Here is a 136652-nt window from a genome sequence, read left to right as displayed (position 1 = left end):
AGTGGGTGGGGCTCAGAAGTGGTGGCCTCTTTGTGGGGGGCCAGGGGCTTTTCCTGAGGCTTGCCAACAAGCCACCTGATTCGCTTATATTTCCTGATACGGAGAAAGAAGCAAGCAAACAAATTTTTCCAAAGACACCTTTATTGCTATCTGGTCAAAGAAAGAGCAAACGTCCCCTGTGCACACGCAGAATCCCCGCCCGAGTCTCTGAGCCTCTGCCCCGCTCCCTGTCTCCCCACCTCCTGATGTCACCGTTGCCGTGGTCACCCAAGAAGGTGGAAAACAGAGAAAAGACCTGTCACGGAGGAGGGAGCCGAAGACAAGTTGGATATTTTAACAGACTTAGAATTCAGATTTTCAAGGGATTAGAAAACTTTCTCTCCTTCAAAGGAGAGTTTAATAGGGATGGGGTAAGGCTTTGTATCAAGCCCACAAAGAAAGGGGGCGCTGTGACAGGTGGGCATTCTCCTGGGAAGCACGGGCCAGCCTTCTAACAGAACACAGAGCAGCACCATCCCACACAGTGGCGGCGCAGCCCCAGGGAGGAGGACCAACTGAACACTGGTGGAAGGCTCACTAAAGCCCCAGCTTCTGGGACACTCCCCAAAGCAGACAGGACTGATGGAACATGCGTGGGGTCATCACCTGCCTAGGTCACATCTCTGCCAGCCTAGGGGTTTCAAGGCGAGATGTGGCCAAAAACATTTGGATCTTCAACCAAAATTATGTTGTCACTTCTCAACACAGGCACAGGCGTGCTGTAGGGTAACTGACTATAGAGGCAGAGGTTCTGAGCAAACCAGAGGTTTGTTTCAATGCTGCGGCAGCGCTTGCGAGCTCAGAGTGTTTCACGAGTGATTTCTGTGCAGAAATGATTTTGAATATGAGAGCTGGTTATCCCCTGTAAATACTGGTCAAAGACTGGACTCTGTGGGGAGAGGACTTGGGTTCGGACTCTGATCCTGTGTTTCTCCTCTCTCCGAGCACCCAGCCCTCACCCAGAGGCTTGTCCGTCTGTGCACCTGAGCCCCAGGGAGCGGCTTCTGGCTGCTACGTGGGGGTGAAGACTCCAACACTGTGAGAAAGACGGAGTTTCTGGGAAAAAGCGGCGGGGCGAGGAACGCAGACTTTCTGAGAAAGAACAGGCGGGAGGTCCAGGCACCACGGCCCTCCCAGTGGGGAGCTATGCATGTTTCTCCACAGGGAAGCGGAGGTGTCCAGCCTGCAGGGACAGAGAACGGTCCCTCCGAAGCCTTTTATTTCCCACCCCTCCCACCCTGTTTTCATCATCCCTGTTACTCTAAGAGCAGTGTACTGATCAGTAGAAAGAATGGGAAGATTCCTGCTTTTCAAGAAACCAATGCTAATTAAGGGTTAACAGTTCAAGACTGGAGTGGCTTGCTAGAGAAGCAGGTTGAAAGTGGTTAAACTGTGAAACCGTCCCAGGCGGCGTGTAAGGCGATAGCACCTGAGGGTGCATCCACGCTCAAGTCCTCTGTGCCCCATGAACTCTGGACTCGGCCCGCACGCCCCGCCTGCCCTGGCCCTGCTGATGGTGAACCAGCGCGGGTCAAGTCTCCAGGGCTCAGACTCCACTCTGCCCAGGCCACCTGGCGATGAGGAACAGGCCCGCACCCTTCCGTCCAGAAGACTCAGAACCTGGGCAGAGGCCGGGCGTGGGCATGGAGACCTTGGGCTGGGCAGGAACAGGTGAGCACCTGGCGGACAGGGCGCTGCGCGTGCACACATGTCTCCTCCGAGCATCCGCAGGAGCACACACCCGACCTCCTCTCCTTCCTGTGCACACACATATGCACCCACTCAAACACGCCTACGGGCACAATCCCAGCCTGCCTTTCTCCTCCGAGAGTACACACACTGTGTGCTACTCGACCCCGCTCCTCCAAGTCCCCACATCTGCACATGCATGCACACACACACACATACCCACAACACACTTGACTCCTGGCCTCTGTGTGCACACTCTTGCATCTATCCCCTACTCCTGGCTGTGCACACATTCCAGTGTACCCCCATCCCTGGCCCCCGTGTGTGTACACACTCATCTGCACACCTTCCACTGTTTCCCAAGTGCCTACGAAATGCATACACCACCCCCCTCAGCCCGTGACCCCCAGGTGCATGCACATCCACACACACCAGGCCTCTGTCCCTGTGTGCGCACAGGTGCACACGTCCCACTTCCTATCCCCAGGGTGCACACACACGCACGCGCGCACCCATGCCTGTCCCGCGTGTGCGCACATGTGCTCACATCCCTGACTCAGCTCCCCTGCACGCGCACCGCGGAGTCCTGGACCAGGCCCTCCTCTCCATCCCCAGCCGGCGCGCGCACACACGCGTGCACGCGTGCACACATGCGGGCACGCGCCCGAGCAGCTCATCTTCTCCGAGCGCGGGCCGCCCGGCGGGAGGAGAGTTGGGGGTAGGGGGAGGGGGAGGGGGAGGGGGAGGAAGGAGGAGGAGGAGGGAGCCGAAGGCGCGAAAAGGCGCGCAGGCGCGCTGCGGGAGTCGGGCCGCCGCCCACGTCACCGCGCCGCGCACGTCACGCCGCCCGACGCTCGCAGGGTGAGCCCCGCGCCCGGCGCCTCGGCAGGGCAGGGACCCCGGCCGAGCGCCGCCGGGACCGCCGCCCCCCGCCCGCCGCCCGCGGGTGCGCGCCCGCTGCCCGCGCCGCCCGCCCGCCAGGTGCGGCGGGCCGGGGTCCCCAGGGCGCGCGCCGGGCGCCCGGACCCGCCGCCCCGCCCCGCGCCGCGTGCGCCGCCCTGGTCCCCGCGCGCCGGGGCCGCCGCCTGGGCGCCCAGGTGACCCCCGGAGGGGGCGCGGGCCGGGGGCCCGGGCGGGGCCTGCGGGCAGCCTCCGGGCGGAGCGGCGCGCGCATCCGCGCCCGGCAGGGTCGGGGCGGGGCGGGGCGGGCCCGGGCGCGCGGGGCCGGGGTCCGAGGTCCGGGGCGCGGGCCCCACCTGCCCGCCGACTGCCGGTTCCGGCGCGCGGGGCGCGCTCGCGGGAGGCGGCCGCGGCCTAGTGACAGGCCGGAGGCCGGGGCCCCGGAAGCCCACCTGTCAGAGTTACCGGTTGGCCGGTGGTCGCGGGTGGGCCGGGGGCGTCTACGGGTAGCGCGTGCGCGCGGGGCCGCTCCGGGTGGGGGCTCGGGCCGCGGTGCCAGGCTGATCCACGCCGGGTCTTTGTGCGCCTCGGGGAGGCCGGCGGGCAGCTGGGTCGTGGACGCTTCCCTGCCTGAGATGACTTTAAAGTCCCTGGGTGGGGGGCGTTTCTGGGCCGCACCCCCGGGACGGAGTGTGGGCTTGGAGAGGAAGGGACTCCTGCCGCTTAGATGGGTGGTGATGCTGAGGGGATGGTGGTGGTGTCAACTTCTCATTTCAGCCTGGCTCATCCCTCCTCTCTCCTCCTTTTTACCAGGAAAACCATTTTTCTTTTCTGGAGGGTGACCATTACTAGCATCGATTTCACGGATCTGGTAACATGGCAAAAGATGTGAGTACGTGTGTCTGCTCTGTGCTGGACTGATGTCTGCCTAGCACTGCGTTCTCGGTCACTCCCCACCTTGTTTCAGAATGACCACCCATAAACTGCGGGCGTGTTGGTGTTCAGACCTTTCAAGCAAAGAGACAAAGTAAAGGTGAGGAGGTGGGGACAGCCGGTGGTGCTGCACGCGGCCTGAGCGATGCTGGCCTCCGCCTGGGCCATGCAGGCCTGAGCTGCGGCAAGCTGCGTCTCGAGGCTGCTCACCGCCGCGTTCCTTGGTCTCTTGGAGGCTGGTTGCTTGTGAATCGGTCGGGGCTTTGTGGGAGGACCCCGCCTGCGGAGGCACTGGGCTGGCGGAGCCTCCCTGAGCACCTGCTCTGTGTGCCTGCTGGGAATTAGTTCAGCTTCCAGCCGTGAAAACGCTCAGCACTGGGCTTGGCAACTGTTTTTCTCAGAAAAAAATGAAATGTGGTGATAAACAAATGTGAACAATCTGCTTTGTTTACATTTGTCATGAACCCATAGAATATCGTGAGTAAACTTTTTCGCATTTTGCAAGAAACAGGCTTTTAGGCCTCCACGCGGAGCTGACTTCATGGGTCGTGGCGCTCCGTCCTACCCTTGGTAGCATCAGTTAAATTCCCTGAAACCCCAGCTCTGTCGGTGTTTCTCAGAACTTGCTGTTCTGTGAATGTCAGGGAAGAGAGGCTGTTTACTTATTTACTCATCAGTTGCACGGAGTTGGAAATACAGCCCGAGGCACAGTGTATCCGTATCTGTGGGACCAGAATAGCACACTCAGAGCCCTTTCGTGGGGGTGAGCCCCGCATCCCAGGTGGTGTGTCTGTAGTGAATGTCGTGACCTGCGTGTGCCGTGGGGGTGACTTATCATCTCTAAGAGTCCACGGTTCCACGCGGTCCTCTGCTCTGTTTGCCCCAGGATGAAGGCCGGGCGGGGGCCTGGCTTGCCTGCCTTGCTATGTGAACCCCCGAGGGTTCTGACTCCTCCGAGGCACCTGGAGGGTATCAGGGCAGATGGTTGTCGCCCCGCTCGGCTGCAGGAGAAGCGCTGCCCAGCGACCTTGTCCTCCGTCCCTCCTGGAGATGCAGCCTCACGGAGCGCAGCCCGGTGGTGGATGGAGTGACACGGCCCATCTGCCGTGGGGTAGGGAGGTGCCTGTGGAGTAGATGATGCCGGGCTGAGAGTGGGGCGCAGGTGAGGTGGCTGTGCCTGTGCTGAGCTGAGCTGTCCGGTGTGCTGGAGCCAGGTCTCAGCCGGGCTGGTTGTCGGCAGATGGAGGCTTGGCCCCTCTCCTGCTGACTGTGTCTAAGGCGCGTGTGACGTTTGAGTCTGGGAAGATGACTCTGCAGCCAGTGTTGACTTAGGTCACAGGGCCTCACTGTGGTCTCAGATGTAAGTCGAAGCCCCTCAAGGTGAAGTGGGTGGGCTGGGATGCCAGGGCATGGGGGCAGAACTCTGGGGGCGCCGTGGGGGCTGTTGGGGCCTGGGGGGGCTGGAGTTGATGCTGGGGGTCCCAGTGGAGGAGGTTGAGGGGCTGGGGAGGGGTGGCGTTGGGCCTCCCCACTGGGCGGGCAGGTCTCCCCAGCGAGCTGGAGATGCTCCCCGCCCTGTTCCAGGCATCGGGCTCAGAACCCTGCACCTCCGAACCGCGGGCCCTGTGCTCCGTCAGCCTCGCTGGGGCTGTGGGGCCTGCAGGAGTGGTGGCGGGCAGGGTGGGCCCGAGTCAAGGAAGAAGCGTGCTATTCCCCTGAACCTGGAGGGTGAGGTGGGGGCCGTGCTTGAGCTCTGAGCTCAAGGCTTGAGCCTGTCCTGGGGCTGCTGTTTCTAGCGCTCAGAGAGGTGTGAGTCTCTGTTGTTTACCGAGACACGCAGACGGGACACTGTTATCCCTGAGTTTAACCTTCCTGTGGTAGGGGACAAAGCCTGACGCCTCGGGGTTCGCTGCATGTTTCCTTTGAAAAGTGGGTCTTAGCGCCGTCCTTCACTCACCGGCCCGTCATTGCCCCCGGGCCCTCGGCCCTGGTTTGTGGGACTCGCCTTAGAGCTTGGGGGCTGTCTTTCGTGTGCACGTGGGGTAGTTCCAGGAATCTTGCAGTGAGACCCCCAGGTCAGTGAGGCCTGCGGTGGGGAGACTGTGGCATTGGGGGCGCCGTCCAGGGGTGCCTGTTCCCTCCCCCATGGGAACCTGTTGCCCTGGTGAGTGAACACGTGGTTCATTGGTTTTTGATTTACGGAACTGGGTGTCTGCGGGTTTTATTTTGTGCCTTGGGTCTGGTGAGAAGATCCTGATTGGGGGGTTTTCAGCGTGCGGGACGCTCCTGGGCGGAAATGTAGGCACGGGTTTCCATATGACAGTGGCAACTGTCACCATCAGAAACATCTTGCACTGAACGCTGCAGTTGTGTGACGTACAGGGGGACGGGGTCTGATGTGTACTGAGTGTGTGCAGGTGTGTGAGTGTGTACACGTGTGTGCTGAGCATGTGTACATGTGAGCGTGTGAGCATGTGTGCACGTCTGTGTGTCACAGGGGTGCATGTGTGATGTGTGCATGTGTGTGCCGAGTGTTACGTGTGCACATGTCTGCTGAGCATGTGTACAGTGTGTGTGCTGAGCGTGTGTGAACAATGTGTGTGCATGCTGGGTGTGTGCATGCGTGCTGAGCATGTGTGTAAATGTGTGTGCCAAGCATGTGTGTCACGTGTGTGTGCTGGGTGTGTGCTGTGTGTACACATGTGTGTGGGATGTGTATACATGTGTGTTAAAAGTGTGTGTACTTACGTGCCCACTGGGTGTGTGTGCATGTGCACATGTGTGTGCCAAGCATGTGAGTACCTTAACATGTTTGGTATGTGTGCACGTGTGCTGGATGTGTGTGTGATTATTGTGTGCACACATGAGTGTGTATATGTGTGCCGAGCATGTGTGTTCACATGTGTGCATGTGTGCTGGGTGTGTGTGTGTACACACATGTGCACGTGTGTGTGTGCTGAGCGTGTGGTGCCCACGTGCCCCTGCCTGGGCTGTCCCCCCCTCCAGTCTGTGGCCCAGGAGCGACTGGGAGTCCTTGGCCTCTGGAAGACTGTGGTTATAGAGAGCCTGCGGTGTGGCTCTAGCTGTTCTGGAATTGGCCAGAGGGCCATCGAAGAGCCCATGACAGCCCTCAACTTTCAGGGGAGGAGGGTGCAGGGCCGCCGTCCCCCCGGGAGGACCCGTCCTCATCCTCGTCCAGTGTCACACAGGTCTGTAATGAGCAGGGGCGGTCGCTGTGTGGAGTCACAGGCCTGCTTTTACACAGATGCTCCAGGACTCTCGCGTGCCTCCCTCTCCCTCGGCTGTGGGAGCCAGGGTGGCCTTGTGCTGGCGGGAGAGCCCGGCTCAGCCCTGAGCTGCCTGTGAGTCGTGGTCGTAGCTGCTCTGTGGTTGCACGTGGTGTTCTGGGTTTATGGTAACGTCCCTGGATCGTGCTGTCGAGGGCAGGAAACCCAAAGAAACTGCGGAGCCTGAGCTCCCAGGTCTGGTTTAGCAAGCTTGTCTAAAACACACGTCCTATGCGTGCCGCTTTCCAGCGGCCAGGGCGGCGGGCACCTGCTTGGTCCCCAGGCCTCGCCGGGCTGAGCTGCCCAGGTGCTGGGCGGCCCTTTCCTTCCCACCCGAGGCCTGAGTGAGAACACCCAGCCCGCTCCGCTGAGCACCGAGGCAGCACCGCCGTGCTTGGTCTTAAGACAGGTTTTGGTGTTTGAGTTAACTTTTCCACACGAGATGAAATTGGAGAAAACCTGAGATGGTGTGGACAGTAGAAGGTCGTGGCTTGGTGACGAGCCGGCCCCGAGCGCCCGGTGACACACCGGTGCTGCCCGCGTCCTGACCGTCGGGCGCCGCCCGGCCCCGGCCCTGGGCTGGGGGCGTCCCCAGGGCTCGGGGGACCCCGCCTGGCACAGTGTGACCCCGGGGCTGATCCCCGCACACAGTCACCTTGTCAAAGCTGTTCTCTCTGCTGTTGAACGAGTCTCGCTTTTCTCCAGCATGGAACGAGCGGACGGCTCTTGCTCAGATGCCAGGCCTGGCTCCTCTTTCTGCGGTTTCGTGTGTTTGTTAGGCGAGGCTGGGCTGGGGGCACAGCCCTGGGGTCGCTCCCTGCTTGAGGGCCGGGCCTCTGGGGGTGGTGCTGCCTTGGCCCAGGTAGAGGTGGGACTTCCCCGGGCCCCTCCGTCAGACGGCCGCCTGCCGCCAGCGTCGGTCAGCACCGAGGGCCTGGCGGGGGCGGACTGCTGGGGCGCCCTGGCCGTGGCCCGTCTAGGCTCTGAGCTGACGCGACATGTGTGGCTCTGAGGGTTCAATTCGAAGCTGGTCTTCTTTCTCTCAGCCTCTGTCGTTTGCCTCAGGACTTTGTCTGTCGGACTCCTGTTTTCCCAGAATCCAGTTATAAAGGGGATTCTGGTTTGACACAGCAAACCCCATCCATCTGCTGGGCTCGCAAACACAGTGCCTCCAACACTCGTGTCCCAGGTCCTGTCCACCAGGTGCGTGCTGCCGGGGGCCTGGGCTGGGGCTGGGGAGCAGCGCTGGAGAGACCTCAAGGGGCCTCTGCCTGCAGGCCAGAGACGGCAGGAGACAGGAGAGCCAGCCCCTCAGGCCGGCCTGCTGGGCCTCCCCACCCCGGAGACAGGAGAGGGCCTGCTGACCCCTCAGGCCGGCCTCCTGGGCCTCCCTGCCCCAGAGACAGGTGAGGGCCTGCTGGCCCCTCAGGCAGGCCTCCTGGGCTTCCCTGCCCCACTGACAGTTGAGCCAACCCCTCGGGCCTGGCCTCCTGGGCCTCCCTGCCCCAGAGACAGGAGAGCCAACCCCTCGGGCCTGGCCTCCTGGGCCTCCCCGCCCCGCTGACAGTTGAGCCAGCCCCTCGGGCCTGGCCTCCTGGGCCTCCCCGCCCCGCTGACGGGTGCGGGCGTGCTGGCCCCTCTCGGAGCGTCCTGGCGGTGCGTGCCCCCCTCAGCGGGGACTTCCCTATGTTAGTTGACGGCGTCACCCGCCCCGCTGACAGGTGCAGGCGTGCTGGCCCCTCTCGGAGCGTCCTGGCGGTGCGTGCCTCCTCAGCGGGGACTTCCCTGTGTTGGTTGACGGTGTCACCCCAGCAGCTTTTCCGTGTCCGACTTTGGGTTTCCCACGTAGCAAACCTTCCACGAGGAGCGAATGTGAGCTACTTAAACAGTTCAAGGAGCGTTTCTTGTGGCTGTAAATGTGGCGTGAGTTGTACTTGAATAGAAAACCCAGGCAAGTGAGAGAGCAGAGTGGGCTGCTGGCCCGTCTGAGAGCGGTAGCTGGGAGCCTGTGTCGTCCCTGTTGGGGAGGACGTGGTCATCCGTGGTGAAGGCGTGTTCCCCGTGTGTGGGCGCCCCGAGCTGCCGCCCCGCCTGCTTCACGGCCCTGTGCTGCCGCTGCTCCAAAGTCGCTTGTTTTTTCCTTCTACCTCATTTTTAGCAGCTGCTTGTTTATTTGATCTGTTGGGGAATCATAGGTGGTCGGTTAGGAAAAGTGAGCTAAGACGGGAAATAATAAAAAATGAGACCTTCTCCCTAAGCTCATCTTGCAAAACTGGAACACGTGTGTGAGCCCAGGCCCCTGGCGTGGAGCACAAGCCCCTTCTTGGTGAGCGGGTCCACCCGTGTGCGTTTGTCGCGTAGACTGGCCCGCGATGCCAGTTTTGATCTCTGTAGGGTGGAGGCCATCTGAAGACCCTGAAGGCCACCTTCTTAGGTGGTTTGCAGTTTTCCTGGGCTTTCAGTCACAGGTACAGGCGGCACGAGTGGGTGTTAGAAGTGAAGCTGTTGCATGGTGGCCCGAGGCGCCAGTCTCGTGAGAGTCCTGAAAGGGGGGTTAACTCACCATGTGCCCTCCGCTGGGTCCCTCGCGGCCGGGCCAGAGCCAAGGGGTCTCTCACGTTGGCACGAGTGCACGATAGCCCACTCTGGGTCCTCAGTGGAGCAGCTGCACAGCCCTGCATCTGAGACGTGCCCAGATGGCCTCCCCAGACGGGCGTGCCGGTCACACCTGCTTCCACCCATCTTAACGCCCTGTTTTCAGCGCCGAGTTTGATGATAACCTAAGAGCCCACAAAGTCGCAGTGCTCGGTGGGTGAAGCTTCAAGCTGGTTTCAGTTTCAGTTTGCATCTTTGGTTTGGAGGCGGGATGTGTCTCTCTGTGAGTTGAATGTCCCCATCAGGCAGTGGTTTCCTCTCGATTTGCACCCCAGGAATTAAGGACGTTCACGTGGCCTTTGTCATCCTTCAGCACGAGGGGCAAGTGCACTGTCATTTCAGGCTAACCCCTGGAGAGCACGCCTGAGTTCACAGCTGGCGTCTGGCGTTGCGAGCAGGTGGCCTCCAGGTGTCTGCGCGCCCCCCGACCCTCCGTCCTGGTGCAGCATGGCCGAGGCCCAGCGGGGTCCGTGCCGCCCCACGCCGCCCAGCCCTGTGCTTCCTGGGGTTAGACTTGAAGGCCTGGCAGGGGTCTCCTCTCTCTGTTGTCTCCTTTGCTTTTCAGAAAGATCAGGGTTTGAGTGAAAATGTCTTGTGCTAAACCAGCCGTCTAAATCGGGAGCTCTGGGGGTGAAGCAGGGAGCCCGCCCCGTCTCCCTCTGTGCCCCCCGCCCCAGTCCTGGCTGCCACATAGGCGTGCCATGGGTGGTGGGGCAGGGCCTCGAGGGCCCAGGGCCCAAGGCCTGCTGCGCTGGGGGCCGTGGTCCGTCCTGGGGTCAGGATGCCCGCGTGTCCAGCGCTCTGACCGAGCCGGGGCTCCCTGAGGGGCAGTGGGCGGGCACGGCCTGGGGGAGTGGCCCATCCTGGGGTCAGGAGTACCCGCGTGTCCAGCGCTCTGATTGAGCCAGGGCTCCCCGAGGGGCAGTGGCCGGGCATGGCTGGGGGCGTGGTTCGTCCCGGGGTCAGGGGCGCCTGCGTGTCCGGCGTCCTGAACTAGCTGGAGCCCTGTGCTCAGGCTGAGCACCAGTCTGCTCCCTCCGTGGTGCCCCCGTGGTCCCCCTCGCTGACTTGAGATGTGACTGATGGAAGGACATGCAGTTCAGTGATGAGGGCAATACTGCACTGTCCCAAGGGCTGAGCTTAAAAGGCGGAAGCAGTCATCTTCCTGCAGGTGACGCAGCCGATCACGGTGGGTAACCCCGCGTGCGCCCGGCTGGCAGCTCGGCCCGACGCCATCTCACTGTGTTGTTGTCCCCGCAGGCCGGTCTAATTGAAGCCAACGGGGAACTCAAGGTCTTCATAGACCAGAACCTCAGTCCTGGGAAAGGTAAGGGCACCCGGCTCGGCCCGTCCCCTTGCCGTGTGTCTTGGCGTCCCTGACGTCCCAGGGGTCCGGGCTCAGCGGCCGCATCTACCTGGCTTGTAAGTCCTCGCTGTTTGTGGAGAGCCAGGGCAAGTGGAAGCGTGCGAGGACGTGAGCACAGCACTGGGTGCACTTTCCTCCCGTCCCAGGGCAGCCCCGGGACCCCTGGCATGTGAGAGTGGCAGGGGCCCCGTGTGCACGGTGGTCTGAAGTGAGTGGTGGATGCGTGCCCACCGCTGCGTCCCCGGGGCGGGAAGGTGTCTGTCCCTTGGCTGTGTGTCCGGGTGTCCGAGTGTGGGGGGCAGTGTCCTTGTGGTCGCTCCTCCTGGGCAGAAACGTGTTGCTGCTGCAGGAGGAGGAGCCTGTGAGTCTGCGCCTGTCTGCAGACACACGGGGAGGCGTCTGGGCGCACTCAGTTCTAACTGAGGTTCTCTGAAAATCAGAGCTGTGAGCGCTGGGTCCCGTGGTCCCACCAGAACATTTTGTCGGGGGGCAGGCAGCCCATGGGGTTCGGGCAGGTTGGGGGCAGCCAGGGTGCAGCGGAGCCCTGAGCCCTGCACGCGAGGGCCTGGTGTGCGGTGGTCAGGAGAGGGCGGTGTGGGCACAGCCGCCAGGTTTGGGAGTCAGGCTCAGCTGAGGTGCCCGCAGCCGCCCGTGGGTCTGACGTGGTCCAGGGCAGGAGGGCCGCCCGAGCGGCGATCAGCTGGTGCAGATGCCGCGAGCCCGGACATGGGCCGCTGCAGCGTCGCCTCTTGGTTGCAGGAGTGGTGTCCCTGGTTGCCGTCCACCCCTCCACAGTGAACTCTCTCGGGAAGCAGCTCCTGCCAAAGACCTTTGGACAGTCCAACGTCAACATCACTCAGCAAGTGGTAAGGCCGGGAGGCTTGCTGTCTGAGGCCACGGTCTCGGGTGCAGGGCCAGTGCCGGGCGCCCCCCGGCTCGGGGCTGCCTGCCCACGGCTTCCCAGCCGCTCCTGCCTCTGCTTTCGTGGGGTCTGCTGGGCAGTGCGAGCTCTCGGGTGAGCCGGCTGCTCCTTGGCCAGGGCCTGTTGCCTGCCCAGGACTCGAGGCTGGCATCCGGGCCAACCTCTCGTGGGTTTGGGGCTCTGCGGATGCGGGTTGTGGCTTTTCTGGCCTTCCTGGCTGATGGGAGGGGTCAGACTCCCGGGGCCTTGCCCAGTGCCCCCCAGGAGCCCCCACCAACTCCTGCCCGCAGGCTCGGCGGCCTCTTCCTGATGTGACCTGTGGCTGTGAGGGGCGGGGCGTTCGTGGCCCACCCGCGCCTGCAGCCTGGCCCCCGGCAGGTGTGTGACGGCCCTGACGCTCAGCCCCACTGTGACGCTGGCCATGTTGGCTCAGCAGCTTTGCTACAACGCTCCAAGTCCATAGTACATGGAGCCTGGGCCTTCTGTAACATCACAGATACTCAATAAATGTCTTTCTGACGGAAGTTATAATTCACATCATTTTATCTTATAGGTACTGTGTGTTGTGTTATAGCAGAGTCACGGCCGAGAGTGGCTCGGTGAGCGTAGCAACAGTTCTGTTGATGTTTCCAGTTTAAATAGTGGGGAGCAGGAGTGACACGGAGATTTCTGTCGGTGTCCCAACCTTCAGCCCCCCAGCGGACGCTCCCCTGCGGCTTCCTAGAGCTGGCTTAGGCCGAGCTAGTCAGGCGGCGCGATCTTCCCCGCGCCCTGGTGCCTCTCCAGCTGCACACAGAGGCTGAGCGCAGAGAGCTGGGGGTTCTCACAGGAGGTCGGTCGGTGGAGAGCCATGGAAATCGGGGTGTGAGGGCGGACTGAGCACCTGCAGGGCCCTCTGTGAGGCTGAAGTACCGCCTGCGGGCATGGGGTGCCCTGCCCACCCCCGTGTCCTGTGTGGTCCAGGAAGGCCATCTTGGGGACGGACAGCCAGTGGGCACCTGCTCTCCCTGCACAGCAGCTGTGGCTGAGAGGGGTGTCCTCCGGTGGGCGGGGAGCAGGCGCTATCGGGGGGCAGGGACCGAGGTGGGGGGTCAGCAGCAGCCTGGCCGCAGGTGGGCCTGCTGTCCCGAGCCTACTCTCCTGAGCGCTGGAGGGACGGCTCGCGAGGAGATAAGCCGTGAGCTGGGGCCCCCTCGCACTCACTCGCGAGGCCTCGGCTCTGGGGGTTCTCGCCTTCCACCCTGGTCCGGTCTGGGACACGCGTGCCGTTTGATCGCTTTCCAGAACACGTGCCGTTTGCCTTCGTGTCTCTTGAATGAGAGTGAAACACTGGTGGCGCTTTGGTCACTGGGAACGTGGGTTAAGAGACGAATTCAGCTGAGCTGTTCCCTTCCGTGGTTTGTGGATCGTTGATATTCATAGGTGACCTGGGCTTAGGGATAATTTGCAAAGTGCCAGGTCAGCTGTGTCAGGGCTGTGGCAGTAGCCCTTATCCTGCTAAGCAGCGGACTAGTGGGAGCATCCAGCTTAAAATAGCACAGACGTACCCGCTCTCCACCCCCAGCGCCGGGGGCCTGGGGCTCCCATGCCGGTCCCCGGGAAGCGCTGCTTCTGAGTGGTTTCCCGGCTCAGGCACGAGTCTCTGGGAAGCTGAGCTCCTACCTGGCTGGATGAGGCAGTGTGTGCATGCCCCGTGAACATGGGGCCACGGGTCAGGGCTTCTGGGCCAGATGTCTGTGCCCGAGCAGTGGGCGCCTGCCTCCACCCCAGTGGCACTGCCCCCAGCCCCCACCATGCGCTGGCCGGGGTACCCAGGGCTCCCTGTGTGGGTGGGCGGGCGCTGGGGTCACCGCAGTGAGCCCCACTGGCCCTGGGTTCTTTTCCTTTTCGTCTTCGGGGCTCGTTGCTGCCCCAGTGAAGCAGTCTCATCTCCGTCCGGGTCGCGGGGGAAGGCGGTGAAGTGGAGTGTGCGGGTCTCGGGGTCGTTTCCAGCTGCCCGTGTGCAGCAGGTGTGCGACGGCAGCCGGGGCTCCGGGGCTCTCGGACCCTCCTCCAGCCTCTGCTTAACGACACTCAGCGGCGGCTGTACGTAGCAGGAGGAGATGAGGCGGCAGCGTCGTGTGTGGGAGATTCTGACTGTTCTGAATTGTCTTTTTTGACTGTAGGTAATTGGTACGCCTCAGAGACCTGCAGCGCCAAACACTATCGTGGTGGGAAGCCCACACACCCCTAACACTCACTTTGTCTCCCAGAACCAGCCTTCAGACCCCTCACCTTGGTCTGCCGGGTGAGCACTTGCCTAGAACTCCCCCCACCCAGCCTCTGCATGCGCGTGGGCACCGGCGCGCCGGAGGAGTGGGCAGTGGCCCCGAATGGCCTCGCAAGGCCAGGCCGCGGGCAGCCGCCCTGAGTTCTGGGGGGAGGGGTGGCGCCACTGAGTGGGGTGCTCCAGCTTCTGAGCACACTGTCCGTTGGAAAGTACCTTTTGTGGAACCCCAGGAAACGGGTGGGTCTTCCAGCCTCTCCCCCTGCTGCTAAACGTGGCTGTGTGCAGCCGCCTGCCACGGTCACACTGTTGCCTTAATCCTTTCCTCCAAAAGCAAAGTGGCGTGAAACAGTTTTACTCAGAGGTCAGCTGTGCGGCTCTCCTTAGAGACAAAAAGCTACTGGTTCTAGAGCAACAGCCGTCAGTCCCCAAAACCCCTCAGTGGGGAGCCTGGGTGGCCCTTCCCCTCAGGTGGCGACTTAGAAGGTCAGGTGCTGGGTCTCCCTCCTGGCTGCTGTGTGGCCTCATCTCAGCTGGGCTGCGTTTGCCCCAAATTCCGAAATTTGCAGCAAAACTTCCATAGCTCCTCACGTCCGACGACGTTTTATTAAGAAGCACCGTTTAGCGTCTGGACACCCGTCCGACGTGTCCCAGGTCCTGCCCTGCTTTTCCCTAGAGTTGAAGAGACATGTGGGGCGCGGCCATGTGGAAGTTTGTCCTGCGCCCTTTCAAGGAGGGGGGTCCCTGGACGGGGGACGGAGCCAGGCTCCCACCCCTCCTCTGTTGGGCATGGCCCATGGGGGCCCTTGGCGGCAGGAGCCGGCCCCCAGACGTGGGTGTGGCCGGCCTGCGCTGTGAACTGAGGCCGCGGCTGCTCCGTGCTGTCCCCACAGGAAGCGCAACCGGAAAGGAGAGAAGAACGGGAAGGGGCTGCGGCACTTCTCCATGAAGGTGTGCGAGAAGGTGCAGCGCAAAGGGACCACGTCCTACAACGAGGTGGCCGACGAGCTGGTGGCTGAGTTCAGCGCAGCCGACAGCCACATCCTGCCCAGTGAGTCGGTGAGTGCGCCGGGCAGGCCGCCCTGCCGCCTCCCACGGGTGCAGAGGAGGCCCCGGAACCCTTGGGAAGGACGTTTCTTGACCCACTGGTGCCGGGAAGCTGTCGCCTCCCTGTGGCATCTGTTGGCTCCTGTGGGGCCGTGCGGGGGCCGCCCTGGGTCGGGGGTAGCGTGTGGCCTCGGGGGTGTCCAGGGTCCGGTGCTCATGTGCTGCTCTGCACGTGGTCCTGGGCCGTCTGGAACCCCCCGCGTCTCTGCCAGGCCTACGATCAGAAGAACATCCGGAGGCGTGTGTACGACGCGCTGAATGTGCTCATGGCGATGAACATCATCTCCAAGGAGAAGAAGGAGATCAAGTGGATCGGCTTGCCCACCAACTCCGCCCAGGAGTGCCAGAGCCTGGAGGTGCCCGGCTGCCCTGGGGTGCTGGGCGGGCCTGGGGGTGCTGGGCACGGCCGTGCTGCCCCTGGTGGTGACCGGGGCTGGAGGCTGATGGCCCGGGGCGGGTACACTCCGCATCTTGGCCATTTAAAGAACGTTGTATCCACGCCCAGAAGAGGGGAAGCCGGGCGGAGGCGGTGCAGTCCTGAGACAGAGGAGCCACCCGCATGCCTGGCAGCAGCTGCCTCGTCTGGACCCCTGGCCTCCATCAGGCTCAGGGCTCGTGTCTTTGGTGACGATGTGTTGCCTTGGATTTTAAAATATGCTTCAGAAACGAACCGTGATGGTTTTGTTTTGGTGTTTGGTCTTTGAAGGTGGAGAGACAGAGAAGGCTGGAAAGAATAAAACAGAAACAGTCACAGCTTCAGGAGCTCATCCTGCAGGTGAGGGGCTTCTGCCCGGGAGGCCACCTGGTGGTGCGGGCGCCGCGAGCCTGTGATGTGGCCTCCATTTGGTTCTGGGCGTGTTTTCCCTGGCTGGCGGCTCCCTGGGCAGCCACTCTGACCTCTCAGCGGACCAGCCTTCTTGGTGTTGGCTGGGGCCGGGCAGGGCCGTCGCATATGCCCAGGGCGGGGCTAGCTGTTCGGTGGCCGCGGGTATCAGTGTGTGCCAATTGTGCGTCTTTTTTAGCAAATCGCCTTCAAGAACCTGGTGCAGAGGAACCGCCAGGTGGAGCAGCAGGCCAGCCGGCCGCCCCCGCCCAACTCTGTCATCCACCTGCCTTTCATCATCGTGAACACCAGCAAGAAGACGGTCATCGACTGCAGCATCTCCAACGACAAGTAGGCCATGGGGGAGGGGCCTGCCGGCGAGGGGGGGAGGGGCCTGCTCTGTGCAGCGCTGCGTGTCTGCGGGGTCGCCAGGCGAGGCTCCCAGGGTTTCCTCCACTGGCGGGTTCCCCTCCCCCGCCCCCGCCCCACCCCCCCAGGCTGTGCGGCCCCTTGGAAGGGAGGCGGTAGGGTCCGTGAGGACTGCTGTCAGGACGGCAGGCGGCACCTGGGGCCCGTCCCAGGGGCGTCGCTGCCTCTCATGGGTGGGTCGTATGCCGGGGAAAGTTTGGGGGCTCGGGGTCCCAAGCCAGGCATCGGCTCCGTTCTGGAGACGGTGCTTTTCTGACGGCGACCATCGCCTCCAGGTTTGAGTACCTGTTCAATTTCGACAACACGTTTGAGATCCATGACGACATCGAGGTGCTGAAGCGCATGGGCATGGCCTGCGGGCTGGAGTCCGGGAGCTGCTCCCCCGAGGACCTGAGGGTGGCCAGGAGCTTGGTGCCGAAGGCGCTGGAGCCTTACGTGACAGGTCAGCGGCCTGGGGGGTCGCCCGCCTGCGGGGGCAGCAGAAGCAAGGGGGGCGGGGGCTGAGGGGTTCGGGGTGTGGGTGTGCTGCCTGTAGGGTTCTCAGCTGATCAGGGGTCCCGGAATCTGTCCTGCTGCCCCTCCAGCCAAGCTGGGGGTCCTGGCGCAGGGTGGGGGCGCTCTGGTGGGAGGAGAGGCCTCCCTGTGCCCCCTCTGGTGAGCCCCGCGTTGGGTGGCCTGGGGCTCCCGAGCCCTGCAGGACGTCCATGAAGCATCTCCTACTTGCTGACCCCTGACGCCAGCGGTTGCCCCACTGACCCCTGCTGCCCACCTGTTCTTGGCGTTGTGGTCGTGCTCGGGAGGAGGGGCGGGGCGGGGTCCCACCGGGAGGAGGGGCGGGGCGGGGTCTCGCCGGCAGGAGGGGCAGGGGAGCCGTCCCCTCTTGGCCCGTCCGTCCGTCTCCTGGAGGCCGTGTCCCTTCCCGGCCCTACAGTGCCGTCGTCGCCACCTTCCCAAGGGGTGCCCGGCCCGGAGCCATCCGCCCTGTCTCAGAGTCCTGTGGCCTCTGCTTCGTGACGTTTGCCTCGTTTTCTTCCTCTTTGCAGAGATGGCTCAGGGATCCCTCGGCGGTGTGTTTGTCGCGTCGGCAGTGTCGACCTCTAACGGCACGCGGCTGTCTGCCAGGTAACTGCGCCCCCGGGAGCCACGCGGCCACCCTCCTCGGCGGGAGGCCCAGGTCTCATGTGAGCGGCCTCCGTCCTGCTCCGAGCGGGGCTCCCTGCGCAGCAGACACCCCAGGGCCGCAGGGTCGCCCGGAGCTCGTGCTCTGAGCAGAGAAGCTGTTTGTCCTGGTGAGATTTTCCCCCAAAGATCAGTAGCGGTACATGGATTTTATTTTCTATTAAAGTAACTCAGCGCAGTGGCAGCAAAACCACCTGAACCGCGTGGCCGGCAGCCTGAGTGACCGGCTGCTTCTCCATCTGTTTTTTTTTTTCCCTTTTCTTTTCAACACTCTTGAAGTCACCATGTACGTGTGATATTGTTGTTGCTGTTTCTTATTTTCCGTCTGTTGTGTGCATTCCTCCACATGTTGAAGGAACTTCTATCATTTCAGCCAGAGTGTGTTTGAGCCGTGACCTCACAAGCCCCCGGAGCAGGGCTGGGTCAGGCCTCGGCATTCCTCCTGGTTCGTAAAGATAAGTGTAAGGTGATTTCCGTGCGAGTGGCCTCATACATGTTCATATCAGTCCTGGTAAAGAACGTCTCGTTTCTCACACACATGAAGTCAGCCGCGTGTGGGTCCAACGAAACCGGATTGGCTAGTAAACCCTGTGTACCTGCCTCGAAGGCTGCCTCTGACCCCGGCTCGGCCTCAGTGCGCCCGAGGGAGGGCAGGCTCCCTGTGAGGGTCCCGGCGCCCGGCCCCTCGCGGAGTGCCCGCACCTGGTTGCGTTTGACAGAGGTTGGCTGGTTTTAAATTCTGAATCTGCCACTGTGCATGGCCCGGTCTGTAAAGTCTGAACACTGGTTATTCTGAGAGGTGGAATTCGGGTATTTCTACACTTTGCTCTTTAAGAAATTCTTTCTATTAATGAACTTTCGGGCTCTTGTCTGTGTTTTTAACAAGATGAAAGCCAGTACCATTTCGGAAGAAAAGCTGACCCTGGGGCCCCGGTTTACTGAGCTGCCCTCTCTGGTCGTGCATTCAGGGGGTTCCTGGCTGCAGGCAGCCACAGCTTCAGCCTGTTTTCCACTCTTTCCGACGTGGTCGCTAGATGGGGGTTTCCCAGATATGGGGTTACTTTGTTAGCGTGATACGGCCTAGGTTGTGCTGAGCAGCATCAGTAAACACCAGTAAAAGGTATTAAGACATGCGTGTGGTTTTCTCTTAAAACGAAAACATTCTGAGTGTTGGAAAACCGTGTGCACACCCATGAATGCACACACGTGTGTCACACGCCCCACTCCTCTCCTCCCCTGGAGGTCACGACGGGCACAGTGGGGGCTTTGGAGGAGGGTCTCGGGGTCTCGGTTGGTGTGCTGGGGCTTCTCTTCCTGGCTCGGTGAGAAACAGGAGCCCGCCTGAGCCGCTCGCTCCGTCGTGCTGGGCGAGGGTGACGGTGAGCTCAGCCTGGGAGAGGCGGGTTCCGTGCCGCCGGGCGTGCGGCCCCTGACGCCCCTGTCCTTGCAGCGACCTGGCCAACGGCGCGGACGGGGCACTGGCCACGAGCTCTAGCGGGTCGCAGTACAGCGGGTCCCGGGTGGAGACGCCAGTGTCGTGCGTCGGTGAGGACGACGAAGACGACGAGGACTTCAACGAGAATGAGGAGGAGGACTGAGCCGCCGCCCGCGGCCAGGAGCGCGCGGGGTGAGACGTCCGTCCGCGCCCTCCTCCCGGAAGAGCTCACCGACCTTCGGGCTCAGGGCGCTTCTGACGAGCCACTCGCCATGCCCCGGGGGTCCCGACGAGCCGCCTGTGTTTGACACCGACGCACGACCTCTACTCTTTCGGATTTTGTGTTTTCGTTTGCTGTTTTTTAAGTTCGGGGTTCATTTCGCCGCCTGAGTTTGCTGAGTTTGCTGGAGAAGTTGTGCCACCTCCGTGCCGCCCGGCGAGCCCAGCACAGCGCTCGGGGGCACTGCGGGCCCGGCAGCGCCCAGCTCTGCTTCTCGACGTTTCGTTCTGACTTTGTTTCCCTTAAGTTATACTGACTGCGTGAGTCCAGCGGGTTTACACTTTGGTTTGCTCTGTGTTGCAGCAAATGGATCGCAAGGTCCCTTTTCGTTTCGTTTTGTTTGGTGAAAGTTTACTGCCGTGCTGGTGCAGCGATGGAAACTGAAGCTTGGAAGGGTTTACTGCTTATGGTAAAATTTGCCTGATTCTTACAGGCAGCGTTTGGAAACTTTTTATTATATAGTTGTTTACATACTTATAAGTCTATCATTTAAAGACATGTACTGAAACAAATGTTGTATTTGTTTCATAAGCATCTTCCTGTAATCTATTATAAAGTTGAAATTAAATATAGAGAATGTTTTAACAGTTTTTTAACTCAAAATTTGTCAATCATTTTTAATAGTTCTTTTTTTATAAAAAGAAAAAAGAATTTCAGGGCAGGCAGTAGTCTCTTTTAAAATGTATTCACCAGAACCATTAACTGCACAGTTGCTGTTAGCTGCCTGTTCTAAAATAATAGTCTTTTTATTGGAACACAAATAAGCTTTTCTGTAATATTTTGTGGAATAAAGAGACTTTAATTGTTTGACTTGTTTAACTCGGCACTGCTGGTTTTTATTAATAAAGTGCGCATGGGCATTTCAAACGAGCCGCGTGTCCCTGTGATTCGGGATGCTCTCTGGAGCTCGTCTACCCCCACCTTTTCTGCAGGGAGGAGCGGGTGCGGGCCCTGCGGCAGATACAGGACCTGCCACGGCCCCAGCCTCTCCTGCACTGCCCCGGGGGTGGGTGAGGACGGTGGTCCCGAGGACGCAGCCGAAGTGGTGCGTCCCCTCTGGCTGGTGGTGGGGAGAACGTCTGTCCCTTGTCTGGTTTTGGAAGAACTGTACTCATCACCTTGGGCTTCCCAGGTGGCCCAGTGGTAAAGAATCTGCCTTCAGTGCAGGAGACGTGGATTCTGTCCCTGGGTCAGGAAGATCCCCTGGAGGGTGAAACGGCACCCCACTCCAGTACTCTTGCCTGGAGAATCCCATGGACAGAGGAGCCTGGTGGGCTGCAGTCCGTGGGGTCGCAGAGTCGGACACGCCTGAGCAACTGGACTGGACAGACAGAACCTAGCGTGTGTGAACATTACCACCACCTTTCACGTGTGAATCCTTGTGAAACGTGACCTTTGCAGACACATCCCCAAAGGTCAAAAGCACGGGGAAGCCAGGGCGGAAGGACGGGGGTGATGCCCTCGCAGGTGATGGGCCCATAGTAAGATGACCAGGCCAGCCCTTCCTTACCTTCTTCCTGGATCCCAGGAGCTGAAACAGAGTTTAAGGCTTTGACTTTCAGAAAAAGAGTAAGATGGTAAGATGGGCAAGGTCAATGCTTTATTCAGGTTGTCTGAAGTCACGAGCAAAGGTTCAGTACAAGGTGTGGACTCGAGCAGTCCTGTGCCCCAGAGTGTGGCAGCTTATCCTGCCTTACCCACACGTGGCCCACACAGTCATCCCCACTGTGACGGACTTACGTGCTGAGGGATGCGGCAGAGGTTGGGGCAGCGTCAGGGCCATGAGTGGGCGAGGGACAGTCACGAGTGGGTGAAGATGGGCCACATGTGAGTGAGGACAGGTGCGTGTGGGTGAGGGACAGTCATGAGTGGGCGAGGATGGGCCACGTGTGGGTGAGGAAGGGCCACGTGTGGGTGAGGCGGGCCACGTGTGGGTGAGGGACAGTCATGAGTGGGCAAAGGCGGGCCATGTGTGGGTGAAGACGGGTCATGTGTGGGTGAGTGCAGGTCATGTGCAGGGGAGGCGGGCCACGTGTGGGTGAGAGGGACCACGTGTGGGTGAGGCAGGTCACGTGGGCGAGTGCAGGTCGTGAGCAGAGGAGGCGGGCCACGTGTGGGTGAGGGGGCCACGTGTGGGTGAGGTGGGTCACGTGTGGGCGAGTGCAGGTCATTTGCAGGAGAAGCGGGCCACGTGTGGGTGAGGGGGGCCATGTGTGGGTGAGGCGGGTCACGTGTGGGCGAGTGCAGGTTGTGAGCAGGGGAAGCGGGCCACGTGTGGGTGAGGGGGCCACGTGTGGGTGAGGGGGGCCATGTGTGGGTGAGGCGGGTCACGTGTGGGTGAGGTGGGTCACGTGTGGGCGAGTGCAGGTCGTGAGCAGGGGAGGCGGGTCACGTGTGGGTGAGCAGGTCGTGAGCAGGGGAGGGGGGGCCATGTGTGGGTGAGGCGGGTCACGTGTGGGCGAGTGCAGGTCGTGAGCAGGGGAGGGGGGCCGCGTGTGGGCGAGCAGGTCGTGTGCAGGGAGGTGGGCCGCGTGTGGTTGAGGGTGGACCACGTGGGTGAGGACAGACCCACCACAGCCACAGCTGCGTCCCCAGCGTGGCGCTCCTGCTCGTCCAGGGTGCTGCAGAGCTGACACACCTGGGGGCAGGGCTGAGGGTCTGTGGCGTGGGTGGGGAGCTTGGGCAAGGGTGAGGCGCTGGCATCCTCACCTCAGCGCTCTTCCTGGTGGCACTCGGCCACGACCCAGTCATCCTGGAGGGCCATACCTCAGGGCTTCCACACCGGCCTCCTTCCACCCCTTGTCCCTGTGGTGGTGGCCTGTGACCTCTGGGGGTGGTCACAGTTATAAGCTAGTGACTCCTGAGTTCTGCAGACAGGACAGCCTGGGGCGGCTCGGGCCAAGCCCTGACTCTGGTGTTAGTGCAGCATCGGTCCCTGGGGGGTGTCCACAAGCTCCTGCCAGTCCCCGATGGTCCCTGGGGGTGTCCACAAGCTCCTGCCAGTCCCCGATGGTCCCTGGGGGTGTCCACAAGCTCCTGCCAGTCCCCGATGGTCCCTGGGGGTGCCCACAAGCTCCTGCCAGTCCCCAGTGGTCACCTGAGGCATCGGTGACCTTGGTGCGAGGCCTGGCAGGAGAAGCATCCAGACTTGAACCCAGGCCTCTGACCTCTGACCCCAGAGCCCGGCCGCCCCTACCTAGGGGCTGGTCAGCCTGTGTATTCAGCAGCAACTTGATGGGCAGGTCCAGCCCTCCTGTCCACGGGCGCCTTGTGACCAGCTGGAGCTAGGTCTGAGAGCGTGTACTCCCCTCCCCACACCCGGCAGGGACAGCCCCTCAGCAGCTGGACTGATCCCCCCCTGAACTGGGTCAGCAGCCCCACATTCCAGGGTCTGTAGGGGGAACCTGGGCAGGCTGACTACTGTGCATGGACACCACGGGCCCCATCGAGACCTTGGAGTCATTTCCGGGGTAACTATACCCCTGACCTCTGACCTCCCATGTGTCGTGGCATCCCCAGGATGGCCTGGACCCTGACCTGACATTTCCCAGGTGGCTCAGAGTTGCTGCCGAGGGGTCAGCAGGGAGGACGTCCCCAGCCCAGGGCCCCTTTCCCCTGGCTCCATGGGGCTTCCTCTGGAGGCTCTGGGTGACAGATAATAATAGCAGATACGTCGTTGGGACAGAATGTTCTGGTTTTGGGTCTTCTGAACAGGCTGGGGCTGGAGACCCCCGCCCTGGAGGTTGGAGGGGAGACTGTGCTGGGAGGAAGGCCACCTCTGGGGTCCAGGCTCCACCACACGGCCACACCCTGCGTCCTGGCCATGTCGTTGGGGCAGCCCCTCCCACGCTGCTTCATAACTTAGCCGACTTGCAGTCGAAAGTGTTGTAGAAGGAGAATTTTTTAGTTAATTTTAGTTAAGTCTTTTAAAGTTGACTAACTAAATTTTAATTCATTCCATTTTTTTAGTTAACTCTTCCTCATCATCAGGAAAGACATGACTCTTAGGTAGGTTAAGAGTGAAATTTAGTAAACTTGATTTTTACAGTTTAGGAGTTGTACTTTTTAAAGCCAGAGTCCAGAATGCCTGAAGTCCTAAGTCAGGTTTCTGGTGTTCATAGTCACGTGTAGGAACAGTAAGTTATAGTGAGGATGGTGCGGTCCGCGTGGCCGAGCTGTGTCCTCCCACATCTTACGGTTCCCGTGTGAGCCTGTTTTTCGAAGCTACAAATCTGCCTGAAAGGTAAGAGGTCCGATGGGATCTTGACGGTGCGAGCTTGGAGTGGGGCTGTCTGGTGCCGCACCGCCCGGGTGCCGGGTTCCGCTGGACGAGGCGCTGGGGTTGCCCTGTGCCTGGGGGCCAGCCTGGGCCCCACTACTTCTGGATTGTCAGCTTGAACTCCACCTTCCCCTCGTAGGGGTCGTGGGGGTTGTCGAAGGTCACGTGCTCCGCCAGGATCTTGCACACGACAACCACCTCCTTGTTCTTGGGGACGTTGAGGAGCTTTGCGGCCACCAGCGGGTTGCTGTAGTGGGGCTGAAGAGACGCCGGTTAGGGTCCTCGTGAGAGGGCGGCTGGGTGCTCAGCTCAGAGGCGGAGCTCTCACTGAGTTACAGACGTCTCCTGCTTGGAAATGAGGAGACCCGGCCCAGAGGGACGGACCCGTGACCAATCCAACGTCAAACTACACTTGATAAAAATTGACCAACACAGAGGATAAAGCAAGAGCTTTGGGAAAAATAATGTTAAGTGGATATGCAGTTGTCTAAGGAGGCCCGTGGAAGGTAAAAATAGGATTTGATGTCAATTTTGGGTGAGAACGTGGGCTTGGGAGACCCCAGGAGGTTAAGCGGTTAGCATGGGCTTACAGTCTGGCTTCCTTTCACAGGCAAGCGTCTCCGGCCGTCCCTTCGCGGGCGGCGGCTGCGGGCGGGCCCCGGGGCCCACGTACCTGGGCCTTCTTTCCGTAGTAGGGGAAGTAGTGCAGGCTGTAGGAGCCGTTGGGCGGGAAGTACTCCACCTGCAGAGCCGGGGCGTCCCGGTGCTGGTCCTGCGGGTGAGAAGCTGTGCGAGAGAGGCCGGGCCGGGCGGACGCACGCGCGTGTGTCTCCGTGCATGCGCTGTGTGTGTGTCTGCATGTGTGCACGGGTGCAAAGCAGGTGACCGCACGGGCAGTTGGCATGAGCCAGATCTAGTCTGTATCATCAACCAGGAATCCACTCATGGTGTAACTTGTTCGTTCATGAGACCCTGGTGACTTACCGAAGTCGTACCTTTCAGATTAAACTCTCTCAGGGTAAAAGAGGAGCCAGGGCCGAGTGTGTGGGGCTGGCAGCCCGCGAGGCTGGGGCCCGCCTGCCGCCGGGGCTGCCCTCGCCCTCCGTCAGGGTTGGCACACGGCCCGACGGAGCCCAAGCCCGTCTGAGAGCAGGAAGGAGCACTTTGGTGTCTGTTAAAATCTCAAGTCAGCCTACACGTGTGCGGTCAGGGAAGCTGGAAACGGGAAGCTGGGGCAGGACGCACCCCATGGCCTGGGGGGTGGCACCAAAGTGTGTGCGGTCGCCCTGGTGGGGCCTGGAGGGCCGCACCAAGGTGTGTGCTGTCGCCCTGGTGGGGTGTCCCTGCAGGCGGCAAAGAGCCTGGGCCCAGGCATAACTGAGAAAGCAAACTTTAGAAAGTACTCAGTGAAGACAAGTTTAGTTTTATCCATGTGGTACTTAAAAATGCATTTTGAGAAAAACTGGACTAAATTAATGGCAATTCTTGGCAGTGTGTAAACTCACACTGTTAATCAACGGTGCTGGTGTTAGTCAGCATCGTTTTGTCAATAAGCAAACAAAAGGACAAAAGAGTGTGGTAGAGGTGAGTTGGGTTTTCCAAACTGCCACAGACATCCTGAAGTGTGTTGGGGATACGCTGTCTCAGATGCTTTTTTGAAGCAAAACAAAGTGCTGTTTTTCTTACTGGGTTTTCATCCCTGTGATAAAAACCACTTAGCGTGAAGCTTCCTGCCATCCGTGACCTGGTTTATTAGGCGACCCTTGAGATGTTTGTAGGGGAAACCTGATCAGGGTTTCCCGAGGGGTTCCCAGCCCAAACAGGACGGCCATGGCCCGTGGGTCACTCACCAGGAAGGCACAGTCCACCCTGGGGGCCGTGCTGTTGCCGGGGAGAAACTTGACGATCTGCAAGGGAGCAGCTGTGAGTGCAGGGGGCGGGGAGGGCCTGGGGGTCCTGCTCTGAGGACTCGGCAGGTGTGCCCCCTCATGCTCCAAGCCTGCGGTCTTGGCTGCCGTGCGGCAGAGCTGGGCGGCAGCAGAGCCCAGGCCGCGGCATCCGCCTCCCGCCCCTGTGCAGTGCCCCCTCTGTGCCTCCCCACCCCGCCTGGCTCCGCCTCTGAAAGCCCTGGCCCCTGGGTCCCCCAGCTGGTGCCCAGGGCCCAGGGTAGCACCCGCCTCACTCACAGGGACCCCAGCCTTCCTGCTCTGCGTGCCCACCAGGGAACAGCCCCCGGCTGGACCAGGCTGAGCGCAGAGCGCAGGTCTATGGCCTCCGCCGCCTCTCGGAGAGGAAAGTGAACAGTGTCGCCCCTGCCAGGTCGCGCGCCCCCTGGGTTCCTGTCCATCGTGGGCGGCCTCCAGAGGTTTGCCGAGTCCTCTCGGTCTGTCCCTCAGCGCCTGGCCCCGGCGGGTTCCCAGGTGCCCTCCCCATGCTGACCGCCTGGCTTTTCCCAGCCGTCCTGTGCACAGGACTGCCCTGGGTTCTGCGGCTCTCCAGTCAAGCAGGTGGCGAGTCCGGATGGCTACTTCCGGGTGAGGGGCTGCAGGCTCCCCAGCCAGCCCAGGGGCTGGAGGGGCAGAGGGTGGGGGCCCTTCTCCCTTCTGACCCCACACTCACCCTGTTCATCTTGATAATGAAGCACGGTTTTCCCTCTGCAAAACCGAAGGTGGGGTCAGGCTGGCCGGAGCAATTCTGCAGCATGTCCGCTGTGAACTTGCAGGAGAACTTGGTGTGGTTCGGGGCCAGGAAGCGCTCCTGGAAGAAGTACCTCTCGGACGTGCAGTTGATGTTGTCCTCCTGGGCTGCAGGCGAGTAGCCTGGGGGGGATGCACCTGTGGTCCTGTCCGAGCAGCAGCCTGCCCCCAACCCAGCTCCTTAAGAAAGGAGAATGGAGACCAGGGCCCGGGTCACCCCTTACCTGCCAGAAAGTGCCGCAAGGCCTGTGTGAGCCCTGTCCAGGTCCTGTTGTCTGACATGTTGTAGGAGATGTCCAGGCCTTTGTCCCCATAGGTGTCCGGCCTCAAGGTCACCCCTGGAGAGAGGACGCAGTGCCTGGGGTCTGGCTGCGTGTTTAGGCTGCGTGCTGTGCTGCTGGCCTGCCCTGGGGGGGGGCAGCGCCCAGGATACTGGGGCCAGGACTTCGAAGGCCCCCGGCCTCCCTAGGTGCGCCCAGGAAGGCCTGGGACACTGCACAGTAGCCAGGGGCCGCTCAGGTGCACGAGGCCTGGTTAGGCCCCCGGGCTCCCTCTGCAAGAGGCCTGCCCCTCACCCTGCCTGCCAGCCTGCGGGTTTGAGACAAACTCTATCAGGGTGTGGTTTCAAGCGTGTAGTCTACTACATCCTGTTCTGAGATTGCATTGAGATCCTCCACGTTTGATCTGTTTGTTGGTTGTAAAGATTGACCCCAGCTGTCACGAGGATTTGTGGACGATGCTCAGGGCGGCGGGCGCGCCGCCTCCAGGCACAGCCCAGCACTGCTCTTGGGTGGTCTTGGGTTATTTTCCTCAGAAAGCACTGAGGACGCAGGGTTGGCAAACACTGAGTCGCTGGGCTGGAAAAGCCGAGCTTCCTTTAGCACCCTTCTCGCCTCTCTCTGTTTTGCTGTCTGCTCTCAGCCCGGTCAGCAGGCTGCGTGCGGAGGTCTTGGTCCAGGTGCCATCCCTAGGCTTCAGAGGGGCTGCCCGCCTGACCTCGGCCCGCGCGTCTCCCCAGCGCTTCCCCTTGTTTGGGCAGTGACTCCACATGGGGAGCGGCCGCCCCCCCTTAGACAAGACTCCAGCCCTGGGTCTGCTGGCCTCCTGCCGGCGAGGAGGTGAGGGTCCCCTGGGAGAGTAGCCTTGGAGCTGGATGCCCACCCCCTACCTCCTGGTCCCCTGGTGCCAGGGGGCTGGCGGAGTGGGGCCCTCCGCCGGTTACCTGGCGATTTGAGCTGGTCCTGGTAGTCGGGCGTGTAGGGGTCGATGGTGCACATAAGCACATAGATGCAGAGGGCGAAGATGCCTGTCATGACCACGTAGAAGGCCACGTAGTAGAGGCTGATCCACACTGCAGGCAGAGGCGGGTCAGGGGCTCGGTCGCCAGGAGCGTGTGCGCGCTCACCGCCTCACCTCTCAGGTGGGCACTCCACCTGCTCCAGAACATGCTCACCCCAATAACCCTGTGCCCCTTCACTTAAAAGTCTTCTTAAAAATTACAGTTTTGGGAACCTAGCTTTAAACCCACTGCTCTGAAATCCAGGGCTGAGCCTCTGGGGCCCGTCCTCAGCTGCCCTCCACCCTCCAGTACCCGGGGTCAGGGGTGTCAGGGCCTGGGCAGGCCTTTGGGGTCTGCCGGCAGGGACGGGAGGCTGGGGGGGCTTGGTCTGGACCCTGGGACCGCCAGTCCCTGGCAGCCGCGGGGCGGCCCCTGCCCTCTCCCGGCCCCGCGCACAGACCCCAGCGGGACAGCGTGCGGCCCAGCATCTGCCCGGTGTCCGGGTTCCAGCAGTAGCGCCGGAACTCCTCCATCCGCTGCCCGCACGACTTCTTCTCCTGCAGCGCCGCCATCGCTGACCGCTGCTGCCAGGGCTGCAGGGAGGCCGCGCGACCGGCTTTTAAGGTCTCCTCCTCGGAGCCCAAGGGCACTCGGCGCCCAGATCAGGGAGGCCCCGGCAGGCGTTATCGGCCCTGCTGTTAAGGTGCCCTCTGCCGCCTCCCCAGGCGTGTCGGGGCAGCACCCCCGCACCACCACCGCCAGCCCCTCCTCGCGCGTGCCCTTGGCGGGAACTTTATCTGCTCTGATAACAAGCAAGCAAGGAGACCAGCAGGTGCTTGGGAGGGGCTGGCAGGAGAGCAGGTCGGCGAGGCCAGGCCTGGACCCAGCACCCAGCCGTGACCGAGAGGCTCGAGCTGAAGGGGCAGAAGCCTGAGGTCGTGGCAGGCGGCGGCGGGGGTCCCGGAGGGGTGGGAGCCGGGGACTCCTGTCTCTGTCACTGCTGCTGCAGGAGAGCCAAGCTCACCGGCACCCCGGGAGGCGGGCTGGGGGCTCAGGGGTCCCGACACTCGAGCACAGCTCGGGTGACCACTTACATGCTGCCCTAAGAGCCACAGAGGGATCCACCGCCCTTCAGCGAGACATGCTTTTCACTCAACGACGCCAGGCCCCGGGAGTGCTGTTCAAAGGCAGGTTCTGACCCTGATGGGTCCAGTGGGCCGGGAGCTCCCGGGGGCTTCGCCTGCAGCTGCAGGGCCACAGCCATGTCTGGGCAGCGGACATGCCACCCGGAGCCACGTCCGAGTCACCTGGGGAGCCTTGGCGGCCTCTGACACTGGTCCCAGCCCCGAGTTTCTGAGTGAGCTGACCTGCGGGGGGCCTGAGTGTCCGGACCACCCCCCAGTGCTGACCCCTGTGGTGTGTGGTCAGAACCAAGAAGCTTTGGCGGGCTATGTAGCCGGGGCCGTGACCTTGGCTTCCCAGGGAGCAGACATGGCCCGGGGATGTGACTCCTTCCTCCACGATGAGGCAGAAGAGGCAACACCAGGCAGGGGTGATGGGCCACAGGCCCCTTCTCAGACACGTCAGAACTGGCTGGGTTGACAGGGATCGCCCACAGCTCCAGCTGTCCAACTGTCCAGTGTCACACTCACTCTGAGGGACACACAGGGTCAAATCGGAAGGTTTCTTCCAGGGTAAGAATTATGAAAAACCTCCAGTCATTATGCCGTTTTCTTTAGGGTGATTTAGAGTTTGTCAGCAAAATGATAAAAATTCACATGGAATTGTAGCATTTTAGCTTGGACTCATAATTTCTTGGGTTTCTTAATGGGCGGCTCCTAGGCGCTTTCCTGCACACTGTTCCCAGCCACGGCTTTGGAACTTCAGGGCAGTAGAAACGCAGAGTGTGGCCTCGGGCTTCGGTCTCACTGTCCACGCCCATGGAGCCAGGACTCCAGGTGAGGAGGCTCGAGGCGCAGGGCAGCAACTGGCAGACGCAGACTCCGTGCCGCCCCGGCACGGACAGTGCAGACTCTCTGGGGCTTAGTCTCGGGACTGAACCCTCACACTTAGTCTCTGAATTCCCACAAACATGAACATGTGTGCTGAGCTGCACACGTGTTATCACAGCGACCTTCTCGGGACACGTGTCCATGGTTGGGGGGGTAGGCACTGGGAGAGGGCAGCTTCCTGCCCAGCATGCCTGTGGGACCACTTGAGCAGATGACCCCCGAAAAGGGTGCATGCCAGACCAAGTGGGGCTCACCCCAGGTTCCCACCTGGGGGCCGTAAGGAGCGGGAGCCACCCCTCTCCCTGGTGGGGGGTCCGAGGAATCAGCAGAAACTGAAGGGCTAGATGAGAGGAAGATGCCCAGTGGATGATCACTGATCACAGCGAGACCCGAGAAGATCTCAAAAGGAATCAAAACAGGAGAGTCAATAGGTGTCAAGACTGCGGTGACAGAGGCTGGAATCATCGACGGGTTGTGAAGCTGCCACAATGAAAATGCTTCAGTGAGCATCTGTGAACATGCTTGAAACAAATGGGAAAACAGAAGTAGGAAGTTTAAGGAAAGAAACCAAACATACACAGAAGAACCAAATGGAAATTTTAGATTAAAAAATACAGAAGCCAGACTAAAAAGCTCAAAGAATGTGTTCGTCAGCAAAGGGGAGGGGAAAGGGGAAAGAATCAGTGACATGGAAGAAAAAAAAAAAATAGAAGTTTCCAGGTTTGAACAAATGGAGAGAAACTAGAGCCAGAAAAAATTGTGCAGAGCTCGGTGCCCAGCCGTGGTAAAGACTGACGCCCGAGTCATCGGGGTCCTGCAGGGCAGAAGAAAGCAGGGTGAGGAGTGAGCCTTCAGATCCAAGAAGCTGAGAGAACTGCTAACAAGGCACCCCAGCCCATGCCACATTGTAATCAAACTTCTGGATATCAAAGACACACACAAGAAACTCTAGAAAGCAACTGCTTAAAATAAAAAGGAATTACTTAGGTGTTAATCTAACAAAACATGTACAGGACTTTTATACTGAAGACCACAAAGTGACAATGAGACAGAAACCTATGTAAATGGAGATGCATAGTATGCTCACAGGTTGGAAGACTCTACGCAGATGTCCATACTCCCCAAACTGATACGATCTTTTAACACAATTTCTATCAACATCCAAGCAAGATCTATTTTTGGTGTCTAGGGATAAGGCTACTCTAAAATTTATTCAGAAAGGCCAAGGAACTAGAAAAGCTAAATATTTTATTCTTTATTTGAAATACTTACTTCTTTAGAAAATATTTTAAAAATGAAAAATAAGGTAGGAAGACTTGGTCTACACAACCTCAAGGCCGCAAGGGCAGATATAAACACACCATCAAGACAGTGAGGGACAGAGGGACAGAGGCCAACAGACACAACAGAGAACTCAGAAGCAGATTCACACACGTGCGCCCACAGATTTTGACAACAGGGCCAAAGAAGATCACTGAAGCAAAGACGACCTTTTTAACACATGGAGCCTGAGCAACTGAACGTCCAATAACCCTGATCTAGATCACAGCTTGCAAAAAAATTAACTCAAAATGGTCATGGATTTACATGTAAAAGTATAAAACTTTTAGAAAAAAAATGTGAGAAAATCTTTAAGAACTAGGGTTAAGACAGAGAGTTTTTAGCCTTGACACTAAAATCACCATCTATAAGAAAAAAACTGAAAAACTGGACTTCAAATACAGCGGCAGAAAAGCAAGTGGTCCAGTTAGAATGTGGTCAAAAGATGTGAAGAGACGCTTCACCAAAGAGGATTTGTAGGGGGAAATAAACACTTGGATAAATGTTCAACGTAACTGGCCAGTGAGGAAATGCAAATTAAAACCACAGTGGGGTACCACCTATCACAAGAGCTGAAATGAAAAATAGTGACAACTCCCAATGCTGGTGAGGATGCTGAGAAACTGGGTCACTCACATGTTGCTGGTGGGAGTGGAAAATAGCATATGTTGTTCAGTCGCTAAGTCATGTCCGACTCTCTGCGACCCTCTGGACTTCAGCACACCAGGCTTCCCTGTCCTTCACTATCTCTCAGAGTTTACTCAAACTTACTCCATTGTGTTGGTGATGTTATCCAACCGTCTCATCCTGCTCCATCTGGGGAGAAGTTTGCCAGTTTCTTAAAAAATTAAACAGGCAAATATTGCAAGTGCATGTGACCCAGCAATGCTCTTGGCATTAATCCCGAGAAATTAGATTTCATGTCTGCATGGGTATCTGGATGTTTATGGCAGCTTTATTTACGATAGCCCAAACTGGACTCAACCTAGATGTCCTTCAACAAGTGAATGATTAAACCAGCCACGGTCCACTCACACCGTGGAGTGACCTGTAGGACTCAGCAGTCCTGCAGGTGCGGGTAGGCAAGCCACCTGCTTGCCTCCAGGGAGTCACGCTGAGTGAAAAGAGCCAGTCCCCGAAAGTATATAATGTGCGACTCCACTTACGTGGAGTTGTTTGCCAGCTGCTGAGTTGTGTCTGACTCTTTGTGACCCCATGGACTGCAACATACAACATTCTTGAAATGACAGCTTTATGGAAATGGACAGCTGAGTGGTTATCCAGGTTCGGGACAGTGTCAGGGTGGGAAGGCGGTGGCTGTCTATAAAAAGGCACCATGTGGTGCTGGGGGTCCTGAGTGCTGGCTGAGTCCTCGTCGGTATATGTGCTTCGATCCTGCGCTAAGTGGGGCAGATGCTGTCACTGGGGGACGGGGCGAGGGCACTGGGGTCTCTGCATTACTTCTTATAACTGCACGGGAGGCTACAGTTGCTCTCAATAAAAGCTTTAATTTTGGAAAAGGACCCAATGAGTTTAGAAAGCTCTGTGTACTTGACTCCTCTCAGCCGCGTTCGCTCTTCAGTCTCTAAGTCCCGTGATAAACACAGTTAAAGTTGTTTACGAGTTCACCCAGCGGGCTTCGCTGTCCTCAGACCCTGCCTCTCGGGCTGCGTCCTGACCTCAGTCCCAGCCCCACGCCAGGCCCGCCGAGGCAGATCTCTATTGCTTCAGGTGACCCGAGTGCCTGGCGCCACTGGGAGGCACTGGCTCAGGACACAGACTCAGGAACACTGAGGAAGGGACTCCAGCCCATGCCTGTGCAGGGGCTGCTGTCCCATCTGATCCCTGGCAGGCTAAAGAAAAGGCAGGAAGGGGTTGCAGCGACTGGCCCAAGGTCACCTGCTAGGAAGTGCCGCTGGACGTGCCAACCCGCCCTCTCAGTGATGTGCCCTCTCTTCTGCCTCCCCAGCTGCTGCAGAGTCTGCCGTCTCTCCCACCCCTGCGGAGCTTCCCTGCCCTCCCCTCCCGCCATGGAGGCTGGCCACCCGGCCTCTTCTGGCTGGGCTGTTCTGCATTTCTGTGGCCCTTCTCTCCTCCCTTCTTTAACTGTCACCAACCCCAATCACTTCCTCGTCATTCTTTCCCTTACTGTAGGTACTGAGCACCTACTGCCCACTAGAGCAAGACCGGCAAGGCTGTACTGAGGTGAGCCCCAGGTGCCCCGTAAGTGTGCCCCAGATGTGTCCTGGGTGTATCTCAGCTGTGTTCTAGGCATGTCACACGCTGCTCTCAGTGTCAGGTCGGGACGCGTGTCAGGGCTCACGTACTGACCAGTCCCCTGGCCAGGGTCTCGCCTGTGGACATGCGGGAAGTGTACTCCTAAACCATCATTCGCCGGTCTTCTCACTGATCGCTTTTCTAAAGACGAAAATGGCACTCGTGAGGAAAACCAGCCATGTGCGTGAACTGAGCTTTCTCCTGGGCCCCGTGTCCCCACCAGGAAACAGAGGAGAGTCTGGCCTGTCTGTTCAGGCCAGCAGGCTGGACAGGGCCGCTCCCATGAGGCAGGGGCTCCGGGCTCGTGAGGTGGGCCTGGGCCCCACGTGTCCTTCCTTGCAGGAAGCAGTGGGCGCACGGCCGGGCTAATCCGCCTGCGAGCAGCTTAGGGATTGTCTTTTGCTGGCACCTGCTCGCTGCCCTGCACGTCCTCCACTCTGGCCGGGATTTAGCCCAAGCTGCGTCAGCGGGCTTCCCGGGGCTCCCACCACCCAGCCAGCCTCCCGTCCCGAGGGCGGGCACAGGCCACAGGCCAAGGGCGGCGGATCAGTCCGGCTGGGGACGCGGGAGCCGGACGTGGAGAAGGCCCGGCGCCGGGATGGATTTCGGGTCCCTGGAGACGGTGGTGGCCAATTCAGCCTTCATTGCGGCCCGGGGCAGCTTCGATGCGAGCAGCGGCCCGGCCTCTCGGGACAGGAAGTACCTGGCCAGGCTCAAGCTGCCCCCGCTGTCCAAGTGCGAGGCGCTCCGGGAGAGCCTGGACCTGGGCTTCGAGGGCATGTGCCTGGAGCAGCCCATTGGCAAGCGGCTCTTCCAGCAGTTCCTGCGGGCCCACGAGCAGCACGGGCCAGCCCTGCAGCTCTGGAAGGACATCGAGGACTACGACACGGCCGACGATGCCCTCCGGCCGCAGAAGGCCCAGGCCCTCCGGGCCGCGTACCTGGAGCCCCAGGCCCAGCTCTTCTGCAGCTTCCTGGATGCGGAGACGGTGGCACGGGCCCGCGCGGGGGCGGGGGACGGGCTTTTCCAGCCCCTGCTGCGGGCCGTCCTGGCGCACCTCGGCCAGGCCCCCTTCCAGGAGTTCCTGGACAGCCTCTACTTCCTGCGCTTCTTGCAGTGGAAGTGGCTGGAGGCCCAGCCCATGGGCGAGGACTGGTTCCTAGACTTCAGGGTGTTGGGGCGGGGCGGCTTCGGGGAGGTGTTCGCCTGCCAGATGAAGGCCACCGGCAAGCTGTACGCGTGCAAGAAGCTGAACAAGAAGCGGCTGAAGAAGCGGAAGGGGTACCAGGTGCGCTGCGCTGCTCGGGGCGCCTGGGTGGGGGTCGGTCCCCTGCGCCCCCTGGTCGGACCCGCCTGTCTGCACAGCGGCCGAGCGCCTGGCCAGGGCCGTGGGCGCGGGTGAGGCTCCATGCTGGACCTGCGGCTCGACCTGGCCGCCTACTCTGGGCCAGGCCGGGTGGCCGTCCTCCGCAAAGCGTGGCCTGGGTGTAGCTGGCAAGGATGCTGTGCCAGCTTCCTCGTCCTCCTCGGTCTGTCGGCGCCCCCACGAGACGCAGCAGCCAGTGCCGGGGAGGCTGGATCGGTTCCCCAGACCCCTTCCTCTGGCTTCCTGGGACTCCCTGGTTGCACAGTGAGGAGGCTGCCCAGGGTGTCCCCGTGGCCAGTGCGGGGAAGCTGGGGAGCCTAGCTCAGCGCTGCCCGGGTCCTGGAGGGGGCAGGGGTGCACAGGGGGCAGAGGCTCCCCTGCTCTGCCTCTGGCATCAGGCTCCATTTGGGCGGGATCAAAGTGGCTTAGTGTCTCGGATACTCGTCTCCGGCAGCAGTCCGTCTAGCGCCGTCGTTCCCATTCTGGGGCAACAGCAGCCCCCCCGCAGCACCCCGCCCAGGCCCCTGATGGCACTCTGCCCGATGGACTCTGGGGCAGCGGTCACCCTCAGGGCCATCTACCTGTAATCTTAACCCAGCCATTAGGGAACTAAGCTGCTTCTCTCCCGAGTTCAGGAAACTTACTGAACTTTTACAGTAAAATCTGCCTAAGATCTTCCCATGCAGTGGAGAGAAAGGGCTTCCGAAATCAAGAAGGGCTCTTGTCCTTACCCAGCACAACTTTTAGAAGCACTTTAAACAGACTTCATAGGGTTTTAAGATGAGTATAGAAAGTGACTAGGGGTGCGGGGTGGCTTGGGAGGGTGCTGGCCAGTGGGCCTGGCTGATCTCCACTGTCCAGAGGCCTGGACAGGAGGAGAGGCGGGTCTGCAGAGGTGGAGCTGGAGGGAAGGCCAGTGCTCACAGGTGCCCAGGGACCCGCGTGACCTCAGGGGCGTTTGCAAGGCTGGTGGTGGGAGCCCGCTTGCTCCAGGCTCCAGGAACCCTGCAGTCCCTGCACATGACGGGTTCCCAGGCTGCACCCTGTCCCTGCGAGATGGGGCCTGTGAGGCACGTCACTCAGTTACTTACAGCTGCTCTGCTGCTGCTGTTCAGTCACTCGGTTGTGTCCGACTCTGTGACCCCATGGATCGCAGCGTGCCAGGCCTCCCTGTCCATCGCCAACTTCTGGAGCTTGCTCAAACTCACATCCATCGAGTTGGTGATGCCATCCAGCCATCTCATCCTCTGTCGTCCTTGTCTCCTCTTGCGTTCAATCTTTTCCAGCATCAGGGTCTTTTCCAGTGAGTCAGTTATTCTCATCAGGTGGTCAAAGTGTTGGAGCTTCAGCATCAGTCCTTCCAATGAATATTGAGGACTGGTTTCCTTTAGGATTGACTGGTTGGATCTCCTTGCAGTCCAAGGGACTCTCAAGAGTCTTCTCCAACACCACAGTTCAAAAGCATCAATACTTTGGTGCTCAGCTTTCTTCACAGTCCAACTCTCACATCCATACATGACCACTGGAAAAACCATAGCTTTGGACTAGACAGACCTTTGTTGGCAAAGTGATGTCTCTGCTTTTTAATATGCTGTGTAGGTTGGTCATAGCTTTTCTTCCAAGGACCAAGTGTCCTTTAATTTCATGGCTCCAGTCACCATTGCAGTGATTTGGAGCCCCTAAAAAGAAAATCCACCATTGCTTCTACTTTTTCTCCCTTTATTTGCCATGAAGTGGTGAGACCAGATGCTATGATCATAGTTTTTGGAATGTTGAGTTTTAAGCCAGCTTTTTCACTGTCTCTTTCACCTTCAAGAGGCTCTTTAGTTCCTCTTCACTTTCCGACATTAGAGTGGTATCATCTGCATATCTGAGGTTGTTATTTCTCCTGGCGATCCTGATTCCAGCTTGTGCTTCATCCAGCCTGGCATTTCACGTGATGTATTCTGTGTATAATTTACATAAACATGGTGATAACATACAGCCTTGTGGTACTCCTTTCCCAATTTTGAACCAGTCGCTCTGTTCAGTTCAGTTCAGTTGCTATCGTGTGTGACTCTTTGTGACCCCATGAACTGCAGCGTGCCAGGCCTCCCTGTCCATCACCAACTCCCTGAGTCTACCCAAACTCATGTCCATTGTGTCGGTGATGCCATCCAACCATCTCATCCTCTGTTGTCCCCTTCTGCTCCTGCCTTCAATCTTTCCCAGCATCAGGGTCTTTTACAATGAGTCAACTCTTCGCATCAGGTGGCCAAAGTATTGGAGTTTCAGCTTTAGCCTCAGTCCTTCCAATGAACACCTGGGACTGATCTCCTTTAGGATGGACTGGTTGGATCTCCTTGCAGTCCAAGGGACTCTCAAGAGTCTTCTCAACACCACAGTTCAAAAGCATCAATACTTTGGTGCTCAGCTTTCTTCACAGTCCAACTCTCACATCCATACATGACCACTGAAAAAACCATAGCCTTGACTAGATGGACTTTTGTTGGCAAAGTAATGTCTCTGCTTTTTACAACCTCTAGAGATCAAATTGCCAACATCTGCTGGATCATGGAAAAAGCAAGAGAGTTCCAGAAAAACATCTATTTCTGCTTTATTGACTATGCCAAAGCCTCTGACTGTGTGGATCACAATAAACTGTGGAAAATTCTGAAAGAGATGGGAATACCAGACCACCTGACCTGCCTCTTGAGAAACCTATATGCAGGTCAGGAAGCAATAGTTAGAACTGGACATGGGACAACCAAATAGGTAAAGGAGTACGTCAAGGCTGTGTATTGTCACCCTGCTTATTTAACTTCTATGCAGAGTACATCATGAGAAACACTGGGCTGGGAGAAGCACAAGCTGGAATCAAGACTGCTGGGAGAAATATCAATAACCTCAGATATGCAGATGACACCACCCTTATGGCAGAAAGTGAAGAGGAACTAAAGAGCCTCTTGATGCAAGTGAAAGAGGAGAGTCAAAAAGTTGGCTTAAAGCTCAACATTCAGAAAACGTAGATCATGGCATCCGGTCCCAACACTTCATGGGAAATAGATGGAGAAACAGTGGAAATAGTGTCAGACTTCATTTTTTTGGGCTCCAAAATCACTGCAGATGGTGACTGCAGCCATGAAATTAAAAGACACTTACTCCTTGGAAGGAAAGTTATGACCAACTTAGACAGCATATTCAAAAGCAGAGACGTTACTTTGCCAACAAAGGTTCATCTAGTCAAGGCTATGGTTTTTCCAGTGGTCATGTATGGATGTGAGAGTTGGACTGTGAAGACGGCTGAGCGCCGAAGAATTGATGCTTTTGAACTGTGGTGTTGGAGAAGACTCTTGAGAATTGCTTGGACTTCAAGGAGATCCAACCAGTCCATTCTAAAGGAGATCAGTCCTGGGTGTTCATTGGAAGGACTGAGGCTAAAGCTGAAAGTCCAATACTCTGGCCACCTCATGCGAAGAGTTGACTCATTGGAAAAGACTCTGATGCTGGGAGAGATTGGGGGCAGGAGGAGAAGGGGACGACAGAGGATGAGATGGCTGGATGGCATCACTGACTCGATGGACATGAGTTTGAGTGAACTCTGGGAGATGGTGATGGACAGGGAGGCCTGGCGTGCTGTGATTCATTGGGTTGCAAAGAGTCGGACATGACTGAGCGACTGAACTGAACTGAAAAAATATATCTGCAGCTCTGTGTTTTATTGGGACATTTTCCGGTTGGTGGTGCTTGGCTGTTGGGGCGGCCTTTCTCTCCTGCCTGAACCTGGGCCTGCTCTGCAGGGCGCGATGGTGGAGAAGAAGATCCTCGCCAAAGTGCACAGCAGGTTCATTGTGTCTCTGGCCTACGCCTTCGAGACCAAGACGGACCTCTGCCTAGTGATGACCATCATGAACGGAGGTGACATTCGGTAAGGCTCCTCTCAGCCTCGTGGGAGCAGGGCTGGAAGGGCTTGGCTGACTGTGCAGGGTCTCTGGGGCCAGAGGGGCTGCTTCCCACGTGCTGAGAGTGAGTGGCGAGGAGGAGAAATCCTGTCATTATCGAGCCTTCTTCTCTGTCTTCCGTTTGCTGGTCCTTGAGGCGTCCGTGGTCTCAGTGAGATGTGGGGGCCCCGGAGTCAATGACAGAGCTGGAAGCAAGGCGTGAGGACGTTGGAACTGCAGCTTGGCCATCAGCCCGTGGGGAGGACCAGAGGGTCTGGATTTGCGGGGGACCCAGGGGCCTGACCCTGGGCTCTCACGAGGGAAAGGACCCGCCGGTCAGCTGGGCAGCTCGGCCATGCTTGGCCAGCGCTGGTCTGTGCGACGGGGATAAGGATAAACACCGGTGCTCCGTGGCTGCCACGGAGAGTCGGCTAGGGCCTCTGAGACACTTAGGGACTCACACGTCCCTCCCGAGCGTGCAGGGCCGTTGTCGGGCCCCGGCCCCCGTCCGGGCGCTCCTGCACTGAAACTCGGCTGGGTGAGTTGTTGGCCGCCCTTCCAGGTGAGGGGCTGAGGCTCTGGCTGAGTTGCCTATGCGTGTTCATGGAGGAGGAGCCAAGGGTCTGGAGTGTGCAAACAACAAGAGACCGACCTTGACGCTCCGCGTGCCTCCACGCCCACCACGCCCTGCAGGGTGCTGGGGAGGCGGTGTGATGTCCTGTGTGCACGGCCCTGCGCTGCGCCGGGTACTGTGTCGGCCTGTACACTGCACCGAGCCGCGCTGGGTGAGGATGCCCCTGCCACCCTGCCCTGTCGCAGCCTCTGCTGTACCACGCTCCACTGCTCAGCGTGGTGCTCTTATACTGGGTTACGTTATTCTGCACCGTACTCCATCATACCAGGCCGCAACCCCTGCTGGAGCGAGGCTCTGGGTCAGCCGCTCGCGTCGAGCGGGCCTCGGGCTGCTCACGGCCTGCCTGCACCTCCCTTTGCCTGGCTCCTCTGCTGGTGGCTTTGGGGCCCATTTCCCAGCCCTGTGGGCCAGGGCCGGGGGGCGGGGGTGTGGCTGGGAGAACCGCCTGCTCCTGCCGGTACTGGCTCTGGAGAGGGAGGAGGAGGACGAGGACACCAGGGCCGGGGTTCCGGCTCTGCCGCGGGCTCCTCAGGCCGGGCGGCCTCAGCCCTCGCCGTTTCCCCAGGGTTTTACTTCCCGTCAGAACTGTGGGCCTGTGGCTTGTGGTTGTGCCAGAGATGCACGGGCTCCACGCGCTCCGCCCCCAGGTACCACATCTACAACGTGGACGAGGACAACCCCGGCTTCCAGGAGCCTCGTGCCATCTTCTACACGGCCCAGATCGTCAGCGGCCTGGAGCACCTGCACCAGCGGAACATCATCTACCGAGACCTCAAGCCCGAGAACGTGCTGCTGGATGACGATGGTGCGGCGGGCTCCCTGCCCTCCTGCCTCCCCTCCTGCCTCCCCTCTCCAGCCTGACAGGCCATCATTAGGGGAGGGACCAGCTTTGATAAGTGCTGGTTATAGTTCCATGGCACAAAGACCAGCTGACGCCTGTTTATTGTTCGGTCAGTGATTATCCCCAAGGGAAATCTGGAGCGTGCCTGGGCACCCAGGGCTGCAGGGAGTTGGTCCAGGTGTCGGGAGTGTGTGGAGCTGTTAGTAAACAGTTAGGGCTACAGCCAAGTCCCCACTCATCACTTTCCTTGCTGCCTCTGTGAGGAGTCAAACCGGGCTTCTTATAAGAAAGCGACTCCAGAGGCCGAGGCCTCCTGTAAGTGACTTTAGGGCCCCCTTCCCATCAGAGGCTGGTTGGACACCTGACGTCCCCATAGGCCGAGGCTGCAGAGCTCGCGGAAGAGGCTGGCTGGGGGCCGGTGACCTGGACTCCAGCTGCAGGTGCTGCTGGACACCCCCGTCTGCCCACAGCGAGGAGTGGGGTCTCCTGTGTGTGCCATGCTTGTGCGTGTGCCTGGTGTGCGTGTGTGTGTGTGCAGAAGCTGACCAGGGCTCCCGTAGCTCCAGGAAGACCAGGGCCTCTGTTTGTGGGGCTGTAGGTGACCTGAGCTGTGTTTGTTCTCCAGGCAACGTCCGCATTTCCGACCTTGGGCTGGCCGTGGAGCTGAAGGCAGGGCAGACCAAGACCAAGGGCTATGCGGGGACCCCAGGTGAAGGCTCTCTGGGGGCGCAGCCTCTCTGGGGCGGGGGCAGGGCCTGTCCTGAGGTCCCGTGGCCTGGGGTAGGGGGCATGGTGAATACTGGGGTGGCAGAAAACTGCTCTGCCATCTGTAGAGGGGGCAAGGGGCATGGCCCGTCCTGGGGTCCCACATCCTGGGGTCCCGTGGCCTGGGGTAGGGGGTATGGTGAACGCTGGGGTGTCGGAAAACTGCTCCCTCATCCGCAGAGTAGGCAGAGATACAGCCGGGGGCCTGCACAGCTGTGCGGAAGCGGCACCTGCACCCACCCTTGGGGACGGAAGCTCCCCAGCGCCGCCGTGGACAGAGCCTGGGGTCCGTGCTGAAGGCGGAGGGGCAGAGGGAGGGGGCACGGGGTGGGGGCCGGGCAGGGGCTCAGCTGTGGGCATCCCGGGGGGCAGACGGGGAGATGGCCTCGGGGGGCCCCCGGCCCACCCCTCCCCACCCCACATGGCCACGGGGAGGCTGTGCAGTGGGGGCTGCCCTTGTCCAGAGCGTGTGTGTGTGTTCATGCGAGCATGCCTGTGGGGTCCTGCCCCCATCCCCTCTCACCCCTTGCGGGTGGGAACAGAGGCTTCACAGCGGGGTCGGGGTAGGGGTCTCACCACTGAGGCCCCTGGGGGCCGCCGGGCACCGAGACTCACACGCAGACTGCCGCGCCCTCCATGCTCCCGACGGCCCTGGATTTCTGCAGGCTTTCTCGGCAGCTCTGCTCCTCCCGTTTGCTCAGCTCTGGGAAGAAAGAGGGGCCCGGGGCTGGGGCCTCTGGGTTACGTTCTGTCCTATCCTGTGCTCTCCGCTCCTTTGGGGGCTGTCTGTCCCCACGGTAGGTCTTTCTCATCTAGGGCTTTATTTAGGTAAAGGTTCTGTCTTGAATATTCCGGACCTTGGGCCAGATCTCTGAGGTTCCTCCCTGGGCGTGAGCGTGTGAGGCAGACGCCTCTCGCCTCTTCCCGGGAACCGCGTCCTTAGGAGAACGCCACAGGGGCTCCTCCCCGGGGCCAGGACGCAGGCCGCTGGACCGCAGGTGTGGCCCGCCCCGCTTGCAGGGGGTCCTGCTGGCCGCCAGGGGGCGCCAGGCCTCGCCGCCGGACCGCCAGTGTGGCCCGCCCCGCCTGCAGGGAGCCCTGCTGGCCGCCAGGGGGCGCCAGGCCTCGCCCGGCTGGCGCTCCGTCCGCGGGCTGCGCTGAGCCGGGCCTTTGAGGTCAGGCGCCGGGTGTGGCCGCGAGCAGCCCCGCAGGGCTTGGGGTCAGGGGTGTCCAGTGAGGCCTCACGGAGCCCGCCGTACCTTCTTCCCCGGCCCCGCTTCCTCCAGCCCGGGTCAGCCGCAGTCCACCCAAGCGGGGACTTGCATGGCCGAGCAGTGGGGAGGAGACGGGAGGTTCCCCCCGAGGAGCTGACACCCTCCCGGTTCACTCCTGGCCCCCCACTGATCCTTCTTTCACGCGGCGACTTTCACCGTCGCCACTGAAGACCGCGCGGCGCGGAGGGCAGGGGCCAGCGGGCTGTCTGCCGCAGGGACGCTGCGTCTCCGGGGCCTCCTCCTGGACGTTTCCATGGAGAACGGTGGTTGGTGAACGTGTCTTTCTTGAGTCTGCGGCACCTGGACGGCAGTGTAATTCCCTGATGGGAGGCTGCGTTCGGGGCCAGTGATTCTTCTGAACTTGACCTGCAGCCCCTGGGAGAATGTCCTGTGGTCACATTCCCCCTTGGGAACTGGCCACAAACACGGGCAGACCCTGCAGGGCTCAGAGAGGCTGGAAACAGACACACGTTCAGCTTTGGTTTGGGGGGACATCCAGTCATCCAAGCACAGAAGCCCCCGACTTCCCGAGCACCCCTCTGCCCCAGGAGTGCCCCATGGGCCCCAGATGCTGCCTGTCTACCTCCCCACGTGCCAGGCTGGCCTCCACACTGGGCCTGCAGGGCTGGAGCTTGGGGCGGGCTCCAGGGTGTCCCCTTCAGCTGGTGGGTCCCAGCTCCCCAGAGGTGGAGCGCACAGGCCACCAGCGTCCAGTCTGCTCTTTGGACACTGGGGCTCCGGCTTCTCCTATTGTGCCCTTTTGGGTGGCAACTGAGCGCCTGCCTCTGACCACAGCCCCGCGAACCCGCAGACCCCTTGTGAGCCTCAGACGCCCAATCCATCTGCCATGGGCACCAAAGTGGGGCAAGATCCGCCCTGGGTGGGAGGGTCTCTCCTGGGAGCGGCTGTGCCTAGGGGACACTCAGGACAGGGGGGCACCTCCCAGGGGGCGGGGGTCTGCCCCATGTGTCATGGTACAAGGACCCTGCTGGCTCCAGGGAGACGGGGTGTCTGCTCCTCTTGCTGGCTGCTGAGTCCCGCTCTTCTTGCCCAGGGTTCATGGCCCCTGAGCTCCTGCTGGGGGAGGAGTACGACTTTTCCGTAGATTACTTCGCGCTGGGTGTCACGCTGTACGAGATGATCGCGGCCAGAGGGCCCTTTCGAGCCCGTGGAGAGAAGGTAGGAGTGCCGGTGGTCCTGTGTGTGTGTGTGGGTCACAGGGGCAGCGTCCCCCGCTGACCTGCCTGTGGCCCTCCGTGGGGAAGCACTGGGTTCTTGGGGCACGTCTGCCCTGGGCAGGAGGGGGACATGGTGACGTCATCCCTGGTCTCCAGATGCCAGCCCTGCCCCAGGAGCAGCTCGGCCTGGAGGCTCTCCTCCCTCGTGCTGACTGCAGGTCCTGCTCCAGGCACAGCAGCGTCCCTGGGTATCCTGGGGCAGTAGGCACTGAGGGGCTCTGGGCCGCGGAGGCCCACTCCTGCCTGGGGGCGGCCCGTCACCTCCCCGGGGTGCTCTGCCCTGCCCAGCAGGGCCTTGAGCAGAGGCCTTCCGGAGGCTCCGTCTGTGTTCAGAACAAGAAGACCAAAGCAGACTGTCCCGTGGGCTTCACGCCACCCAGCTCGGAGCTGGGGTGAGGGGGCTTGGTGTGGACGGCACTTCAGACGAGGCTCATCTGCTGTGCCCGCGGCCCCTCGGCCTGCCTGGAGGTCTCAGCTGTCCGCCTCTTCTGCTAGACCACCCCGGGGCACCCCTATCCAGTCCCTGCGCCTCTCCCAAGACAGTTGGGAGAATAGACCGGGTCCCCCAAGAGTGAGGACCTCCCCTCGACAAACATGTAGGGCTGTTCTGTGTCTGCACCTCTGCCTTGAACCAGCGAGTCTCCCCGACCGCGGCTCAGAAGAGCAGCAGGATGGGATCCACGCTGGCCTCGGGACCAAAGCCCCCTCAGGGCCTGTGCTGACCCCACAGCCCTGCCAGGGTCCCTGTGTCCTGGTGAAAACCAACATAAGGAGCTTTTATGAGAAAGTGAACTATCCCGGTCTGTCCACTCTCTGGTCCATCGTGGTCCCTCCAAATGTTCTGTGGTCCATCCTTGCTCTGTTCAGTGGTGAGGGGCCCTGGATACACCCACGACATGGACAGGTCACGATGGATGCAAGAACGTGGGCCCCGAAGAGTGACTCTAGAAGACTCCACCCCCGGGAAGGTTTAGGAGTTTCAGGAAGGGCAAATCTGACCGACAGGGAGAGGCCTGGTCAGCGTTGGCTGAGGTGGGGTAGAGAATTCCAGAGCGACTGTCAGGGAGCTCCCTGCTGATGGAGTCACTGGAAGTGGCCCCTATGCTCTGGGGAGCCGGCTAGAACTGTGGCCTCATGGACCCTGTGGACGCCTGCCCCTTAGAAGCTAGAGGGGAAGGTCGTAGGGGTGCAAGTCTCCGCCTTCAGGGTTTTGTGCCCTGACAGCGAGGCTGAGCCTGTCCCTGGGAGGGTGGTGTGCACCCCTCCTGAGGCTGGGCCGCCTGGGCCGCGGTACAACTGTGTCTGCAGCTGCGGGGGGTGCCAGGCGGCGGGAGGGGCCCCGTGGAGTGACTGGGCAGACGGTGCTGCACCCGCCATGCAGGTAGAGAACAAGGAGCTGAAGCAGAGGGTCCTGGAGCAGGCGGTCACCTACCCCGACAAGTTCAGCCCGGCCAGCAAAGACTTCTGCGAGGCACTGCTGCAGAAGGACCCTGAGAAGCGCCTGGGGTTCCGGGACGGCTCCTGTGATGGGCTCCGCACGCACCCCCTCTTCAGAGACGTCAGCTGGCGGCAGCTGGAGGCTGGTACTGCCCATGGGGGGCTGGGGCTGGGTGAAACCCACGACCACTCTGTCCCGTGGGCATCTGGAAGCTCAGTTTGAAGCTGGCAGGGCGGGCGGCCTTGGCAAAACCCCCGCAGCATCCTTTGCCCGACGGTGCCATGGGCCCCATTCCCGCTCGTCACAACAAGCCCTGGACCGGACCTTCTAGGGTCGGGCCTCTCGGGCACCCTCGGAGGTGGCAAGGGTTGAACGGGTCTTGTTAAAGGCACCCTGACCCGCCTTTGTGCTAAGCACCCGAACCCGTGGCTGGGCGCTTCCTTTAAGGAACCCGCGAGCCAAGTCAAGCAGGGTTTCTCCAGTCGTCATCCAACCCGAGTTTGCTGCCGGGTCTTTGGTGAGCAGGTGTAAGTGAGCATGGGCGTGTGCGAGTGTGTGCACTTTACGAGTGTGTGCACATGTGAGTGTGTGCATGTGTGTATCAGGGGGAGACACCACACCCCCCGAGCCACATCCCAGGAGCTCGAGCCTGAGACCTCACGGCCCGATGCTCTCGTAGGAGTCACCTTTGAGGGAAGGGTTGGGTGGAGGCAGCCCTGGCTGAGCTGAAGGTGCCGGCGCCCGGGGAGCCACCCAGACCAGCCCTGGGTGGAGTTGGTAGTGTGCAGGGGGCCCGGCAGCCCGAGCGGTCAGCACCCAGGAAGCTGGAGCTGGACTTTTGTCCCGAGGCCACACCCAGCTGGGCTGACTCCGCCCGGGTCCATGCGGATGAAGTTGGGGCTAGAGGGCAGGCGTTTATCCTGAGCGTCTGGGTCCACCTGCAGGCCGGAGCCCAGTGCGGGGCCGGAGGCACGGCGGGGTGAGGGTGGTGAGGCTGGCACAGTGCCCACCTTTGTGATGGGCTTCCTGGGAGGGCGGAGAGGGTGGCAGGTGTGGGCTGGGTTCTGATGACAGGAGTCCAAATTGGACTGAGTGTCCAGCCTTTCTCGGCACCCTGGGGGGGGTCTCATGGCTCGTCTCTGCCAGGGCAGCGTTGAGGGGGCAGACACACGGGGCTTTCAGCAAGCGGCCCCCTGGCCCCGGCTGTCGGCTCAGGCTCGGGGTCTCCTGTCCCCCTGCAGGGATGCTGACCCCGCCCTTCGTCCCAGACTCCAGGACCGTCTATGCAAAGAATATCCAGGATGTGGGTGCCTTCTCCACGGTCAAGGGCGTGGCCTTTGAAAAAGCGGACACGGAATTCTTCCAGGAGTTCGCCTCGGGCACCTGCCCCATCCCCTGGCAGGAGGAGATGATCGAGACGGGCGTCTTTGGGGACTTGAACGTGTGGCGGCCCGACGGGCAGATGCCGGACGACATGAAGGGCATCTCTGGGCAGGAGGCAGCCCCCTCATCCAAGTCGGGCATGTGTGTGCTTTCCTAGGCCGGCCACGGTGCCCGGTGGGTCAGTGAGCCCTCCCACCAGCTTCTCAGCACAGGAGGAGGAGGCCGGTCCAGCCAGACCTCCCGCCCCGGGTCAGGAGCGCCAGTGGGAAATGGTCCACTTTCTGGTACCATTTCGCTCAGAAAGGATCCAGCGCTGTTTCTCGAATGGAGTCCACCCTGACACACGGCTCTCCAGGGTGCTGGCGCAGATGAGCAAGCTGTCGGCCCCCAGGAGAGGGGCTGGGCTGGGGTTCCTGACACCTTCACGGCAGCTGGCCAGGCCCTGGCTTCTCAGGGCTGGTGCAGAGGTTGGCAAACCCTGGCCTCAGGGCTTGTGGGCCCCCCTGGAGAGGCCGGACTGGTGACCTAGCCCGTCTCCCTCAGTGCCCAGCTGCTGGACCTGCTACAGCCGCCAGTCATGGTGGGGCTGGGCTGGTTCCCCCCTACACATCAGGGGTGCTGAGTCCCAGGCGTCCAAGAGCAGGGAAGGGCATAGGGCCCCAGGGTGAGATGGCCACCGGCCACCCTCCGGCTTCCCTTCCTCCTGAGACCGTCTCCAGCCAACGACACGTGCGTGTGGACCCGCGCGGCCGGGCAGCTGGGGGCAGAGCTGTCTCCCTGCAGGCCTGCTCCTGCCCCTCACTGCCTCTGGGCCTGCAGAGCCTGGCCAGCGCAGGGCTGGTCTAGCTCTGTGGGGTTGGCTGCCTGATGGCCAGGGCAGGCCCCTCCCCGTCTTGAGCACCCCTCCCTCAGACCACGTCAGTGCAGTTAGTGCACCCGCCACCTGCGGCCCCGCGGCCTCAGGACAGCGTGATCCTGAGAAGTCGGACCTTGGAGGCCGCGGCTCGGCCACTGGGAACCGTCGGCCCTGCCAATCTGGAGCCGCTTCCCCAGCGGGTGTGGGCAGATGGCTGTCCATCAACGCGAGAGAGCAGCCTGCTGGTGGGGATGTTTCAAGTGTGTCTTTGGCCCCTCGTGCACCAAGGACATTAAAGCCCTTTCGTGATGAATAAACCTGCAGGATGGGTCTCTCTCCTGTGCGCTGGTCACAGAACGTCCTGGAAGAACCCGGCAGAGCCATCCAGCACTCCTGGTCTGTGACCTGGAACTGCACCCATACACTGACGCCGCTGTGTGTCCTAGGACAGGACATGGTTATCGGGTGGCTGCAGACCTCAGTAGCCTACAGCAGGGGCAGGAAACGCCACTTCTGGCCTTTCTCAACCATTTCATCTGCTCCAGGCCCCCGTGGCCTGAACAGAGTGGTTTAACCCTCAGGGGCCGGGAGCGGCCTGACGGGGAGTCAGCACCCCCACTGCGGCCCCCCCTGCCTTCCTCTCGCGCTTAGACGGCCAGATAACTGGGGTGCAGCTGAACTTCACATAAACAGCAAACAACTGTTTTATGTGTGTCCCAAAAATTGCGTGGGACGTACCCTAAAACTATTCAATACTTTTGGCCCAGCTGTGGCAGAGGATACACTGGACCTGTGGGTCAGCAGTTATTCCAGGAACTAGTGGGTCTGTGTGGACACAGTCACAGAAGCCTCACACGGGACCTCAGCTGTCTCTCTCACGGTCTGCTCGGGGACCCCCACCCTGATAAAGTGACAGCCAGCCGCATGTAGGCACAGGCAGCAAAAGTCCTCTAGTCACCCCACTTTTATTTTAAAAAACTTTAAAACTTAAACTGTCACATAGAAAAAAATCAATCACCAAGGCCCACACTGATGCAGGCTTCCCTGCAGGGGCAAGGAGCTGCCCACCGGCCCCCGGCCCCGCCCCGCCCCCCCAGCCCCACCACCCCTCCCCGCCCCGTTGGCCCCTTCCCCACCTCGAAGCCCCCACCTGGCCCCCCACCGGCACCCCCCTCCCTCGCCCTCTGCTCCACCCCCTCCCCCCCCCGCCCCTCTCCAACCCCGCCACCACTCTGCAGACAGCATAAGCAGCGCCCGAAGCACGAACTTAAACGCCCCATCGTGAGGCTGGGACTCTGATCCCTTCGCACTGTCATTCCCAGTTGAGCTGCAGGGACGGCCTCCCGTTCCGGCCAGTCGAAACCTCCGGGCCGGGCTGAGGCCGCGGGGGGAGGTGCACAGGGCGGCTCCTGGTCGGTGCTCATGGTGACGCTTCGTGTGTCTTCGGGACCTCTGCTGGCGTCTGTCTTGGTGCAGACCCCCTGACCAGGCACGCCTGGAGGGGTCTCGCTGTCACTCCAGCTGTTCCCCGCCGCGCTGGGCAGGGGACAGGCTATCCAGCCCAGATAACTGGGCTGCCTGCGGCCCCCAAACCCAGCAGCAGCAGCTTGCCCGTGTGCCCCGGGCGGGTGACCGCTCCCCCAGGAGAAGCCCTCGTCCCTGGCTCCCTTGGCCCTCTGCGTTCACCTCGGGACCCCTGCAGGGAGCAGGGTGGGCACTGGGGCCCTGCGGGCGTCCCCACGCCAGGAGCCCAAGGAGAGGCCACTCTCCCACCCTGCGGTGGGCTCTGACGAGACCTGTGTTAGGATGTCCCCCACTGCCCCCACCCCCACTGAGCATATTTCCTTATTGACCTGGAGAAGCTGAAAATGACTTCACTGAAACTTTTCTTTGTATTAATAAAAAACAAAAAATGCAATTTCTATCCAAGTAGAAATGGGTAAAAATAGAGTTTAAAAATAGGGATGCACTCTCTAGATTGTGCTGTGGTCCTGGTGCACACTCTCCTTCAAAATCACAAAGATGCACGTGCTGATGCACACAGACACACACATACACACAAATACATGTGAACACATGTATAGACATATGCACAAACACGCACACACATGTATATACACAAGTATACAATAAATATGCATAGACATACACATGCATTTATATGACACACACGTGCACACACTCATGCGCTCACATGCATGCATATGCACATATATACACTCATGCATACCCGCACACAATGCACTCATGTACACACAGGCACATACAATGCACTCATGTACACACAGGCACACACATGCACTCATGTACACACAGGCACACACATGCACTCATGTACACACAGGCACACACATGCACTCATGTACACACAGGCACACACATGCACTCATGTACACAACCACACAGACATGTATACACACACATGCACTCACGCACACGTGTGCACACAGGCACCTGCATACACATATGCACACTCACGAACACTCGTGCACATATGCTCACATGTATACATATAACATGCACACACATGCACACATGCATGCACACTTTGTCCCCATCTCTCTCTAGATCCAGAGTTGCTGGCGCAGCCCCATAGCCTCCATGTCTGCACACTGCTCTGCTCCCCACCTGGGCAGGTCCCAGTAGCCTGTCAGGCCCTACTGTGTGTACACAGAAGTCCCCTTTTTTCCTGAAGCTGCGTCCCACACTTGTCTGAGTGGAGCTGAGGCCCGGGAGAGGCAGAGACACCTTGAAGGAGGGCCCCCCCCCCAGGGCATCTCCATGGAGATTCTGGGGCTATTCAAGTGATACGAGCTGATTCTGATAAACACAATAACTAACTAAACATAACTGCTAATAATCATGCAACCTGAGCTCAGCGAAGGCTGAGGTCACCTCCTCTTACTCCACGATAGGACCAGCCCCTCCGCAAGTGTCCGGACCCACAGGTTGGGCCTGAGCGAAAACCTAGCGTCTACCTTACAGGCCTTCTGCCAGCCAAGCGAAGAATAATTTGAAAGGAAAACCTCAATTTGAAAGCATAGAATTAAAATAAATATTAGCTAGGCTCTCAGGCTTTATGTAGACAATTTCAAATGGAGATTAAATAGGCTTGATTTGATTTTGGAGAAACCAAACCTCACTCCCTCAGTGAGAGAGAACAAGGAGTTTTGCAGGTCAGCCTCCTTTTGTCCAAGATGCAGGGCTGCGGGGAGAAAGCTTATCAAGGTCCAGGGCCTGAGATGATGGGGGCGATTGGCCTGGGGGCTCCCTGTCCCAGCTCCTCGCCAGGCCCTGCGGGTCCAGATCACTGGGGGTGGCCACCTTTCCCTGGCAAGGCAGAGTTTGATAAGGACCGAGGACGTGAGGCCAGGCCTGCGAGGGGCATGACTCTGCCCACATAGGCATCGTCCTGCATGTCCAAGGGGACAGCGGATCCAAGGCCAGAAAGGCACCTTCCCTCTGGGGAGTCGGGGATGGGCTTCCTGTGGGGACTGAGCGCCTGAAAGGTGAGCCCCCTGCTCAGGCTTGTTAGGGGCTGGGAGATCACCATTACAGGCTTTCTTGCGAAGCCCAGGGTGTTCGTAACTTAATCCATCCATGTCCCCGAGAGCGTCTCCCGTCTGGCGCATCCCTCACTGCCTCAACAGGCACGGGTGGGCGGGGCCTGTGTCTCCTGGCCTCCCGTCTGCATTATTCATCCCCAGCTCCTGCAGGGTGATCGGTTACAGGCATGCTCTGCGGTCTGCCCCACGCCAGCTCCTGGGCTCTGGACCAGGCTCCCACACACGCTCCCTCAGTGATGAGGGTCCCGCCGGCACGGGGCTGAGGACCCCTGCATCTGGACCCCACCAGGCCTGCGGCTGCCAAAGGGACTTCCTGGCTGATTCGTGGGGGTCTTCTAATCCCTCTCTTTTCAGGGCTGGCCCTGGTTTCAGTCTGCTGACCCCTCTCTGCTCAGGCAGATGGAGGTGATGGGTCTTCCTGGAACAGGGCCGGGAGGACCCCGCGGAGAGGGGTGCGTCCAGCAGGGGCGCCTGCCTGGGTGGGAGCCAGTGTCGAGAGGGTGGGGCCGCCCTTACTCGCTCTCTGTGCACGGTATTACCGGGCGCCTGTCGTGAGCTGGACGTGGTTCTAAGCAGGGCCTCAGTGAACCCTGTTTCCTAACAGGACTGAATGGACGCCTGGCTTACCTGCCCACCACCCCCACAGGCAGTGTCGACGGCTCATCCTCCCTTCTTGGGCAGCCGGTCATGCACTTTTAAGTCTCCTTGATTGTAATTTAAGAAACGAAGTTCTAGACTGTTCTTCCTCTGCCCTGTTCCAGCTGGAGCCTGTGAAATCTACCCTCTGAGGAGGCAGGCCTAGGGCAGGGTGGACGGGCAGGAGCCCCTGGACTCTTCCTGTCTTTGGTTTCTCCAAAGCCGAAGCCCAGGTAACTGAGAGGCAATGGCTGCAAGGTGAGCGGAGGTCGCCCAGCGCCTGTGCCAGCCTCGGCCCGGCAGCTCCGTGTGGCCCCTGCTGTGGCCTGGACGCCCACCCTCTCTCCAGGCGGGGAGGCGGCAGCAACACCAGCCACCCGAGCTTGGTGGGGAGGGCGGGCAGTGCGGACTGAGCACCGCTGTGACGGAGCAGTGCCTAGACGGGAGCAGGGGCCAGCCAGATGGGTGTGGACCTCTGCTGTGGGGGCCACAAGGACCGGCCGGGCCCCAGGAAGATCAGCTCCGCTTCCTGCTGTCTGGGGCTGCCCGCCCCCCGCCATCAGCTCATCCATGCTTGTTTTTGTCTCCAGGGGGAAAGGGGGTCTCCTCGTGCTGGGAAGGGTCCCCGCACCGTCACCCAAGCATGAGGGAGACGCAGGAAGACCTCACCATCTGGAATCCTTGGACTTGATGGTGATTTCTCATCCTCCCAACAGCCCTGCTCCCAGGGCCCCTGGAAAGTGGTCCCCCAACAGGCTGGATGCAACATGGCCCCCCGAACCCTGCACCCCCTGCCCCGTCAGCATCCTTTTGGCCTGCAAGCCTGGTTCCCAGTCCTGCTGCTCACGGACCACCCGGGCCCCTCAGACTTCTCCCTCCAGGGCTCTGGTTTGAGTTCCGGGCACTGGGATTGTTAATGGCCCGAGGGGGTTCCGGTGGGAGATGAGGGCGCCACGCCGGTCATCAGGAAGCCTCGGTCTCCCCTGGGGCCGGGCCACACCCCGGGGGATTCCCATTTCTCCTCTCCTGATGGTTCTCACGAGTGCTATCGTCATCATCTGCTCTATAACACAACAGCACGTTTTATTTCTCCTACTATTCACCTTTAAAGTTCTTAAAGGGCAGGTCTGTATGACTCATCTTCATGGTTCTCTTAGTATCTTGAACATAGAGGAAATTCAGTAAATATTTGTTGATTGCATGAACAAAAGATTAAATGTCTGTAGTCAGGTAAATACACACTTTCCTATTTGCAGGACGTAATTACACCTTGAAATGGGACTGACCTGGTTCATATCTTGTTTCTGCCACCAACCAGATACTTGACTTCAGAAAAGTTATTCAAACTCTTAGTGCCTCGGTTTCCTCATCTGTGAAATGGATAGAATATTGTACCAATCAATGAAGGCAGATGTGAGCAGGGTGAAGTGTCTGATATGTGTTCACCTAGCATCACCCTCGTCCCTGACCGCCGCCTGCCCATCCCAGCTGAGAGGTGAGTCCAGGTCAGCTCAGGGCCTCTGGATGAGACCCTCTGAGGGAGTGGGGACCTGAGTTCAGGTGAGGGCAGTGGAGGTAGGGAATCTTAGAGTCTTCAAACGTTTCACACACAGCAGGAAGAAGCCTGGTGCTGGGGATCATGACTGTTTTAATCAATTATCTTCTTGATGTCAGTAATAATTGGTCCAGACTCTGACTGTCCTCAGACCAGTAGAAGAAAGATTTCCTCATCTTCTCATAATTGCCTTTGCAAGAGCTAAATTAAATTATGTTTTAAAAATACCCTGATCCCAGACTATGGCTCCCTGCAGAGCTGGGCTGGACACAGGCGTCCACAGGCCGAGGGGGGGGCACCAGGGTCGGTCAGCGCCATCAGCCTCAGAGCCAGTGCATCTGCAGTCGTGTTGTTTGGGCTCTTGTGGGGGAGTCTGGGGGTGGATTCTAACGATGTCCGCCCCAGATGCGCATGCCGAGTCTGCTCTGGTCACGTCCATCTGCCTCCTGGACCTCGGTTTCCTTGTGGGGACCCGGACACCTGCCATGCTCCTCAGGATCCCCTGCTCAGGGGGCCCAGAGACAGTTTCCAAAGACCTACCCAGCTGCAGTGGCATCTAAAACCTCTGGCAGGAAATGTATTTATTGGAGAAGGTATCATTTCTGGCAACACGAGCACATCCTTTAAGAACGGTTTCAGTGGATCTTTGGAACAACAGGCACAGAATGAGGTCCGCATGGCTGTCTCACCACCTGCACCCTGTCCTGGTCTGCACCATGGCCACCTTCCCTGGACCAGAACCTCCTCCCAGGCCTCCCAGGCCCACCTGCTGCCCTGCAAGTGCCCTCCCAGTGACCCTTCTGAAGCGGGCTTGCCTGGACACTCCCGTAGGCCTCCTGCCGTCCCCGTGTGCCCTGCCACCCTCCTGGTCTGCCCAGGGCATCTTTCCCAGACGGCTGCCTGGCTCCATGTCACGCCCTCGGGGTGAGCAGGACGTTGCTCTGGTGGGGACCGGAGCCTCCTCTCAGCCTCACACTGTCCCCGCTCTGGTAGCAGGCGTGGCCACTCAGGCCCATCTCGCCCTTGGGTACCGTATTTCTTCTCCATTGTCCCTTCTCCGCCTAGGGCCCGTTGCTGTACGAGGACCTCTGTCCCCTCGTCCATCGGTCTTTCCCGAGTGAAGGGGACGGTATCTAGGATGCAGAGTGGCTGCCTGTGCCGTGCACGCGGGGCACATATGGGCGATGTCCCCTCGTCCATCGGTCTTTCCTGAGTGAAGGGGACGGTATCTAGGATGCAGAGTGGCTGCCTGTGCCGTGCACGCGGGGCACGTATGGGTGAACAGCGCTGCTTTTCACACTTACAGGCCGTGCACAGCTGGTGTTCCACTCGCTCCAACACCACGCACTCACGTTTTCGCTCCGCGCTGCATTCGCGCTTTTCCTGCTGGTGCGTGCAGCCCCACCATGCAGCGACCCTGGAGCTGGTCGAGGTTACACACAGAGCCGTCCTGTGTGCAGACCCCACGTGCCAGGGCTTTCTCTCACAATTGAGCCCCTTCAGAACTACTGGGGTTCCTCACAGCGACTTCATTGACAGATATTCTGAGTCGATGGGTCTGGGTTGAGCTCAGCGCAGCAGCAAATCTTTTTAAAAAGATCTTTAGATGATTCTCCGGGCTTAGAACCACAGGTCTTGGTCATGTCCATAAGCAGGAATTGCTGGCTTCTAAAGAATCTGCCTGCCCACGCAAGAAACTCAGGAAGGAGTCGCGGGTTCAATCCCGGGTCAGGAAGACCCCTGGAGGAGGAAATGGCAGCCCACTCCAGTTTTCTTGCCTGGAGACTCCCATGGACAGAGGAGCCTGGCGGGCTGCAGTCCATGGAGTCTCAGAAGGGTTGGGTGTGACTCAGCGACTGAGCGCAGCGCAGCAGAGAGGGACCCACCTTCCTTTCCAAACACCGGTGTCAATGTGGCCACACCAGGGGAGCTCCCTTCCCGCAGATTCTCAACATTACCTACCGTCCCACCTCTAAGGGTCTGCCCCTGACAAGGCCGGGGTTGAGGCGGGTGGGGTGGAGGCGGGGCGAGGGGCGGGGCGGGGGCGAGGGGCGGGGCGAAGGTGAGGGGCGGGGCGAGGGCAGGGGCAGAGGGAGGGGCGGGGCGAGGCGAGGGGCGGGGCGAGGCGGGGGCCGGGTGGGACGCTGCGGCCAGACGGAGCGCACCTAAGGGCCCGCGCTCGCGGCTGGTCCTCGCGGCCCCGCGCCCCACGGTCGCTGTCGCAGCAGCGGGAGAGCAGCCCTGGGATGCAGCCGCTCCCGCCGCCGGTGCCCGGGCCCCTGGCCCTGCTGGACACGACAGGTGAGCGCGCAGGTGAGCCGGGCTCCGTTTCTCTGGTGCCCGAGCTCCCACGGGCCCCCTCCCACCTCTCATCTGAGGGTCCCGACTGCGCGGGCCTCTGCCGCCTCTTCTCCACCGTCTTCTACTGCAGACAGTAAACCATGGCCCGCACAAGCCGGACTCTGTTTTCATCCTTCCACCCAACTTCAGTCTCCAAAATTTTCTAGGAAAAGGTCATTCCTGGGGCCAGGTAGCTTCTTTCTCCTTGGGCTTCCCTGGGCTGCTGGGCTCCCCGCGCCCTCCCCAGACGATTCCATAATTTCAAGGATTTCCCTCCCAGCCTGATGCAGCCAAGCCGGGGCTGGGACACAGGAGGCCAGCGCCTGTATTCTCTGCCGGAGGCCGCCAGGAGGGGGCTGTTTTCCTGACGGGGGAGGCGGGAAGACTTCCAAAGAGAAGAGGCTCTGGGATGGGTGCAGAGACGCCTGGGTCCTGAAGGGCTTCACAGACCATCCAGCAGGAAATGCGGGTTTTAACTCCCAGCCCTGCAAAGTCTTTTTAAAAACCAGATTAGTGATGTCACTTGATTTTTAAATGATAACCGAGGAATTAGGAGTTTTTCTAAAAGAAACAATTCTGTGACCAACACTCTCTAAAACCAAATGCAAACAGTTACTGATGCTAACAGATAGTTGTTATTATAGTTATTAAGTACTTGTGGTTATTTCCATTATTATATTAGAATGACTTGATTTAAAAATAACATTTTAGATTTTTCTTCTGAGGAGGAACTTTAAATTTAAAAGATGCTAAGAGTTGGTTTTTTACTTAAGAATACTAAACATTAGTGTGGCTGGGATGGGATTATGGGTGTTTTCTGCCTTACATTTCTGGGCTCACACCCTTGGGGTGTGTTCTGTGTAAAAGTGGAGTAAAAGGAAATTGCTGGCTGAGGGCGCGTCCCTGTGTCGTGGTCCATTTCCCTGCAACAGTTGCTTTGTCTCCACGGCCGCTGTTAAGAGTGGGTGATTAAACAAGCTCCTTCTTTCTGGGCGGCCTGGGCCCTGTCCGCTGGGAGTGGGTGGCTAGGTGACTGCCCCCACCCCCCAACACTTTGTGATGCTTCCAGCTCCACTCAGTGAAGAAGGTGCAGACGGTGGGACAGTGACTGGTTCTACTCTGTCCTTGGGAGGGGAGGCTGGGAGGGAGGGGAGGCTGGAAGGGGAGGCTGGAGGAGGCTGGGAGGGGAGAAACACTGGGCTGAGCCATCTTAATGTTAACACCAACCACGACCCTCTAGCTATCACATGCATCAAATCACGTCTAGAATCCTCATTTATGCTCTCTCACTGCACCCTATAGCAGTGAAACGGCAGGCGAGCAGGGAGTTGTCATTATCCCCACTTGCAGATCATTCATTCATTCAGCATGAAGCGATACAGGTGTGGGAACCCCATGTCAAGCAAGAACCCCATGGCCCCTGCTCTCAGGGTCTTGCTTCTGCAGGGTCAGAGGGGTGGGGGCACCTGCAATCACTCAGCGTGTCTGGCAGCCCCACCACAGTCGTGTAAATTGCCAGCACAGCTATAAGCCTAATGGTTGAGAACTTAGCTGACAGTCAGGGCACAGCCTTATGCTGCTTCAGTTGTAACGATGCGCATGTGAGACTCCTGCTGACGGGACAGGAAGGAACAAGTCAGGGAGTCTGGTTTTCCCTCCAGCACAGCCCCCACCTCCTCTCCAAAACCTGACCTAAAAGTGCACGTGTGTGATGGTCAGGAGCGGCCCACCGTCTTTTCTTGAGCTCGTTTCTTATTGTCTGATGTGTACGTGAAGTCCCAGGTTTAAACGCCGAGTGCAGGCTGGGGTCTGCCGTAGTGTCTCTCTTGTGCCTGGAGTCTGGATATTGCAGCCTGTGTCATTGAAACAAGGCCGCTCAGAACCATCCCTTTCCCGTCTGCTGTCTTCCCAGACCTCACGTTCCCTCAGAAGCTACCACACAATCCTGACAAAGAGCTGCTTGGGCCCTGTGCTGTTTATCATGTAGCAGTTTCACAGGGAAAGTCAGACTTGGGAAAATGCAGTGAAATGGTGCAGTTAGATTGAAGATGGTTCCAGGAAGCTTCACATGGTCCTGAAGGAGACGCCTTTGACGAAGCCTGTCAGGACGTCACTAACGGACTTGACGAGGCCCCAGAAAAACCATTCATCCGCTGGGTGCCCTTCTATACCCACTCATCATGCAGCTTCCTAAAGGGGCCGATCAAAGCGGAGCTGAGGAGCCTTCGGAACCAGAGTGTCGTCGCAGGGAGGCGAGGGGTCAGCCAGATGGGCTCACGGAGCTAAGAGATCAGGTCCAACAGTCGGATCGGTGGTGTGAAACAGGCACTGAGATGTCAGTTAATTATTTTGAGCATAACGAACCTATAATGCATTAAAATAGTAAAAATAGCAAAGCCCTCTGAGGAGGAGGGCATTTGATAATTTCGTCAAACACTTAGTCCCATAAAATTTTGTTTCCGGCATCTTCCTGCTCTTAAAATATGCTTTACAACCGAGATTGGTCTGGGCCCTCGGGAAGAGTGGTCGAGGGCGAGCACTGCCCAGGACACAGCACGGCTGTGGGCTCCCCTATGGGGCTCGGGGCTGGGCAGGGTGGCCAGCACGTAGGAGAGGTGAGCCCCGGGCCAGGTGGGCAGGGCGGAGGCTAGAGGGCCCCTCTGGCTGCTGGAGAGCCCTGTGTCACTGGTGTGGTTGTCACGTCAGTGTCCAAGGTAACAGCGTCGTTAATTTTCCAAACCGTAGAAGATGTGTTTTTAACTTTTGCGTCCTTTATTTCAATGTACCTGCCATGCTAAAGTTAATCACCCAGGACAGGGTGTCGCCCGTGGGGAGGGAACTTTCTTTCTCTCACTCACCCATTGTCAAAGTGGCTTTGCCTTCCCATGATCTCTTCCCCCTACAAGACACCCCAGATCAGTCATAACCGCTGACCTTTCAGTCTCCGGGGGAAACCAGCTTCTACTTGAATCCTTGGTTTCAGGCTTTAAATATGCCAGGAAAAATAAGTGATTGCTTCTGCATGCTTGTGACTGTGCCAGGACGATGCAGCGAACAGCAGTGAATGAGGGGAAGCCCTCCGCGGGGACCCCGGGCCCGCTGGGCCCAAAGGTGGGCCTCGTCCGCTCACACCTGGGCTGTGCGTGCTGTGGACACTCCTCTCAATGGTTCACCCTAACAGGCCTTATATATTTGTAATAAGAATTATCGGAAAATAGCAGTGAAAGGGCAGGTGAAGGGTGGAGGGCCTCCGGAACGGAGTGACCTTCTGGAGAGCTTCGCCCAGCCAGGCCGGTGGGTGGAGCAGTGTTCCCAGGCTGACCAAGCGATTCTGAGTCAGCACGTTGACTCAGGGTTTTGGGTAATTTATTTCTGAGTATGTGACAATCTGGTTTTGGGTGGCATGGCCTTGGCCTGCCGTTCAGCTTTGCTGATTGGACTCCAGACAGCGTGTAAATCTTCAGATGCACAGTCCAGAGCAGCGGAGGCGGGTGAGTGCTGCTGGCGGGGACTGCGGTCATCTGAGATGGTATACATGTATGTCACTCATGTCCACCTCTGTGTGACCCCGTGGACTGTAGCCCACTAGGCCCCTCTGTCCGTGGGATGGTCCAGATCTAAGATGGTGGTTGTGGTCAAATGCACAGCTGCTTCCCCAGCGAACACCCATACAAACCCATCGATTTTGAAAACTTTGGTGTGGGAAGAAGCACCACGCTTTTCTTTCATCCCATTTTGTTCTGGAGTCACAGGCATCAAGACAGGTAACTCTGCAACAAGCAGAACATGCCAGCCTGGCTGGGCTCCGTGCGGGTCTCTCACCGGCCCTCTGCCTGGCTGTCTTTGGCTCTGTTGTGTGGTTGTTGATGACCACGTAGGGATGGGAGTAACTGAGATTTGATTACGGTAATAATTATTAGTATTACAATTATGGTTATTGTAAACAAGACTTCTTGCCTTCCCTGAGACACGTGTGGGGAAGGTAGTTCCACACGAAACCCAGAAGTCAAGGCTTGGGGGAGGGAGGTGCCAGTGATGGAAGGGTTCCTTTCTTGCTTTCTTGAGTTCTGTGACTACAGATACCAGGGCATCCACAGTCGTGCCTTGCAGTCTGGAGATGTGATTCTGTTACCTAAGCAGAGTTTGGAGGTGGGTGAGCCAGGGCTGTCTTTCTGCTCTGCCTCTCTCTGGGTGCGACTTCCCTTGTTGAGGTTTCCTCGCAGAGCAAAATGGCTGCAGGGGCTCGGTCTCTGTGCTCACACTCCATGCTGTGGGAAGGATGAAGGGGAGAAAGGCGGAGGCAATGGTTCCTTTAAGAGATTTCCAGGAGGTTCCAGCTGACACCCTTGTTGAGATGGAGACTATTTGCTGAGGATGTAATTACCCAGCAGAAGAGGCTGGGAAGTGCCACCTCTCAGCTGGCCCATTTCCACATCCAATAATGGGCCCCGCTGACAGAGGGAGAGGGAGGCAGATGTGCAGGTGGGTGGTGGTGAGCTCTGCACACTTTTATACTTTTTGCGCCTCCCATTCGATGTCTTGTGAGTTTGGTGCTAAGTCGAGACCTAGAGGTGGGCCAGCGAGTGGGATTGGCTTGGGGTGGAGCCTGGGACAAGGGCGAGCTCAGAGCAGCGTGGACTCATGGGTGGCCGGGAGGGGGCAGGCGCCCTTGCTGTGCCTAGCCTGCATGGCCTGGTCCAGGCAGGGTGCAGAGGTCCTCCGACCAGCCTTGGAGCTGGGGTGGGGTCCAGGCCTGGGGAGCACCAGGCCCCTGCTTGAGTGGCTGCCTGGCTGTTGCCGTGGGCTGGGGCCGGGGTGGAGGGCTGGGGGACTTGGGACCTGGGGAGGGCTTGGCCAGCCCAGTGTTTACTGAGAACCCGCCATGTGCAAGCGCCGTCCTAGGCAAGACGGGGTGTCGGGGAACGAGGCAGAGCACCGCCCACCCCCCATAGGGCCCATTGTCTGGGAGGCAGCGTTAGGGAAGTGGACACAGAACGCGTGCATGGTGACCGTGGCTTAAGACACTCTGGGTGCAGCGGGGGCCTCGGGGGAGGGTGGCCAGGCTCCTGTTCTCACTGTAGGCGGTCTGACGGAGGCCCGGGTGAGGGCGGCCGTGCAGGAGGACCAGTGGGGTCTGTGTGGTTCACCAGGTGACAGCGAGGCAGCGGGCGAGACCTCAGGCTGGGCATGGGAGGGGGCGGCGAGCGGTCCCTGCTCTCAGGACTGGGGCGGGGAGGATGGAGGCAGACACTCGCGGTCCCTGGGGAGTGCGTCCCAGGCCCTGCCCGTGAGCAGAGGGCTGCTGGCAAGAGCTGCTGGGATGCTTGCGAGGTACCGGGACCCTCCCCGAGCCCAGCACCTTACCCACCGGCTCCTCCTGTGTCCTCCCCCGGCAGAGTTTGTGAGAAGAAAGAAGACGGCCCTGTGGTTTGTGGGGGCTCTGCTGGCAGTGTCTGCCTCCATCCTGACCGTCGGCCTGGCCGCAACCACCAGGACTGAGAATGTGACCGTGGGCGGCTACTACCCCGGCATCATTGTGAGTGTCGGGTCCCTGGGGGCGGGTCTGGGGGCCCAGGATCTACGGTTCCGTGTGGTGCTGACACACACCACCCCAGCCCCGCAGAGGTGGGAGTTTAGGTGGTTGACTGCATCGTGGTGTGCAGGGTCCTGAGCAGTGGGGAGGGAAAGGAATCGGAGCCAAGGAGTGTGATAGGCCCTCCCCAGGGTCCCCAGAGGGAGCCAACCCTCTCAGAAATTGGACTTGGACTTTAAAAGAGGCCACGAGGCCTGGATGGAGGTACGCTGATACGGCCGCACGGGATTAGCAGAGAAATGAGCTGATGCGGTCCACATCTCTGCCTCTGGGTAGTGACCCCCTGCGGTAAAGTCACGGCCTGGCCAGACCTGGCAACAGCAGCCCCCAAATCCGGGGTCATCAAGGCTCTGAACTATGAGGTCGTGTGCACTGTTGGCAGTAACGTTTGCTCCCGGCGCTGGCGTTGCACTCGGGGAGCGCCGTGACATTGCCCTTTATCAGACGCGATGCCCGGGGCGGAGTCTCACACAGAGATGAACAGACCTTAAAGATGAAGCTTGTTTAATTTCTCACTAAGAGTCCAGAGGAGTAATGATCCTGGTGCCATTTTAGCAAGGATGAAGGTGTTTTACAAACACCCTCGTTCCGTCTTTGTGTTGTTCTTTATTTCTGTACTTTCTGCTGCATGAATCTACTCTACCTCCCTGTCTACCTTTGTGAGTAAACCCCCACGAGCAGTGTTGTGCGGATGGTGTTCTCAGTGAAATCTCTCGAGAATCTGGCTTCCTGGCCTGTGTCCTGGACGGCGGCGGGAGCTGGGGCTGGCGGCTGAGAGGACGTGTCCTCCAGGTGACCGCAGAGCGTCAGGATCAGCCGCGAGGAGGTCTTCCGTGTTCTCCAAGCTTCGGTGGCTCAGGAGCTCACCTTGAGTTCACCTTCAGAACGCCCCGGGTGTGTTCAGAGCCTCGCTCTGCAGAGAACCTGCCTCCTGGGCATCAACCAGGGCAGAATTGGCTTCAGCAGGATGGTTTTGAAGGCAAACGGTGGACACGACAGATGAGCTTTGTTCAAGGCAAATGAGGATGAAAATCACTTCTGGGGACATGCAGCTCCAACCCTGTGGCGAAGGGTGTGTCTCAAGCAGAAATTGGGCGAGAGGGTGCAAACACCTCAACATTTTGGAAAGATAATTTTTTTCAAATCTGAAAACATGGAACTTAAGGCAACAATAGACGTACTTTAATTTATTTATATTGGAGGGGATTTTGCTCTCTTGGATGGTGGAGCAGGACTGCAATATTTGGAAGAAAATGCTCGTCTTTCTGTACTGCTTGAGAATTTTTAAATTACTGATGAAAACTGCATCTGTGTGTTCATGTCTGTCTCATGGATGTCCTCACAGAGAAGACATTCATGGACACAGGTAGGTCTGACGTTTATGCATTAAGTTTGGTGCCATGGCCTTAGAGATGCCCCAGCCCTGCTGGCCGCCCCCGCCTGCTCCTCATGGTCACTCGGAAGCCAGCAGGCAGGCAGAGCTGCGGGCAGCGTCCGGTGGGCTCCAGAGCCGGGTCTCAGGCCGCTCTGTGTGTCCCCAAGGGGCTTGTCTCCCACTGCTCTGAGCAGCAGCCCCGGCGTCGCTGGAACTCCACTCTTCAGAAACTGAGACGTTCTCCCCGGGGTGGGCACGGTGGGGTGAGGCTGCCTACACCCCTGGGCGCTGAGACGTGCACAGCCCGGGGGTTTCCCCCCTGCACCCACGTCACCCGCCCCCCGGGCGAAGAGCCAAGGCCGGGGGGCGAGCGGATGGTCCCGGGAGTTACCGCCTGCTCAGCTGAGTGACGGGTGTCAGCCTGTCTGTCTGGAACAGCCCTTCCGGCTTCCTGATCCTCCCCAACAGGTCAGCCGTCCTCCTCCAATGGTCCAGGAGAAACCCTGGGACGGGCCTCTCTCTGGCCCCTGACACAGAGGACGGGTCCCCGTGAAGATGTTCTCCGTGTTGGGGTGGGGGCCTGTGATGCTCTTTTCCCAGAATCGGTTCAATGATGTGTTGTTCACATTACTCAGTGTTCAGCTCAGTGATATGTTCAACTCAGTAATGTCCGACTCTTTACGACCCCATGGACTGCAGCACGCCAGGCTTCCCTGTCTTTCACTATCTCTCACAGTTTGCTCAAACTGATGTCCACTGAGTCAGTGATGCCATCCAACCATCTCTTCTTCTGTCATCCCTTTCTCCTCCTGCCTTTAATCTTTCCCAGCATCAGGGTCTTTTCAAATGAGTCAGCTCTTCGTATCAGGTGGCCAAAGTATTGGAGCTTCAGCTTCAGCATCAGTCCCTTCCAATGAATATTCAGGACTGATCTCCTTTAGGATGGACTGGTTGGATCTCCTTGCAGTCCAAGGGACTCTCAAGAGTCTTCTCCAACACCACAGTTCAAAAGCATCGATTCTTCAGCACTCAGCTTTCTTTATGGTCCAACTCTCACATCCATACACGACCACTGGAAAAACCACAGCCTTGACTAGACGGACCTTTGTCAGCAAAGTGATGTCTGTGCTTTTTAATTCGCTGTCTAGGTTGCTGATAGCTTTTCTTCCAAGGAGGAAGTGTGTTTTAATTTCATGCCTGCTGTCACTGTCTGCAGTGATTTTGGAGCCCAAGAAAAAAGTTTGTCACTGTAGGAGTTCAGGTATTTGAACACAAGATGAGAACATGGTTGGGAACACGGTTGGGAACACGGCAGCTTCACTGTTACGCCGGCTTTGATGGCTCTGGAGAGGCCCACCCGTCGGGCGTGAGCCACCACCCACCCCATCCCCACCACTCGTGCTTCCAGCCCTGGCGGTGGGGGTGGCCAGCCGTGCTCTCTGATGGGATGTCCTGAGGTGGGTGGTCACTGCTCCGTGTCCGCTTTAGGCTGTCAGGCCTGTAACCTGAGCGCTCTCTCCCTTGTTTTCCTTTGGCGTCAGCTGGGCTTTGGATCTTTCTTAGGAATTATCGGCATCAACCTGATGGAGAACAGGAAACAAATGGTGAGAATGTGTGTTGTTTCAAATATGGGCAGTGGGGCGTGTGGGGGGAGTATAGAGGAGGTGTGGGGGTGGGGCGTGTGGGGATGGGGAGTGTTGGGGGGAGTGTGGGGGCTGGGGGGGTGGGATGTGGGCAGGGCACGTCCCCCTCACAGCTCTAGCTGTAGGTGTTCCTAGGAAAGCCCTGCCCCAACCCAGCACCCCAGAATCAGCCCCTAGCTTTGCACTGTAAGTCCAGACTCGGGCCTGAGTGGCTGCCGTTCACATCCTCGTCTAAGTGAGCCCCACCCCTGGGACTGTGGGTTATGTCCCACAGCTTCATGTGGTGTCTTAGCAGCTAAGGTTGGGGCACAGGAAGAAAAAGTGTAGGGCTGGTCACTAGTTTAAGTCACTGTGGATAAACTTCAGGCAAAACCACGCACGTGTGAGCATTTGTGCTTGAGTCAGGAGCCCTCGCATATTCTCCTGCCTCTGGTGTATGATAGCGCGTAGCCTCTCCCAGACTGGGGAGAGAGGATCAGCACAGAGCCAGGAGGACTGTGGTTCACAGGGCTTTGCAGAGGACACGTCCACAGCTGTCTGTCTGTGGGCTATGCATGCCAGCCTTGATCGGTGCTACAAACCTGATTTTTATTGAGTGTTTCCATTTGGAATCTGTGTTGCTGATGTACCCCTTTGGGAAATAGAGCTATAAGAATGCTAGTTAATTTTGCTGGTTCAGTGTGGCAGGCCTCTGTGAGGTTCAGAAGGGATGTGCGGTTTCTGCCTCGTCTCACATCAGATGGTGCTGGTGTTTCCGCCTCTACACGTGCTTCCGTCTTCCTGCGGCGTCATCAGTGCCGCAGTGGCTGCACTGGGCACCCATGGTGTGTGAGGATGTGGGGAAGGTGGCGCCTCTCTGGAAAACAGCCTGGCAGCTCCTCAGAGGGTTCCAGCCAGAGCTCCCGCAGAGTAGGGCGAGTGCTGTCTGTCTCACGCCGGCCACTCTGGTGGGTGTGACGGGGCTTGTCGTGGATTTGTCTTTCCTTGATGAGTGACACTGAGCTGCTTTCATGTTCTGGTTGGTTTTTGTACATCATTTTTTGGGAAATGTTTATTCAGGTCCTTTGGCCATTTTTAAATTCGGTCACGTCTTGTCAGTTCTGTGTACTCCAGACATAAGTCCCTTATCTGACAGAGGACCTTCAGGGGCTCCAGCCATCCTTGGGGTGTCTTCTCACCTTCTTGATGGTGTCCTTTGAGGCATAAAAGTTTTCAGTATTCCAGTTCCAGTTCAGTCTCTCAGTCGTGTCCGACTCTTTGCAACCGCATGAATTGCAGCATGCCAGGCCTCCCTGTCCATCACCATCTCCCGGAGTTTACTCAAACTCATGTCCATTGAGTCGGTGATGCCATCAAGCCATCTCATACTCTGTCGTCCCCTTCTCCTCCTGCCCCCAATCCCTCCCAGCATCAGGGTCTTTTCCAATGAGTCAACTCTTCGCATCAGGTGGCCAAAGTATTGGAGTTTCAACTTCAGCATCAGTCCTTCCAATGAACACCCAGGACTGATCTCCTTTAGGACGGACTGGCTGGATCTCCTTGCAGTCCAAGGGACTCTCAAGAGTCTTCTCCAACACCACAGTTCAAAAGCATCAATTCTTCAGTGCTCAGCTTTCTTCACAATCCAACTCTCACATCCATACATGACCACAGAAAAAGCCATAGCCTTGACTAGACGGACTTTTGTTGGCAAAGTAATGTCTCTGCTTTTTAATATGCTATCTAGGTTGGTCATAACTTTCCTTCCAGGGAGTAAGTGTCTTTTAATTTCATGGCTGCAGTCACCATCTGCAGTAATTTCGGAGCCCAGAAAAATAAAGTCAGCCACTGTTTCCGCTGTTTCCCCATCTATATCCCATGAAGTAATGGGATCAGATGCCATGATCTTCGTTTTCTGAATGTTGAGCTTTAAGCCAACTTTTTCACTCTCCTCTTTCACTTGCATCAAGAGGCTCTTTAGTTCCTCTTCACTTTCTGCCATAAGGGTGGTGTCATCTGCATATCTGAGGTTATTGATATTTCTCCCGGCAGTCTTGATTCCAGCTTGTGCTTCATCCAGCCCAGCGTTTCTCATGGTGTACTCTGCATATAAGTTAAATAAGCAGGGTGGAAATATACAGCCTTGACATACTCCTTTTCCTATTTGGAACCAGTCTGTTGTTCCATGTCCAGTTCTAACTGTTGCTTCCATATAGGTTTCTCAAGAGGCAGGTCAGGTGGTCTGGTATTCCCATATCTTTCAGAATTTTCCACGGTTTATTGTGATCCACACAGTCAAAGGCTTTGGCATAGTCAATAAAGCAGAAATAGATGTTTTTCTGGAACTCTCTTGCTTTTTCCATGATCCAGCGGATGTTGGTAATTTGATCTCTGGTTCCTCTGCCTTTTCTAAAACCACCTTGAACACCTGGAAGTTCACGGTTCACATATTGCTGAAGCCTGTCTTGGAGAATTTTGAGCATTACTTTACTAGTGTGTGAGATGAGTACAATTGTGCGGTAGTTTGAGCATTCTTTGGCATTGCCTTTCTTTGGGATTGGAATGAAAACTGACCTTTTCCAGTCCTGTCTCAGTATTAATGAAGCCCATTTTGCTCACTTTTTCTTTTGTTGCTTATGTTTTGGTGTCATTTCTAAGAATCTCATGCCAGTTCCAAGGTCATGAAGATTACCCAAGGTCTAGAAGTTTTATCACTTACGTTTAAGTCTGGTCTGAGCATGTCTGCATAGTCGCTTCAGGCGTGTCTGACTCTATGTGACCCCATGGACTGTAGCCCACGAGGCTCCTCTGTCTATGGCATTCTCCAGATAAGAATACTGGAGTGGGTTGCTATGCCCTCCTCCAGGAGATCTTCCCCATCCAGGGATCAAACCTGCCTCACTTATATCTCCTGCATTGCAGAGAGATTCTTTACCACTGAGAGTTGATTTTGTATATAGCATGAGACGGGTCCACATTCCAGCTTTTGCCTGAGGCCTGTGGTCGTTCTCCTTTTCAGTGTGTGGATTCACAGTGCTCGCTTTCCTGGGTCCTGGCTGGGCTGTGTCCTCTCTGGACCCTGTTGTTGGGGCGAAGCACCCCATCTCCACCCAGCTCTGGGCAGCCCTCTTCATATCACAACCTTATCTGCTTGGTATTTGCATTTTAAAATCACCTGCCCTTGTTGGAATGTAGACGGTGGGCCCAGCAGAGATTCGAAGATGACCTTCTAGCTACTGAGTAACAGCTGTCCCTCTCCTCGGAGAAGAGACCCCGACTGGACAGGGAGGTGCATTCACAACATAACCCAGAGCTTCCTATGGTTGCCAGGGCAACAGACACATCCTCTCTGCAACATCTGCGGGGTCTGGCCACCCTCACACAGGAGAGGCACCTTCTGAGGGGTGAGTGGTCCTTCTGCTAATGTTAAACCACTAGCAGCTGGAGGGGGCCACAAGGCCTGGGAAGGATGAGGAGCTGTGACGGAGCCCAGGACACGCAGGTCTTGGCTAAGAGGACGCTCTCCTAACGCTTGTCCTGACAGGTTTCCTATTTCTAGCCTAGGGCTTGAAGGAGAGGACTTCCAATGTCTTTCCCAGCACCATTGCCTGGACCCTGGGTTCTCGGGCAATTCCACACGTGCGGTTGTCCCTGAGCCGGGTTTATCACACTTGTGATCATGCTAGCACTGGCTTCTAACGTTTCCTGAAGGTTGATGAGGACGTTCAGGTCGTGGGGACCTGTGCAAACTGAGTCAGACCATGTTTACACATCTGCAGCAGGCAGCCCTGCGTGGCAGGGTACTTTGGAACTTGTGTGCTTTCTGTGAAGCCTGGAGGCAGTTGGGTGGAGGTGTGGTGTGAAGGTCTTTTGGCGGAGACTGCAGTTCAGAGCTAGCTATCAGCCAGGACGAGGAGCGCGGGTCTGTGAGGTTGTCAGGTGGTGCCCGAAGGCCTCACCAGGGCAGCGGGCCTGATGACAGCTCTGCTCACACACCCATTTGTGATGAGACTGGCAGGGTCCTCAGCCCGGGGCCAGCACTCAGCTTAGGCACATGGGCTGGGCAGACACCCACTCCCCAGACGGTCCAGTGATGGCTGCACGCAGACCTGCCGGCCCAGCAGAGCCATCTCTAGGGACAGCTCTGCTGCTCGGGGACGCTGCAGGGCCTTGGGGGGAGGCGGCGGGGGTGCAGCGCCCTCCAGGAGGCTGTGTGCCTGTCCACTGGAGCAGGCTTTCCGGCCAGGTGTTGGGCAGACCCAGTACCTGCACAGTGAGGAGGGGCCATGAGGAAGGCGCCCGGCCACCTGCCCCTTGGGACAGCCCCGTGGCTGAGCGGGCCGCCTCTGGCCACGTTCTGGAAGCTGAAGATGAGCTGCCATGTGCATGAGTGTCGTACTCTACTTGGCAGCTTGTTTTACAGAAGTTTGGGTGAAAGTTCCGGTCACTTTACACACTTCCCAGGACGGAGAACACGCCCTCACGTTGTGGATTGCGTGGCTCTTGGAGGGGTCCTGGTGCAGGACTGACACCAGCGACTCTAACAGGAGGGCACGTGGGAAATTTCCACTTTTGCTCTTTGTTTTCATAAACCTGAAATCGTTTCACAAGAAATATAAAAAAAAGTGTTAAAGAGATGGCCGATCTGAGACAAGAGGACAGGTTCTTAGCCTCATGAATAATAGAAACGCGGGGAGTGAGAGTGAGGCTTGTGTGCTGTCAGATCGGAGGAGGCACATGGTGGAAGCGGGCAGCGTCCTTGGGGTCATCAGGGGCGCGCATCAGGCTGTGGGGGAGGGCCCACTCGTCCCCTGGGTCCTGGCATGCGGAGGTGCCCACTGTATGCCTTGGCACCTGTGGCCCCTGGGTCCCCAGAGCCCGTCCTGCAGAAACGCTTGTGTCTGAGCCCAGGCTTTTCTGTGGAATGCAGTCAGGGTCTTGGTAGCAGAGTTTGATACAGCAAGGAACTGCCAGGCTCTGGGAGGCCCTGGCTTGTCCACGAGGCTGTGTGGTGGGATGACAGCTCCCTGTGTACCTGCACCCCCCGTACCCCATGAAACAAGCAAGTGACCGGGTAGGCCTTGCTTGGAGGGGGCATCCGGGCCAGGGTGGTGGGTCACCAGCAGCAATGGTGGGAGGTGAGGACCCCACGGAGCTGCCGCAGGGTTCCAGGAGAGAACCCTGCGCAAGGATCCTATAGAGTTGCTGTGGGGTTCCGGGTGAGGACCCTGCAGAGCTGCTGCGGGGTTCCAGGCGAGGACCCCGGGGAGGTGCTGCGGGGCTCCGCGGGGACTTGGGACCTGAGCAGGGGGGCGTTGGAAGGTTCCGCCGCGCCCGAGCCGCTCCTGTCTCTGCTTCCAGCTGGTGGCGGCCATCGTGTTCGTCAGCTTTGGCGTGGTGGCGGCCTTCTGCTGCGCCGTTGTGGATGGCGTGTTCGCCGCTCGGCACATTGTGAGTCCTCCCCCGGGTTGTCCTGGTTCAGGTCTCAGGTGCTGTGTGCGTTTAAGAGATTGTTGAAAGTTCAGTTTCCTCTTGCGGAACCCAGCTCGGTGACCCTCACTGTCTTCGTGCCCTTGTGTTGTCCGGTCGCTGGGCTGTCCTCCCCCCTTTCCCCTTGCCCCCACCGTGGCCAGTCGCCATTAGACCCGAATTCCCCACCTTCTCCGTGGCTCTGGGGTGAGCCGTGGTGCTCCTGCCGCATCCCCCGGGGGCTCTCACTGGCCATGGCCTCGCCCCTTCGGGCTTGGAGCCTGCGGTGACAGGTCTGAACTCACTGCGGGTAGCTGCCGATCTGTGCTGAGGCTGCCCTTTCCACTTCCCTCCAGGAGCCCAGGCCCCTCATGGCGGGCAGGTGCCAGTTCCACTCCAGCGGAGCTGGCTACCTACATGACGTCCACCAGACGGAGGTAAGGGCCAGAGCTCGTCCTCTCTCTGACCCGCAGCCTGTGTTCCGGGGACATGGCCCTGTCCCCGTTGGACTGTCCTGGCCCCAGCGTGTCTGTGACCTGTCTTACCACGTGTCTGGTGAGGAGCGGGGCATCTGCCGTCACCTTCACCCTGGACTCACAGTAGCCCCGCATCCACTTGTCCAGTCTGTGTGGCTTTTGAGATGAGCTTTTTATTGACTAATTAGTGCTTACGTGGGCCCCAGCTTGCTGGCCGTCCCGGGCTGAGGACACAGCGTGCTTTCACATCTGTTCTGGGAGCGACGGGGTGTGGTGGCTGTGTGGCCCCCTCTGTCCTGCCATCTCTTATCTCACTGTCTTGTCTGTGAAGATTGGTCAGTTTGGTTAAACACAGCCTCTGACGCTGTGTGCAGAGGTCAGGCAGGAGGGGTGTGGGGCGGGTGGTGGGGAGAAGGTGGGAGCAGGCGCGTGGTTGAGGCCTCGTGGCTTCTGGGGACGCCGCCTGCTGCTGCCTGCCCATGTGGGACACCCCTTCTCTGAGGGCCTGGCCCGCACTCCTGGAGGGAGCTCTGGGGCCTTGTCCTGGTCAGTGGGGGCCATTGCCCGAGTCCCGGTCCTCACTCATGCTCGTTCTTCCCCACAAGTCCTCCCTAGGGTCCCCAGCCTCCCTCTGCAGCTGGGTGGTCTCTGCTCCACTTACCGCCCACATGGGGGTGCTTGGCTCGTGACACTGGTCACAAATCGCTGAGGAAGGAGGGGAGGCCTCTATGGTGTGGGGACTGGCTTGGTCAGATGGAGCTGCTGGGAGGTCTGGAAGGGTCTCCCACCTGGAGAGGTCCCTCCCTGGAGGGTCTCCCACCTGGAGAGGTCCCTCCCTGGAGGCACGGAGCCTAGGCCCTCTCCCCCACCTCGTCCAGCAGCAGGCGCTGGTCACCTGGTCCCCTACCTCCCCCAGCAGGGAGGCTGTGTCGCCTACCAGCCTCTGCACCTGAGCGGGTAGAAGACCAGGCGGGTCAGGAAGCATGCACTCGGGAGGGGCGGCTGCCCGGCTTGGGGGCAGAGAGCTGGGTGAGGGTGAGGGCAGGGCAGGGCAGGTGTGGGCGCCTGGCTGCCTCTCTGCTTGCAGGTCACCTGTCACTCCCCGAACGGTGGGTGTCCGCTGAAGGTGAAGAGCAACACTTGCTACTGCTGTGACCTCTACGACTGCCAGGGGTGAGAGGCCGCAGGGCAGGGCAGGGGGCGCGGGCCTGGGGCCTGGGCAGGCGTGTCAGTGCGGTTCCCTGGGAAGTGGCTGGACGCAGGAGCGGAGCCCTGGGGTGTTTCAGAGCCTCATGCCCTGCCCCCCACCCGAGGCTGGAGGGATTGTTCCAGGGTTTGGTCCAGTTCCTGGAGGTAAATCTCCACTCTGTGGGGACTGCCCCCCGAAGCCTAGGACCCCTGGAGTTTTGGGCCCATGTGGGGCCAGCGGGGCAGTGTGTCCTGCTCTGCTCAGAGGCCTGGGGCATTCCCGGGTGAAAACGGCCTCGGGGCCCGCTGCCTGCTGCGTCTCCCTGCCGAGGGCCCTGGGCCCCCCCTGCCCACCCAGGCAGCGCCTCCACGGCTGCAGGTGACGCGTGCCCCTTGCCATGCAGCACCCGGAGCCCCCCTGTTTATCACGAGTTTGTGGGCGTCGGCGCCTGCCGGGACGCGCTCCAGCTCTACTGGCTGCTCTGGGCCTCGGCCGTGCTCAACGTCCTGGGGCTGCTGCTGGGGGTCATCACTGCTGCCGTCCTGGGGGCCTTCAAGGACGCGGTGAGTACTCTCGCCCCTGCCAGGCTAACCGCAGCCTCGGCCCTTCAGCCCATCCTCCCTGAGGTGTGAGTGTCCTCCCTGAGGTGTGAGCGGCCTGAGCCCACTCAGGGACAGAGCAGGACGTGGAGCCTGATCCCCAAAGGCCTTGCCACACCTCCCTGGCCCGAGGCCTGCGGAATTCCAGCGCCTCCTCCCTGTGGGTCCGGGGCTCGGGCCTACACTTCCCCAGGCACAGGTGACTCCGTGTGCATTCCCGAGAGCCTGCCTGAGTGTCTGGGTGGCTCTCCCCACGGCTGGCATCCTCCCCAGGGGACTGGCTTCTCCAGGCTGTGTTCTCAAGTGGATCCTGTGGGGCACCTCCCACAACTGCCCCCATCCCCGGAGGTGCCGCACGTGAGGCCCCCGACACCTGGGCGTGCCCACAACCGCCCGCACCAGCAGCCATGCTCCCGTCACCCAGCTTTAGAGAAAAGGCAGTGTGAATGCACCTCCAAATGGCCCCCCGCGGCCCAGACCCCAGCGCCTCCCCCGCTCAAACAGCCGACGGGGGGCTTGTTACCGCTGCCCCGGAGACTGGCTATCGCCCGCATCTCTCAGCTTAGCCTGGAGCCTCTCAAGAGCTGTGATGTGTTTCTGGAAGGTTTCCTGACCCCAGATGAGTCCTGGGAGACCACGAGAGTCCCCGGTGCCCCCGTAACCACCCTTCTCCCTGGCTCCCACTTTGCCCTGCAGACCCCAGGCCCGCTTTCTGCTTGGTCACAAACCTCGGCAACCAGCTGGTCCTCTTGCCCCTGGGACGGCCAGGGTCTGTGGGGCCTTCTTGGGGGCTTCTCCTGCAGGTCAGAGTGTTCCCCTGGCAAATCTCCGGGGGGCTTCTCCTGCAGGTCAGAGTGTTCCCCTGGCAAGTCTCCGGGGGGCTTCTCCTGCAGGTCAGAGTGTTCCCCTGGCAAGTCTCCGAGGACAGGGAGGTTAGACTCCATAGGCGCACAGTGTCTGCTTCCGGGCCCTGCGAGCCTGGCGGAGGTGGCTGGTCCGTCCCCAGGGATGGTGGTCAGCCCAATGGGCTTCCCAGAATGGGTCCTGTGCTCACTGAGTTTGTGATAGAACCGCTGAAGCTTCTCTGGGGAATGTGGCAACCTCCCAGAAAGGCCACTCATTACACAGGACGCAGCTGTGTGTAAGCTATGTGCTGGATAGCTTCCTCTCGCAAACCCAGAGCTCTGGGTGTTAGGAGAAGCAAGCAAAGTGACTTTTTAGAATTTACACCTATGAGTAGATGCTCTTGTAAGTGTAGTGCGTCTTATAATTGAAGAATTATCTTAAACGGAGACACTTAACTCGCCACCCGAAGGTCTCTGCTGTCAGGGCTCTGGAGGCAGGTCCCAGGTGAGCTTTACTTCTGGTCAGAGGGAGACCCGCGGGAGAACGTGGACGCTGTCACCTGGGGACTCTACAGGATGACGGCTGTCTCCTGTATGACCGCCGGACGGAGCTCTCCAGAGCCAGGCTCGGCTGATGCATCTCCATCCTCTGTGGCAGGTCCCGCTGGCCCAGCTGGCCTACGGCCCGTCCATGGCACCTCGGGTCCTCTACGACCCCGCCCAGCAGATCCTGGCCTGCTCGGGCTTTCGCCCCAGGCCCCCAGCCATCCCGACCTGCTCATCCTACCCGCTGCCCCTCCAGGTAGGCCGAGTGCCCTGGCCGGGGCGGGGCTCACGTCACAGGCAGCCCTCACCCGGGACGTGCTGCCCAGGTGGGACCCGGGGGCCGGGGGCTTGGGCTGAAGGAGTGTGGGGTCTGTGGCTCCCCCTCCTGACTAGGTGGGGGCGGTGAAGCTGGCGTGGACCAGCAAGGGGCGGGATGACACGGAGGGCGTTCCGAGGCCCCTCTCAGGACGTTCGACGGCCCCAGGGGTGCGTTTTGGGTGTCCTCTGCTCCTTGTGGCCCTGGAGACCCAGCCAGCTGACCCTGCGGGGCCTCAGCTTTCCTAACCCCGATCCGGGTCCCCCGGAAGTTGGCTGCAGTTTCCTGGCCAGAGCGACTGGGCGGGCCAGCTGCCTGGCCCCCAGGACGTGCCAGAGTCCCCGAGTGGTGCCTGCGGGTTTCCAACCTCCAGCCATTCCCCACCTCGACAGCGGCTACCATGCAGGCTTCACTCTCACACAGCTCTGGAGGCCTCGGGGTGCTGTGGGAGGAGGCGTGTGGGGCGAAGCCTTGTTCATAGAGCAGCATCACTGGGCCTGCCACCAGCCACCGGTGCAGCCCCAGCGTGATGGCCAGAGTGCCCTCGACTGTTGTCCTGTGGCCTCGGGGGCAGAGGGCCTCTGTTTTGGGGGGTGGTCTTGGCACATCCTCTGGTCTGTATCGATGACAACGAGGGCCTGATCAGCTTTTACCAGCAGCACGTGTAGGAGCACAATTCCACGCACAGCAGCAATCAGACTCCAAGGAGATGCCGTGTGTGTCTCGTCAGGAGGAAAAGGACAGATGGCTCCCAGCGGAGGAGGAAAGGGACTCTCCAAGTGTTCTGTTCAGTCACTGGCAGTGGAAAACACTCCTACACGACAGGGGGAGTGAGCTGCTGTCGGGGGCTGTTTTGAGCAGTTAGTCAAAAGAGAAATCACGGAAGGGAACTCACCTTCCTTACTCCCTGGGCTGCCTGGTCAGGAAATGCAGGAATAAGGACCCACCGATAATCAACTCACATCCTGTAACGAAGGCCCTTGTACACTGTCACTAAGGGCCTCGCATCTGGTAAATAAGGGCCTCGCCCCCTTTACTAAGGACTTTTGTCTGCCCTCCTGATGGTATCACCTGTGTGAGCAGAGCCTGGTTTAACTCTGCTCTGTGGTGGCTTCCTCCCTGGTTCCTGGCGGTTTGTTCCTTGTTTCCTAGTGGTTTTGTCTGTGGTTCCTGGTGGTTTTGTCTGTGGTTCCTGGTGGTTTTCTCTGTGGTCCATGGTGATCTGTTCGGTTCATGGTTCCTGGTCATTTGCTCTGTGATCCTTATTGATTTATCATTGGTTCCTGCCAGCTCCTCTGTGGTTCCCACTGGTTGATTCTGTGGTTGGTGTGGTTTACTCCCTGGTTCTCTCAGCGGCTCATTTCCAATGAAGAACAGAGCACGCACGTGCACAGTGGGAGCTGCGGTCCCCACTGACCTGAGAGGATGTTCTCTAGAGACTTCCTCTGTCATCTGAGGTCAGAAAGAAGTGTGAATTTGAGAGAAAGCAACAGAGGTGGGCAGGGGCCCAGGGCCCTTGGATCCCAGAGCCCCCTTAGAGGGTCTCCAGGAGGAGGGGCAGGCAGGCAGGTGCCCCCTGGCCCTGGGCTCCTGATGGGTGGAGTTCAAGGACCCACTCGGCCCCACTGCAGACCAGAGCCTGCATGCACTCACCTTGTCCCATTGCAGAAGGGGTTGCTTGCTTTACTTACTTAATGTTGGTTTTAAGCAGGCATTTCTAACCCTTAGAAGTTAAGAACAAAAGAGAAATTTAAGAGGTTTGTTGGCTGGTGGAAAAAAACTGGGAGTTTTGTTTGTTTAAAAGCTGTGCCAGGCCCCAGCGTTTGCTTTGCAGGATCACTTGCCTCTAGGTGTGTTAGTGCGGGTTCTCCTGAGATACAGAGCTAGTAGCGTGTCTGCACAGAGTAGACACACAGAAAGATGTATTTATAGATGGAGGTGGTACGTGTATAGACTTACAGGTAGAGAAATGGAGAGCTAGAGGAAGAGAGTCCAAAATCTGTAGGGCAGGCCACAGGCTGGAGGCCCCGGGAAGAATGGGTTTTGCAGTTTGCATCTGAAGGTATCTGGAGGTGGAATTCCCTCTGCTCGGGCACCTCAGGCATTCCTCTTCAACTGATCGGATGAGGCCCAGCTGTAACAGATAGTGTGAGCTGCTGGTTTACATGCTCATCACAGCTACAGAACACCCTCAAGATGACATCGAGACGGCAGTCTGGCACCTGGGCACTGACCGTAGTCTAGCCAAGTTGATGCATAAAATTAACCATCACGCACTATGGAAAACATTGATGTTGGTTTTCCCCTTAAAATATGAAGCATTGAGTAAGCCCAAGGCCCCACACGAGCTGGGCAGCCTTTTCCTGGGACAGGGTTCACGTGTCCATGTGTCCAGTGTCAGGTGGTCGACGGCCACCCTCTGAGTGTCGAGACCAGTGTCCCGCAGGCGAGGTGGGGGCCCCGTGGGGCTGAATCAGGGCCTCCTGTGGCCCCTGGGAACTCAGCCTCATCAGGAGCAGTCACCGCCTGCGGGCCTGGGCCTGGGGGCTGAGCCCAAGTGGGCTCTGAGGGGCTCCCATGGGCTGAGGAGGCTTTTCTGTTTGATTGCAGCTGCCCGGTGGCTTCGCGGCCTCACGTGGCTCCGACCTCCCTCTGCCCGAGGACTCACAGCCTCAGCCGAGCTCCAGCTGCCGGCACCCCCTCAGCGCCCCCACCCACCTCCTCCCCGGGGAGAAGCCCCCTCCCTACACACCGTGATGCAGAGGGTGGAGATGGAAAGCAGTAGTTTGGTCTGTTCAAAGCAGCCCCCTCCCCACTGTGGCTGCCTCCTGGAGACCCTCCTGCAGACCCCCTCTACAGACCCTCCTGCAGATCCTCCTTGGCTCATCAGTGCAGGAGAGGCCAGGATCATGCGGGGGACCCCAGTGGTGAGGCCGCTCCGCCCCTTCCCGCCGCCCCCCGCCCCGTGAGACCACACCCCCAGCTGAGCTATAATTCCCGCTGAAGCGGCCGGGCTCTGGCCTCACGGCTTACAGAGCAGTTTCGTTTCTCTTCTGTCCTCCTCATCTGTCATCATGCACGTTACTGAAGGAAGTGTGGCTGTGCGCGGTGAGGGCCGCTTCCCAGGAGACGTGCTGTTCACGTGTGTGCGTTCCCGGGAGGGCAGGGTGGCCACCCTCAGCGCGGCCCTCCTGGTGCGCGTCTGCCCAAGGGAAGTCCTCCCGGCTCGAGTACAAGCTCTGCGTCCACGGCCTGTGCAGGCCGGGGGTCCGCGTGGGCTCTGCTCCAGTGGTGTCCGGGGGTTGGGGGGCGGCGAGCTCCTGGGGCTGCGTCTGTCCGACTGTCAGCCCCCGGGGTGTCCAGCAGAGCCGGGTCTGGTCCTTAGCGGGGGTACCCCACATGGGCCCCCAGCCTGCAGAGCAGGCACCCCTAAGATGCCGGCTCTCTGCTGAGAAACCCCTGCAGGGGCCACCTGGGAGCAGCTGTGCCCAGTAAAGACCCAGACACGCCTGAGGAAGCAGGTGAGCGCAGGCCTGGAGCTGCTCATAGACCTGAGTCCCCACTTACAGCCCGAGGGAAGTGGGCGGGGAGGAGCGGTGTGGGGGGGAGGGGAGGAGCAGTGGGGGAGGGGAGGGGAGCGGGGGAAGAGGGGAGAGGCGGCCGAGTCTCAACAAGACGCGGTCTCCGGCGCCCCCTGCCGGCCGGGACGCAATTCCGTCCAACTGACCCGTTCCAGCCCCCACGTTCAGGACGGTCCTTAGGTTCATACGCGTCTCCCTCTTCGAGTGGATGCGTCTCCACAGCAGGGAGGGATCTGTGCAGTGTCTGGCCCCGGGGTGAGCAAGCAGGGCGGGTGGGCACGGACTCCCTGGCCCCAGCAGCGGCAGGTGGTGTCGGCCCGTCCCCCCACCCCCGCCCCCGCCTGCCTTCAGCAGTGTTGTGTCTGCCGGAAGGAGGTACATGGCTTCATTGAAAACATTTTCTTGCTAAAAAATAACTAAACAACCACAATAGTAACATCAAAGCCCACTGATCAGGAGTCACTATACAACTATGATAATAAAGAGTTTGAGGTATCACAGGACACATGCTGAGCTCCGGGACAAGAGGCCACAGACACAGGAGATATCACAGGAATTACTGAAATGGGACACACAGACACGAAGTGAGCAAACGCTGCTGGAAAAATGTGCCAGCAGGCTCACTCCGCTCAGGGTGGCGCAAACCTTCAGTCTGTAACAACAACAAAAAGGGCAGTGTGTGCAAAGTGCGGTAAAGCGAACACGCCTGTGTTTTGTCAGATGTGGGCTCACGAGCCCCGTGTTGCGGGTGGGCCCAGCCCGGCACTGGCCTTGCGGCCTCTGTGGGCAGGACACGGCCCCACCCCCTGCTGTCCTGGAATCTTAGCTCCAAAGGTTACAAACCCAGCAAGGCCACTCCTCATCAATTTGGAATTTTAGGTCAGTCATCGTGACCAATCCTGCTGAATTCTTTGATTCGCTTTGGGCATATTGTTAAAAACAAACCCAGCAAAATTTAGGCGGAGTAATTCCATCGGCTGAGAGGGACCCTGTGGCCACTGAGAAACAGTGTGGAGGCTTTGAAACGTCCTTCACTTGGCTGGCTGGCTGGCTGAGGACTTAGCCTCTCTGCAAAGCTCTCCCTTCTGGGGGCGTCACGTCACGATGGCAGGTGTTTGGGGCCTGGAGAGGCTGAGTGTGCGCCCCAAGCCCCAGGGCGGGTGCCCCTGTGCAGGGAAGGAAGGGGGCGTCCGGACCGCAGCTGGGGACGAACTGCTGTCCTCTCCCTAATGTGAGCCGTCCTCATCACAAAGGCAAGGAGGCAAACTCCTGACTTTGCAAAAGTTACACATACAAATTTAGAGGCTTTTCATAAAGAGTTTCATAGTCACTGAGACATTTCTTTATGTTGAGGAGTATGTCAGGGTGTTGGTCACAAGTCAGGAGCCATCGAGTGACCCCAGCAGGCTGAGGACCAGGGCCCAGCTCCTCCCTCCCCACTGCAGGCACGCCTGGCTTCCCGCCATTAGGGGAAGTGGCCAGGAGCCCCCTCCCCAGCCCCGTCACACGTGTCTGCTCACTTTGCTTCATATCAGGTGAGGTCCTGTCATCCCTCCTTCCCTTCGTGGCGTCTGTTTGCAGATGCACAGTCTGTCCCCGCTTCCCGGGGACACCTGGTGGACCTTGCAGGCACTTAGGGCTCTGCGTGTGTGGCACCCAGTGGCCTGCTCAGGGTCGGGGCGTGCCCATCCAGTTGCCCTCCCCGATCGCCGCCCTGAACGCATCAAAGGACACAAACCACACCTCACAGTCCTGGGTGGACAAGCGCTCCTTGGAGCCAGAGAGACTGTGTCTGTCTGGGTCGGGTGGGCTGCAGGAGGAGTCCTTCCTGTCCAGGGGATCCTTAATTTCACCTACTCAGTGTTTTGGGTTCAAAGTACAGAAACACGTGATGTTTAAACGCCTTCAACTGTGTTGCTTGAAAGTGAATTCTGGGCACAGGGCTGTGGGTCAGCATGAGGGCTTCCTGCTCTGCCTACAGCCCATCCTGGGCTCCATGCTGTGGTGTGAACACACCTTCACGTGTCCACTGTCGTCACTCCTGGAAGTGTCGGTCAAGGCGGGGATACTGCCTGATCCCAGGACCCTCTGTGGCCCCGAGGCTAGAGCCTCTGGGGGGAGGGCCTGGCTTCCCTGGTGCCCTGGTGTTGGCGCCAGCTCAGCTGCTGCCCTGTGGGGCGCTGGCATCCTGCCCTTTGGGAGCATCTGACCTGGTGCCCACCCTGCCAGGCAAGAGCAGGAGAGGAGAGGAGAGGAGACAGGACATCGGGGCCGAGCCCCAGAGCTGCTCTCGTTGGGGGTCGGCTCAGCGTTTCCAGAGGGCGGGGCACCACACCTGAGCAGAAACTCCGTGTCCACAGGCTGGGTGGTGCTTGAGACCAGGAAGGAGTTCTCTTTCCTCTCCTTTGGTGCCCTGTCCCGCCCCCTCAGTTTCTGCACTCGGATATGAGCCCCGAGCCGGGGGCATCCTGGAGCCAGAAATCCCACGACTGACTCCCAAGCCTCTGGCTTCCTCAGCAGGTAACGGCAGAGCTCAGCGTGGGCCTCCGCTGGGGTCTGACCAGGGCTCACCCCTCGCGCTGCCTGAGGTCAGGATGTCCACCGGCCCCGCTGACCCATCCGGGGTCCCATAGCAAGTGCCTCACCCGCCCAGAGTTTAAGAAGCGAAGTTCAGCGCAGCCGGGGTCTGTGGTCTGCGATGTCAATCCACTCAGTGGTTCCCGGACCCAACGTGACTGGACGGGGAGGACCTTGGTCCGGGGCTGCAGGGAGCGAAGATGCAGCCCCTGGAGCAAACGGCAGAGCAGTTGTAGACCTGCAGCAAACCTGCGCCCCAGAACGTGGGCTGACCTGTGACCCTGGACACGACCGCCGGTGGGCTCAGCGGGCTCAGCGTTTCCCCGGACTGTCCACACCTGCGTCTCCCGCCCGTGCTGTCTCCCCGCCAGGTATTTCCATCTCGCCTGGAGCTGATAAAAAGTATTAAACTCCAAAGCCAGCAGTTTTGCTCTGGCCACAAAAATGTCTCTATCCCTCAGCCCAGCCATAAAGAATGTGAACGATTCAGCCCCAGCCTGCTGGTGGCTCAGGCCCTCTCCCCGGCCCCCGGGACTCCCTCCCCCGCACATTCTGTGTGCCCCCTCCTGCCCTCCAGGCTCTGGGGCAGCTCCCCTGCCTGGCACACAGCACCTGCCCCGGCCTGGCCTCAGCATGCTCCAGGCACCCTTCCCAGGGACCATCTCTGCCAAGGCCTCCCCAGCCCAGAAGGCTCTCCCTGGGCCTGATGCCCATGCGGTGTAACTGCTGTGCCTCCAGGCACCACCACGAGGTGGGGCCCGGTGGGGCCCACCTCCTCCCCAGCCCAGAAGGCTCTCCCTGGGCCTGATGCCCACGCGGTGTAACTGCTGTGCCTCCAGGCACCACCACGGTGGGGGTCCCGGTGGGACCCACCTCCTCCCCAGCCCAGAAGGCTCTCCCTGGGCCTGATGCCCGTGTGGTGTAACTGCTGTGCCTCCAGGCACCACCACGGGGTGGGTCCCGGTGGAGCCCACCTCTGCTGAGTGACCTGCCTCATCCTTGGTCACAGACGAGGAGGCGGGCTGGAGGCTGGGGCGTGGGATGGCCAGGGAGGCTGTTGATGGGAACAGGGTTCCCTGCTGCCATGATGGAATGTTCTAGAACTGGACACAAGTGCTGGGTGCACAGCCTTGTGAAGGTGCTAAAACCTGCTGAGTTGCACACTGTTGGAGAGTGACCATTCTGGTGTGTGAGCTGGATCACAGAGGACACGCTCTTTGAGCATGGCCAGGGGACCGTGCGTGCTCAGTTAGCAAGGCACCCATTATCAGCAGCATTGGGAGCCTGCAGTCACCAGCACCCCCAGGCCTGCCCTCCTGTTCTGACAGTCCTTCGCCCCCTCTGGGCGTGGGGAGAGCACACTGAGCTGTTGGGAGCAGGCATGCCCTCCCGGTGCCCCGAGAGGAGTGGGCAGGGCCTCACTCCTCAGCAGCTCGTGGATGGCACCTGCCTTTCTCTTTCCTCTTTGCTCAAACTCTTTAATCACGAAACTGAATGACTACTATAAATTGAACAGAAAGCACGCTGAGAACCCCGGTGTAAGCGGCAGCTACTCAGAGCAGGGCCGTCACCGAGGCCGGGGCTGCCCACCCCATCCTGGGCCCACCTGCACGCGGTTCCGCTGTGTGTGGCTTGTTCTCTGCTGAGCTGCATGCCTGTGACAGACCATGGTGCTCCGCCCTGAGATGGGGACCGTGACTGCCCCTTCGGCTGTGGGTGGCCTTGGCTGGTCTTGGGGTTCCTATGTGTATGTGGGGCTCCCGGTGTGGATTTAGGGTGCACGGGAGACTTGGACTTTGTTGGACAACACCCAGCCCTGGTCCTTGGGGTCAGCCCAGACTACTCTCAGCTCCAGGCTGCCAAGATCAGGTTCTACTCTACGCGAGAAACTTTCACAGCTGTGGGCGCAGGGGTTCCTTCCTGTGCTGTTTGTGCCCGCATTTCCCCCTTATTGATGAAGCTGGCCCCGTGGACAGACACCTTGGCCACTGGCACTTCCTGTCCTGTCCAGCAGCGTCCAGTCTTCTGTTGGGTCATTACTCACCGATTTGCAGGAGGAGCTCTATCCTTCCTTGGTTAACACGGTTACCCCACGTTAATCGGTCACCGAGGTTCCCGGTGTTTCCTCTTCTCAGCTGGTCTTGTCATGCTCCTTATGCTGCCTTGATGAACAGATGTTCTTGATGATCGCTTGGTTTGTTTGAGGTGGACTTTATTTTTTAGAGCAGTTTCAGAATCACAGCAGTATCACCAGGACGGTGCAGAGGCCTCCGTGCAGCCCCATCAGGGAAGAGCCTCGCTTTTCTCCGCTGTGTCACCCACTCCTTTGTCGAAGATCAGGCGACTCTTTCTGGGGGTCCGTGTCTGGGCTCTCTGTCTGTCCAGGGATCCACTGTTCACTCTTTTGGCAACACCAGGCCGTATGACTGCTGCAGCTTCATAGTCTTGAAGCTGGGTAGCTTCCGGAAACTTTCCTTTTCTTGAAGTTCTTGATTTTAACATAGCCCAATTTTTAAATATTTTTCTTTATCATGAGTATTTTGTTTTATTATATATTTTAAAGAAATACTTTTAAAAATCCTAGTTCATGAAAATACTCTTCTATCAAAGGGGTCAGCAAAGTTGCTCTGTAAAGGCACAGGTTTGGAGGGCCCACAGCTGTGAATCCACCACTGAGTCCTGACTAGAGCAGCAGAGAAGCTGTAGAGAATTGGAAGTTAGTGGGCAGAAATGTGTGCCAATATAGCTTTATTGAAAAGAGCAGAGGTGCATCACAGTGGGCCCACTGGCTAGAGTTTTACCTTATCTTCTAAATGCTTTATAGATCGCCTTTAGATTTAAATATGTACTCTATTGGAGCTAATAGTATGTGTTGTGTGAACTGGAGTCAAATGTCCCATCTCTGTAGTGCAGAGGTGTCACAGGGTGATTCCCCCAGGGCATGTGCTGCAGTGTAAGAGACGTTTCTGCCGTCACAGTGTCTGTCTATGTCTGGGGGGACAGCAGGCAGTGAGGGCAGAGGTTTCAATGCCACCAAATGCCCTAAGAACAGCCCTTCACACAACAACCATTATCAATTAATCCATACTATCCGAAAACCTAAAAATGAAATGCAAACAAATATTACAGTTCTTCTATTTAAAAAACAAAACCACTGAGGTCAACTCAGACCACATATGACAGCAGCACAGTGTACTGAGCACAGCGGACCCACCCCGGCCCCTCCTCAAGGGAGCACCTCAGACCCACCCCAGCCCCTCCTCCATGGAGCACCTCAGACCCACCCCAGCCCCTCCTCCATGGAGCACCTCAGACCCACCCCAGCCCCTCCTCCATGGAGCACCTCAGACCCACCCCAGCCCCACCTCCATGGAGCACAGTCAGGCTCCCCCAGCTCCTCCTCCATGGAGCACCTCAGACCCACCCTCCTCCAGCCCCCCACCCCGCCTCCATGGAGCACCTCAGCCCCACCCCAGCTCCTCCTCCATGGAGCACCTCAGACCCACCCCAGCTCCTCCTCCATGGAGCACCTCAGACCCACCCCAGCCCCACCTCCATGGAGCACAGTCAGGCCCACCCCAGCTCCTCCTCCATGGAGCACCTCAGACCCACCCCAGCTCCTCCTCCACGGAGCACAGTCAGGCCCACCCCGCCTCCTCCTCCATGGAGCACCTCAGACCCACCCCAGCTCCTCCTCCATGGAGCACCTCAGACCCACCCCAGCTCCTCCTCCATGGAGCACAGTCAGACCCACCCCAGCTCCTCCTCCATGGAGCACAATCAGGCCCACCCCACCTCCTCCTCCATGGAGCACAGTCAGACCCACCCCACCTCCTCCTCCATGGAGCAGTCAGCTCCACCCCAGCGCCTCCTCCATGGAGCACAGTCAGGCCCACCCCACCTCCTTCTCCATGGAGCACAGTCAGGCCCAATCCTCCTCCTCCATGGAGCACCTCAGACCCACCCCAGCTCCTCCTCCATGGAGCACAGTCAGGCCCACCCCTCCTTCTCCATCCACAGTCAGGCACAATCCTCCTCCTCCATGGCACCTCAGACCCACCCCCAGCTCCTCCTCCATGGAGCACAGTCAGACCCACCCCAGCTCCTCCTCCATGGAGCACAGTCAGACCCACCCCACCTCCTCCTCCATGGAGCACCTCAGCCCCACCCCAGCTCCTCCTCCATGGAGCAGTCAGCTCCACCCCAGCTCCTCTTCCATGGAGCACAGTCAGGCCCACCCCACCTCCTTCTCCATGGAGCACAGTCAGGCCCACCCCACCTCCTTCTCCATGGAGCACAGTCAGGCCCAATCCTCCTCCTCCATGGAGCACCTCAGACCCACCCCAGCTCCTCCTCCATGGAGCACAGTCAGGCCCACCCCGCCTCCTCCTCCAAGGAGCACAGTCAGGCCCACCCCACCTCCTCCTCCAAGGAGCACAGTCAGACCCACCCCAGCTCCTCCTCCAGGGAGCACAGTCAGGCCCAATCCTCCTCCTCCATGGAGCACAGTCAGACCCAGCCCGCTCCTCCATGGAGCACAGTCAGAACCACAGTCAGACTTCCCTGCCTCCCCGTCCTGGAGCACAGTCAGAAGTCGTGAAGCTCTGTGTCCGCCCAGGCTTGTGTGCAGTCTGGCCCTGGAGCTGGCCAGCACAGCTGGGAGGTATCTTGCAGCCTGTGGCTCTGAATTGGCCATAAGCTTTTCTTGGCCATAGTTAGAACAACCCTTGGAGCCCAGTGGAAGTCTGTATAAACCACGTTAGGAAACAGATTGGGCCTCATTCTCCCTGGAGGGAAGATGAACCCACGGTGGTCAAATGGCCCCGAGAGCTGGCCTCCACCTGTGTCTGTGGTGACTTGTCCCGGAGCTCAGCGTGTGTCCTGTCTGCTCTCTGGCCGTCCTGGCCTCTGTGAGAGAGGGGGCGGCCAGGTGCAGGCTCCCAGCTGACTGGGGGAACATTCCAGAACATTCCAGAGCCGTCTCCAGAGTAGATGAAAACCAGAGAGCTCGGTGGGAATGCTGTGGTGTCAGGGCTGAGAGGTGGATCAGCCTGAGTGGCTTTGGGCTCCTGAGGCCGCCTGTGGTCAGATGGTGAGCAGCAGGGGGTCCTCTGTGGGGCATGGGCATGACTGTGCTTGCCCCCCATTTCTCAGAGCCATGCTGGCCAGCTCCAGGAAGCCGTGGGTAGCAGGCAAGACCCGAGCAGATGGCGCCCCGACACTTGGCTGCCTGCTTACCTGCTTCAGGATACACTTTGGGGTTTGGTGTCTGAAAAAGAATCACTTTTGAGAAAAAAAGTCTATTATAAAAAACAATCCAGTTTGGGGATGGAGCCAGCAAGTGCTGGAGATGCCCCTGCAGCCTATGCTGTGATGGTGCCCACAGTCCTGGGCGTGTCCTGCTGCAGCTGCTTGGTCTCCCGAGACCCGTGGGTCCCACGCGTTCCCGTGGCTGCCCCCCGCCCGCTACTCCTGGAGCCAGAGCGCGAGGCCCCGCCCACTTGACCTCCTGCAGACCCCGCTCACTGCCCGGCCCCTCAAAATGAGCAAATAGGCCCGCGGTTTAACCGGAGAGCCTCCGAGGCTGGGGGGGCGTGTCGGGGAGCCTGCGGTGCTGACCTGCCATACTTCCAGCCCCGCCAGGGGGCGCTGGCGCGGCCTCGTCCAGTGAAGCAGCTCGTCCCCACCAGGGAAACCTCGGGCAGCAGCAGCAGGGGTGACGGCCCCTGGACTTACGGATGCCCTCAGCGGCTGACTCTGTGACGGCCCGCTGCAAAGCAGCAAGGAGCGGACACCGCCAACACAGAGCTAGAAAGGTTCTGTAAATATTTTATTTTTCCATAGTTTTAAGTCAGAAAGAAGCATCTGGTGATAAAAATAACAGAATTCTTTTCCCGGGTCCGCTCAGGCGGCGGTGAGGTTAGTCCTCTATGTACACGTATGTTACACGCGGGGAGGGAGGCCCCGAGGGGCTCGGCGGGCGAGGGTTCAGTGTCTCCAGCGCGGGCGCGGGCGCGGCCGCCATCCTTCGGGTCGAGAGGAGGCTGCGGCGTGCGTGGGGCGGGGCGTCTGCGGCCCAGAAGCCTAGGCGGCGGGCTCGACGGGAGGGCAGGAGTGGGACGTGATGTCGCTGTGCTTGTAGGCGGCTTCGTCCAGGTCCAGCGCCTTCCGGTTGACCTCCAGCGTCATGCAGCCGCGGAAGAAGGCCGTGACCGGAGCCGAGGTCACGGGCACGTCTGGGCCGCGGGGAAAGAGCAAGCGCGTCTTAGTGGGTGAGCCGCCCGGAGCCTGGGCGCCCCGCCGCGTCTCCGGCAGAGCGTCATCATGCAGCTCAGCCACGAGCCCCGGTGGGCAGCAGACGCCTGCCACCAGGCTTGGCACAGCACCACAGCACCCCGACCCCACAGAAGGACACACAGATAGTCACATCCATTAAATATTATCTCCTCATCCCGAATGAGTCACGCCCAGGCCTTCCAGGCTGTCTTATCCTCTTCAAAGCTCTGTTTACTAAAACTAAACGCAGTTGGAGTCTGGTGGCCAAGACAGCGCGCCTCGGTCCGCGACAAGTGGAGACCCGCCTGAGTGGTGGGAGGCCCAGCCTCTCCCATCTCCCCTAGTCTGCTGGGATACCACCTCCAGATGTGGCGGGGGCAGGCTCACCTGGCCTGCTTCCCCAGGCAGCTGGACACCAGGCCTCGGGGGTGGGGCACTGGAGCGCCTGGCTCCCCGTGTGGCCCACACCCACCATCTGATACCCATGGGGGTGTTCCTGGAAGGTGTGGGGTGGGGAACAGCTTCAGGCCGATGTGTCCCCCCAAGTGCTGTCAGCCTGACCCCAGAGCGGCTGGGCCGGGCCCCACACGCTCACACGATGCTGCCACAGACTGGCTCCTCCTGCCTCCCTTCCCTACAGAGCGCTCAGCCCTGCCGGGGGAGCAAGTCGGGGCCCCTACCTGGCAGCCCCCCGATGAAGGTGAGCACGGAGCCCTCCAGGTGTCTCCCGAGGATGGCCAGCTGCTCCTGCAGCCCCGCTGGGCTCACTTCACTCTGGCCCTGGGTGCCATCCACCTCCAGGGTGGCCCTGTCCTTATTCACAGAGATGGTCACCACGTGCTCCTGGCCATCGCAGACCTTGATCTCCATCAGGACCAAGGTGACGCCCTCCACGGCCAGGACGACCAGCTGTGGGGAGAGGCACAGCTGACTGGGGCGGACGGGCTGGTGGCCCCATGCCAGTGGGCCCTCCTGTCCTGCCGAGGTCCATGGGTCTCCTGTGGGTGGGGTCACTTATGGCCAGAGTGTGACAAGGACATGGTTTCTACATGTATGAATTAGGGGGAGCTGGACCCCCTCCAACGTGATTGAAGACCAACATATAGAGCTGCATGTCCCTGGGGGGGATGTGGAGGAAACACGCTCCGGTCACAGGGCCACACATGCGTCGGTCTGGGCAGAAGTGACCAGGGCTCCCACTGTGTGTGTGGCCAGGACTCAGGGCAGAGCTGCCCCTTGCGTGTGGCGCTGCCACAGAAATAGCAGAGAGGGGCCAAGCCTGGATCTGTGCCCATCAGCTTGCAGCCGCAGTAGGAGGGGAGCTGATGGCTCCTGCAGGTAGGCTGACGTGGGGAACACACCCCTCTTGGGACAGGCGGGAGAATAAACCCATTTCCACTACTCTTGCCTGTTCTCTAAGAAGACAGCCAGCGCGGTGACCAGTGACGGTCGGGGGTGGGGCAGGGACTGTATGGAGGTGACGGCGGCCTGTCCAGGGGCGGATACTCAGAGCCCTGCCTGCCTCCGGGGGAGGCCTGGTGAGGGTCTGGGCCTGTTTGTACACTCACACACGTCATTTGTGAGCAAAATCATTTGGCTTAAATACAAGTGATTACTTCAAATTATCTACACCGCTGGGGGTGGCAGGATGGTCTCCCCACTGCACAGCCAGCCTGCAGGACTCCAGCACCGTCCCTGAGCCACCAGAGGCCATTGAGACGCTGCTGAGAGGTGGGCGCTGGAACTTTGAGGGCGAGAGGTGGGGCTGAGCTTCACGGTGGCTCCGTCTCAGAGCGAGGGTTGGGGGGTGGGGGCAGCAGCAAGCGGTACCTGCTTCTTGAGCTTTTTGGTGGAGTGGTAGTCGACCAGCGCCACGGAGAGGGCCACGGCCTGGTGGTCGCCCACCAGCGCAAGCAGCACCCCGGTGTCCGCGGCAGGGCGGACCCGAGCCACGGCCTCCACTGCCCAGGTGGTCTTCATCCCGCCGGCAGGGGACGTCCGTGCTGCAAGGAAGGCCACGCATCACCAGGCAGTCCAGACAGCGCAGCGGAGAGGTGGCAGGCTGGGCCCCGCGGGGCCCCGGGCGGCAGAGGCAGTGGGAAGCCGGTAGCTCGGGGCTCAGTGGCCCGGCCGTCAGGAACTGACAGGGAGCCCGGCATTGGACTCTAGAGGCCCCAGCCCACCGAGAATAGCCACATGCTCACTCCTCAAGAACCCCTTTGAGTGGCCACCGGCCGCCCCACCCAGTCTGGCCGGGACCATCCCCTGGGCACCTGACTCCCCGCCCCCAGGACAGGAATGGGGTGGGGCTCAGCCTGCCCACCCATCGCACAGGCTCAGCCCCGCAAACTGAAGGACCGGGAAGGGTTGGGAAGGCAGTGAAAGCTGCCGGACACTGCGTCCAATCTTCCTTCCCGGGCCGCGCTTTTCTGCTCTAATCGATGCTCTGCGGGGCTGGCGCTGCTTACAGGACACGTGTTACAGGACTCGGTAGGCATGTGTGTGCGTGACAAGCTGCCTGCCGTGTGTCACGTATGTCATGCTCCAGAGCACCCTTGGTAGCCGTGGTGGGTCCGGGTCTCAGATGCAAACACCACCTCGTGTCTCCTCCCAGCTGAGCCATGGCTGCTGAAGGGGCCGGAAGGAAACCTTGCCCCCTCGGTTTCTAAGCGTTTCCACCTCTCGGGATGCAGCAGGTTGGCAAGGCCACTCGGGTCAGGCCTTGCCCTGCACTGGTCTTTTCCGCCAGCAGACCGAGAGCCCCATGAATCGTGTGCAGGTCCCCACCCCAGAGAGGGACGTAACGATCAGTTCTGAAAACTGTTCATTGAGCTGAACACACGTAGAATTGGAAAAGGCAACGAACAAAACCCCCAACCCAGCCTTCTCCTCTGTTGCCAAGTCTCCCTGCATCCCTGATGGTGGGGAGAGTGGCGATCTCTGTGGGGTCCCCCAACAGAGGTGGGGAGAGGGGCGATCTCTTCAGGGTCCCCCTGGCAGAGGTGGGGAGAGTGGCGATCTCTGTGGGGTCCCCCAATGGAGGTGGGGAGAGAGGCGATCTCTGCAGGGTCCTCCTAGCGGAGGTGGGGAGAGTGGCGATCTCTGCGGGGTCCCCTGGCGGAGGTGGGGAGAGGGGCCTGGCTGCCAGAAGCGTGTTTGAGGGGCCAGCGCCTCAGCTCCCCTGGGAGGTTTCCTTGGGTGCTGAGGGGGATTACCTGCATGCCCCTTGCCTGACGGCTTCTGGGGCTTTAAGACCCACAGAGTCCAGATCTTTGACCTGCCACTGAGAATGGTGCCTATAACTCCTGACACGTCCCTTCTGTGTCATACTGAGGACAGGACGGCCCAGCCTGAGGCGCCCTAGAGGCGCCAGTCCTGACTGCCGTGTGGCCTCTGCCTTTTCAACCTGCAGATCTAATAAGCCCCGCAGCCAAGTGGCTGCCTCCATGGCGGGCACACAGGCAGCGGGGCCGTGCTGCCAGCGTGTTGCATGTGACACCCACTGCCACAAGGACGCCCCGGGTCTGCGCGCACAGAAGCGAGGGCTGCAGGGGCGGCGTGAGCTCCGTACGAGCTGCAGTCAGGAGTGAAGGTTTCTCCTTGGGTGACCTGGTGGCGCTCGTGACAGGTAAAGCCAAGACAGAAATGGGGAGGGGGGAGCAGGTCCCATCTCTGACCCGAATAGACCGTCCCTACGCTTGGGCCACGCAGGGTGGTGAGGGGCACGTGTGCACCTTCACCCGTGACAGGCTCAGAGTCTGGAAACAGACGCTGGGGGCATGCCGGGCAGGGGGTGAGGCACACCTTGCCACCTGAGGAAAGAGGCTCACGGGTCCATGTGTGGTGTCTCCCAGGCCGCGACACAGAGCCGCCCGACAGCCTCACGTCAAAGGCCACTAAGGCCGCGCGCCCAGGCACAGCGATGCCTCCGGGCACAGCGGTGCCCTCCTGGGGGCAGAGGTTAACTCTGGCCCTGCCCGAGGAAATCTGGGGAAATCCTGAGTCCAGACTCAAAGCGAACCGCTGTGCCCCCACCCCCACGGCCCACACGGTGCAGGGCAACCCCTCAGGGCAGACGTAAAGCTAACGTCCAGGTGCCCACTCATCAGCGTGCAGGGTGACTGATTTAGACTGTCGCTTAATACTAAAGGGCCCTGCTCTACAGAAGCGGGAGGGACTCTGGGCGAACCGCCGTCCCCTGCAGCCACCCTGGCCCCGCTGCCCACCCCGCCCGCCCCCCTCTTACTGGGGTCACAGAAAAGCTCCTCTATAGCTTCCGCAGCTGCTGGAAAAGCCTCAGTTCTCTGAGGCACAGTCGCAGCTGGGGCCTTGGGCCCATCCGTCAGGGGCCTCCTCGTATCTCTTCCTGCTGAGCCTGGAGCACTGGACTCCTGGTGGTTCGGCCCCTCCCCACGGCCCACAGCGCTGTGACCACAGATGCGCTCAAGGGTGTCCCGTCTCAGAACCTTCCTGGAAGCTCCCGCTTCAAGCCCAGCGTCCCCCGTCTCAGCCACAGGCCCTCCGCCGTCCCACTCTCCCTGCAACCCAGCGCCCAGGCCGGCCATCCCTCAGGCACTTGCCCCGGGGGGACCGGCTGCTGCTGCTGTTTCGGGGAATTTGGGCCAGAAGGCCGAGCACAGCCATCCCCTCTCAGGAGCGGAGACTCACCGTAATCCAGGTGGAAGAAGGCAAACCCACTCCCAGGGAAGAAGGACCCTCTCTCGGTCACAGAGAAGCACTGCATCTTCACGTTCGCCTTGACCGTCTCCTGGACGGCGGTGTCCTCACCATCCAGCCAGTGCCAGCTCTTCAGGCAGCCGTCCAGACGCGGGTTCATCTGGAGAGACAGAGACCCCAGTGGCTCCCTGCTGCTGCCCGTCCTACGGCGCCCTGCTGGTCACGCTCGTGGCAACCCACTGCCCGCAGGCATGGACTCTGCTGAGGGCGGTCGGTCTGCCTTGGACCCACTCAGGGCCGCCCCCACCCCCACCTGCGCCTGGTCCCCCATCAGCTGGCAGGCTCAGGGCGCCTGGTCCCCCTCGGCTGGCAGGCTCGGGGCACCTGGTCCCCCTCGGCTGGCAGGCTCGGGGTGCCGACTGCTGCCTGGAAGGATGGGCAAGGGGACGTGTACACGCCTGTGCTCACACCAGGCCCCCAGAGCACGGCTCCAGCTCAGCCGCACCTGCCACAGCTCTGAGCAGGTCGGGCCAGCCCAGCCTCTTCTGGAAAACCAGGAGGGACTCTGGGGTGTCGGATAGCCCTCAGCCCTCGGGGAGGGGAGACACATTGCGACACTGCCCCCCACTCGGAGCCTCAGCGTGTGGACTCGCCTCCTGCCCGCTGTGGAAACCCAACTCGGAGCCAGGGGCTCTGGCACAGACACCAGCACGCCGGGGGTGAGAAGGGACAGGATTCTCAGAAACAACCAACACCGAGCTCTCATTAGGTCTTACTTCCCCTGCAGGAACCCCAACAGGGTCAACAACCCAAAATGTTCTTGGGAACTGCCCAAAAAAAGTGTTAAAAAGTAAGTTCATTGTTCTTTTTGTGAGAGAATAATTTCATTGTGATTTGTCTCCTCTCCAAAATAGACATTTTCATGATCAATTCAGATGAAACTGCAAATGAGTTTCACAGAAAGAGACAGCAAGATAGGCGAAATAGCTGCACCTGCGGCTTGTTATATTCTAGAGACATTCGCTTTTTCCCACATCCTTTGCTAGACCTGGTCAGTGTGGTTAACTGTCCTCCTCACCCACCCAGGGCTCGGACCCTAGGGACTAAGGACGGTGGTCTCTGTCCTCCTCAGCCCCCTGGGCTCAGACCCCAGGGATGAAGGGGAGTGCTTACAGGATGCACGAGGTCTTTCTCCTGGAAGGGGATGCCCCCCACGGTCAGGTTCAGATGGTACAGTCCTCTGTCCAGCTGGAACAGGTCCCCAGCCACGGCGATCTTCATCACAGCGTCCTTGTTCACCTTGATCACCAGGTTCCGCTCAAGCTCCTCGACAGAGATCTGAGGAGCACGGTGCCATAAGGGTGGACGTGCACCTTCTGAAGGGGGGCCCAACCTGGCGTACCAATACCCATCACCACGTGGGGCCAGGAGACCCCCAGCCTCGGGGGTCCAGGCTCACCACCTACACCGCCTCCCTGGCATCCACGGTGTGGCTCAGGCCCCGCCAACTCCCCCAGGGGCCGGCTCCACCCCCTCGTCCCCCTTCCTGCGAGGGAGCCTCCCCTCCCCATCTCTGGCCCCGCATCAAGCCTTAGCCAGGGAGCTGCTGCAGGAACCTGGGGTCACTGTCCCCGCGCATCAGCCCGGGGTTCTCTGCTCCACCCTGGCCCTTCACCTCTCTGCCCTCAGCTGAGCATGCTTAGATGGGAGCACAATTTCTATCCTGGCATTTCCTGCAGCCGGGCAGTGCCTGGCACAGACCGGACGCTGAGTGAGCATATGGATTCTCTGTAACACTGCCCCTCTCCCCTGCTCTCCTTGCAGGAGAGTTTAAAGCCTGTCACTCTGTGCTCGGAGCATCTTCCTCAGCCCCAGAAGCCCCTGGTTTCCTTTTCGGCTCAGGTGGAGAAACATCCAGGTGCGGGGTCTGAGTTTGCTGAGGAGGCAAAGTAGGGGGTGGGGGATCTGGCGGGCACCAGAGAGCAGGCAGATCGTCATGGAGCCTGGCCTGCGGCTCAAGGGCCAGGTGTATCTCGGGGTGGGCGGGGTGCTGGGGCCATGCACCCACTGGTCGTGCCTCCCCCAGCCCCACTCCCCGGCAGAGGTCCCGGCGGTGCTCAGGCCCCTTGTGCACCTCAAGCTTGGAGCAGCGGGCTCCCACACATGGAGCGTCCTCAACCCCGGGGACAGCTTCCCCACAGAGCGACTATCTTATCTGTCCCTTTGCAGAAGGTCTCCTCCTGCTGTCGTGATGGTGCCTGGGGTTTAAGAGTCTAGGAGTGGAGGAGCTGGACCCACTGATGGGATGGAAACACTAGCAAATGTCTACAGCGCTTTTATTCATGGAGGCCAGGGCAACTTTCTCCATTTTATCTTTACTTCTAAAGGGAAGAAGAATGCTTTTCCCCTTTCTCTTTCAAGCACTTACTTCTAAAAGCCCAGTGCTGACAGCTTGGGAGGAAGCCCGTGTGGCACAGGCCACTTTGCTCCAGGCGGCGTGGCACCCACAGAGCTGACGGCCGGAGGCCAGGCCCTGGGCAATCAGGGTGCCTCCGTCGAGAGGCAGCCAAGTGTGAGCCCTGGAGGTCAGCAGGATGGGAGCAGGCCCGGAGGCAGAGCCCAGGACGGTGTCGTGAGTCACGGCCGACCCTGACCCCCACTGAGAGCATGAGGCAGCGGGGCAGGCACCCAGATCTCAGCCCGTTCTCAGCCTCGGGGCAGCTGACAGTCTGAACCGGAGGGTCCTTGGGAACGGGAGCCCCGTGGGGCCCTGCAGGGGCCCAGTGGCTCTCCTGGCCTCAATCCAGCGGCCTGGAGCCCCCACCTATAGGTGTGACAGACAGAAGCATCTCCAGACAGCCAGGCGGCCCCAGTGGAGCTGGTCCACTGAGAACTGTGGTCCTGGCAGTGGAAGCCCAGCTCAGCTTCTGTGATGAGGTAACGCCCGTCAGGGTGCAGGCTTCCTGCCAGGGCCGTCCTGCTGGGGCCGTGCCTGCTGACCATTGAGGGAGTGTACGTGAGCATTGCGGGGTCCTGGGCAGGGCTGCGGGGGCCCCACTCACCGTCTGCCATGAGCCGTGGTTGATGACAGGCCCGCTGCTGGTGACGCGGCCCACGCCCTGGTAGCGGAGCTGCAGCTCCAGCCGGCCAGCCCGCAGGCCCAGCACGATCCAGGTGCTGTCCCGGTGGCCTCCAGCGAAGAACAGGATGCCCTCGGGGTCGAAGGTCCTGAAGTCGAACTCAGCCACCAGTCTGCGGGCCGGTGGGAACAAAAGCATCACCGTAAGCTGCGGCGTGTGGCCCTTCCCGGCATGGGATGGCCCGGCCTCAGGAAGCGCCAGGTGGGCAGGCTGGGAGCCATCTTCACGCTGATGCTGGCAGTGAGTCACTGGGCAGGGAAGGCCGGCACCAGCCCTGAGACCCGTGTGGCTGTGCTGGGCAGCAGGTCCCCTGACCAGGCAGCCTTGTGCCCATGTCACCTCAGGGCTGGATGCCCTCCTGCCCTCTCACCTCGTGGGCTGCAGCCGTTTGAAGAGCAGTTTGATCACGGGCATTGCGCTGAACATGCGGCCCAGGTACAGGGAGTTCACGCTCTTGGCCACGTTGAAGGGCACACAGGGCAGGATGTCCTGTCGGGGCGGGGGTGGCGGCTGTCAGGCGGGGGCGCCGAAGCCCGGGCCCTGCTGCCCCCGCCTGCCGCCCGGGACTACCTCGCACGTGCTCATGTCCTGGGACAGCTTCAGGCCCCCGCGCCCGTCGCAGTAGCAGGTGTAGCTCCCGGGGGAGTTGGCGCAGACCTGCTCGCAGCGCTCCTCCATGCACTCGTCCGTGTCTGCAACCACAGGGAGCCCCTGAGCCCGGGGGCCGCCAGCGCCTGCCCCATCGCACCTCGGCAGATGCGAGGCCCAGCGTCGAGCCCTGGGCGGCCCAGGTGCGTGGCTCCCACCGGCTCCTTCCTGGGGACACAGCTGCACACTTGGATGGCGGCCGTCAGCACGGCCGGGTCGGCACACACAGGACGCCAGGCTCACGGTTCGGGTGTGGGTTTGTGCCCAGGACAGTGGCCAGGGTGGGGGAGCCGGGATGGCCTGGGGGTTGGGGAGGCAGGCTGGGACCACCCATCTCCTTCCTCGTGGAGGGGCAGCCATGGGCCCCAGGCAGGAAGGCAGTGGGAGGCAGTGTGGCTGTCTGGGCCCCTGGACACGGTTGGGCCAGGTGCACTGGGGGCAGGAGAGAAGGCAGCTGCCCAAGAGCCAGGGCCCTGCCTGCCGCCTCCCTGTGTCTCTGGGGAGGGGCCAGTTGCACGAGAGGCAGGCGCTATATCACACACATGCAGGGGAGGCGGGGCCACATCACACGTATGGCGAGGCGGGGCCACTTCATGTGCGCACAGGGGAGGCAGGGGCCACGTGTGTGCAGGGGAGGCAGGGGTCACGTGTGTGCAGGTGAGACAGGCCATGTGTGTGCAGGTGAGACAGGGGCCACGTGTGTGCAGGTGAGACGGGCCACGTGTGTGCAGGGGAGGCAGGGGCCACTTCATGTGCGCGCAGGGGAGGCAGGGCCACATGTGTGCAGGGGAGGCAGGGGCCACGTCACGTGTGCAGGTGAGACAGGCCACGTGTGTGCAGGTGAGACGGGCCACTTCATGTGCGCGCAGGGGAGGCAGGGGCCACGTGTGTGCAGGGGAGGCAGGGGCCACGTCACGTGTGCAGGTGAGACAGGCCACGTGTGTGCAGGTGAGACAGGCCATGTGTGTGCAGGTGAGGAAGGGGCCACGCTGCGTGTATGGTGCGGCAGGGGCCACACCGCATGTATGGTGCGGCAGGGGCCACGCTGCATGTGTGGTGAGGAAGGGGCCACGCTGTGTGTGTGGTGAGGAAGGGGCTACCTCGCGTGTGTGTGGTGAGGCAGGGGCCACGCCGCGCGTGTGGTGCGGCAGGGGCCACACCGCGCGTGTGGTGTGGCAGGGGCCACGCCACGCGTGTGCAGGTGCTCAGCCCCTCGGGGGGCACACGGCATAGCGCTCCCTGGAGCATGGCGCCCTGTGTGTGCCTGTGTGTCCCACGTGGCCTCAGGTAGGTACCTTGGCAGCCCTTCTCCTGTGAACTGAACACGTAGCCCTCGTCGCAGACACAGGAGTAGGAGCCTGGCAGATTCTGGCACCGCGCCGCCCCGCAGGCGCCCGCGTCCACACATTCGTCTACGTCTGCAGGAAAAACCAGCTGCATCAGGTCCACCGGGCCTGCTGGCAGCCGGCCTGGAAGGAGCTGCTGCCCGCTGGCCAGGAACTGTGGAGAGGCGGCCAGCTCTGTGGGGGGAGCCCAGCCTCGCCTGGCGGAGTCAGTGCAGTGTCCCCCTCCCCCTCTTCTCCTCCCCCTCCTCTGCCCCTTGCCCCCCTCCCCCTGTCCATCCTCCCCTCTCCCCCTCCTCTGCTGTCTCTTCCCTTCCTTCTAACCCTTGGGTTTTCAGCCCCAGCCCAGAAGCAGGGCTGGGGGTGGGTGGGGAGTTTCTGATCGGGGCCTGGTTGAGAAGGCGGATTCCTGTCTGTGGGGCACTGGCTGGCCCGGTGCACAGAGCTGTTGCCTAATTCAAATGACAGTAATCCAGGAAGGTAAAAAAGTACCTCTGGGGCCTTTTAACCCAAGTCCCACCCGCATCCCCAGAGCCCCCCGACCATCAAGCTGACTGCACGGGCCTCACACTGAGGTCTGCCCGAGGAAACCAGCACCACAGCCACGGTCAGTGACCGTCCGGGGTCGTCCTGAGGCTCCTTCCCCTCTGCCACATGGACAAACCAGTATCAGCAGGAGAAACCTGCAGCCAAGAGCTGGTTCCTGAGGAGACAGAGGGAATTTCTAGAAAGTGCAACTGGTACTTCAAATAAGATCTGCCCGCAAAGACTCAGAGCTACTCCTGACTTTGTCACAAGGGCAGCTCGGCAAACATTTCAGATGTGGAAACTAAGATTCCTCCCAGAGATGGCGGGAATGATCCACGTGCTCCCCGCAGGAAGCCTGTAAACCCGCAGGGCCCCCGCTGTCAGGGCCGGCAGGCACTGCAGGAGCCAGGCTGGGCTGAGCCCACGTGGGCCGGGCTGGCAGTGGGTCCAGACCAGCCCCCAGCTATTCAGGGGTGCGAGGTGCCAAGCAGAGTCCCCAGGCAGGCAGGCACCACACTCACACTGGGGGCCATGGGCAGGTACCCCGCACCATGCTGGCTCAGCAGTGCCAGCCCCCGCCCTCAGCTGCCGAAACTTCAGCACAATCGTAGGGAAAGCTCACAGCCCACCCTGCAGTCTTGCTCAACCTAACTGGCTCCACGAAAGCTCACAATGAGCAATGACTGGCCTCTGGGTGGTCCCCTGTCGGCAGCCAAGGAAGTGCCCAGAGACTCATCCGCAAAGGCTGGGCAGCGCTTCAGAGCAGACCCCAGGAGCCCAGCCCCACGGGTGCAGGGTCCCCACCCCCTCGCTCTCAGCATCTCAGGGCTGACCACAGAGGACATGATGAGACTGTGCCTCACTGCAGGGCTGCTAAGGAAACAGTGACACCAGGAGAAAGGCAGGTATCGGGCCCGCGTCTGCAGGCACACCCCGAAACCAGCATCGGGGCGGGGCCCGTGCCAACATGCTAAGTAGCGACCAGTCCTGCTAACGGGAGGCACAGGGCCCGCCCTGCTGTCCTGCAGCCAGGGATGCAGGATGCTTGGATTCACTCAGAGCCGGAGGCTGCCTCACCCCTGGGTGGTCTGCGAGGTCGACCAGAGGTTCAAAGCCGGCCCTTGGGGTTTTCCAAAGAGGGCGCTTCTCAGAGCGGCGACAGTTCCTGGGGCACCCACACGGACAGCACAGGGCTTCCCTAGAATCTGAGCCCCGCAGTCTGGGCCGGCCCTCAGGACTGCCCCGGCAGCTGTGGGCACAAGAGAGGCTGAGCCTGAGTAGAGAAGGGCCCCTGGAGAAGTGGGGGGAGAAGCCCTTGGGTCCCTGAGCACCACCCTCCACACCCCACAATGACCGCCCTATGACACAGCCTGCCTGGAAGTGCGTTCTTAGGGGGAGGCAGACGGCTGTGAAGAGCGGGGGATGGGACCCGCCACCGGGACACGAGGAGGCCTCCCGCGGCTCGTCAGGCCCGGGAGGCACCGATGTGCATGGACTGGAGGCGGTTTCTCCAGATAAGAGAGCCGAGCCGCGTCTGTGCTCAGGGCCCCCCTGGGGCTTCCAGACCCCGGGCCCTGACCCCTCGTGCTGCCGTGACAGATGGGAATTCATGGGGAGAGGGAGGTGGGCAAGCGAGTTGCCTCTGGGAGAGTGGGGGTGAGAGAGGGGTGCCTCTGGGGAGCGGGCAGCTTGCAGTGGTTTCTTGGGGTGCCCCGGGGGCTGGCTGTGGGGAGCCCCAGACTGACTGCAGAAGTGGGGGGGCAGGGTAGCTGCTTTCTGCTTCACTCCAGAGCAGACCTTTCTCAGAGGAAGGCTGGTGACTGGAGCCTTGGGAAGCCAGTGGGGCGGGAGTGGTAAGGTAGGATCCTGGAGGCCTCGAGCAGAACCCTGCAGCACCCCCACGCACCCCACCAATAAGTACGAAACAGCAGTTCTGATCAGGACCATGGTCACACTCAGTGTCGGATGAGCATTTCTGAGGAGGTTTACAGAGGCTGTGACTGCCGCTGCAGGCAAGAGGCAGACTGCACGAACAGCAGACTGCAGATGCCGGAAGTGGCTCCGTCTTGAGCAGGACTAAACCTGTGGCCTCGAGAGAATGGGATTCACACTACCGCTCCTGACAGTCTGTCTCTGTGGGCATCGGAATCGTTTGTTCTGCCCGTATGTGTAAGGGGGCAACTGAAACCGTCAGCAAAGAGATGCTCCAGGCCTACACAGACATCACTCCCTCTGAGAGCGTGGCGCCCGTGTCAGCAGCAAGTTACAGAAGACAGACCTCCAGCTCAACCCCTCAGAGACGCAGTGATGTTCTGGTAAGTGAGCACTTGCGAGCAGCCCTTGGCAGGACTCTGCCCTCAGCAGGAAGCCCCCTTTCTCATCACTTTAGCAAAACTGCGTTGTAACCAGCTTTTAACCAGGCCCTGCCCTGCTCGCCTGTCTCTGGCCCAAGCACACCTTCACACAGCACCTTGCTTAACTTAATGGTTCTTTGTGCAGATCAAAGAACTAAAAATAAACAACAGATGACCTGATCTCTCCCCCAGCTTCCCCTTCAGTAACCTCGTGAACAAACGGTGTGACCGAACAGTAAGACAGTGCCTGGAGGGGCCGTGAGGAGAGCTGAGGGGCCTGCACTCTGTGCGGGGAGCAGGACGCTGACCCCAGTCTCAGTGGCTAATAAGGCTCCTTCCCGCATCCCTTTAAAAGCTCTCAAGGCTGAGCCGAGGCTTCGGAGGTGGTTTTGGGGGCTGCTGAGCCCACCATCTCCTCAGAGTGCCAGCACTCTGATTAAAGGCACCTTCCCTTTCTACCATTTGTGAGCTCTGATCCTGTAGCAGTGAGCAGTGGGACCCCAGGCGTCCTGCCCGCACCTCCTCACAAGGCGTCCGGGGCCCTGAGGTCAAAGGAACGTCTGCAGGCTCCGTGGCCAGGAAGGAGGCCCGGCGATCACCCCACCCCCTCTCCCCGAGCAGCAGGCAGGCCTCCCAGCTGGGCTGGCTCCGTCCACAGATCTGAGTGAATCAGCCTGTGTCCCGGCTCTGGGGCCCGTGGCCACGGACAAGCCTGGGCATGTGCTGTGTCTGCGGGACACCCTCCTGCCCTCCCTCCAGAGCCAAGGAGCCAGCCACAGCCTCAGCCTCTTGCAGAGGAGCCAAGCGACTGAGGCTTCAGCCTGCCGACTTCTGGCAACTGCAAAAGCGAACAGGCTAGCACAGAGGCGGGGGGGTCCTGGGTCAGGCTCACCGAGGCAGGTCCGACTGTCTGGGGAGAGCATGTAGCCCCCGTGGCAGGCACACTGGAAGCTGCCCGGCTGGTTGTAGCATATTTGGCTGCAACCCCCGTTCTCCTGGCTGCACTCGTTGACATCTGGGAAAAGGACACGGAGCCAGAGGGGACCCATGACCGCCTGGAACACTTGGCAGCGTCTGCAGCCCCAGCCCCGTGGAATCCACCCCCAGGTCCTGGGTGGGGGGCACAGGGACCCAGTTCTGTGGCTGGACAACAGGGTCTGAGGGGCTCAGGGCTCCCTCTGCAGCGAAGGGGTGCCCAAGGGTTCTAACCAGGTCCCAGGGGTCTCCTGCATCTTCTCTGCTGACCCAGCACGCTGCAAACTCAAGGAGGGTGGAAGTGAACCTGCTCTTGACTCCCTTCTGATCAGTGGGGGCCCAGATGGTGGGCCTCAGGGAGGGCGTGCCCGCCCGCCCCCCGGCGCCCTGGAAGAGCTGGCCTGGCTTGGGCACTGCTGGGGGCTCCGCATGGTGGCTTTTCAAGCTGGATGGAGCCCTGCCAGGGGCAGCAGGACACCTGCTGTCCAGACGTCCACGCCCCCGGGAGGACTTGAGAGGCTGAGGGCCCCATGCACCCATCTTCTCCTTGGGAGAGGACCAGTGAGGGTCCTGTGTCCCCACACAGCTGGCATCCCCTCAAAGTCTCCTCACTCCTGTTGCAGCCAGACAGGCTGGTGTGGCTGTGTCCTCTGCCAGCCCAGGCCCTTGGGCGGCCCTGAGGGGTGTCCTGACACCCCCATCTCCCCAGGCAATGCAGCCTTACCCCTGTCGCAAAGTCGCCCTGCCCAGCCGTCTCTGCACTGGCAGTAGAAGTTGCCCATGAGGTCCTGGCAAACATGGGTCCCCTTCTTATTGCAGGGGTCTGGAGAGCACTGGTCAGGCAGCTCTGAGTGGAAAGCAAAGAGAAGGGGACCCTGAGCTGTGAGAGCACTGAGGCGGGTCGGGGGCACTGAGGTCCCCCTGCTGGTCCTGGCTGGCCACACCGAACCCCACCTCCCCCGGAGGGCGTCACAGACCAGGCCGGCCAGGCCCTGACTGATCCCAGGAAACTCAGGTCAGCTTGGAGGGAGCGGCCGCCCACCCACCAGGCTAGAGGCTGGGGTTGTGCCCTGGGGAAGCGGGGGAGAGGCCAGGCCTGGCAGGGTCCCAGAGCTGGACCTCCCAGGGAATGGGTCACAGGGCCCTGGCAGGCACAGGAGGCAGGTACAGGTCCCCACCTCCCTGTCCAGCTTCCCCTGAGACTCAAGCAGTGGCCCCTGCTCCCTGAGCACTCAGCAGGCCCACGTCCAGCTCGCTTGGAGTGTGCCTGGGACCCCTGGGCAGCGGGGGACGTGCGTGGGGCCAGGCAGCTCCCGACCCGGATGGTCCCACTGTCCCCCCACAGCACCCAGCATGTCAGAGGCCCCACGGGAGGGGCGGCTGGGCAAGGGTGCGTCCCCACCCGAAACACTCAGTTAGACTTAAGTTATTGCAGAAAGACAAGCCCGAATTCATTACCTTCGCCTGGAATTTGCCTAGAATGCCCAACACCACCCCTTACAAATCTCAGGGTCCCTAGGCCGAGAGGGCAACCCCGCCTTCTCCTGGGGGCGGACAACTCCCAGCAGGAAGAATTCCACCTGCTTTCCTTTGCTGCCTCGTTGGGAAGCTCATCTCTGGGGCAGAGTGAGGAGTATGTTTGCAGGTGTCCCAAGCTTCTGAGGAATTCGGTGGACGCAGGCAGCCCGCGGACAGGCTCTGGGCTGAGTCCTGACCCAGGCCCCACAGGAGGGAGGTGAATGGTTATCTGCCCGCTGATGGCGGGGGGAGGGTGCGGCGGGGAGGCCGCCCTGTGCACTGGAATGCTCGGCACCTGCCGTGGTCAGTGGGGGCCAGTCTCGTGGCTTCTGCTCCTCCTTCCAGAAGTGTGAGGGCAATGGCAAGTTATGACCTGGGCAGGGCATGCTCAGAACAGCAAGTGCCGAGACACTGCCCTCGTGGGGACAGGTGGGTCACAGACGGCTGCACCAAAGGCTGAGGGGGGCAGAGATAACGTGTCTGCTCCACAGGACTCTCAGGCCAGAGCCAGGCCTGGAGTCAGGTTCAGCTGAGACGTGTGTACATGTGGATGAAAGCCATGTGACCGGACACCAAAAATGGCAGTGTTACCGTATGATAATTTAAAGTAATAATAATAACAAAGATGCATGATGAGCTGAGGGGGAATCTTGCTACCTTTACTACAAACGGCTAACCTGCAAAATCTATCATCAGCTCCTACAAACCGAGAAAGGCAGGCAAAGAATGTGAACAAACCATTCGCAGAGAAAGAAACACGTGAAGCTTGGCTTCACTCGTGAGTAAGAAGAGCTAAACTGAATGGCTTGAGGGCCATTTCCCCACTTTTCTACTGGAAGAGGTAGAAAGTAGAAAGAAGTACAGCTGGCTGGTGCAGGTACTGGGGGCACTCCTGCCCTCTGTAGGGATAATGGGCCAGGTCTGCGTCAAAACTGGGAAAGACACAGCTTTCCCTTCGTACTTCTACTCCTAGGAGCTCACCCAGCAGAGGTGCTCAGGGAGACAAGGAGGCCACTCTGGTTTATTTGTTACAATAAAAAACTGGAGAGAGCCCAGGAGTTTGCCAGTGCACCTTGCTTACCAGGCATGCTGCCCACCAAGTGGGCTGAGAGCATTCTCAGAACCAGTGGCTGCGGTGAAAGGGGACTCTACTAACCAGGATGTGGGCCCAGACGGGCCTTCCCTCCACCTCGCAGAGGTATGCACTTCATGCCACACACACTTTGGCTCAGGGCAGAGGGGGCTGACCTCAGGCTGTGGCTCCGAAGGCCACAGGGACACTCAGGGCCCCTGGGAATGACCACAAGACCCCAAGATCCCAGACTCAGGGGCTGTGAGGCAGGAGCACACTTACTTTGCACACAGGTGACGAAAGCTGGGTTCTTTTGGTACGGAGATCCATGTTTATTGATGCATTCTGCAAGACAGGGAGTGGGGTGTCACCCCCTGACAGAGGCGCTCATGCTGACACAGAATTTTAACACCAAAAATGAGCAGGTGCCTCCAACGGGCAGAGCTCTGTCCAAGGGGCACCAGCCCCTTTGACTTTGACGGGGGAGGCTCCTGCCATTGCATAGAAGGCTCTCTGGTGGCCCTCGGGAGGCTCTCTGACCGTGGCAGAGACCTGAGCTCCATCTCAACCTGACCCTGTTTGGAACAGCGCCCTGGGTTTGATGGAGACCGAGCTCCTCCCCCCACTACTCAGTCGACTGGGCCTCCCCACGGGGCCGGGGCTGGGGAGCAACCACGTGCATCTGGGCACAGTGGGTGCTGAGCCACTTCACTGGCCCTTCAGGAGGTTGCTGCTGCTCAAGCAAATTGGAGGACGTGGGCATGAGCAGTGGACAGGACCAGAGGTGGCCAGGGGACCACGGTCGCCCTTTCCTGAGGAAACAAACCCGCACACCCAGGAGCAAGGCCACACGGGGCCCGGGCTGGGCTGCCCGGGGCCGACCACAGTCCACTCTGCGAAGCGCCTCTAAGAGGCTGCAAGGCCAGCGGAAAAGTGACCCAAGTGCACTCGACACAATCAGAAGGGAGAGCCCCGGATGCCTCTCTCGTTGTGAGTACAGACGCCCCAGCAAGCCTCAAAACAGCACTGATCAAGGAGCAGTTCCCTGGGGACTTCCAGATCGCCCTGGAGAGACGGGCTGTCTTCCTCTTGTTCCCCCAAAGTGCAGCGGGGCTTTCCAGCCCCCCTCCCCCTCAACACTCACAGAGACGTCGCTGCTTGACAGCCAAGGCGGCTTGCTTGCACAATCTTGTCATTGGAGTTAAGCAAAATCATCTCTAATGTTCCCAGCTTTAGTTAGTCTTATGGTGTCAATAGCTACACCCCACACAGACAAGAGCTCCCCGGGGTCTTTAGTAACATCACAGCGGGGAGTCCTGAGACTAAATCAACCATATTCCCCCGTTAACCAGCTGAGCTGGGGGTCAGAGTGGAGCGGAGGTTTGCCAACAGCGACACTGGCTGCAGGGTTAGGGTTAGGGTTAGGGACACAGGCCAGGCTTTGCTCCGTGAGCCCGGAGGTCCCATCTCTGTCACGGAGCTCTGTCCCTCCAGGAACAACTTGGTGACAAGGTCTTAGCAACCTCTCCTCCAACACATAACGTCTCCCCGACTAAAGGAGGCCATGATTTCAACTTACCCAAGTACCTTGGATAAAAGTACTCCTGTGGAAAGAGAAAAAGAAAGGCAGCGGTTAACTGTCAGAGTGTCTGGCGTCTGAGCACCCCCATGGCCACTGGGCTAGGAACCTCCCCCTCCCCCCAGGAGGTAGGTGCTTGCAGAGGGCGAGGGCGGGGGAGAAAGCTGCTTTCTGCCTCTAAGACGGCAGGGAGGGGGAGGGGAGGAGAGGGGAGGGAAGGGGGGAGGGGAGAGGGGAGGGGCAAGGAGGGGGGGGGGCAGGGGAGGGCAGAGGAGAGGGGAGGGCAGGGCAGGGCAGGGAAGAGAGGGGGGAGGGCGGGGGGGGGAGGGGAGGGGAGGGCAGGGGAGGGCAGGGCAGGGGAGGGGAGGGGAGGGCTGGGGAGGGGAGGGGAGAGCAGGGCAGGGCAGGGGAGAGGAGGGGAGGGCAGGGGAGGGCAGGGCAGGGGAGGGGAGGTCTGGTGAGGGCAGGGCAGGGCAGGGAAGAGAGGAGGGGAGGGCAGGGGAGGGCAAAGGAGGGCAGGGCAGGGGAGGGGAGGGCAGGGGAGGGCAGGGCAGGGGAGGGGAGGGCTGGTGAGGGCAGGGCAGGACAGGGGAGGGGAGGGCAGGGGAGGGGAGGGGAGGCCCAAGCAGCCCAGGGCTTCTGCAGGGTGCTTGCATGCTGAGACCAGCTGGCTGAAACCAGCAGCCCAGTGCCACCAACAGCAGCTATACCACGTGGGTAAAGTGTCTTTCAGGAGGATAAGAAACATGTTGGAAAGAACCCAGCCTCAGACTCTGGTGGGAGGACTCCCAGTAGTTCCTGTGTCTGTAAACCACGCCAGAAGAGGACAGAGGGTGTGAAGGGCAGGTCCTTTCAGCCATGACTGCGAATTACAAGGTTGGAGCTGGGCAGCAACTCTGGTCTCCAGCTGCCACGGGGCGGGGTCACAGCAGCCCGCCCCTGCCTCTGCCGCCCCTCAGGGCTGACGGCGGAGCCGTTTGGTCCTACATCCCCTCCCCGAGGAAACCAAGTGACCTGATGTTGCCAGCTTGCTGGTGTCTAATCCTCCCGACCACCCTCCCAGGAAGGTCGCTCTCAGCCCATTATCACAGATGAGGAAGCTGAGACTTCAGGTCAGCCGCAGCCCTGCTTCCCCATGACCCTGCGTGTCACCTCCATCACCCGGCTGGGCCCCCGGGCCTGGGGGCTGGGTGGGGGCGCCTTGGGCAGATGCAGTCAGTTCATGCTTTTAGAAATAACGTTCTGGTAGGGGTGCTTCTTATAAAACGTTATTTTAAAAGCAAAGATGGGACCGAGTCCAGGGCTTCTGAAGCACCGGAGAAGGTGACATCCATGCAAACGTGATACAGAGGCAGGCGGGGTTGCGGGGAGGGGCCTGCCCCCTTTGGCTCCCAGGCCTGCTCCCTACAAACCGGCTGCGTTTTCTCCTCCCAGTTTCAGTCCTGCACCAGTTGGCTCTGGGAACAGACAGACAGGCGGGTTTGGGCCCCTGTGATGAGCACTCTCGGGGTCTCCCGGGATCTGTGGGTCGTGGCATCTGTCTGGGGTTAGCAGGAGAGCAGAGGTCTGCAGTGAGGCTGCCGTGGGCTTTGGCCATGTCGAGTGCCACGGCACAGCACATCTGAGCCTCCTCTCCCTCTGCTCCTCATGAGCCATCCCCCGAAGGGGAAAGGAGAGCCGTTCACATCCCCGCGGGGCCCAGGTGAGGCTGGGACTCCCGCCCCCATGCAGCCCTCCCTTCCACCAGCCACTCATGCTCCCTGCCCTGAGCGCAGATGAGCCGGGGACACCCACCCCCAGCTCCGTTGACCTCTGCGGATGCTGCCCTCCAGACACACCGTGTCGGTGGTGCCTGAATGCTTTTGTCTGGAGTGTCCGGGACCTTTACCTGGGTTACCCAACATGACAGGACTCTCACATCACACTGCAACAAATCCAGTGGTTTCTCAAACAGTGAACTGAGAATTTATTGCTTTCTTTAACCTGTAGCTGTCCACAATTTTAGTTCCAAAGATCTCTACTCTTTGAAAGCAGGCTGGGTGTCACAGCAGTTCGCTTATTGACAGGGCGGACACAGGTGTTCTCCCCGGGAGCCAGAGGGGAGGGCCCGCCAAGGCCCAGCCTGGCCAGCACCCCGGTCTCGTCCAGAGGCTGCTGCTGCCCAGGCGCTGGGCCCCGAGAGCATGAGGCTCAGCACAACCCCTCCTGCAGGCAGGCGCCCAGACTCCCTCGGTGCCCGCTGACCCCGCAGGGCTCCACACATCTTCCTGGCAGAGTTCAGACAAATGCCTTCTTCCCTTCCTTCCCCCAATTCTTCTCCTGAGATTCTCCCAACTAGGCGCGGAGGACTCTGTGAGACCAAAGGAAACGCAGACGCTACTTCTCAGGCCACGGGCCTCCCAGATGCCCTAGGCCCTGCTCTCCTGGAGGACCCCAGGTGGGCCCCCAGGCACCCTGTGAGGGCACTGCGTCCCCTCCGTCCTCAGACACTGACGCACAGGCTGCAGGGAGGCCCTGGAACAAAGCCCTGATGTCACCAGCCAGAGGCACGGGTGACCCGGGGCCTGCAGCAGCTCGGCACGTGTGTGCGTGCGTGTGACTCCCAGGGCCGCAACACCCCTCCATCCCCACAGCCATCCCCTCCCACCCAGCCTGGCCCCACATGACAGGGGCCGGGCAGGGTTCTCCGGGTCCCGGTCACATCAGTGTCAGGACGAGCTGCCCTGGATGCTATGCTCAGGGCCTGGGGCAGGTGGCAGTGACCCTTGGGGCGTGGAGATCCCAGCGCCCCTCGCTACTGAGAGCTTCCCAGCAGTCTGCCCCTGCCCCCGGCACATCCCTTCGCACCGCCCCCTATGAGTCCCCACTGCTCCGGTGACCCGCAGCGGCTCAGCTGCTGGCAGGCCCGGGCATCTGCAGGCTCCGGCGGATGGGAGACCCGAGGCCCAGGGTGGGGCCTGAGCCAGGGACTGGAGGGGGCTGGTCCCTCCCAGCACAGGTTGTGAAAGTGCAGCTGAAAGACCTGCGTGCGAAGCATGTTGTGCAAAACCTCCTGGCGTGGCTCAGTACAGTGTCTCCTGCCAGGCACGAAAATACTCTTGGAAATGGACCTCATAAAACAGGTTTGTTTCCAAATACTGCTTCCCCACAGCAGAGATTTGTAGCTGCTGTCCAGCATCCAATTCTCCCTTCATCTCCAGTAATAGAACTCTGGATTCAGTTAAGCAACAGTGCAGCCAGCTGCAGGACTACACTTCCCAGACGCCCTTGCAACTAGGCGTGGCCGTGTGACTAAGTCCTAGCCAATGGGATACACACAGGGAGCAAAACAGTAAAGAGAGAGTGGGGTACTTTGGTTCTCTGGCCTCCTTGCTGGAATGCAGATGTGATGGCTGGTTCTCCAGCATCTTGCCCACTGTGTGAGGAGGCCTGGGAGACAAAGGCCATGCACTCGTGCAGTGGAGCACAAATAAATCACGTAAGTCCCTGGGCCCCCACCGTTGAGCAGCCCTGGGCAGCCTGCCTTCCACCTTTTACATGAGAGAGAAACACACTGTCTTATTTAAACCACTCTAATGAGGCCAACCAGTCCATCCTAAAGGAGATCAGTCCTGAGTGTTCATTGGAAGGACTGATGCTGAAGCTGAAACTCCAATACTTTGGCCACCTCATGTGAAGAGTTGACTCATTGGAAAAGACCCTGATGCTGGGAGGGATTGGGGGCAGGAGGAGAAGGGGACGACAGAGGATGAGGTGGCTGGATGGCATCACCGACTTGATGGATATGAGTTTGAGTGAACTCCAGGAGTTGGTGATGGACAGGGAGGCCTGGCGTGCTGCGATTCATGGGGTTGCAAAGAGCCAGACACGACTGAGTGACTGAACTGAACTGAACTGAATGAGGCCAAAGTACCAGGCTAACTGAATTTGAAAAATGAGTGCAAATAGATGTGTCATGGCCTGCAAAGTGAAGATTTCATGAGTCGGTGAGAATGTTCTGGGAAATGGGCAACACGAAGGCCTTTCTTTCCTTCTCCTATGCTCTCCTGGCGGAGGCCTCTCAGGGCTGCGGGCACTCCCCTTCACAGCACTGGCTGATCATTCACAGCTTTGCTTGGAGACGCTTTTGTTCTCAAGGCCAAATGCAGCTATGATGCTCACCTGAGTGGCTAGGGTGCCCACCAGCAGGACAGGAAGCCACTGGGCTGCACTGGGGCCTAAGCTTCTCCAGGTCCTGAGCCTCCCCAGGGGCCAGGCCTCACCATACCCTCTGGTGACACAGGAGTACCCCACTGTTGGCCAGGTGCTCCTCCTGGCAGCTGTGAATATGCTGGCAGGAGCTGAAAAAAAGCAGGCGTGGAACCTCCTGCGGCCCCAGAAGAGTAGCTCCTGTTGACACGTTACAGGGTGACAGAGAACAACGCATCTTCCTCCAAGTCTGAGCGACGCTCCTGCCCGCTCTGACCTGTCCCTGCCCACACATGGTGGCGGGCCTTGGGGGCTTGGACAGCATGGGAGCGGGGGAGGGAGAAGGACATGCCCAGCAGCTCCTGGTGAGCAGGGGGCCTCCACCAGGAGCCCACGGAGCAGAAGGGCAGGGCAGGAGCCAGCAGAGATGGCCTGGCAGGAATGAGGCCTCGTGGTCTCAGGAGCTGGGTGAGGGCACAGAGCATGAGGGCTTGGGGGTCATCCCACACCCAACTCCTCCTTAAAAATTACTTTAAAACGTAACGACCTGCACTCTCCCAGGATCACAATTACAGGCGTACACACGTGACTGCAGTGAGATCACTGGACTGAAGTCACCATCACAGGGCCAGGAACCCCAATATCTATACTAACTCTCAAACCCACCAAAGTCTGCAGCCCAGAAACAGCTCCCACCTCTGAGCCCAGCAGACACAGCACATCCCACACGCACCGGCAGAGCTGGAGTAAAGCAACAGCCCCGCTGGGTTTACAGCGTCCCAGCCCAGCCACTCGGCATCTCAGAAACCAGGCTGTGAACATCAGCTTCTTAAAGGGCATTTTCTCTCTAAGTCCCACAAGCAGACCTGCAGTGTCCTTCAGAACATCTTTCGTTTTTCCACAGATGCTGAGCCCATGGGCGCGGACGACGTATCATTTAGGGGCCTGTCCTGTCATTAGGCCGCAGGGCCCAGCTCCGCACTGGGCTGACCCCCCCGGGAGTAGCGTGTATGAGGGCTCAGGGGCAGCAAACGGGGGCCAGACAGAGCTGTCCCTCCCCCAAGGCCATCGGGGGAGAGGCTGGCCCATGTGGGGGCCCTGCGTGCCACCCGTCTAACCAGCAGTCTGCAGGCCTCTGGGTCGTGCGGAGTCAACTCTGGAGAAAATTCAACAGGCCAGACAACTCAGAGAACCCGCCCCTGCTGGCTTCCAGTGGAGGAAGCCTGGGAGGGACTGGGTCCTGGGGGACGCCTGGCTGCAGTGAGCAGGGGGCTTCCTGGACAGACAGGAGCTGGGGCTGAGTCTGCACCCGTGGGGCCTGGTCCCATCCTTGATGGACCCTCAGGGGGCTGAGGGAAGTGTGCCTGAGCATCTGAGTGAGTGAATGTTAGGGAGCTGCTGTCACGGTGGGGTGGCGCGTGGGGGGCAGTGGGCCTCGGCTATCCTGGAGGTCACTGGGGGTGACAAGGTCCCCATCGCCTCCTGCTGGGACCCCATTTCTGTGCCCCTGAGACCCCTCAGGCCACTGCAACAACGGGAGACTTGAGGGAGGGCTTGTCCCCTCCCTGGGGGTGTCCCCCGCCCCAAGCAGCACTGTCTGCGGACGTGTGAGTGCTGAGTCTGTGAGCTGTGAGCACCGAGTCTGCGACGTGTGAGCACCGAGTCTGCGGACCTGTGAGGACCGAGTCTGCGACGTGTGAGCATCACTGTCTGTATCTCAAACAAACGAGGGCTGGAGGACCAAGACCTGGAGCCCCCTCCGACCTGCAGGCCTCAGGTGGCCCCTGCGCTGGGAGGTGGCGAACCAGGCCTGGGCCGAGGGTCAGGCTGGGTGAGTCTTTCATTCAGAATCCTTTCCTGAAGCCAAGGGCACTGGTACGGGCTCTGGCGCCCGCTTGCATTGAAGGACCTAAGTAGGAAGGTGACTGTTCCGGGCTGGCGAACTTTCGGGAGAACTCGGGGAGGCCAGCAGGGCGCCCGGCACCCAGAGTCCTCTGAACAAGACCCCAGGAGGAGGACAGTGCTGGGAAGACAGAGTAACAAGAGAGGAAAACAAGATAAGAAGGAAGTCTAATCACAGGGCTCCAGGGGAGGGCAGGGTGGAACACTCCTGAGGCTGGAAGAATGTGGAGGAGACTATTCGTGCCTGGAGGGAAGCCTGGGAAGCACTGGACGCATCAGGAAGGCCCCAGGCGCCTTCCTCTCCAGGCTCCACAGCCCCCGGAATCAGGAAGGTGCCCACAGCTACCTGCTCAGAGGAGGGGCCCGTCCACAGACAGGAAGGCGGCCCAGGGTGGAACAATCTGCCTGGGCAGGAAGCACCCAGAACACACCCAGCACAGAGGGCACCGCCTCCAGGGATTCCAGGGCAGGCACGTGGCCCAGAGAGCCGGCTCCAGGTGCCGGAGCCCCCACCCAGCCCGGGCACAGGGCGGCCGCCCCCACCTTCTGCCCCACCCGCAGCCCTGGAGACACCGGACACGCTGCCCCTCTGCCAGAAGCAAAGGGCCCGTGGGAAACGCTCACGCAGGCGTGTGTGGCTGTGATGGGGCAGCCGCACGGAGGAAGTCCTGCCGCGGCTGGCGGGTGAGGACAGGCTGTCCTGGCAGCGGCCCCTTGATCTGGCAGCGCTCTCAGCCCAGAGGCCGCAGCCTCCCCGTCACACATTGGGATGCACGGGGCTCCTGCGACTTCCTGAACTAAGGCCAGGGCCTCGTTGGGGTCACACCCACACACGATCACAAAGAGCCAGGAATCTGAGGGCAAGGAAGTGATGCTTCTCAGGAGAGCCCAGACTCTCAGGAGCCGGGTGCCCATGCGTGAGGTCACAGGACCGCCTCACCTGACTAGCTGCTTTTCCAAAGGTTTATTAGGAGTGAGTTGTGTTTGCAGGGTCTCCCCCAGTCCTGGAATCCAGAACCTCCTCAAAGTGAGGGAAAAGATGGCGTGGACGCCTGGAGGGGCATCTGGTCGACCAGAGCAGAACTGGACACGAGGAAGTCCCCTAAGCACCAGCCCCAACCCCCGACCCGACCCGAACTGGCTCCTCCAGAAGCCATTGCCCCTCGGTGAACGCAGAAGGAGCCAGTCCACCCGGGAAGCTGGTAATAAAGGGAAAGGTGTGACTGTGATTCGAGGATGGGTCAGGAAGCAGGACAGCATTCTGAAAACTCACACGCGGCTTTGATGTGCAAGGAGTCCACACGTTCCTGACGGGGTGGATGGGGCGGGTGTGGGAGGCAACTCCCCCTGGAAGGGAGGGCAGGACGCTGGGGGAAGTGCAAGGCCCTGTGTGATGGGGTGGATGGGGCGGGTGTGGGAGGCAAACCCCCAGGAAGGGAGGGCATGGCACCAGGGGGTGCAAGGCCCCGTGTTAAAGTCGCTGCTGTGAGCACTGCTGTCCTTGCCCTCGTTTCATCCACTGCAGACAAGGTTCTGGAGGAGGGCATGGCCACCCACTCCAGTGTTCTTGCCTGGAGACTCCCATGGACAGAGGAGCCTGGTGGGCTACAGTCCACGGGATCACACAGAGTCAGACAAGACTGAGTGACTAAGCACAGATAGGGTTGTTACAAACCTAAGAGCAGCTACAGTGGGGCGGGGTAGGCTCTGGGAAGGGTGCGCGGTGACCAGTGTGCGGTGTGTCCAGCCCAAGGCCTCTCTGTCCTGCAGGAGCAGGGCCTGGATGGGGCAGGGCTGGTGCGGGCGGCGGCCTCACTGCCCTCAAGCCTGGTCACCTGCAAGCCCCATCCCATGCTCTGTGGCAGCCAGTGTTCCAGGCTGGGCCTGGGACTGGTAGGAACACACTTATCACACACCCCGCAGCCGGGCAGCAACCCAGGCAGCCAGCACACAGCCTGTGTGGGACCTTCAGAAACGCTCCTCGGAGCAAGCTCCCCGGGGCCAGCAGGACTCATCATCATCAAAGAGACGGGAGGACAGGCAGAAGAGATGGGGCGGGGCAGAACTGCTGCTCACAACCGGTTAACGCGCACCGCTACTGACACCGAGAGTCACCGGTCACAGCTCAGCCACTGCAGCTGTGGGCTGTGCCAAGCCAAGGAAGGGCACAGCTTGGTCATCGCCATCAAGCTTGTTTCACATAGGGGACCACGGGGTGGGTCAAGCCAGCCAGTCAGAAACGCGAGTCACGTAAAAGCCTGCATCCTTCACACTTATTTGTTCACTGCACGAGACGCTTATTCCACCCCAGAAGAATTCTTTAAAAGAACTATTCCAGTAGAACCAAAACCAGCTGTGAAATCATCCTGACCTCAGGGTGTGGAGCAAGGCAGGGTGAGCCCACCCCTCTATCAGCCCTGCTTCCGCGCGGGGGGCTCCTGGGCACACACCCCAGCCTCTGCCCCAACTAAGATGGCACAGTGCACCCAGGGCCACTCCCCGAGGCCGGCTGCCTGTCGCCCCACATTCTTCACGACGTTATTAATAGAAACTTGTCCTGAGCCAGCACCTTAGGCTCCTGCAGTCTCCGCGGTTCCCAGGGCGCACCTTGTGGCCGCCTGGCCCGCCCTCCCTTGTGTGCCAGCCCTGATCGGTCCTCCCAGTCCTCCCTGCCTGGGACCTGCTGCCTTCCGGCTCGTCCAGCCCTCCGTCTTTGAAGCTAAGGCTCCCGCCTCTAGACAGGGATCTGCGGACAGCCCCACCCCCACCTCTAATCTGGCCAAGGGGGCAGGGAGGCAGGAAACTGTTCGGGCTCTCCAACCATTTATTTCGTTTACGTTTTAAGCCGGACCCTACTGCTTTCTGGTTGAGCTGTCAGAGTTGCAGTTTCCTTCAAGGCGGCTGCCTTCCGAGGCCTGCGGCGGGAAGTGGCTGCGGGCGTCCACAGGACCCCCCGCTGGCATCGGCCGCCGCTCCTCCTCTGAGGGGCACCTGGCATCACCGGGAGAACAGGGGCTCGAAAGGAGGAGGCCTGAGGGTGGCCGGGGCGGCACACAGCACCCTGCCCTTCCGCCGCCGCTGCCCGCCTCCCTGTATAAGGGTCGGTGTGCCCGCAGAAAGGTTTGCCGCAGACCCCCGCTCCCGTCCGTGCGCGCGCGGACCCGGGTCCCCTGAAGGGTGGTGCCGCGCGCGGGAGCGGGGGTCGAGGGGACCCGCCTGCCCCGACGCTCCGCTCGCCTCCCCAAGGCTCCGGGCGCACGCCTCGCCGCCCCGCGCGGCCCCGCGCTCACCGTCTCGGGGTCGTTCTCGAACACCTCGCGGGCCTCCTCCCGGCTGCACAGCTCCTCCACGCACTCCCTCTCCAGGTGGCCCTGCTTGGCCTCCTCGAAGACCTGGTAGGCGCGGCGCTGCCTGGGCCTCAGGAACTGCGCCGCCTCGCGCGCCCGCAGCATCACGGCTTCCCGGGCGGGCGGGAGGAGCGGGGAGAGAGCGGAGAGGCGCCGTCAGCGCGGCGGCGCCGGGGCCCGGGCGTGCGGGGCCGCGGGGCGCGCGGGGTGCGGCGCCGAGGCGCCCCTCGCCCTCCGGGGGGGCGGGGTGCTGGGGGGCTCCCGGCCCGGCGCGCCCCGCGGCCCCGCGCGGTACTCACTGTGCGCCGACTCGGAGGCCAGCAGGAGCAGCAGCAGCGCGGTGCCCAGGGCGGCGGCGGGTCCGGGCGGCATGGCGGGGCGGGGCGGGGCGGGTCGGGGCCGGGGCCGAGGGCCAGCACTGAAACCGGGGCCGGGGGCCGGGCGCGCGCGGTCAGAGCGCCCGGGGGGCCGTGGCGAGGCGCGGGCGCCGAGGGGCAGTGGCTCTGGTCATCCTGTGCGGGCGGCTCTGAAGGTCACATCCCGGCGGCGGCACCGCGGCGCTCGCGCGGGGCTGGGCGGGGGCGGCGGCGGGGGCGGGGCGCGCGGCAGGACCGGCCTCGGGGCCGCGCGGGGCGGGCGGGGCGCGCCTGCCTCTCCGCCGCCGGGCCGAGCCGGTTTTCTCAGGAAGATCAAAGCCCAGAGGGGCAGCGGGTCTTCGGGACGGAGGCGGGGAGTCCCCCCTCCCCCCGCCCCCGCGCCCGGGAGCTTCTCCCCAGTCGCGGGTTAAGTTTATGTAACCGGGCGGTGCGAACGCGGAGAGGAGGTCACGCGAGTCCAGCCTGTCAGGTACAGACGGACATTTACCAGCCTCCAACCTCTTTCCACCCCGTTCCCCGACCGCGCCCCAGATCTCCGCGTCCTTTCTGAAGACTTCATTCCGGGGCACGTATTCTCAAGACTATGTACCCACCAAAGGAGAGACAAACTGAAGGCAAAGGGAGCCCCACTGGGGTCCAGGGAGCGAGATTAGATGATGTCCTTCTCTAGTTTCTGTTTTTACGGTGATGACGTTGGAAAACCTCAAGGGCTCCCAGTAGCCGTTTAAACCAAAAGCTGCGTTCTCTCCTTCTGGGAGACCAAGACTTTCTGTCTCTCGTCCTGGAGTATTTCGCAAAGTCACAATAAACACACACACACACACAAACAAGCAAAACCAAAGCAGGGCAGCCCCCTCGGGGGACCGGGGCAGGTAGCCGGCCGGCGCCGCCTCGGGGGTCCTGAGCGGAGCACGCGCCCATGCGGGGCAGTGAAGGAGCGGCGAGGCACCCCCACCCCGACCTCCAGTCCGCACCTGCGCCCACCCCACCTTGTCTGGCGGGACAGTGAGCGCCGCTGATGGCAGATTTCTTGAGGTCAAAGGTTAGAAGGGGGGATAGAAGGCAATGGCAGCCCACTCCAGTACTCTCGCCTGGAAAATCCCATGGACAGAGGAGCCTCGTGGGCTGCAGGTCGCTGAGGGTCGGACTCAACTGAGTGATTTCACTTTCACTTTTAACTTTCATGCATTGGAGAAGGAAATGGCAACCCACTCCAGTGTTCTTGCCTGGAGAATCGCAGGGATGAGGGAGCCTGGTGGGCTGTCTATGGGGTCGCACAGAGTCAGTCTTAAGCGACTTAGCAGCAGCAGTAAGCGACTTAGCAGCAGCAGTGAACGTGAATATGTTAATTTCAGCGAAAGGGATGTTCCCCCAAACCTCTACAGACAGAATTAACAATTCAATAGCCCGCACGTCTGCCCCTGTGTCTGCGCTCTGTTCTCAGCTGCCCACCTCAGCCGGACTCCAAGAGCAGTGACTCAAAGCCGGCTTGGAATGGCAGGCGCTTACACAGAATATTGACCACGTTAATCTTCCTGCTTGTCCTGAGAAGCACTGCTGTCAAAAATCTGGGTGAGGCAGAAAATCCTTTAGTCGTGATTTACACCAGATCTTTAATTAACTGGTGGCACTTCTGTTATTGGAGGTCCCAGAGCTTCTTGGATCTGTGAGCTTACAGTTTTCATCGAATTTGGGAAAAAATTTGGCCATTATTTTTCAGATGCTGTTTCATGTCCCTCAAACCTCTCCTCTCTTCTGGGAACTCCAGTGGCACGTACATATGGCTACTTAAGTTTTCCCAGAACTTACTAAATGCGCTTTTTTTCATTTTTTCTCTCTGTGTGATTTTGATATTTTCTGTTGTTGGGCCTTCAAGTCCCCCAGTCTCTTCTTTTGCAGCATCATATCCATCCATCAGTGCAGGGTCTGCTTCATCTCCGACATTTGTTTCTGTCTCTGGAGCTTCGCCTGAGACAGGAGCAGAGCTAGATGCCCTCCTGCCGCAGACCCGTGGCTTGCCCCCGCACCAGGGACTCTCCAAAGCCTGTGAGCAGAAGGGATTGGAACTCTCCAGGCCCTGTGAGAACCTCGGGGTTGGCGCCTCTGATCATTTCAGGTTGTTCTTTCCCAGTCTAGGGAGTCTTCCCGAGATTGTAGCAATTCAGCCAAAGAGGTCTCAGAAGCTCTGTCTCTGGGCAGCGGTCTCCCGGGAGGGAGGGAGTGGCTGGGGTCCCCTCCATACAGCAGGAGAGGTCTGGGCCCACCTCACCTGTGTTCCGTCTCGCAGGGTCACTCTCGTTGCCTGATGGCATTGTCTGGAATACCATCATTTCCTAGATTTGTCTGGTTCTGCAGTTGTTTCAGACTCTGCCTGGTAAATCAGACAGGAAGTTGAGTCTGGTCCACATAACACTGTCTTGTCCAGAACAGAACCCTCCAGACATAGTTTAATGAAGGATTTTTTTTCCCCCAAACCATGTTTCGCACCCACTGGTAGGTACTTGGGGCTTCCCGGGTGGCTCAGATGGTAGAGAATCTGCCTGGATGCAGGAGACCTGCGTTCAGGCCCTAGTTTCAGTGTTTTGGTAACCTGCGGTTTTTAATGATGTAGGGTAGAAATAGGAAAAGGAGGACGTCAAGGCTGTATATTGTCACCCTGCTTATTTACCTTCTATGCAGACTACATCATGAGAAATGCTGGGCTGGAAGAAGCACAAGCTAGAATCAAGATTGCTGGGAGAAATATCAATAACCTCAGATATGCAGATGTCACCACCCTTATGGCAGAAAGTGAAGAGGAACTAAAAAGCCTCTTGATGAAAGTGAAAGAGGAGAGTGAAAAAGTTGGCTTAAAGCTCAACATTCAGAAAACGAAGATCATGGCATCTGGTCCCATCACTTCATGGGAAATAGATGGGGAAATAGCAGAAGCAGTGTCAGACTTTATTTTTTTGGGCTCCAATTATTTTTTTGGAATGTGGGAGACCCGGGTTCAATCCCTGGGTCAGGAAGATCCCCTGGAGAAGGAAATGGCAACCCATCCAGTACTCTTGCCTGGAGAATCCCATGGACGGAGGAGCCTGGTAGGCTACAGTCCATGGGGTCACAAAGAGTCAGACACGACTGAGCAACTTCACTTCATTTCACTTCAGTTCAAAATCACTGCAGATGGTGATTGCAGCCATGAAATTAAAAGACGCTTACTCCTTGGAAGGAAAGTTATGACCAACCTAGATAGCATATTAAAAAGCAGAGACATTACTTTGCCAACAAAGGTCCATCTAGTCAAGGCTATGGTTTTTCTAGGAGTCATGTATGGATGTGAGAGTTGGACTGTGAAGAAAGCTGAGTGCCGAAGAATTGATGCTTTTGAACTGTGGTGTTGGAGAAGACTCTTGAGAGTCCCTTGAACTGCAAGGAGATCCAACCAGTCCATCCTAAAGGAGATCAGTCCTGAGTGTTCATTGGAAGGACTGATGCTGAAGCTGAAACTCCAATACTTTGGCCACCTCATGCGAAGAGTTGACTCATTGGAAAAGATCCTGATGCTGGGAGGGATTGGGGGCAGGAGGAGAAGGGGACGACAGAGGATGAGATGGTTAGATGTCATCACTGACTCGATGCACGTGAGTTTGGCTGAACTCCGGGAGTTGGTGATGGACAGGGAGGCCTGGCGTGCTGCAATTCATGGGGTTGCAAAGAGTCAGACACGACTGAGTGACTGAATTGAACTGAACTGAGGGTAGAGGGTAGCAGAGTTTTATCAGATGTGAGTTTTTATTTCCACTGTATTTCTCAGAGTACGTGTTGGATCCTGATGTAAAATGTATTTATTGCTGTGGGTTATGCTCCAAAAGTTTGAAAGATGCTGCTTACCATCGGGAGTCAACGTGGCCCGGCCCCACTGAGGTGAAAGGGCTGCTGTGGACAGTCCTTCAGGGTTTCCTGGGCTGCTCCCGGCTCAGCCCTGGGTCCCAGGACCCCCTCAGCCCAGGCAGACCAGGGTGGTCGCTCCCCCTACTCTGCCCCATTGGGGGTTCCCTGGCAGCCTGTGACTTACAAGTGGTTTTGTGCCAAACTCTGTGTGGTTTTGTGGAATGCTGTAGGATCTTGCTGGAAACAACAGCCATCCCCAGGTGAGGCTGCTGAAGTAGCCTGGTCAACCCTGCTTCTCTGAAACTAGCGCCTCGGCCTGAGGCTGGGCCTGCTGAGGGCAGACGGGGATGGGGGGCTCTGGGCCCAGATGCAGTTCACACCCCCAGGGAGCCTTTGGCGGTCACCTTTCTCTACCCGGTTTCCTTATCTGGGACGCAGGACAGATAAGGGTCGTGGGAGAGAAGGGGCTGCGGTCTCCTTGTTGGTGTGTCTGGCTGCAGGGGTTGCTGCTGCTCAGCAGACGCTGGTTCAGCCCGGGGCGTCTGTGCACTCAGCTCTAGCACAGGAGCCGCTCGGGGTGTTGCTCGCCAGAGGCACCTCGTGGGGCTGAGTACGCGGAGGCCGTGGCTCTTGGACGGCAACCACGCTGCGCTCAGGAGGGAGGCAGCTCCCCGACCCGCAGGCCTCGTGGGCTGGAGCACATGCTCTGCACCTGTTTGGGATGCAGCGTGGGCCCAGGGCGGCCCCCTGGGCCAGCTGCCGGGACTCCCGGATTCAGAGGCATGCCCACCAGGGCCAGGGTGGCTGTGTGTGGAGCCCATTGGTTGGGTGCCTGAGAAGTCCCGGCCGGTGCTGACCTTGTGCTCTGGCGGTGCTGGACCCCTCGTGCCAGCCAGTGACGTGTCCTCTGGGAGCAGCGAGACGGTGCTGTCCTGAAACCCGAAAAGCCGCGCGGCTCCGGGGTTGCGTCCGCTTGGCCTGAGTGGCCCTGGCACCGTGTGTTCAGCTGCCCCGCAGGCACGCAGAGCTCCCTGAAAGGGCAAGGTTGCCGGGCAGATGGAATGCCACAGATGCCCCTTGTGTCCGTTAACAGAAGGGCCGTTGTACCGGAGGTGGAGATAAACACACCACAACAGGAAAGTTTACTTTTTTAGAATTTGCGGATCACTAGCTTCTGTTCAGAACATTGTTTTTCCTTTCTGGCTGATAAGGTATTTGTTAGAAAACTACGTAAGCTGGCTTAGACTGTATTCTAAAGATCTGAATCCCAGACGCAAAGGTCTCCGTTTGCTGCAGCGACCTCCTCGTGCAGTCACAGTTCATGGGGCTTCCTTCTCAGGCACTGGCACTGGCAGGGCCGTGGGGCTCAGGGGTCAGGGCACAGCCCCTACTCGTTCCCCTGTAGAGCTCCAGGAGGACTTTTATAACCCTGTCATTGGGACAAAGACTCGGATTTTGTAAAAGCCTGATCGGAAGTCTCCTTTTCATATCTACTCATCTCCCAAGCAGATTTTCTTAACCAAGTAGGTCTGAAAACACTGCAAGCTGATTTTAAGTTGAGGCAGAGCAACCGTGAGAAGACTGTTCCTGGGAGGGTCAGTGGTGGCTTCTTTTGGCGGGAAGCAGCCAGCAGGAAGGGCCTGGACAGGGCAGGAAGGGGCAAGGGAGGTGGGTGCGGGCGTGAGGCGCCGAGAGTCAGCTGCGGACACAGAGCCCTCTCCATCGGTGGTGAGCTGTGGACACAGGGCCCCCTCCATCGGGGCTGAGCTGGGGACACAGGGCCCCTTCTATTGGGGCTGAGCTGTGGACACAGAGCCCCCTCTATCTGACGCAGAGCCCCCTCCAAGGGGGCTGAGCTGGGGACACAGGGCCCCCTCCATCTGGCCTGAGTCGTGGGCTCTGCGGGGCCCGGGACCCTCCCTGTTAGCCTCCCACCTTCTGCTTCTGTGACTCCCCAAGTCTCCATGTAAGACTGACCATCAGTTGCCGTTTGCTGAAACATCAAGGTTCCCACGGCTTTCAGCGTGCTGGGCAGCAGGGCTTGGAGCTGGCACCTCCCTGGAGTGTAGTGACACATGGTGGCCTGACCTCTGCTTGCTGCCCAGGTCACTGGATGCGCACGCACAGCTGCAGCGGCACGGAGCCCGTTGGTGAGGGGATGTGGCTCCTTGGGCCTGTGGGCTGCCACGTGCCTGGGACGTGTGGCTGACAGCTGCCACGTGCCTGGGACGTGTGGCTGACCGCAGCTGCCTGTGCCCGTGGGCTGCCACGTGCCTGGGACGTGTGGCTGACAGCTGCCACGTGCCTGGGACGTGTGGCTGACCGCAGCTGCCTGTGCCCGTGGGCTGCCACGTGCCTGGGATGTGTGGCTGACCGCGGCTGCCTGTGCCCATGGGCTGCCACATGCCTGGGACGTGTGGCTGACCACGGCTGCCTGTGCCCGTGGGCTGCCACGTGCCAGGGACATGTGGCTGACCGCGGCTGCCCGTGCAGGGTGCAGGGGATGGCCTGTTTTTACCGTGTTCTTGCATCTCTGCGCCTGTTCTGTCTTCGCCGCAAGCACGAGTTACTGCTACAACAAGCCCGTGAGTATCGAATGTTGGAGCCCCTGCCACTGGGGAGGGCCGGGTGCAGAGAGACGGGCCTCTGCAGATGCGGAGGCCAGGCTGTGAGACCCTCCCAGGCTTCGTGCTTGGAGGAGGAGCCTCCCTGGTGTTGAGGAGGCTGAGCGTGTGGTGCTGCCTGAGCCAGTGTCTCTGGCCAGTCGCGCCCAGCCTCAGAGGTGCTCAGGGCTGCCTGTCTGTTGGGCCGAGTTACTGGGTGGCTCTGTCTGTAACAGCATCAGGCTCTTTGAAAAGTCGAACGACTCGGTCTCTGCTGAAGCCAGGGGTGGGCGCCTGGCCAGGTGCCAGGCCTGCCGTGTCACTGATCGTTCAGCTGACAGAAAGGAGGGCTCATGACGAGACAGCAGTGGCACCCCCGAGCTCGTCCCCCTCTTTGGTGATGGGACCCTCAGTGCCCAGGCGGGTGGGCCAGGTGGAGCCCCGGGTGGCTCCTCCCTGCTGACCGTCTGATGAGCTGCGGCCCGAGCCTCCTCCCGACTCATGCCAGTGGCTCCCCTTGTGGGGACTCGGGTCGCTCCTTCATGGCCAGAACTTGTGCAGCTATAGGAAGCAGGGAGGGTGACGCTTGGGTGTCTCGGGCTGATCTGCCTTCCAAGGCTCGTCGAACAGCATCATGGGGGAGGCCGCCTGAGGACCCCGGAGTCGTGTGCAGCCTCAGTTCTGAGCCCACCACCTGCGGACAGAAACTGAATCTGGGATTATGAACACAGGTGAGGTGCAGACAAAGGCCTGTTTCCTGGATGAGCTGGTCTGAGCCTCGACCTTTAAACAAACCGATGAACTTTGCTTTATTAGTGAAAAAAAACCTGGTTCAGTGAGAGCTTGAGGACACCTAGAAATCTTCCTCTGAGGAGGATCAAAAACGTTTCCAGTAGCCACGGGAGCCCCTGGGGTGGACCAGCTGCTTTAACACTTGTGGAGTTGGTATCACCTTCAAGGACAGGCCAGGCGAGTGGTGACCTGTGAGGCCGTCCCCATGCAGCCAAGACACCAGTGCGTAAACTTGGGTTCATTTCCTGAGGTCGGCAGAGCCGGAAGGCCCATCTCTGCAGGCTCCTGACCCCAGGCTGCCTCTGGTGCGGTTTGTCTCTCTGTGGGCGTGACACGCTGTAGTTTTAAAAATTTCAAAACCTGACTCTCACGCAGATGCAGAATGAACAAGTGTCAAATATTTATTCTCTCACTAACGAGGGAATCAGAGAGGTAAGTTGCTTCAAGAGCTTTTTAAGCACCTGGGTGTCCACAGCCGCTGAGGGGTTTGTGTGCAGGGCTGCAGGGCCGGATACAAGCTGGTGTGTGTCCCTCAGTGTCTCGTGGGAGGAAGTTATTTGCCCCTTTGCCAGTAAAGCTCTGAGCCCACAGTGACTCTGCAGCCCGACTCTGTGACCCACAGGGTGCTGGGCCCAGGTGGAGGCCTGGGGGCTGGGCAAAGGGACAGGCTGACCGTGGTGTCTCACCTCACGCTCTCTGGCCAGATCTCCAAGTCTGGGGTATTTTTCTCAACACAGACGGTGCTATCCTCTCTGAGAAGAGGCCGCCGTACTATCAGACAACGTGGTGTGTCCTCAGGTAACGTTTAGCCCACTCTGGCTGGTGACTGGAACCATGACTCCAGGTAACAGGAAAGCTGGTTCACAGGCCTGACCCCCTCACAGTGAGGTCCCCCATTCACGAAGCCCCGGGGGTCAGTGCCCACCCAAAACACCTGCGGAGTGGGCCTGCAGGTGCCTCCCTGAGGACCACTCATCCTCAGAGTGGGCCTGCTTCCCGAACAGTTCCTTATTTGATGCTTAGCGGAGAGCAAGAGCATTCTTGTTGGAACTTCTGTTTGGAAGCCAAGAATAGATCTGTAGGCTGTTGCATCTGTAAAACGAATTCCAGGTGGCGAATCTGGTCCCGTTAGACTCCACAGTTCGTGGCGCCCACCTTGGCCACTCCATCCCTGGCAGTGTGCTGTGGGATTTGCTGGTGTTTGGTGCTCAGGGAACCTCAGGCCTGGAGGCGGGCCCGCCCGATCAGGGCAGGTGGGTGCTGGCCGGGGACGTGAGGCTGCGCACGCTCCCCCAACCTGTCCTGGCCGTCTGCGAGCAGGAGGGGAGCCTTGGTGTCTGCTCCCCTCCCTGAAAGTCACGAGGGTCTTGGGGCTTGGACGTGGAGGTGACTCCATGGTACAGGCCAGCCACCCCCATCTTCACAGGCAGCGCTGTGTCCCCTGGGGAGGCCTGTCTGTCCTCTGTCCAGGGCACGTGTCCTGGGTGACGCCCTGGTATTTACTCACCACTCCTCCACCGCTTCCCCTGCAACTCATGAAGCCCAAGTTTGCAAGCAGCCTGTTTGCTTGATGAGGACATTTCCCAGGAGCTGAGCAGGGTGGTATAACTGGTCTCCAAACGGCCGGCTTCCAGGTAACTGTCCCGGGTGAGTGAGAACCAAGGCTCTGTGCTTGGTGGGGGCAGCACTCACTCCAGAATACAGAGCAAGGCCTTCCTCCCGGCCAGGGTGTTGAGCTCTGGGATGTGTGTGATTCATGTTCCACGTGAAATCACATCTCCTTCTCCTGCTTTTTATCGAAAGAGGCAAGGGAAACAACCAATTAGTTACGGTTGCTCTCACTGCCAGACGCTCTGTGATCATCGAGGATGGAACTGAGCAGGGCCTTGGACACCCTCCATCCCTCGGCCCCCGAGGCGTGGAAGCCAGTGTTCTGGTGCTGAGAATGAGCTCATGCCGTCCAGGGATTGAACAGAACAGATGACTTGCTGCCCTTGGCTTGATGCGCGTGTGGTTTCCAAGTGTGAGGCGGATGGCCTGGCACTGCCGCAATGTGGGGGGATGCAGAGGCAGACGCGGGCCCGAGCTGCTGCCCCCTTCTCCAGGCTGCTGCCCTCCCTCCACCCAGCAGGCTCCCCACAGGAGGCTGGCACCCCCATCTGCCGCCTGCTGGTCAGGGACCACAGCATTGCAGAGGGACTTCACGGGTGAACAGCCCAGGACCCTGTGTGCGAATCGAGTGCATCTTTGTAAACTGGAGAGGACTTGAGAATCACTTAGCATCGTGTCGGTGCTGGAAATCCCAGGTCCGTGGTGTCTGAGGACCGCGGTGCCCCCTGGGAGGTGGGGGACCCAGCCTCCTCTTGAGAGTCTGTTGCATTCTGAGCACTTCCATCACACTATTGCTTTCATTCCCGTTTTGCAGACAGGGGGTGTGAGGCTCAGAGAGGGTGGGCATCTTGCCTGGTGTCAGAGGCAGAAGTGGCCACGCTGAGTTGGATCCAGTTCAGCGTCTTTCCGGTCTTGCAGTGACTCCAGGTCCGTGGGGGAGGGTGAGGGTGAGCTGCTGTCCTCTTTCACGTTAGGAGAAAGCGCCGTGTCTCTGCTGGGGAGGGTGTCCTGTTCTTGACAGGTCCGCGTTGTCCGCTCATGTGTTTTCCACGTGACACCTTTAGAAAGGCAATCATTCACTGAGCGTATGGACCACGTTTTGTTTGCATCTTCTTCAGTTGAGGGACACCTGGGTTGTGTCTGCTCTTCGGCTGTTGTGAGTGATGCTGGTGTGAATGTTGACGTGTTCACTCTATTTCTTGTATTTCCTACATGTTCCCATAAACACAGCTGTGTCATTTTTCAGTTAATGGTTAATTGTTTTAGAAGTGCATTTTTAAAATATTATCAGTGCCCTTATTTCCAGTCCATTAAATTCAATATGGTTAAATTACATAAATTTTTTTGATATAAATAAAATTTTTAAACTTATAATATTGTGAGTTTCAATGTATTTGCTTTTCAATTTTTCAGTATCTTTCTCAAAGACTTCTAAAGTTCCAGAAAAACTACTGAGCACACACACACGCGCACACGTCCAGAGGTGCGTGTTCTTACTTCTGTCTCAGGCCCGACGTGTCCCTGCCATCTCTCACTGCCTGGTCCTGGGGGAACCGGGGGGTTGGAGGAAGCAAAGCGTCATCGTCACCATGGTAATTATCAATAACTGGTTTCTGCCAGGGCCCACAGGTGTCTTTTCGGCTCTGAAGGGAGCGCCTGCAGGAAGCTCGGCTGTGTGAGCTTGGTGCGGAGCCCCAGTGGCTTCGCGGTGCTGCGGGCTGTGGGCACCACGGTGCCGTCTCGTCCCTCCTCGGGGGCGCCTGCTCGCCCTGGGCCTCCGTCCTATGGCTCAGCTCTCACACGGTCTCGGCCCACACAGCCCAGCCCCACTCCCGGCGCTCCGGCCCTGGGTACCCGGCAGCCGCAGGCTGTCCCTGGGGCCCGTGGCCTCCATGCCCAGCAGTGCCCGCGTCCAGCCACGACTTAGGCAACCCCTTCCCAGGCTGCTCGGCCTCCTGGGCCCCGAGGCCCTGGGGGCCACTGTTTACCTGAGGTCTTGCCATTTGGCTGGGGCTGCAGAAATCGGGGTTCCGCCTGACCCAAGTCTCCACCTGACTTCCTGTTTCTGGTTCTGAGATTTGGGCCAAAGGCCGCAGAGCGAGTTATAAAGGGCCGTGTGACCTCGCTGACACGTCAGGGGCCTGAGAGGAAGTGCTGCAGCGTGTGTAAGCGGGAGAGCGGCTGCAGGTCCCATGGCCTGTCTGGCACGTGGCCCAGCCCAGCGCCGCCGCCCCCCTAGTAGTGACGGAGCCCGGAGGGGTGACAGGCCACCCATGCGGCCCCTGACGCGCCCCTGGTCTTTCTAAGCAAGACCTGAGACCCGTCTCTGGGGCTGGAATGCAGCAGAGGAAACGCTTTTGTGCAGCCCAGCTTATCTAATTTCCCAGCTTGTTGCTCCATCTTATCAAAACAGGCCACTTCCTGTGTTACACAAGGCGGGGAGGTGTGAGTGGGCCTGGGGAAGGGGCCGTAGCGAAAGCCCGGTGTCGGAGGAGGCAGGCCTCTGGCCCTGGTCTGGACGGGACGGGCGGCTTGGGGCTTGGACTGTGAGGACACCGGGTCAGGAACATGGTGGGCTGGGCAAGGGGAGGCCCTTTACCAGCTGGCCTTCCTCCTTCGAGCGGCTGGCAGTGTGGTGCCCGGCTGGAGGCGGGCCTGGAGGGCGGCGGAGGAGGGCAGTGGGGGAGGGCGGCGGAGGAGGACGCGTGTGCGCCCTGGGGGTGTTCACCCCAGATTATTGTGAGTGAGGGCCTCGAGGGCCCCTCATCCACCCGGGGGAGGCAGTGCGCCCTTCCCAAGGGCAGAGCCCGCCCCTCGGCTTGGGTCCAAGCAGCCCCGCAGAGGAACTGGCTCCCAGAGTGGTCCGTGTGGTGGAGGGGGCTCCACATGCGCTGGGACCGTGGACCGCGCACAGCCAGCCCACTCCCACCGCAAGGATCTGGCCCGCCTCCGGCCTTGTTTTGTCTACACCCCACCCACTTCCTCATAGGGTTATTTTAAGCCAGTCCTAGACGTCATATTATTTTATCTGTAAATATTTCAGAAAGTATTTCTAAAAGCTAGATAAGAACTAAAAACACCCCAGGAAACCACAACTCGTATTTTACAATGAAAATAAGTGCCAATGATTCCTCTCGGTCGTCAGATATCAGAGTGCAGGTTCCCCGGCTGTCTCTCCGGGGGTTTCTCGCTGTTTCAGCGGCTCTTTTGCTGTCTTCTGGTCCAGGCCAGGCCAGACACTGGGCTGGGCCCAGGGAGGGGGTCAGGCGTGGCCCAGGGCACCTTGGGAGGCATGCCCGCACACTGGGGCCAGAGGATGGGGCCCAAACCGTCAGGAACTTGGCTGCCCTCCGCCCGAGGGAGTGTCTGTGCCCAAGAGTGGAGGCGGGGTGTGTGGGGGGAGCAGAGGCCGGATGGAGAGGTGGGCTGGGACCCGGCACTGGGGCCATGACAGCTCCCCTGGATGAACTTGACTGAGGCTACAAGCACGTGAAGTGTTCATGGGAGCTGGCTGCCCGGAAGCCTTCCTTCCCAGGGGTCTGCAGTGACCCCTGACCCCCAGGCCCCCTTGCCCACCCGCCCACCCACCCACCCGCGGGAGCACCTGTGTCGGCAGGAAGTCCTGAAGCTCAGCTCTGAATGTGCGCGTGGCTGTGACCGCCATTCTGGCCCTGAGTCCCCGACCCCCAGGCTCACCGTCCTCGTCCCGGGTGGGGGTGGGGGTGGAACCACACGAGCTCTGGGCGTCGGTCGAGTCCACGGTACAGGGTCAGCTCCCACCTGCAGCCCGAACACGAGCTCTGGGCGTCGGTCGAGTCCGCAGTCAGGGTCAGCTCCCTGCAGCCCTGAGGCCTCCCTGACTCCGACCTGCCTGCCTCCCTCCTTCCCTCATCAGGACTCTGAGGTTACACTGCCCCGGGGCCATCGGTACCGTCGCCCGCTTCAGAGCCTCCACGTCCACAGTCCTATTGGCCACAAGGGCGCATTCGCAGATCGGGGGTGGGTTGGAAACCCCGAACAGCTTTGCACCAGGTGAGCAGACGCCTCCCCAGGGTGCCCTTGGACTCAGGGGCTCCCAGGCTCCATCAGGTAGTTTTGCTGAGATTCTGTGCCAGCGTGAACGGTTCGAAGCAATGTCATGATAAACAGTTGTGTCATCAGCCGCTGATAAGACATGCAGCCATAGTTCCTTTCAGACAGATATTCACGCGCTGGGGCTGCCCCCACATCTGTGGCCATCTAGAGATGGGATTCTGGGCCCTGGATCCACCCATGCTCCAGGGCGGGGTGGGCTTGGGGACTTCAGGGTCAGGGTCATGGTGCAGCTGCCACCACCTCTCCCTGGGGGATCACGTGTGAGAGGCTCGGGGCCCGTCAGCTGTGCCCCCCAAGTCCTGCAGCCCCAACCCCGTCCTCACCTGGACCCTCTCCCAGGCTTCTTGCGTCCATTCATTGAGTTGACGATTATTTACCAAGTTCACATCATCGTCCTCCAGGAACCATGGGAGATGTGGAGATGAGAGGCACAAAATAAATTAAAAATTTAAATATAGGGCCTTTTGCAAAGAACTTACCTTCTTCAATGGGGCAGATCTTGGCCAATAAATTGTCCAGATGACACACCTGGAGTGTGGGCTCTGACAGTGGTGTGAGAGGTGGCTCTGGGGAGGCGGCTTCCTCCCACCTGGGGTGGGCCTGGGGGAGGAGATGAGCCTGGGGGGGCGCTCCAGCTGCAGCCTGAGAGGATGCATGGGGCATGTGCCCTGAGTGGGGACTGAGGCTGGGGCTGGAGGCAGGGGTCTGGGGGAGACCTCGGGCGTCTCCAAAGTGACTTACCCGAAGGAGCCCCTTGTGGCTCCTGAGTCTGACCGGCTTACCCCATGAGCACTGGAGCCCAGCCACAGCCCGTGGACGCGCCTCTCACATGGTCATGGTGAGGGCTTCGGCTGAGGACGAAGGGGTTGTCAGCAGGACAAGCTTGCTGCCAGCCGGTTCACTGACCAGAGGGTCAGTGTGGCACGCAGGAGCTCTGCTCGCCAAACCCTTCCATGTTTCAGCGGAAGGGAACTCATAGGACGAGCATCCACTAGCCCAGCCTTTTATCTGCCTTGGACTTGAGGACAGCTAGAAGCGGTGTGTCAGCTTGAGGAGCTGAGACGAACGGACCGTTGACCTCTGGCATCTGCTGAGATGCTTGTCATCTTTTTTGAAATATTGCAGCAGCTGCCTCTCCACCCCGCGCTGGGGAATTAGGGAGCAATGATGGCAACCCACTCCAGTGTTCTTGCCTGGAGAATCCCAGGGATGGGGGAGCCTGGTGGGCTGCCGTCTCTGGGGTCGCACAGAGTCGGACACAACTGATGCGACTCAGCAGCAACAGCAGCAGCGTCTCGCCTTGTTTCCCATCTTAAGAGAAAACTGTTTGCTGTTTCACTGTTATCATTATATTAAGTGTTAGATTCTTCAAATGCCCTTTATCACCTGAAGCAACTATCCTCTATTTTGCTGAGTTCTTCTATTGCGGGTTCATCTAGTTTGCTGGGTTTTTAAAATAATGCATGTCGAATTTTGTCAAAGGCTTTCTGTACATGTGTCTCCACACATCTCAGTGACCTTATGGATTAATTTTTTCTATAATCCTGTAAACAACAGAAATTGATTTTTAATTAAATTTTTAATCTTTGAGGTAATTGAAGATTCAGGCTCAGTTGTAAACAGTAAAGCAGAGAGACTGCCATGCCCTCTTCTGCATTCCCCTCCAGCGGTAACATTGTGGACAGTGTCGCAGCCGGGGCTCCGAGGGTGAGGTAGGCCAGCGGAGGCCGGTGCACAGAGGGCAGTGGGGGCCGGGGCGCGGAGGGCGGCGGAGGCTGGCAGGGCCTGGGGCACAGAGGGCGGCGGGCCGGGGCGGCGGGGACCGGGGTGCGGAGGCCGGGGCGCCGGGGGCGGCAGAGCCAGAGAACAGCTCCGTCTTCACAAGGGTCCGGCGGCTGCCTGCTCTCTGTGGCGCTGCGGTACCTGTGAGCACTTGGTCTTCTGCTGTATCGGGAATCTCTCCTCGTTATGTTTGGAAAGACGGGCTCCTGGGGGCTGCTGCCATGCAGTGGAGGCTGTTCTCCTCTATACCTTTTATACTTGAAGGAAATGACTGCTCTTTGGTCAAGTGTACAGAAAACTTCCCCCATTTTTCTTTATTATGTTTATTTCAAAAGGCTGCTTGTGTGCAAAAGAGTTCTGTCCATACATATAACAAATGTAAAGTATTATTGTTGGGTGTAGGATGCGTGTGGGCGTGCTAAGTTGCTTCAATCGTGTCTGACTCTGTGTCCCAGCCAACTCTAGCCCACCAAGCTCCTCTGTCCTTGGGATTTCCCAGGCGAGAATACTGGTGAGGGTTGCCATTCGCTCCCCCGGGGACCTTCCCGATCCAGGGATGGGACCCACGTCTCTTTACCACTAGCACCACCCAGGAAGCCCCGGCTGTACGGGTATCATCTGACAGAGTTCAAAATGAAGCTATTAATGTATTAGCCTTTTCTCCAGTGCTCTGGATTTGTATCCAGAGAGGTGACCAGGTCTCCCTTAGAGCAGCCTCTTTTCCTTTCAAGATTGTAGAGCTGTAGAAACGTGACAGCAGAAAAACCATGTTTCCATCTGTTGCTTCCCTTCTTTCCTTTCTTCTTTCAAATCCAATCCTTGCTTCATCTGAAATGTATTCTAATACATGGGATGAAGAATAAAGTGTAGGAATTTTGCTTTACCCGGATGGATAGTTTGTTCAATGATTTATCACTTAAATATCTTATTTTGACTCCTCAGTGTTAGCCTTTTCTTTTAAGTGTTGCTATACCTGTTTCACAGATGAAGTATCTGACACCAAGTTAAATAAGTTATTCAAGGTCTCAGAGCTAAAAACTTTGTGAGGCCAGAGTCGAATCAGGTTTGCAGGCTCCAGGGCTACCCTCGTCCCCTTTTCTAGCTGAAAACCCTGTCTGATGTCAGAGCTCTGCAGGTCCTCAGGACCCCATCTCTTGGGCGACTGGTTTAGAAGAGCCGCCGGCAGCACAGACGTCTGTGGTTTCGGGTCTGATCTGCCTTGTAGGAGACATTGTTCTTAAACGAGTGTCCTTGTGGCCTGAGACAGCTGAACGTCCTTGGATGACCTAAGGCAGGTCATCCTTCACCAGATTTGGCTTCAGAACCCCCTGACAAGACTCTGGAGTTGATTGCGGAATCACGTATTACCATCTGAGATGCACCAATTGGATTCAGATGGAAAAGTTGGAAGAAATAGGAAGACTCCTGCCTCAGAGAGTTGGCTGGCAGCAAGGACGTTCCTTCCCTCTACCCGCGCTTTTGTGGTGGGAGAAGGGTGCTGTGCTGAGAGATGAGAGATAGAGAGCAGTCGGCTTGGCTGATGGGCGGAGCCTGGGGGAACGCTGATCCTCGCAGCGCCGGCACCCAGAGGGTCAGCATGGGTCTGGTCCCCGTCTGTGACAGCTGGCTGACTGTGGTGCCTGACCCACGCGCAAGGCATGCAGTTAACTGGGAGATGCAGTTATTCATGGTGCAGGACCACCACCCACTGCAAGGGAGCAGACAGCCCCAGCCCACTCGTGGATTCCAACACAGTAGACGTGGGAATGCAGACTCTGTTCCTGTCCACTCAGTGAAGGACCTGCAAAAATCATGCAGCTCTTTGCTGTGTGGGAGGTGAGCTTGTCGGTTAAGTGGAGCTGGGGTCCAGGCTGGTGGGGCCTGTCCACTGGGACAAAGTCAAAGGCTCCACCCTGATGCACCTTGCGGGGTCTTTGCCGCTGAGAGACAGCCTTCAAACAAGCAAACAGCAGTGATTGAAGGTTTAGAGATTTATTTGGCTGGAAAAGTTATTTTGGAGGTTATCAGACATTTTAACTATTAAGAGTTGGGGCAGAAGTAAAGCAAAGAGTATGAGGAAGAGGCTGTGTGGAGGGAAATTGTTCCAAAGAATAACTCTGACAATTTGGAACTTTAAGCAGAATCTGGTTTTGGATGAGAGAGCCAACCAGAGAAGAGACTCGAAGCCCTTAGCTGGGTCCTCTTGGGCAGTTTGGTTAAGTCCAGGCAGGACACTGCTCCTGGGCTGTGCATCCTGATGGGTGTGGAGAATTGGGAGGTAAAACTTGCATATATTGGATTATAAAGCATTGATCAGAGAAGGCAGTGGTACCCCACTCCAGTACTCTTGCCTGGAAAATCCCATGGACAGAGGAGCCTGGTGGGCTGCAGTCCATGGGGTCGCTAGGAGTCAGACACAACGGAGCGACTTCATTGTCACTTTACACTTTCATGCACCGAAGAAGGAAATGGCAACCCACTCCAGTGGGAAATCCCAGGGACGGGGGAGCCTGGTGGGCTGCCGTCTCTGGGGTCGCACAGAGTTGGACACGACTGAAGCGACTTAGCAGCAGCAGCAGCAGGAGCATGCATTGATAAATTGATCATCCTTTGTAGCCTTCATGTTTACCCGATGGTTCAGTGGTAAAGAATCCACCTGCAAATGCAGGGACTGGGGTTCAATCCCTAGGTCGAGAAGATCCCCTGGAGAAAGAGATGGCAACCCACTCCAGTATTCTTGCCTGGGAAATCCCATGGACAGAGGAGCCTGGAGGGATACTGTCCACGGGGTTGCAAAAGAGCCCCACACCACTTAGCGACTAAACCACAGCAACAATGTAGTCTTCACCCCTTTCAATGACTCCCCACAGCCCACTGGGGAGCAAGGGTTCTGCTGCTTCTTTCGCAGGCGTGGGTCTGCTCTTGAACGTGATGAGTGTGGATGCTTGCTGAGTGTGGCCCCCGCCTGTGAAGCCATCCTCATCATCCTGGCTCAGGAGGGAAGGTGGCCCTTTGGGATGCTGAGTCACCGTCCTCCCATTTCAGACCATCCGGATGGAGATGCTGGGCTTCTGTTGTCGGGCCACATGTGGACGAGTCCCTGGTTTCCTGGGGAGGGGCTGGGGCTGTGGGGGGACCCCAGCAGCGCTCACCCAGAGGGCCAGCAGGTGGTTCCTAGCGAATGCGGAGAACACAGGACACGTGGGGGGCTCAGGCTCAATCACGAGGTCCACCCATGGCTGGTGGTGACCAGGGCTCAGAGTCACCAGAGTCACCGTCCAGACAGGCCAGGGTCCAGGGTGGGAGCTCCAGAAACAGCTGCAGGATGCTCCGAATCCCCTGGCCCGGTCTACAAGCAGATTCCTGTCGCTGAGATGTCCTTTTCCCTGCAGCACAGCAGGAGCTTAGAGGCTTTGAACTGTCAACACAACAAAGGCTTTTGGCTCCTGTGGGCCTGAGGTTCTTATTTCAAACTTGAAAGGGTGTGGAGTAAGAATACATCATTGCTAACTGGACCTCAGGCTCCAACAAAGCAGAAATAAGCTTTATTGTAACCACCCACAGGCTGAAGGAAGAAGAAAGCAGTGCTCTGAGTTTAGGGACCACAGGCAGAGCCGCCCCCTCCGGCCGAAGGTCTCAGCATCTCCAGTTACCAGGAGCCCGGCCGCCCCCACAGCCTCGCACCCGACCCTCGGTGGCAGCATCTCTTTTCTCCTGCCTGTGAAACCTGCAGGGTGGTTTCAGGAAGCAAAATATATCAAGCTGTACGGGAAGCAATGAAAAATCAATAATTAGAGCCAAGTTTCCAAGAAAGAGATGAGAATGCTGCTACATGTCCTGTGAGTGCTTTGTTCTCTACGGCGGGAATTTTCCTGCCCCAGGACCTCAGCTCTGCAGGCCCCCGCCCCCCACCCAGCAGGTGCCTCTTCAGGATGGGTCCCCACCCCCGCTCATGGGCTCCGACTTCCAGGGGAGGACTTCACGTGCGCTGAGGACTCCAAGCTTCCTGTGCACGTTTTCCAGCACCCAGGATACTGGCTGAAAGAGCAGGTGCTGCATGAATAGGGAAAAAACCGTAACTCCCGTGGTGGGCTCTTCTCAAACTCTAGGTAATGCACGCTTTAACATTTTTTGCACAGCTCCTCAGGGTAGAAAAATAAACTTTTCTCCAAAACTCTCAACAAAATGCCAGTGTTTCAATATTTGAATAGATTTTGTTTAATTAAAAACACCAGACATCAAAAGTTGTAAAGACATTTATATCCTTGTGCCCCGAGTTATTCATTACAGGACAGCATGATGGATAATTGTGAAAAATACAAACAACTCAAGTGTCCAAGTGGGAGGTTATTAGTTGACCCTTGGTGGGTCCTGTTGATGGATGGAGGTAAAGCAGTGAACACTGGTGCTGACCCAGAGTTAATGACATCCGTCTGTTCATCCACGAGTGACGGTCACATGTTCTGTGTCATAATAAGGTTGTACCTGTGATGTATGGAACAACTGTATTTTTCTTGAACTATGATGGGCTTCCTTGGTGGCTCAGCAATAAAGAATCCACCTGCCAATGCAGGATACACGAGTTTGGTCCCTGGATTGGGAAGATCCCCTGGAGGAGGAAATGGCAACCCATTCCTTCATTCTTGCCTGGAGAATCCATGGACAGAGGAGCCTGGTGGGCTTTAGTCCATGGGGTGGCAGAGAGTCACACTCGAGTTAGCAACTAAACAACAGCATGATATAAAATCTCTCAAAGAAAATGTGGCAGAAATGTTCACTGCAGTTTTCTCTGGGTGATTCCTTCTTTTTTTCATTGGTGTTTTTGCTTTCCCACTTTCCCTGTGATGAGCATTTTACGATGGCTTCAGGTTTTGAGTGTTCTCTGCTGGAGTACACGTGATTCCTGTTGTGGCCCTTTCCCGACGCACAGGAAATTCCTGGAGCGGACTCGGGGCACCGTGGTGGGGGGCAGTGGGCGGGGCCTGCGGGCGGGCTGCCCGACCCGTGTCTTCGGAGACCCCGCGCCCCCACCCCCAGGCAGATTCGGAAACAGGCTGGAAGGCACGCGGTGCTGGCAGGTCGCTGCCTCCGAGTGCGGCCTTCACGGGGGAATTACTGTGCTCGGTCTGTTCCCGGTGTTCCTGGAAGAGGCGTGAATCATTCGCTCACAGCTCCATTGTCTCGCCGCGTGCCTTCCCTGTGAGGTTGCTGCTGGTGGCCCGGCAGCCTGCCCCCGCAGGGCCTGGGAGTCTCCAAAGACGGTCTGTCCGAGTGTCTGAGTGTCTGCCTCTCTGGGGAAGTGCACACGTGGCTTTGTGCTCACTTTCCCCAAATAAGCCTCCTGGCAAAGGCAGAGGACCTTTGTTGGTGACTTGGGTTATCAGTGCCTTATTGGAGCATTTTCTGAAAGAAACAGACCCAGGAAAATGGCCAGAAGGAGAGCTAGTCTTGGGAAAAATGCTCAGATGAAGCCAGGATAATACCCCAAATGTGTGCGTGCGTGCTCAGTCGCCTGTCAGGCGTGTCTGACTCTTTGCCACCCCATGGACTGCAGCCCACAAGGCTCCTCTGTCCACAGGATTTCCCAGGCAAGAATACTGAAGTGGGTTGCCGTTTCCTCCTCCAGGGATCTTCTTGACCCAGGGATCAAACTCATGTCTCCTGTGTTGGCACGTGGATTCTTTACCGCTGAGCCACCTATGAAACCACCAATAATAATAATAAATAAGTAAGTAAAGTCGCTCAGTCGTGTCCAACTCTTTGCAACCCCATGGACGGTAGCCTACCAGGCTCCTCTGTCCATGGGATTTTCCAGGCAAGAGTACTGGAGTGGGTTGCCATTTCCTTCTCCAGGGTATCTTCCTGACCCAGGGATTCAACCCAGGTCTCCAGTATTGCAGGCAGATGCTTTACCATCTGAGCTACCAGGGAAGCCCCAATAATACTACCCCCAATAAAAAACAATAAAAGTCCAGCACGAGACTCCAAAAATAATGAGGCATTTGGAGAAAAAGACCATCCCTGTCCAATTACCAATACCTGAGGTGGGGCACCTTGGGGGAGGAAGGAAAGAATCTTCACAGAGACCATGTGCTGAGCAGGAGGCCTCCAAACTCATGCTGTCGCTCAAGCTCTGATGAATTTACACTATTTTAAAGGGGGAAAAAAGACAAGGTTTGTAAACGTGAGACAGGTCACTGGTATTCAAATACCATGCTTATAATTGCAATAGATGTTTTAAGAGAGCAAGGAAAAATGCAGGTTCCAGAAGCACTGAGAAGTACAGAAGTACAGAAAGATGATGTCCCCAAAGGAACCGGTAGGATCTGAAGGTTTTCACCTGTAGATATGAGGGTAGTCACAGTGGAGGAGCCAGAATAACAAAATGATCGCGACAGTAATTGCTGGAACATTTCATGCAAACATGGGCTCGATAAAGGACAGAAATGGTATGGACCTAACAGAAGCAGAAGATATTAAGAAGAGATGGCAAGAATACACAGAAGAACTGTACAAAAAAGATCTTCATGACCCAGATAATCACGATGGTGTGATCACTGACCTAGAGCCAGACATCCTGGAATGTGAAGTCAAGTGGGCCTTAGAAAGCATCACTATGAACAAAGCTAGTGGAGGTGATGAAATTCCAGTTGAGCTATTCTAAACCCTGAAAGATGATGCTGTGAAAGTGCTGCATTCAATATGCCAGCAAATTTGGAAAACTCAGCAGTGGCCACAGGACTGGAAAAGGTCAGTTTTCATTCCAATCCCAAAGAAAGGCAATGCCAAAGAATGCTCAAACTACCGCACAATTGCCCTCATCTCACATGCTCGTAAAGTAATGCTCAAAATTCTCCAAGCCAGGCTTCAGCAATATGTGAACCATGAACTTCCTGATGTTCAAGCTGGTTTTAGAAAAGGCAGAGGAACCAGAGATCAAATTGCCAACATCTGCTGGATCATGGAAAAAGCAAGAGAGTTCCAGAAAAACATCTATTTCTGCTTTATTGACTATGCCAAAGCCTTTGACTGTGTGGATCACAATAAACTGTGGAAAATTCTGAAAGAGATGGGAATACCAGACCACCTGACCTGCCCCTTGAGAAATTTGTATGCAGGTCAGGAAGCAATAGCTAGAACTGGACATGGAACAACAGACTGGTTCCAAATAGGAAAAGGAGTACGTCAAGGCTGTATATTGTCACCCTGTTTATTTAACTTCTATGCAGAGTACATCATGAGAAACGCTGGACTGGAAGAAACACAAGCTGGAATCAAGATTGCCGGGAGAAATATCAATAACCTCAGATATGCAGATGACATCACTCTTATGGCAGAAAGTGAAGAGGAACTAAAAACCCTCTTGATGAAGGTGAAATTGTAGAGTGAAAAAGTTGGCTTAAAGCTCAACATTCAGAAAACGAAGATCGTGGCATCTGGTCCCATTACTTCATGGGAAATAGATGGGGAAACAGTGGAAACAGTGTCAGACTTTACTTTTCTGGGCTCCAAAATCACTGCAGATGGTGACTGCAGCCATGAAATTAAAAGATGCTTGCTCCTTGGAAGGAAAGTTATGACCAACCTAGATAGCATATTTAAAAGCAGAGACATTACTTTGCCAACAAAGGTTCGTCTAGTCAAGGCTATGGTTTTTCCAGTGGTCATGTATGGATGTGAGAGTTGGACTGTGAAGAAGGCTGAGTGCCAAAGAATTGATGTTTTTGAACTGTGGCGTTGGAGAAGACTCTTGAGAGTCCCTTGGACTGCAAGGAGATCCAACCAGTCCATCCTAAAGGAGATCAGTCCTGGGTATTCATCGGAAGGACTGATGTTGAAGCTGAAACTCCAATATTTTGGCCACCTGATGTGAAGAGCTGACTCATTGGAAAAGATCCTGATGCTGGGAAAGATTGAGGGCAGGAGGAGAAGGGGACAACAGAGGATGAGATGGTTGGATGGCATCACTGACTCGGTGGACAAGAGTTTGGGTGGACTCCGGGAGTTGGTGAAGGACAGGGAGCCTGGCTTGCTGCAGTCCATGGGGTCGCAGAGTCAGACACGACTGAGCGACTGAACTGAACTGGCGGGATGTGATGCGTGTGCTGTCTTGTCTAAGCCCACAGCAATCCCCCAGGAGAGGCGTCTCGTATCAAGTGTACAAATAAGGAGACTGAGGCATCCAGCAACTGGGTGTCTTGCACAAGATCAGATAGTTAATAAGCAGTCAGATCCACATGTCAACCCACACATGACTTTCAAGCCCTTATCAGCAATGTGGAAACCGATTCAGAAGCTAGTTCCAGAAAATTCCGAAAGTAAATCTTGGCAAGGGTACCATAGCCAACCTTGCCCCAAAGCAATGTTGAAAGGAAGGCTCCACCCCCATCTGCAACCCCAGGCACCTACTTGTCAAATTTTATATTTGAAGAAAGGAGAAAGGACCACCCCTCCAGACTTCTGAATCGAAAATGCCTGGGGGATGTCAAGTAAGCACTTCCAGTGTGTCCCTCTCTGCTGCACGTCCCCGGCCGGAGCCTCAGAGGGACGCATCTGAGGCATCGCTCTCGCTTCTCCCGGGCAGACCCTCCCGGGCCCTCACCTTCCCCGCTTCTGCCCACAGAGCTCCACTCACTTGGGTGCCCAGTTCCTCCCAGTCCAACCGCTTTGGAAAAGGAATTTCTGACTAGAAGTCCCAGTAACCACAAGAGCCGTCCACTTAGATATGAAGCCAGAGCCAGACGGACCATTACCAGGAGGTGGCATCTGGTCAGGTGTAGCCAGAGGTGTGTCCCA

At 59.2% G+C, this 136652-nt stretch overlaps 5 protein-coding genes across 10 annotated transcripts; 3 read left to right on the top strand and 2 right to left on the bottom strand.

Moving 5' to 3' along the window:
- Nucleotides 1-2525: 2525 nt before the first annotated feature.
- Nucleotides 2526-20127, top strand: TFDP1 (transcription factor Dp-1). 5 transcript variants are annotated; one of them, XM_070380685.1, is made up of 12 exons: nt 2526-2589; nt 3442-3516; nt 10764-10830; nt 11629-11735; nt 13957-14078; nt 14951-15116; nt 15377-15520; nt 15871-15939; nt 16187-16338; nt 16692-16858; nt 17460-17538; nt 19046-20127. In XM_070380685.1, the coding sequence occupies exons 2-12, from the start codon at nt 3505-3507 to the stop codon at nt 19191-19193; spliced, it is 1233 nt and encodes a 410-aa protein (XP_070236786.1). In that variant the 5' UTR covers nt 2526-2589; nt 3442-3504; the 3' UTR covers nt 19194-20127. The 5 variants fall into 5 exon arrangements, with proteins under 5 accessions (XP_070236786.1, XP_070236785.1, XP_070236784.1 ...); XM_070380684.1 differs by having other exon boundaries at nt 2578-2709; XM_070380683.1 differs by lacking the exon at nt 2526-2589 and adding an exon at nt 2596-2825.
- Nucleotides 20128-23324: 3197 nt separating this feature from the next.
- ATP4B (ATPase H+/K+ transporting subunit beta) lies at nt 23325-28164 on the bottom strand. 2 transcript variants are annotated; one of them, XM_005910524.3, is made up of 7 exons: nt 28025-28164; nt 27508-27636; nt 26510-26623; nt 26209-26408; nt 25440-25496; nt 24263-24361; nt 23325-23847 (listed from the first exon to the last, which is right to left on the bottom strand). In XM_005910524.3, the coding sequence occupies exons 1-7, from the start codon at nt 28134-28136 to the stop codon at nt 23686-23688; spliced, it is 873 nt and encodes a 290-aa protein (XP_005910586.2). In that variant the 5' UTR covers nt 28137-28164; the 3' UTR covers nt 23325-23685. The 2 variants fall into 2 exon arrangements, with proteins under 2 accessions (XP_005910586.2, XP_070236960.1); XM_070380859.1 differs by having other exon boundaries at nt 24263-24355.
- Nucleotides 28165-33771: 5607 nt separating this feature from the next.
- Nucleotides 33772-46189, top strand: GRK1 (G protein-coupled receptor kinase 1). The gene is made up of 7 exons (XM_005910523.2): nt 33772-34461; nt 38319-38446; nt 39741-39898; nt 40560-40643; nt 43028-43152; nt 44593-44794; nt 45891-46189. Exons 1-7 carry the CDS (start codon nt 33772-33774, stop codon nt 46187-46189), a joined length of 1686 nt encoding a protein of 561 aa, XP_005910585.1.
- Nucleotides 46190-54812: 8623 nt separating this feature from the next.
- On the top strand, nt 54813-79960 carry TMEM255B (transmembrane protein 255B). Its single transcript, XM_070380858.1, has 10 exons — nt 54813-54946; nt 60382-60521; nt 63495-63557; nt 68937-69026; nt 69401-69481; nt 70608-70693; nt 71113-71272; nt 72812-72955; nt 75626-76536; nt 79114-79960. The coding sequence occupies exons 1-9, from the start codon at nt 54892-54894 to the stop codon at nt 75770-75772; spliced, it is 966 nt and encodes a 321-aa protein (XP_070236959.1). The 5' UTR covers nt 54813-54891; the 3' UTR covers nt 75773-76536; nt 79114-79960.
- A 5022-nt stretch (nt 79961-84982) lies between these two features.
- Nucleotides 84983-113293, bottom strand: GAS6 (growth arrest specific 6). The gene is made up of 15 exons (XM_070380682.1): nt 113020-113293; nt 112664-112830; nt 103284-103308; nt 101987-102049; nt 99839-99961; nt 99032-99154; nt 95210-95332; nt 93837-93958; nt 93637-93755; nt 93189-93378; nt 91300-91464; nt 90118-90286; nt 87280-87452; nt 86130-86358; nt 84983-85409 (listed from the first exon to the last, which is right to left on the bottom strand). The coding sequence occupies exons 1-15, from the start codon at nt 113090-113092 to the stop codon at nt 85258-85260; spliced, it is 2016 nt and encodes a 671-aa protein (XP_070236783.1). The 5' UTR covers nt 113093-113293; the 3' UTR covers nt 84983-85257.
- Nucleotides 113294-136652: the final 23359 nt, after the last annotated feature.

This window comes from Bos mutus, chromosome 12, assembly GCF_027580195.1.
Source record: "Bos mutus isolate GX-2022 chromosome 12, NWIPB_WYAK_1.1, whole genome shotgun sequence".
Lineage (NCBI taxonomy): Eukaryota > Metazoa > Chordata > Mammalia > Artiodactyla > Bovidae > Bos > Bos mutus.
Note: the sequence above shows the minus strand (reverse complement) of the source record. Positions and strands in the feature narration are given on the sequence as shown.

What these genes read in the sequence shown, in the direction of transcription:
- TFDP1 (XM_070380685.1), top strand. An exon ending in GAACCTCAGTCCTGGGAAAG is followed by an intron (nt 10,831 to 11,628) that starts GTAAGGGCACCC and finishes TCTTGGTTGCAG; the next exon opens with GAGTGGTGTCCCTGGTTGCC. An exon ending in TTCAGGAGCTCATCCTGCAG is followed by an intron (nt 15,940 to 16,186) that starts GTGAGGGGCTTC and finishes CGTCTTTTTTAG; the next exon opens with CAAATCGCCTTCAAGAACCT.
- ATP4B (XM_005910524.3), bottom strand. Translation starts at nt 28,136, where the DNA reads ATGGCGGCGCTGCAGGAGAAGAAGTCGTGCGGGCAGCGGATGGAGGAG. An exon ending in CTTGCGGCACTTTCTGGCAG is followed by an intron (nt 26,409 to 26,509) that starts GTAAGGGGTGAC and finishes CATCCCCCCCAG; the next exon opens with GCTACTCGCCTGCAGCCCAG. An exon ending in TCATTATCAAGATGAACAGG is followed by an intron (nt 25,497 to 26,208) that starts GTGAGTGTGGGG and finishes GCTCCCTTGCAG; the next exon opens with ATCGTCAAGTTTCTCCCCGG.
- GRK1 (XM_005910523.2), top strand. Translation starts at nt 33,772, where the DNA reads ATGGATTTCGGGTCCCTGGAGACGGTGGTGGCCAATTCAGCCTTCATT. An exon ending in AGAAGCGGAAGGGGTACCAG is followed by an intron (nt 34,462 to 38,318) that starts GTGCGCTGCGCT and finishes CCTGCTCTGCAG; the next exon opens with GGCGCGATGGTGGAGAAGAA. An exon ending in GGGCTATGCGGGGACCCCAG is followed by an intron (nt 40,644 to 43,027) that starts GTGAAGGCTCTC and finishes CTTCTTGCCCAG; the next exon opens with GGTTCATGGCCCCTGAGCTC.
- TMEM255B (XM_070380858.1), top strand. Translation starts at nt 54,892, where the DNA reads ATGCAGCCGCTCCCGCCGCCGGTGCCCGGGCCCCTGGCCCTGCTGGAC. An exon ending in ATGACGTCCACCAGACGGAG is followed by an intron (nt 69,482 to 70,607) that starts GTAAGGGCCAGA and finishes CTCTGCTTGCAG; the next exon opens with GTCACCTGTCACTCCCCGAA. An exon ending in GACCTCTACGACTGCCAGGG is followed by an intron (nt 70,694 to 71,112) that starts GTGAGAGGCCGC and finishes CTTGCCATGCAG; the next exon opens with CACCCGGAGCCCCCCTGTTT.
- GAS6 (XM_070380682.1), bottom strand. Translation starts at nt 113,092, where the DNA reads ATGCCGCCCGGACCCGCCGCCGCCCTGGGCACCGCGCTGCTGCTGCTC. An exon ending in AAACGGCTGCAGCCCACGAG is followed by an intron (nt 93,379 to 93,636) that starts GTGAGAGGGCAG and finishes ACCGGCCCGCAG; the next exon opens with ACTGGTGGCTGAGTTCGACT. An exon ending in CTTCTTCCACCTGGATTACG is followed by an intron (nt 87,453 to 90,117) that starts GTGAGTCTCCGC and finishes CCTTCCTTGCAG; the next exon opens with CACGGACGTCCCCTGCCGGC.